Here is a 144179-nt window from a genome sequence, read left to right as displayed (position 1 = left end):
GTCAATTAAAACAGAAGATTTACGTAAGATGTAAGGTCTTACAATATAATATTAAATATTCAGGTTACAATCACAAACCATTCATCATCCAACTACAAGGAAGATCTCCAACTAAATGAAAAAAGACAATCAATACATGCCAACACTGAGATGGCAGAAATGTTAGAATTGTCTGACAAAGAGTTCTAAGCAGCCATGATAAAAATACTTCAATAAGCATTTATGATCATTCTTGAAAAATTAAAAAAAATAGAAAGCCTCAGAAAATAAATAGAAAGTTTTGATAAAGAAATAAATGACATAAAGTACCATCAAATGAAAATTTTAGAACTGAAAAACATAACAATGAAAATGAAAATCTCAGTGGATTCTTTCTTTTGCATCTTCCATTATAGAATGAAAGATGCAAAAGAAAGAATCAGTAACACAGAAGATGGAACAATAAAAATTACCAATCTGAACAAATTAAAAATAGAATGGGGAATAAAAACCCCAAAACCTCAGGGCCTTGTTGGACTATAATAAAAGATCTAGCATTTTTGTCATCACTGTTGTGGATGGAGAGAAAAGAGAGCAATGCTGAACAATACTTGAAGAAATAACAGCTGAAAACTTTGCAAATATGACAAGAGATATGAATCTACAGACTCAAGAAATAATAACCCCAAACATGAGAAACCTAAGGAAATCTACACCAAGACACATCATAATTAAGATGAAAACTAAAAACAAAGAAAATATCTTGAAATCAGTCAGAAAAAAATGATGCTATATCTCTAAGGGAAAAACAATTTAAATGACAGAGGGTTTCTCATCAGAAACCACAGAAGGCAGAAGAAATGGGCACAACAGGAAGGAACTGTGGCCCAGCGTCTTATACCCAGCAAAAACATCCTTCAGTAATGAAAGGGAAATCAAGACACTCTCCAATGAAGAAAAAGGTAATAGAATTTATTACCAGATCACCCCTAAAAAACTGGCTAAAGGAAGTTTTCTAAACAGAAAGGACATGATAAAAGAAGGAACCTTGAAACAACAGGTAGGAAAAAAGAACATGCATGGTAAGTAAAATATGGGTAAATTCAACACGTTTCCCCTCTACTCCTAAAATTTCTAATTTATGTTTGAAGGTTAAAGCAAACATCATAAGACTGTCTAATGTGGTTCCAAATGCATGTAGAAGAAATATTTAAAACAATTATAAGTAGAAGAAGATAAGGGATATACAGGGAAATGAGTTTTCTATACTTCAAAAAATCTTATAAACTAATGACTCTAGGTGACTGTGATAATAAGTATGTATGTATAATGTAATACCTATAGCAACCAATTAAGAAAAACTATACAAAGATATACTCAAAAACACTAGAAAGATACACTCAAAACAAAACAAAAAAAAAGAACATAAATAGGGAAAAAAGGCAGACTTAAGCCTTAACATGTCATTAATTACTCTGTAAGTGGTATAAATACACCAATTAAAAGGCAAAGATTGGCAGATTTGATTAAAACTTATGGCCCAACTATATGCTGTCTATAAGAAGCTCATTTCATGTATAACAACACATGCAAGTTGGAAGTATAAGAATGGAAAAAATATATATCATATAAACACTAATTAAAGGAAAGTAAGACTGTGAATATCAAATCAACTTTAGAGAAAATAAAATTAACAGGGACAGAGAGGGAAATTATATAATAATAAAAAGGTCAATCCAAAAAGAAAACACAGCAATCCTAAATAAGTAGGCATCAAACAATGAAGCTGCAAAATATATGAAGCAAAAATCAGTAAAGCTAAAAGTAGAAATAGAAAAACCTACAATTATAGTTAGATGTTTCAACTGTCTTCCCTCAACAATTGACAGAACAACTAGACAAAAATTCAGCAAGGATATAGAAACTCTGAACAACATCAACCAACTGGATCTAATTTAAATTTATACAATGCTTCACCTAACAGCAGCAGAATGTACATTCTTTTCATGTCCCCAAGAATATACACCAAGATAGGCCATATTCTGGGCAACAAAACAAATTTCAAAGAGCTGAAATCATGAGAGTACATTCTCTGACCACAATGAACTAAAACCAGAAATCAACAATAGAAAGATACCAGGTAAATCTCCAAACCCTTGGAAACTAAAAAACACAATTTTAAACAATCCATGTGCCAAGGAGAAAGTCTCAAGGGAATTTTATTTTTTAAATGAACTGAATGAAAATGCAAATACAATGTGTCAGATTTGTGGGACAAACCTAAAGCAATGCAGAGAGGAAAGCTTGTAGCACTAAGTGCATATATTAGAAAGGAAAAATCACAAATCAATAAACTAAGTCTCATCTTAAGAATCTAGAAAAAGAAGACCAATATAAACCAAAGCAAGCAGAAGGAGGGACACAGTAAAGATAAGAGCAGATTTAAATTCAGTTGAAAACAGAAAACAATACAGAAATATCAATGAAGAAAGAGAACAAAGATCTAGTTCTTTGAAAAGATAATAAAATTGGACAAACCTCTAGCAAAACTGGAAAAAAAAAGATGCAAATTACCAGTATCAGGAATGAAACAGAGAATATCACAATAGACTCTTCAGGCATCAAAAGAATAATAAAGAAATACTGTGAACAGTTTTACACACATGGATTTGACACAAGGAAGGAATGGACCAATTCTTCAAAAAAAAGAACTATCAAAATTAATCCAATATGAAATAAGTAATTTAAGTAGACCTATAAATATTAAGGAAACTGAGTTCACAACTTTGAACATCCCCAAAACAAAACATGCAGGTCCAGAGGATTTCACTGGAGAATTCTACCAAATATTTAAAGAAGAGTTAACACAAATTCAAAACTATCTCTTCAGGAAAACATAAGAGATTATAAAATTTTCCAATTCATTTTATTAAACTAGTATTACTTAAAATAAGACAAAAAGTCAGTACACAAAAAAAGAAAACTACAAACATACATCCCTCATATATACAGATGCAACAGTCCTTAACAAATTATTAGCAAGTAGAATTCAGTAATAGTTAAAAGAATTATAAACCAAAATCAAGTAGGGTTTATTCCATATATGCAAAGCTGGTTCAATATTTGAACATCAATCAACGTAATCCACCATATAAACAGGTTAAAGAAGTTAAAAGTCACGTTGATTCTGGCCATGAAAAGATGGAAGAAGGACCTCGGATTTTGTCTTCTTTGAAGAAACAATTCAGTAAAGAGACCAAGATTGTGAAAAAGATAAAAGCGTTTACTAGAAGCAACGTACATGTGAAAGACCACACAGGTGGACTCAGAATGACTTACGCACCATAAGGGTGGCTTAGGTTGCTTACATGGGGACAGTTTTCTGGGTTGTCTCTGGCCAATCATCTCCATATTTGGTCCTGGTGTGTGCAAGCATCTCTCAGCCAAGACGGATTCCAGCTGGTGTCTTCTCCCTCCTTTTGTCCTTCCCCTAGACTGAGGGCCTTCTCTGTGCATGTGTTGGGCCGGGAAATCCACAAGAATGCACCCAGCCAGGTCCCAGTGCTCCTGCTGGTATCCCATCTGGAAGCCTCAGCAGGAGACCAGCTGCAGCTGCTCAGCCTGGGGCCTATCTACTCCTACCTCAACATGGCCATATCAACATACACAGAAAAAGCTTTTGGCAAATTTCAACAGCCATATATGATAAAAATAAGCTTGATAAAAAGCATCTACCGAAAAAAAAAAAAAAACCTACAGCTAACATTATATTTAATAGTCAAAGAATAAATGCTTTCATCCACAAAGAACAAGATAAGGATGTCTACTCTCACTACTCATTCAACACAGCACCGGAAGTTCCAGCCAATGCAAAAAAGGCCAAGTACAATATTCAGAATGTATAAAGAGGTCTCAAAACCTAATAATAATAATAAAAAAATCCAGTTAGAAAATGGGCAAAAGAAGATACATTTCACTAATGAGGACATACAGATGACAAATAAGCACATGTATGTTCAACATCATTTGAGAAATGTAAATTAAAACCATGAGATATTATTTACCAGAATGCCTAAAATAAAAAAAAAAATGACAGCACCAAATGCTGGTAAAGGATTCAGAGAAACTGGATCACTCACACATTGCTGATGAGAATGTAAAATAGCACAGTCACTCCCAAAAAGTTCTGCAGTTTTTATAAAACTAAACATGCAACTACCATATCTCAGAAATTGCACTCTTGGGCATTTATCCCAGTGAAATGAAAATTTATGTTCACACAAAAACCTATGTATAAATATTTATACCAGCTTTATTAGTAATAGCCCAGCACTGGAAACAACCCAGATGTCCAACTGGTGAACAGTTAAAGGAACTGTGGTATATTGATACCATGCAAAATTACTCAGAATAAAAAAAAACAAACTACTAACACACACAACTTGGATAAATCTCCAGAATTATACTGAGTGAAAAAAGCCAACCCTAAAAAGTACCTTACTCTGTGATCCCATTTATATAACATTCTTGAAATGACAAAATTATATAAATGGAGAACAGATGAGTGGTTGCTGGGAATTAGAAGAAGGTGGCGACTGGGAGTGAATTGGGTGTGGCTATAAAAGAATAACATGAGGGATCCCTGTTGCTATGGAAATGTTCTGCAACTTGTATCAATATCAATATCTTGGTTGTGATATTGTACTATAATTTTTTCAAGATGTTACCATTGAGGGAAACTAGGTAAAGAATACATGAAGTATTTCTGTATTATTTCTTACAACTTACATGTGAATCTATAATAATTTAAAACTAAAAAGTGTAAATAAGCAACAAATCCCTAGCTCTCTCCTTCCCTTCCCTGACACCCACTCCACCACCAAAAGTTTCTTCTTTCAAGTGAAACAAAGTCACTCCCACTATATTAAAAAAAAAAAAAAAAAAGCAATCGCAACACATAAATGATTATAAAGGGTCTTAAATCTTTACATTGGATGGAAGAATGAAAACAATCAGATAACACCAAATAATGCATAATCCTCTGTTAAAATATTTCTTCATCTTTTATAAAGCTGTGGCCACTTTTGATAAATACAAAAATCACACATTTCCCCTATAATACTATTGAAATGTCAAAATAAATGATAATCACTAAACCATTCAAAACAGTAAAACATTTTGACTATGGGTTTTCAACCCTCCTCCCAGAGACTGAATGCACTGGAATCCATAAAACAACAACGTAGAAGGAACACAGCCTTAATCTGAGCCAGGCTGTTCCTGCTATGTTTGACTTTACGCCATCCAGGTCTCTGCTGGTTTCCCGGGGCCTTGCAATTGGATGTTGTGACTGAGAAGAAAGCCAAAAGAACATAAATATATTTCATTCTCTTCAAAGTTGAGGCTTGACTCTACTTGGTTTGGTTAACATCATCAACAAGGAAAACAACACAAGCACACAGAAGAGAACGTGGTTATGGAATGCTCATCTTCCTTGAGAACTGGTGCGAGTCAGGGGGCTTCAAGAGAATGAAGCACATGAACAGACTGTTGTTTCTTTCCTGTTGCCTCTCCCAGTTATAAAAATCTCTATCTATATCTACCTCTCTATCTCCAAAATCCACTTCTCACCACTGTCATTACTACGATCCTGGGACAAACCACCACCAAAACCACGCCGCTCAATTCTCGCGATAGATGTCTCCACTTCTATAAGCGATACCCGACCATTTATTCTCCACACAACAGCCGGAGAGCCTCACTAAACAGCAGTTAGGTCGTTTGTGTTACTTCTCTGCTCAGAACTGAGTGGCTCCTACTCGTCTCAAGGAAAAGCCGAAACCCTATAATCGTCTGCAAGGTCCTGCAGGCCAAGCCCCACGTTCACCTCCTTCGCGCAGCTCTGGCCGCGCCAGCTTCCTCCTCAGGAAACGCCGGGTCCTGAGGAGCCGGGAGCCTGCGCCTCGCCCTCCCATCCTCAGCTCTGTCCGCACCGCAAGGACCCCGGGTGGACACCAGGCCTACCTCCAACCCCACACCAGTCCTTTTCCTCCACAGCTGCCGGTCACAGTCACCTCAACACCGGCCCCAGGACAGCAGGGAAGGAGGCCCCGCAGGCGCCGGAAGCGGGAGGCGGGAACTCAGGGGCCCCGGTACCCAATCGGAGGTCAAAGATGTTGGCGCCCCGGGGCTGGTACGTGTGCGCCCTCCTGGCTCTGGTCAGTCCCCGGGAGGGAGGCGAGCGGGGATGGTGGGGAGCGAGGATGGGGAGTAGAGTGCAGCAGCTCCGTGCAGTTTCTCCGCAGAGCTCTCTCGTGCTCCGGCTGTTCCTCCCACACTGGGTAAGTGCTCTCGCTTAGGTTCTCTGTCGCCTCCGGTCCCTCTGCCTGCGGCGTTTGCCCCTGATATGCCTGTGACTCGCTCTCTCACTGCCTTCGAAGTGTTGCTTAAATCAACCGTTCTCAAAGTGGCATCATGTGACCAGAATATTTCGTTGTACAACCATTATCCCCACCCTTTCGATCCATGCCCCTTTCTTTATTTACTTTTTCTTTGTTCAAACCACTACTCACTTTCTATGGTAGATATTTTTTACTTTTTTGTTTACCGTAACACTCGGCTAAAAGGTAACTTTCTTTAGGGCAAGAGAAAAAATTCTCTAGCCATACCGGCTTCAGCTTTTAGGTCACAGCAAGGACTTTGTGTCCTACTTCAGATCTGGCTCTTTTCTTCGTGCTCACGGTCACTATCTAGAGCCAAGCAAACATCCTTCTCTTGAATTACCACTATAACCTTCAGCTGCATACTATTCAGTGTATCCGCTTACATGCATCTAGAGGGTTTTCTAACATTCAAACCTGATTCTATTACTCCCCTGTCTAAAACCACTTAATGTTTTCTCGTTGCATTTAGGATTACATAGAAGTTGAGTGAGGGACAAAGACGTTGTCAAATAGAAGACTGGTGGAGCATCCTTACGGACAGTTAAGCTTGGAGATGATAGAATTATTCCAGTTCCAGTGGGGCTTCTGAATATGTCCTTAGAAGAGAGACTGGTTGTGACTTGGGGCACTCTGGAATTTGAGAGTGACGTGCGTAACTTTAGGTGTCACCCCGATCCAGGTTGGACAAATGAACTTCTCCGGCAGTCTTCTGCATTCCCAGTTTAGACACAGAGTAGACAGTCAGTGAGATTCTCTCAGAGTTTCTGCTTTGCCAGTAGTTTAACAATATTGAGGAACTTGGAAGTTTATTAGCATGAAAGGAAGACTTTGTGAGGATTAGGGGAGAAGTGAAACAAGGCAGTATGGGAGCAATTGTTTAGAGAGATTTATAACATTCCTTGGTATTTAACAAAGATAGTATCTTCTGATGGCAGGAGGGGAGATGGTGAGGTTAGTATTGATCAGTAGCCTGGTCTCCAGGTGCTGAGGGCAGGAATTTGAGATCATGTAGAATCAGTGACACATAAAAAGGTAAAGCTAGAAGATACCTTAGTAAAATCTTAATATATTACGTAGTAAAATCTTAGTATATATTGATACTTAGTAATATCTTTACATCTATTTCATTCCAGGTAAATTCTATGAATGTTTAGCTAATTTATTTTATTTATTTATTTAATTTTTTTTTGGCTATGTTGGGTCTTCGTTTCTGTGCGAGGGCTTTCTCTAGTTGCGGCAAGCGGGGGCCACTCTTCATCGCGGTGCGCGGGCCTCTCACTATCGCGGCCTCTCTTCTTGCGGAGCACAAGCTCCAGACGCGCAGGCTCAGTAGTTGTGGCTCACGGGCCTAGTTGCTCCGTGGCATGTGAGATCTTCCCAGACCAGGGCTCGAACCGGTGTCCCCTGCATTGGCAGGCAGATTCTCAACCACTGCGCCACCAGGGAAGCCTGTTTAGCTAGTTTAAAACACCTCTATCTCAAGATGGAATATGGATAAGAGTGTTGTATCATTACGTAAATAATGTCATATTCTTATTAAATAGACTAATTTCCATCAAAACATGGATCATATCTGTCTTATTTGTTATTCTTGGTTCCTAGAGAAATGCCTGGGAGCATGCTTTTTTATTTTTTTGAATAAATGAATCACATTTATTAGTTTTATATCATTTTTGTTTCATATCATATTACCATTATATGCATGAAGATTTTTTTTTTAAATGTTTTACCTGACTGACAATTTTGCAATTTGATGGTCTATGTATAATATCCTGTGAAAAATAACATTTGAAGGATGGATGTTCATGATGGATTACCTTGAAGTTAGAAAAAGGAACGTCTTGTTATGACGTATTTTAACTTAGATTATATAATAGATAGTTAGTAGGTAGGTAATCCTTATTGTGCAGTGACTTGAAAATATATTCAGGTTGTGGAAGCTGGATTGTAGTGGATCTGATACATCTTACATTATTTTAAACTGGAGCTAAAGGAAAATATATAAATCAAAAATTTGCATAAAAACATATAACAGAAGCAACCTAAGTGTCCATCGACATATGAATGGGTAAAGAAGATGTGGCACATATATACAATGGATTATTACTCAGCCATAAAAAGAAACGAAATTGAGTTTTTGTAGTGAGGTGGATGGACCTAGAGTCTGTCATACAGAGTGAAGTAAGTCAGAAAGAGGAAAACAAATACTGTATGCTAACACATTTATATGGAATCTAAAAAAAAAAGGTCATGAAGAATCTAGGGGCTGGAAGGGAATAAAGATGCAGACCTACTAGAGAATGGACTTGAGGATATGGGGAGGGGGAAGGGTAAGCTGTGACAAAGTGAGAGAGTGGCATGGACATATATACACTACCAAATGTGAAACCGATAGCTAGTGGGAAGCAGCCGCATAGCACAGGGAGACCAGCTCGGTGTTTTGTGACCACCTAGAGGGGTGGGATAGGGAGGGTGGGAGGGCGGGAGATGCAAGAGGGAAGAGATATGGGGATATATGTATACGTATAGCTGATTCACTTTGTTATAAAGCAGAAACTAACACACCATTGTAAAGCAATTATACTCCAATAAAGAAAAAAAAAAAATGAAAAGAGGAAGAAAGGTAAGGAGGTAGATAACCAGGGAGGGAGGGGAGGAAGGAAGAAAGGGAGGGAACAGATGAGAAGGGAAGGGTAGGTAAAGGAAGAAAGAAAAGTCTCCCAGGGCCACAGCGAGAAGAGAAAACAGTGTAGGTACCACTCTGCCTACAGATAAAGAATGATTATACATAAGTCAAACATGGGGGATTCCTTAAAAAAACTAAAAATAGAGTTACCGTATGATCCAGCAATCCCACTTCTGGGCATATTTCCAGAGAAAACTCTAATTCGAAAAAATACATGAACCTCAATGTTCATAGCAGCACTATTTGCAATAGCCAGGACATGGAAGCAACCTAAATGTCCATCAAGAGATGAATAAAGAAGACATGGTACATATATACAATGGAATACTATTCAGTCATAGAAAAGAATGAAATAATGCCATTGGCAGCAACATGGATGGACCTAGAGTTTATCATACTAAGTGAAGTAAGCCAGACAAAGACAAATATCATATGATATCATTTTTATGTGGAATCTAAAATATGAAACAAATGAACTTATTTATGAAACAAAAATAGACTCACAGACATAGAAAAAAAAAAAAAAAACTTATGGTTACCAAAGGGGAAAAAAGGGTGAGAAATAAATTAGGAATTAACAGATAACACACTACTATAAAATAGATAAACAACCAGGACCTACTGTATGGCACAGAGCACTATAGTCACTATCTTGTAATAACCTATAATGGAAAAGAATCTGAATCTGTAGTAGAACTGAATCACTTTGCTGTACACCTGAAACACTGTAAATCAAGTATACTTCAACCAGAAAAATAAATAAAAAGTCAAACATGGAAAAAAAAAACAAACATATGACAGAGAGGTATCTGTTTTGATTTTTAGAGAGTAAAATTCATTAGGGGTGTTAATTAGTAAATTTTTAAAGTAGAGTATATTTAAAATATAAAAATTCATCCAAGAAAATGGTAAAGCGTGTGGCATGAGATTCAAAGGGAACGTTTATATTTAAGTATAGCTGAAATAGCCGCACTTGAATAGTTGAAGTTGAATAGTTTATTTTCAAGAATATATAAAGATTTTACAGTTAAAGTTTAATACTAAATTTTGGAACTTAAGTCACTCATCACCTACTTATTGAGAACTTACATTATACTAGGATATGGAGTCAAAACAAAGTCCCTATCAACACATTGACACACACACACACACATACACGCACCACCCTGTAATCTTTATATGCCTACTGTACATATATACATACCTATATAATTACTTTATCTAGTTACATATACCTGTATACCTATTACATATACACACATACATACCTACTACTTATATTGTACATACGTATATATTTTCTGAGACTGAAGAGAATATCAAAATTAAAACTGGAGACTAAAACCATTGTGGATGAGAAAGTAATTTTATAATTTTAATAACAAATGAATAAATATGGAGCTAAAAGTCATTATCTAAGATTTAAAAATAAATAAAATGAGCGTAAGAAAAAGTTTGTAATTTTATGAAATGACATTGTCTAAGCAATAACAGCTTTAATATGTAAATTTTTTTCAAAATTGTATCTTAGAAGCATTCATACTGGAATATGTGCTCAAATGTTAATAGTGCTTTGTCATAATTTTAATTGCATCTCTTCAAGTTTTTTCTGTTATCTCTGAAGGATTCACCTTGCTAAAATGATTATTCAATTTTAAAAGCATTCTGTTTTTAAAATGTTGTTAAAGAAAAGCCATGTTAACAAATTATTTAGCCTATTTTAAAATGGCACTGCATAAATATTCTGCTAGACCCTCTCCGTGCTTCCTGGAAACCTCTCTGTATAAGATGCATTGACTCAGGCAATCAAGGTGCTGTTTAGTAAATGGCTTCACAGAGCATCAATTTCTATGTAAACCAGTGCTAGTTGCTCTTCTTTATCAGCCATTGTCAAAAGTATTTCTTTTTAAAAGACAAGAATAAATTAAATGAATGAAATATTTCTTTCCCTTTGCTAAGTTTGACAGATAGATTTATATGCCAAATGTATTTGTATTCTGAATCTTGTGTTTTAATTAACGCATGTGCCTCGTAAAAGCACGTGTTTCCAGCCATGTGCGGAAAAGCTGACCCCTAATTATGTGTCCTATCTAATCATTTTTATGGCTGATTATCATAGGATTTTTGTACCGGAGAAAGATCAATTTAAAACAAGTGGAGGTAAATGTTGTTATAATATGGCTTGTTATTAAGTGGAATCAGTTTTATGTCAAATCTTGTCCTCCAAAATACTTAAAGTACATACTGTAAAAATTTGATAAACTGTTCACCTGAAGATAAAATGATCATACTACATATGGATTAATAAATGCAAAAACGAGAAAAGTGGTAAAGTAGGATGAAAAGTCAGGATTCAGGAAGAGAGAAGAAAGAGAGCAGTGGTAGGCAGGAAACAGAATATTATGTATAGACAGATAAAGAACAAAGAGATCTCAACAAAATGGTGTATTGTTACTTCTTACTTACCTGGTCTCTTTTTCCCAGTTTCCTCAATATTGTGATGATGTTAAAATTTAAAAATTTTGCATCACTGTTCTTACATATGTAAGACCCCTCCTCTTCCTTACTACCAACTCAGTTTTGCCAGCCAGGAAATAGTCTTGAAAAACTGCTTCTGTGTGTGGACAGATGGAGAGGAGGAAGGGAGAGAAGGAGGAATATATATATATACACACAATATATATATTTAACAGTTGACTAACAAGTGAGTGACGATGCTTTAGCAATTATGTCATTCAAGGAAAAATTTATCTCTTCTTTCAGTTTGTGGCGTTAATGAGTAGCCACAAAGTTGTAGCCAAAAATCAATGTCAGATGGTTCTGAGGAAGGTTTTCTGATGATTCTCTTATTATTTGTTTACTTTGGAAGAAATGATTTTATAGAAAATCAACATAACACTCACACAGATCCATCTCTGCTTCTGGGTCATAACATAGTCCTTGTGACTTCAGTGATAGCAGAAGAATCCTGTCTTGAACAGCTTTAGAGTTCTTAAAATGTAAAGAGATTCCCCAAACTGTTTCAGCATATGAATTGCCTAGGAATCTAGTTGAAATACAGATACTTGGGCCACTGCCTTTAAGATTTGGATCCATTATTTCTGGGTCAGGCTCAGGGGTCTGTTTTTTGTGGGTATTACAAGTGATTCTTATGTGCCTTCTTTAAAGACCGCTATTTTAGTAAAACATAAATAAGCCTTGCTGATAACAAACCAGGAGGCTGCTTCTCTGGTCATTCCTATTCTGAGTTCAGAAATTTCAGGCATTTGTCAGCATCTGTACTCAGTTTGGACAACTTTCTGTAACCATAATTGAAATGATTCAGTAATTCAGAATTTGTGAAGATGACAAAAATAGTTAAAATTAGTGAGGCCACATTATTCAAAGAGAGCTATATTCACTGTACATTTAACCTCAATAAGTGTTTATAACCAAAACAAGTGGGTATTATAATGCATTCCTTTGGACTCAAAATCAGTATTTGCTTGGCATCCTACAGTTCCCTTTTTAAATTAGTAAATTAAATCGCTTTCAAAATGCTTGAAGCTTTTTCTTTGTTTTTGAGCAAAGTACATAGCTTTATTGCTGTTATACCTAGGAAGGTGACATTGGAAGCCAATGCCATATTCTTCTTTTCTTTCACTTCATTACCTGATGTAATGAACCAAAGTAGGAGATCTTTAGTCTTTTATTGAATTTGTTCTTTTTTGAATTCCTGATTAGGATGTTGTCAGTGCATACCATAATATCTGGAATTCTGGAAAGCAGAGGTCCATAAAGCTTTGAACAATTCACAGAGTAATAGAAATCTGAGCTGGAAGAATTTTACTTGAAAAACTGAGTAGAAAAATGATTATTAAGAAGGACTGGAGAAACAAAAGCCCTATTTCTCAGATGAGCAAATTCTAGGAATCATGTGGTATAGATGCTAAACATGCAGATTTGACAGGTCTTAAAATCTATGTGTGGACCCTGAAATCTATGTGTTTAACAATTACACAGGCCTTTTTATGACCACACAAGTTTGGTATATACTGAATCAGAATTGATGATGGGGTTAGCTTGATGAAAGCATGTTTGTAAAAGTCTTTACAGCTGAATCTGGGAGGAGTTCATGACCCTGACCACCAAATATGGGTAGGTCTTAGATTCTTATTCACAGTGCTTCTATAATCCCTATAAACTTTTTAAATGCAACTTTATTTTGAGGAAATTTGTATACAATAAAATGTACCCATTTTAAGTGAACCTTTGAATGAGTTTTGTCTCTATACAGTTATAGTGATGCAATACTTGGTACATATTAATGTTTTGAGGAAATATCTATTACTCTTTAAAAATTGAAAATAATTCTCCCTTTGATTTTTTTTTAAACCTTGATAACAAGGTTATCAAGGCTATAACAAAGCTATAACAGATAGCCTCAGAGAATGGCTTGGGACATCTGTTAATAACTTCTGGTAGTTTGCCTATTGTGATAATATGAATGCCTTCAAATCTGATTGCTTAAGTCTTTGTGTAAACAAATTATTTTCCATGGGACTCTTACATGCCCTTCTTTAAGTCTTCATTTGAAGTTCCACATTTGAAGACATTATCCTGGAAGGCGTAACATCCAATAATTACATTTAAGTTTATTCTATTGATAATATTAAAAAACATATGACAGTTGCAACAAATTTGACAAAGGAAGTAAAGAATGCTGTGGAAAGCATCTTTATAAATCACAATCAGAATGCTTTTTATCTACTTTTGGAGAAATTTATGAGTATGTTTGCTGAAACCACAGAATGCCATGTATATTGCCTTGTTATTTCTGAAAATTATGTAACTCCTTCACTTCACAATTACTTAGGATATTCAAGACATGTTTATTCTAGGAGTTGTGAACTGAATAGGTGATAGAGGGTAAACAGTACTATCAAGCATCATCAAATTCGGATCTTTACCCAGCAAGCCTATAAAAAACCAAAACCCACTGCTAACAACCCTTTAATGTGTGGCTTTATTTCATTTATATTTGCTTAACAAATAAAAGTAAACTTGATATGTCTTTGATTCAATAAATAGATATTCTTGATCTACATTTTATCATTAATTATTGCATAGGTTCAGTAGTTAAGAACATGTTCTAACTCAATGACCAAGAATGCTCACTAGATCTTGAAATGTTTTCTCAAATATAAGTTTCTAAATTCTGGGTAGAGCTTGGAAGTAAGGAATGTATTATGGTTATTTACTTGGGCCTTAAATAAATGTCTATGGACCATCCTGTAGTGCTGTTTATTGCATTTCATAGTCTTTTACTTAAAACATCTTTCACCTGAATGGAAAGAATTCCTTTTATAGTTTACTACATTGTACTGTCTAAGACTTTTTTCTACTCTGATCTTTAATAATCCTATTGAATTATGTTTTTCTACCAATTAGGCTTTCAAACTTTTTTTTTTTTATTAATTATGGGCATACGGCACTGTCATCTATTCCCTTTAGTTTCCTGTCTTTGTTCAAAGGACTTTCCATAATCTAACTTTGATTTCTGACTGATGTTTATGTTTATGAAAATGTATCTTTTAGATAGTAAGGATGAGGTGTAAGTTCATCCTGATAAAATAAACTTACTAATTGAATGTGATGGTAGTGGGGCAAAGGGAAAATTTAAACAACAAAACTATTTGGTAGCCTTAAATTTGGGTTTGGCACTGGATGCATTTTACATTCATGCTCTAAATGTGACTTCTTCAAGATAACCATTTGTATGAATTAGTGTAGTTTCTTAGCCAAATTGACTGAATTGCTGGTGTTCTCCAGCCACAGTCATGTTTATTATATAGTGTTTGTTGTACTGTTTTAATTTGAGGAAAGCAAATATTAGTTATTTCAAATATTCCAAAACAAATTGAAATTAAAGAATGCATGGAAAGGGACATACGCTCTTGACCAAAGCTAAAATATTTCAAGTTATTAATTTCCAGTCCATGTTGTGCTATTTATCTTTAGTTATCCTGAGGGTTACCTCCAAAACCCTATCTTCCACAAGAATCCAATGCAAAATTAAATCCTATGTATTTTAATTTTCAAATTATTTTGCTAAATAATACTTCATTTTAAAGATATGGGAAAATGTGTCATAAAAATGAATGATATGATGTTTCAAGCTTTCACTGCTTTTAAGGACGTTAAATGTTAATAAGTAACTCTAAAGTCAACATACTCTAAATCCCCAAAGTATGTAAGATTCTTTTAAGTTATATAATTATAACTACAATATTCATGTTAATCAAGAGCAATTTAAGAAAATTTATGTGTGTGCTTATCTTTTCATATTGCTATCAAGGAAATTCTGTTTGAAAATATACTCATGAATAGATTATTAAAATTTAGCAGACAACAGCTTTAGTCTTTTCTGTCTGTAACAATCTTATGTCTCTAAACAAATCATTTAAACTTTCTGAACCTCAGTGTCTTCATTTTCACTGCTAGGAGATAGACATTATCCTCATGTTATAAATTATGAAAATTAAGTGTAAATAGCTTGTCGCTTGTCAAGGACACAAAGCCAAGAACTAACAGAGCAAAACCTTAGACTTAGGTTTGCAGCCTCAAATCCCATGACTTGACTAACTAGGACACACTGTCTTTCATTAAAATAAGGTTTTATCTTTGTGAGGTAAACTGAGAAAAAGAGAGGTTAGAGTACTTATCCAAGATTATATGGTCAATAAATGCCAAAGCTGAGACTTGCATACAGAGCTTCTAATTCTGATTCAAGTTCTTTCTTCTGCACCAAGCTGCCTACCACAGTGAAGGCCTCATGAAGTTCAGCGGGAGTTAGAAGAAAAAGACTCTAGAAACAATGCCTGGTGTGTGTGTGTGTGTGTGTGTGTGTGTGTGTGTGTGTGTGTATGGTACATATATGTACCATATATATATTATAAATGTACATCCAGTAGATCCATTTGTTTTTCAAATTGTAATATATGTTCATGATGCATATTATATACACTATTTTGCTTCTTGCTTTTATTCTCTTGGAAGTCCTGACATAGGAGTCACTGTATATCTGTCTTTCTTTTAAATGGTTGTATAATATTCTGTTTTATATGTGTACCATAAGTTATTTAACTAGCCCCCAATTTTTTCCCATTCAAGAATGTCTGGGATATCAAAAAAAAAAAAAAAAAAAATGCCTGTGATAAAATGTTCTAGGCCAATATATTTTAGAATGCAAGACTGGTTCTAATTTAGAACAGACTACAGACCTGGAGTTAAGGGAAAAAAACACTGACAGTCATGCCCAAGGTTTTAATTGCCCTTCTGCTATAACTATGCTTGGGAGAACACAAAAATCATTAATGACAATGAATTATTAAGGCAAAAAGCTATTAAGGAAAAGAAAAATGGTAAGAATATGAGTAACAAGAAAGGAGAAAAACAAAGAGTTAATTAAAAGGGAACCCCCATAAGGCTATCAGCTGATTTCTTTGCAGAAACATTGCAGGCCAGAAGGGAGTGGCAAGATTTATTAAAGTCCTGAGAGGGAAAAGTCTGCAACCTAGAATACTCTACCCAGCAAGATTATAATCTAGAATAGAAGGAGAGATAAAGAATTTCTCAGACAAGCAAAAACTAAAAGATTACAGCAATACTAAATCTATCCTAAAGGAAATATTAAAGGTCTTCTATAAATAAAAAAGAAGCAGGAATCTATAGGAAAGAGGAAATAACAATTGGAAAGTAAATCACTTAAATTAACCAGTACACAGATTAAAAAAAACTCAAAAAACTTTCTATGAAAGTGATGATAACCACAATGAACAGCAAAAGGATGAACATAAAGATGTAAAAGAAGACATCAAAATCATAAAATATTGAGATGAGAGTAACAAAACGTAGATTTTTTTCCCCACAATGTGTTTGAGCCTATATGACTACCAGTCTAAAGCAGATATAGATACAGGAAGGGGTTAACATAGTTGAAAAACAGGGTAACCACAAATCAAAAACATACAATAGATTCACAAAAACCAAAAAGAAGAGAACACAAAAATAATACAAAAGAAAATGACCAAACCACAAAAGAAAAAGAAAAAGAAAGGGACAAATAAGAAATATAAAATCAATGGGAAAAAAAGGTTTAAAATGGCAACAAATACATATCTATCAGTAATTACCTTAAATGTCAGTGATCTAAATGCTCCAATCAAAAGACATGGAGTGGCATATTGGATTTAAGGAAAAAAAAAAAAAAAGATCCTACAATATGCTCCCTATAAGAGAGTCACTTCAGGGCTAAAGACACACACAGACTGAAAGTGAGGGGATGTAAAAAGATATTTCATGAAAACAGAAAAAACAAGAAAGCAGGGGTCAAAATACTCATATCAGACAAAATAGTCTTCAAAGCAAAGGGTAGAAAGAAAGATAAAGAAAGACACAATATAATGATAAAAGGATCAATACAAGAAGAGGATATTACATTCGTCAACATATATGCACCCAATATAGGAGCACCCAAATGCATAAAACAAATACTAACAGACATAAAGGGAGAAAATTATGGGAATACAATAATAACAGGAGACTTTAACACCCTACTCACATCAATGGGCATTGCTTCAAGACAGAAAATAAATAAGGCAACAGAGATCCTAAATGATACAATAGAACAATTAGACTTAATTGATATTTTCAGGACATTGCGTCCAAAAAACAGAATACACATTCTTTTCAAGTGCACATGGAACATTCTCTAGGACTGACCACATACTAGGGCATTAAATAAGCCTCAACAAATGTAAGAGAATAGAAATTATTTCAAGCACCTTTTCTGACCATAATGGCATGAAACTAGGAAAAAAAAAAAGAAATGAGAGAAAAACAAATACATGGAGACTAAACAACATGCTACTAAAAATACCAATGGGTAAACAATGAAATAAAAGAAGAAATTAAAAAATACCTTGAAGCAAATGACAATGAAAACACACCATACAAAATCTATGAGATGCAGCAAAAACAGTTCTTAGAGGGAAGTTCATAGTGATACAGGCCTTCTTTAAGAAACAAGAAAAATCTCAAATAAACAACCTAACCCACCACCAGAAGAATTAGAAGAAGAACAAATGAAACCTAAAGTCAGCAGAAGGAAGGAAATAATAAAGATCAGAGAGGAAATAAATAAAATAGAGATTAAAAAAACAATAGAAAATATCAATAAAACCAAGAGACAGTTCTTTGAAAGGGTAAAAAAAATTGACAAATCTCTGGCCAGGCTCACCAAGGAGAAAAGAGAGAAGACCCAAATAAACAAAATAAGAAATGAAAAGGAAGAAATCACAACTGATACTACAGAAATACAAAAAACCGTAAGAGAATACTATGAACAATTATACACCAGCAAATTCGACAACGTAGAAGAAATGGAGAAGTTTCTAGAAACATACAGCTCAGCCAAACTGGATTAAGAAGAAATAGATAACTTGAACAGACTGATCACTAGAAGTGAAATAAAATCTGTAAAAAAAAAAAAAAAAAAAAAAATTCCCTACAAACAAAAGTCCAGGACCAGATGGCTTCACAGGTGAATTCAACCAAACATACAAAGAAGAACTCATACCGATCCTTCTCAAATTCTTCCAAAAGATTGAAGAGGAAGGAACACTCCCAAAGACATTTTATGAAGCCACCATCTCCCTGATACCAAACAAAAAACCAGACAAAGAAACTAACAAAAAAGAAGATTACAATACAAAATCTTTGATGAATATGGATGCAAAAATTCTCAATAAAATACTAGCAAACCGAATCCAACAACACATAAAAAAGATCATACACCATGACCAAGTTGGATTCATCACAGAATCACAACGATGGTTCAACATATGCAAATCAATCAATGTGATACACCATGTCAACAAAAGAAAAGACAAAAACCACATGATCATCTCAAGAGATGCAGAAAAAGTGTTTGATGAAATTCAACCCTTACAATAGAAACCCTTACGAAAGTGCGTATAAAGAGAACGTATCTCAACATAAGAAAGGCCATTTATGACAAACCCACAGCTAACATCATACTCAATGGTGAAAAGCTGAAAGCTTTTCCTCTAAATTTAGGAACAGGACAAGGATGCCCACTCTCACCACGTCTACTTAACATAGTATTGGAAGTCCTAACCACAGCAGTCAGATAAGAAAATGAATAAAAGTTCATTGGAAGGAAAGAAGTAAAACTGTCACTATTTTCAGATGACATTATACTTTATATAGAAAACCCTAAAATCTCCACCCCCAAAATATTAGAACTAATAAATGAATTCAGCAAAGTAGCAGGATACAAGATTAATATACAAAAATCTGTTGCTTTTCTGTACACTAATTGTAAACTATCAGAAAGAGAAACTAAAAAATAATCCCATTTGAAATTGTATCAAAAATAATTAAGTACTTAGGAATATAATTAAGCAAGGAAGTGAAAGACCTGTACTCTGAATACTATAAAACATTAATAAAGGAAATTGAAGATGATACAAAGAAATGGAATGATATCCCATGCTCTTGAATTGGAAGAATTAATATTGTTAAAATGTCCATACTACCCAAAGCAATCTACAGATTTAATGAAATCTCTATAAAAATACCCATGACATTTCTCACAAAACTAGAACAAATAATCCTAAAATTCATATGGAACCACAAAAGACCCCAAATTTCCAAAGTAATCTTGAGAAAAATGAACAAAGCTTCAGGTGTCACCCTCCCAGACTTCAGCCTACAAAACTACAGTAATCAAAATAGCATAGTACTGGAACAAAAACAGACACATAGATCAATGGAACAGAATAGAGAGCCCAGAATTAAAACCACATACTTATGGTCAATTAACATATGGCAAAGGAGGTAAGCATATACAATGGAGAATAGACAGTCTCTTCAATAAGTGGTGTTGTGAAAACTGAACAGCTGCATGTTAAACAATGAGATTAGAACATTTCCTCACACCATACAAAAATAAACTCAAAATAGATTAAAGACCAAATATAAGACCTGAACCCAGTAAAAACCCTAGAAGAGAACATAGGCAGAACACTCTTTGATATAAATTGTAACTATTTTTTGGATCTGTCTTCTAAGTTAAAAGAAACAAAAGCAAATATTTTTAAAGCTAAATACAGGCCAGTGTGTGGAGAAAAATAGAAACAAAAGCAAAAATAAACAAATGGGACCTAATTAAACATAAAAGCTTTTGCACAACAAAGGAAATCATCAACAAAAGGAAAAAAACAACCTACAGAATGTACAAAAATGTTTACAAATGATGTGACTTACAAGGGGTTAATATCCAAAATATATAAACAGCTCATACAACTAAATATCAAAAAGCAAGTAACTTAATCATAAAATGGGCAGAAGACCTGAATAGACATTTTTCCAAAGAAGACATACAGATAGCTAACAGACGCATGAAAAGAGAGTAACATCACTAACTATTAGAGAAATGCACATCAAAACAACAATGAGATAACACATCACACCTGTCAGAATGGCCATCATCAAAAAACCTACAAATAATAAGTGCTGGAGAGGGTGTGGAGAAAAGGGAACCCTCCTACACTGTCGGTGGGAATGTAAATTTGTTCAGCCACTATGGAAAACTGTATGGAAATTCCTTAAAAAAATAAAAATAGAGCTACCATGTGATCCAGTAATCCCACTCCTGGATATATCCAGAACAAAAACTCTATTTAGGAAAGATACATGCACTGCAATGTTCATAGCAGCAGTATTTACAATAGCCAAGTCATGGAAGCAACGTAAATGTCTATTGACAGATGAATGGATAAAGAACATGTGGAATATATATATACATATATTTGTGTATATACACAAACACAATGGAATAATATATATACACAAACACAATGGAATAATATATATACACAAACACAATGGAATAATACACAAACACAATGGAATAATACTCAGCCATAAAAAAAAGAATGAAATAATGCCATTTGCTGCAACATGGGTGGACCTAGAGACTATTATATCAAGTGAAGTAAGTCGTTTCTCAAGACAATTTGGCCTTATATAACCTGAATCCTGATAATAATTTAGGTTAAGTTCTTAATATTGTTGGGTGGGAGTACTTATCCTTTTTCTTAATGTTTTAAAAAATGTTTTAGCCAGAAATTAGTCGAGACAAATATTAGGTCTCCACTAAAGGCAATCTTTATGCTTGGCTCATGTTATTTAAAGGTTTTATTTTTCCAACAAGCTTCTTATGAATCATATTGCTTCATTTTTAAATTTTCTTTTAGATAAACATTCACTTTTTCCTCATTATCTTGATTAAAAATAATTTATGCAAGATTTTAATTCCTTCAATACATATAGGCATGAGTTAACATTTTTCCTGTAGAATACATCTTGGAATTCAAACTTAGTAGAATGTACATATCTCTAATTGCATCACTAAAATTTTGTCTTCACTATAAAATTTTAATTAGTAAATATTTTATTAACAATAAATTTATTAAATAAGGTAATTAAAGAGAGATAATACACTATACATGATCTAATGGAAGTATATTATTAAGCATTATTTGGACAATTAAATGTAAATCTAATACTAAGGTAAACTGAGATATTTGTTGTATAGTAGAGACTAAGATAAACAATATTTCAGCCTGAAAATGGGTACATCTTGACTCTTGCTTGGCTTTTCTTGTGGAATGTTGTGTCAATCAAGTCAGGAGCTAAAGTGAGTTTGGATTTTGTTGTTCTAAGGGCACCCTAATTGTATCACAAGCTTCACATTTCTTTAGAGTCACCTTACTTTTGAATTGTCCTTACTTCAAAAGAAGGGAGGGGAAGTATTGGATTACAGCGTATGTTCTCAGTGCTTGCTCCACCCTCAGCTTTAGGTCTTGCCTTTTCCTCTGTGCCTGAGAGAAGGTAAGCTGTCTCCATGCTCTTGATCTCCTCAATTAACTGCAGAATTCTGTTTCCTATATCTCAGTGGTCTTTAGCTAAGCTGGTGGCAGGGAATATTCTCTGTTGTTCTTGTTCACCCTCTATTTTGGGCAGTTACTGTGTCCCTGAGTCTCAGGCCTGGCTTTCTCAGTGATTCTGCCCCATTCTCAGCTTTAGGAAGACATTTCTAATGGTCTGGGTCCAAGACATATTCTTGCCCCTTTCCCTAGATTCAACAGGTCTTCTTTACCTATGCCCCAAAGATGTCAGGGTTTACTGCCTTTTTCTAGGGTCTTAAGGCCTTTGCTCCATAGGGGAGTTATGGAAGAAGGTGGAATATTATGCCTTTCTTGCTGTGGCAGCCATCTCCTTCCACTATGCCTGCCTCACCAGGGAGGATTTCCTAAGACTCTCCATCTAGTCCCCAGTCCTATGTTTGAAAAGAGCCTGTGAATAGGTACAAATTTCCCTTGTGTCTTTGGCTCGCAGGGTTATTCTCATGATAGCCACACACAGCCTCTAGCAATTCATTACAAATTTTAGCTGAATTCTCCTTACTGGTTTGTATGGCATTGATGTCCATGTAATCTAGGTAAGCAAAAGTTGGGTCCTGTGTCTCCTTGCATTCCTCTAACTTAGATTCAAGTAATTAAACTTACTTGTAACCATCAACTGTCCAGCGAATTCAAGAAAAGTGTGGTTTTTCAGAGTAGTCAACTTTTTTGTTGTTTAAAAATTGGCAGTATTATGATCTTTCCAGATTTCTATATTCCAGGCAGAAGTTAGAATCTCCACATTTTGAAGTGTAAGTAAAACAAACTTCTTTTTAAGAAATCGTGTTGCTAAAATTGACCTATCAGAAAGTAGAAATTCTTAGCAACTCAGTGTTCATGGAAGAAGCTGATGAAATATGTCTTGGTGAAAGGAGTTTTCAGTTTCATGCTAGCAACCTTGTGGCTATCAAAAGCATTACATGCTTTCTGAGTTGTTTTCCTCTGTTACTTGGGAAAGAGCAGAGCAGTTAATTAGATATGTGTATTATAGGTGACATGCAACACATGGAATTTTCCTGGATTAAAATTTCTTTTAATGTAATTCAAATAATGTAGTCCAAACCTAAAATTAACCCCAACTATTAGTTTTACTTTATTAGTATTGTAAACTTTGTTTTGTATATTCTGAAAACATCAGAGAAGGTTGCTAATAATATAAAATGTTATCTCTTTGGTCTGTTTTCTCATTTTAATTTGACAATTTTCCTATTGTGTCATAAAGAGTTTCATAACTTAAGACTTTTGTACCCAGTGCGAAGTCTCACATACTTTATGAGGCAGTGATTGTAGAAATGGGAGTACCATTCATCACTTTATCTTCCTTAATGCAAAGTTGGCATTTAGTAACATGTCAATAGGTTAGAATGGTCATAGGGAGGGTGAGAGGGAGGGAGACACAAGAGGGAAGAGATATTGGGATATATGTATATGTATAGCTGATTCACTTTGTTATAGAGCAGAAACTAACACACCATTGTAAAGGAATTATACTCCAATAAAGATGTCAAAAAAAAAGAATGTCATAAAATTATCAAAATGTAGTGAATATGAATATTAGAGTTGGGCAGAATTTCTTAGTTCAATGGTTGCTCATTAGCTTCGAAAACTTATGAGTTAAATGAGCTTTGAGTCTATATTTTCCTCCTAAAAACTTATATTTCATGAAACTACTTCTGATATAGGTGAATACTAAAATGAATATTGGAAAATATCTGATATAATTTTAATTGAAAATGTAGAAAGGTTACATCTTGGAGATGCTCACTCATTGGGGTACTTCATTACCTCCAAATAATTTGTATTTAAATTGATTTAAAATTCACTTTTAGTAATTGCCAACTAATAAATATTTTGTGCATTACATTATGGGTGAAGAAATAAGAAACTGAAATGTTTAGTCCATGTTTCACTGAGAAACTACTGTCATTGTTGAAACCTTTATAGAATTAGAATTGGAAATTTGTTAAACACAGAGTTCTATGCAATTTTTACTAATTATTCTTAACAGTATAGTAATTACCCCAGAAGGATTTAGAAAGTTAAGTTTCTAAGCTGGCTTCAGTGTTCTTATTTTATTTGCCAAAGAAAAATGGCTTTAATTCTCTAGTAAATATTTATTTAAAGTAGGTAAATCTCACAGTGCTAAGGGAATCAGATTAATTTTAGAGCATCCTCTAGTCACTTTAATTCTATTTTTCTTTATTGTTATGCATGGAACTACTATTGCAGGAATATATACATTAAGTAGCCATTCAAAAGAAATCATGCTCTGTTTACTTTTAATTCATTACTTAGTCTTTTTTATTATTGGCTATTTCCAATATGTGAATGAATATTCCATCATCAAAAAGTGGTTTTTCCTACAATAAATTCCCTAGCATCAAAATATGGAAATAGGGTCAAGAAAATTATTAATAAGTTGGAAATTTTAGGACTGTTTTCATAAACTAAATATCATTTTGATATTTATATCATTTCAATGATATTTGCAATGCAAACAATAATAATCAGAAAGATTATTTTCAGGCATTCATTTTTATTAGTTCCATTTTATGTGAACTGCATAGACTGATATTACACAGAAGAAATATTTTTTTACTATCATATGATTGAAATTTAATAATAGCAGTCTATCTTGTGGATTTTTTCCAGTGATGATTAAATGACGGATTTTGAAAATTAACTTACTAGGAGTTCTTCGAGAACTTATATTTGAAATGAACCAGCCCTTCCCATCTAAGTCACTGTTCACACTTCAAGAATGCGAATTTGACAAAAACAAAACCTTTCCCCCCAAAATAGCAAAGCATGAATAATAAAGTAACAACGAATTTTATTTCCTTTGGCAATCAATTTATAGTGATTCTATTAGTCCTTTTAAGATTTTATTATTTTTTTTTAGTCCTAGATATTTATGCAGGGTATGTATGCATATAGTTTCCTGATTTGTAAAAATCTACAACTTGGCAATCTACACAACTGAAAGCCAGAGGAGGTAACAGATAATACATATAATCCAACTAGCAACCTCTTGATTTATAGTGGACACTCCTAACATTTTATCATTAGAATTCATAATTCAATAGCCAGTTTCTATTCTTACCATCTGTATTGGATGTGTATAAAGTGCTCTAATAAAGACGGTCAAACCTTCACCGGTTCAAAGCAGAGAGATTACTTCTCTCTCATTCAACATTTCAGAGGAAAGTTAATGATAAGGTGGATAGGTTCCTCTGGTTCACAAGATGATCCAGGAATTTAAATATCTTCTAACTTCTTACTCCACTGGGCATAGATGGTCAAAGCTGGCTTACAGAACCACATGCTCATAGAAAGAATTAAATAGAAGATGTGGAGGGCAAGCAGTTTCTTCTTGAAAATGTAAGGTGGAAGTTGCATGCATGGATTCTGGTTTCATCTCACTGACTAGAATTTAGTTACATCATCAAAATCAACATCTGAGAGATTGGAAAATCTAGTCTGTAGATACACATGTACCTTAATAAATTTAGGGGATTCTCTGCCACTAAAAGAAGAAAAGAGAGAACACAGAGAAAATGAAAAATTGGCTCTGTTGTTGGTGATGCTGATAAACAATGTTTTTAAGTAGACCATATTGTTGTTGCAAAAACTGACTTTTGCTTGTATTACCAGTGATGTTCCCCAGCTCCATTTTGTTCTTCCCACCTCCTGAACAAGGATTAGGATATTTAATTGTTGAATTGCCCTCACTTCTGGACATTATCCAATCCAGACCTAGTCCCTCCCCCTTCTCTAATTTCTCTTTGTAGTCACTTAGCATAAGTCCAAATCCTATAATAACCCCCTCCCAACTTTGTCTGAGACACCTTTCCCTTCCTTGTTTGAATTCAGTCATGTTCCTGGTGGTCTTTGGCTGGTTGGCTTTGACAAGGGAGAATCGATATAGGTATACAATTGGTAGTCACTGCTATATCTTGCTTCATAAAATGTTGTGTGTACTATTGTGAATTAAGTAAAGGGGAGGAAGACATTGTCTTTGCTCTCTAAATGTTCTCAGTCTCATGTGGGCAATATAAGCAAGCATGGATACCTGTAATATGAGATAAACTAAGACAGTACTGTAACACAAGTATAAAATACACTGTTATGGAGGGGAATGGGGAGATATTAATTAATGCTCTTAAGGGCAAGTAGAAAAATTTGAATAGTCCCTTTGGAAGAAGAGTGATGTCAACTGACACTAGAAAGATAGGTAAAATTTATATTGAAGAAGGGCAATCTAGCTTCTGGACCAAATAAGCACAGATGTGAGAGTAAGAAAATGGAAGAGCTTAGTAGATGGATATGGCAGGAGAGTGGGTTGATTGAGAATGTAAGATGAAATGGCAGACACCAAATTTAGAGTTTTAAATATAAGATTAAGAAGTTTAGATCTTTATCTCCAGGCAATATGTGATACTGGAATACTGCCTTGAGATTAAAACAAGTTGCATTATTTTGTTGGGGAGAGGTAGGTGGATACTTTAGGGAAAAGAGAGAGAATTAGAATATCTGGAGTCTGGAAGACAAGTTAAGAAAGAATTATAGTAATGTAGGTTTGAAGTTATAAATTACAACAGCAGCAGTAAAGCAGTAAAGAAAGGATTGCATATAAGATATTGACAGAGAAGCAGTTGCAGAATTAAATGTCTATATATGATGCCGAACAAAAAGGAGCTGAAATTTTTGAGCTTTCATGACTTGGAGAAAAGTGGAGCTATTAAGACAGAGAGATAAATAATGCTCTTGATGGAAACAGTAATGAGTTCTGATTTAGATCTGCTGAAGATGAGTTATCTGGAAACTTGGGTCTAAAACTTAGAGGAATAGCCATATCTAGAGCTAAAAAAACTGGAGAGTCAGCTGTGCAATTTATCAGCGAGTGATTAGACTGGGATACCAGCACTCATCACGGTCTCTCTAATGGTGCTGGCCTCTAGCTCCTTACATTGTCCTCTAAATTCCTTTGCATTCAATGTTTCATATGTGTCTTAAAGCAGGAAACTTGGCTTCTCTCTTTGTATTTGTATCTACTCTACCTACTTCCAGCTTCTAGAGGTAACAACTCAAACAAATTTAACAATTCCTAGAACCTGTTTACATCCCTTCTCCTCTCCCCATGTGGCCATTTTCCTTCTAGATTTTTCATAGGCCTCTGAAAGAAATAGGACATTTTTGGTAATTCAGGGTTTTTTAGTACCTCTGCATCATCACTGTGAAAATCAGATTTTTCTCTTCTGTTGCATTCTGCTGGCCAGCAATACATGAAACTAGCATATTAAATCATATAACTTTTAACCTAAAGTGTATGTTTGATATACATAAGTTATACTGAAATACATACAGCAAAGTCCATGAAGAGAGTACTTAAATGTTCTGATTACTAAAAGTATCAATCACCAGGTATGGTTTAATTTCACTCTTGGTGTTTACAACTTTTTTGCCTATTGCCTACCCAACTCAGTTTTTCTGTTATTTTACTTCATTAAGTTTTAACTGTTTGTACAATTTGTATATTAATAAGTAAAATTTTTAAAACTCATAATTGCTTTTAAAGAAAAACATATTTTAAGTTGAAATGCCTTCTTTCATTGCTGTGTATGATTTCCCTATATCTATAATTGAGTACCCTTATACTGGGGTTTTGTCTAAATTTACCTTCTAAGCAATTCATGAACACATTGCTTCCCTATTGGTGAGGTTAATGAATAGAACCAGAGCTAAGGTGGGGGGATGTATGGAACAGAGGGAGCAAAAGGAACTAATCAAAGCAAAGCCCAGCTCATAGCACCAGAGAGGGAAATCTGGGCACAAAATTGAAGATATAAAATTTTTAAATCACATGAAGCTTTTTAAATAGCACAAAAACTGTCACTCAAAATATGTCTACACATAAAAGAAAATCTAAAAGATGACTAATTAAAACTTGACACAAATTTAGTTTCAATTCAAAGATGTCGGAAACTGGAAAGAGTATTTGCTCTTACTCTTAAAAAAGGGGAAGAAAGGTGGACAAACTGCTAATTAATTACTTTGTTTTGAAACAGTCAGAAAACTGAAATTGCAGCGAAAACCTGAATTTTAAGGTTGATCCATGTTGTTGCATGACTCAATATTCATAACTCTTTACTGCTGAGTAGTACGTCATTGTATACATATGCCAGGTGTTGACAGATACCTGAGGTATTTCCAGTTTGGGGAAATTATAAAGTTGCTATAAACACAGATGCCGAAAATTTACAATCAACTTGTTTATATCTATTTGCTGGGATTTTTATTGAAATTATATTGAATATATAGATCTAATTGTTAAGAACAAGAACTTAACAATATTGAGTTTTCTAATCCATAAATATGGTTTCTCTCTCCATTTATTTAGATCTTCTTTGACTTCTTTCATCAACATTTTGCTGTTTTCAGAATAGAGATTCTACATATATTTTGTTAGATTTATACCCAAGTACTTATTTTTCATGCTATCATAAATTATCTATTCACTTATAACTCTCTAAATATTGGGCTGGCCAAAAAGTTTGTTCGGGTTTTTCCGTAACATGAAAAACCCGAACGAACTTTTTGGCCAACCAATATTTATAGCTATATCTATTTCTTTCTATCTACCTATCTGTCTATCTATATTTTAGTTTCAGTTTCCAGTCATTCTTTGCTTTTATGTAAGAACATTATTGACTTTTGTACCTTGACTTTATATACTGTGACTTGGCTACATTCACATCTTTGTTCTAGAAGATTTGGGTTGATTTAATGAGATTTTCCACTTGTATAATTATGTGCTTTGTGAATAGAGAGGAAATCACTTAAAATTTCTATTACATTGGATTTAGTTCTGCCTGTTGAGACTATTCTAGAATGATTCTTATCTTACTTCCATATCACTGCTCTTTCTATACTGGAAGTTCTCCTTTATATCTCCCCAGGGTCTTAACAGTACTCCATACATCTGCTTCTTTTACTGTTTCTCTTTAAACTCATGTTCAGGATACCTCAAAAAACTAGTCACTCTACTCTATATGACCACATTATTTTAATATATATCCCTTTGAAAAGGTAGTGCCCAGATTATATGCAGCACTCAAGTACTCACTGTTTCAGAGTCAAATTGTACTCTTTGTGGTAGCAGAGCTGTAATAACGGTAATAGACTATGTAAGCACATATAATTCTCACAGTGACCCTATGAATAAGTATTTTTATTTCTAATTTGTAGATAAAGAGACTGAGGCTTGAAAAAATTAGCAAATGTGCCCAGAGTTTCTCAGGTATATGTGGTACAGCTGGTATTTGTACCCAAGTCTCTTATATCAAGTCCTTTGCTCTTAAACATTATTCTAGCTTAAACCAGCAGTATAATTGATAGCACATTTTTTTCTGTATGAAATTGTATTTACACTATAATTTTTGATAATAAAATTAGTGCTATAACTAATAAATAGATAAATAAAGTGTTGATTTTATTTCTGTATTACTTATTCATATAGCTCTACTTTTACCTTTCATTCTTGCGGATTTTGTCAGTTCTTCGGCCTTAAGATTAATAATAAGACACAGGAGATAACTTATTTAATCATTGCCTTTTATGAAATATTATCTGCTAATTGTTAGTTTCTGCAAATGTTTTTCAAACCCTAGCTTACAAATATGTTTCCACTTGGAAGTGAGAGTTTAAATTTCACACAATGAGATAAAACAGTAATTAAAACAACATCCAAATAGTAGAAGAAATACAATTTTGAAAAGAGAAAAAACCAATATAAATAAGTACTTTTATGTTCTTAAGCTAGCTCATAGCTTCCAGAAATCAAAGAGCATCTGAGAGCACAAATATTAATTAACTAGATTCTAATTAACTAGAGAGAGATATTTACACAAGCTGTTTTCAGGGTTAAGGTTTTTTTAGACTGCACGTGAGCAGAAGTATATTAAATACTGATAGGCTGGTGAGAGTGCAATAAAACATTATGAGTAGCTCAATTTATAGCTGAGCAGTTTTCCCTGATCATTACTTTGGCAGCCTCGCCCAACTGGTACAGCAGAGCAAAAAGACCAGACTAGGAAATAAAGTAAGTTTACCGATCGTATGTCTTTATTACTTTTGTGTTTCCAAGTAATTGTGTGTTCCTTTAATTCATGTTAGCAATATTCCTGTCTATCTGCACTTGTTTAAAATAGCAACTATAACATATTTTCATTTGCCATTTTAAATATATAGCCCCTCGTACTAAAACAGGCAAAAACATTTCTAAATTTTTTCAAAGATAGAATATTTTCTTTGCCCAGCTCTTCATTAAAATTTTTGTCAGACTCAAGTAGAATCATAGCAAGTTTAGTTGAATTGCTCTATATAGATGAAAATGAAGATCAAAAATATTTTGAAATGTAAAGAAATACTCTAGGTATGATTAAATATATTTTATTTAAGAAAAATATATATGCAGAATAGAATGCTACATTTATAAAGCATTTAATCTTTTGTAGCGGATCTTTTAAAGATCAGTCATCAAGTTAACATCTAATAAAGTATTACTCATTTTGAAAATAAATATACAGAGAAAGGACATCAGTATATAATTTCCCCAAAAATATTTTGCTTAAAATTACTGTGATCCAAAATACGATCACTGTAATTACCACCTACAGCATATGAACAACTTTAGTACTGATCATTTATAAGTACTCATACGAATAATTTAATTTTGGTACATTAATTTTATTCTGATTTTTTTAGCTTAAAGAGGGTTAGCTTCAGGACAATGTGCACTTTTTCTTAGATTTCCCTTAACAAAAGAAATGCATAATCCTTTTTTTTGGCTTTTTGATCTCAAAGTGAAATTACTTTGAGTGATAGTTAAACTTATTTAAAGTTAAACATTAAATGCAACTGTGTTGTTTCTCACATAACATTAAGCAACTGAGTTTCATTTTCTAAACAGTTACTTAGATCATGTCGCTTTATTTAAATTTAGCTTACATTCATTCAGGTTCTCTGAAGATTCCTGATGTAATAAACAGTTTACATATCTATAACAGGAAGTCATATGCTAAAATTGAATGCTAATCTTTAAACATTCAATCATAAGGTATATTTTAAAAATTGAGCTTGTACTTATTCGATGTCAGGCTCTGAACTACTTTCATGATTCTTGCTATTAGGAATATAACAATCCAATGGAGGAAATTAACACATGTTTAAATAATTGCAATAGATATACTATGTGCTATTGTAAAATGGGAAGAGGATAGATTAACTCTGCTTCTAAAAGTAGGAAAACATCCACAGATGACATGGCACTTGAACTGGGCATAAATTGGAACTAACCCAGAAGAGTAGATGCGGAAGAATTGAAGAAAGATTAAACAGCATTTACCAAGAACACATGTTATTCAAAAAAAAGATATTTCATTGGTGGGGATAAGATAAGGGTATAATTCTGAAAATATTCTGGAGGTAGAATCAACAGGACTTGTTGAATGATTTAATGTGGTAGAAAGATATGAAAGAGGGAAAAGAAGTTTTTAGGTTGGAACAACTGAGTATATGAACTGACATAGATAGCTACAGGAGGAGGGATTGGTATGAGAGGGCAAAAAATTTCATTTTAAAACCAGCAATCTATAAGAGCAATTACTGTGAAAATTCTGAATTTCTATCTAGGTATATGCCATTGAATTAAAACATATAAAAACATAAAATACAGAAAAGCCATGGAAACTTAAAGACTAAGAGAGATAAGAGATGTATGGTCAAAACTAAGTTAAACAAATAAGTTTTAAGATAATTACTAGAGAAGAGCTCTTCCCTACCTACATTTAGGCACCTCTGGATGCTAACTCAGATGCATAATGTTATCTGGAATGAATATATATTTTTGATATGAAAGTTTGGTATATTTTATTTGCTATTTAAGGGTGGAACTTGGAGAGCATGTAGTTTAATTTTTTTTTTTTTAAGAAACAACTCCTAACTATATACCATATGTATGTGTGTATATATATATATATCTGTGTGTGTGTGTGTGTGGTGTATATATATTTTTTATAACGTTTTATATTGTACTCTTTTATAGAATTATATTTATTTTCTTTACCACATATTTATATTTATATTCTTTTCCACAATATCCTTATAAGAAAGCACTGTTGGAATTGGAGAGCAATAGTTATAGTACGAAGAACTGGATTTTTTGACTTTGAAAAAAATAACATTTTCTCTAAGCCTGAAGTTCCTAATGAGTAAAATGTGAATAACAGCATCTCCTTCATACAATTGTTGTGGAATTAAGGAACATAATGCAAGCATAAGCTTTCTTTGACTTGAAAAAATGTTCTAAAATGAGAGAGCAAGATGCACCTACTTGGAGATCTTTTTCCTTTTGTATTTTCATTTTAGTGTACTACTATAATGTGCATCACTAATTCATTCTTTCTACTTAAAACTGCATGTGTTGTTTACACTTTTGCCAATGTGTATTATTTTAGATTATAAACTGATAGAGCTGTCTGCTGCTCTGCTCGTGTTATGCTTAGTAGACAAAAAAACCAAATGTGTATAATTTTATATTAATAATGGTCACTTATTGTAGTTGTATATTCTACATTTCAAACATATATTCCTTTTCTTTCTTTAGATGGCAAGGAAGAAATTTACTGGATTAGAAATCTCTCTGATTGTCCTCTTTGCTATAGTTACAATAATAGCTATTGCCCTAGTTGCTGTTTTAGCAACTAACACACCTGCTGTTGAAGGTAAATAATATTGAAAATACTTATTATAGTGAGGTTGAGATAAAGTTTACTCCATAATAATTATGGATTTTGAAAAGTAATGTATATGAGATGAAATGCATGAAGAAAGATCTTCAGGTAAGTTACACAATTACTCCAACTTTTTCTATCCATTTTATTGCAGGTTTTTCAATGAAGCATCATTGTAATTAAGGAATCTATGTGCTTTGATATTAATGGCCTTCCCCATATTGTGTTCCTTAAGAAATAGCAAAGAGGCAAAAGGATCAGGATGTTAATAAACAGTGGAATAATCATCTATAGTTACCAGTGAGGTTCTTCTAACCAGTAGGAAATCTCATTAGTGGGGTTTTGCTCTGGGTTTCGGACACCTGCAGGGAGGTGGGGGGGAAATTTAGGGGGATAATCTCTTTGTCATAGGCTTAATTTTTTATTAAGAAGAGAGACGTTGTATGAGAAAAACAGGTAGCAGGAATGAAACAAGCTTGAAACGTTTATCTTTTTTTTTCTGAATATTTCTATCCTGATTTAAGGTTGATACATGCCACTCTGATCCACCTAATCTACTTTTTCTTTCTTCGTCATTCTGTCTTGACTAAATCAGAATTGGAAAACATATTGCAAATTATCTTCTAATCTAACTGTAGTTAGCATTTTCTGCTGCCTCTGGTCTCTTGTTTTACCTTCTTTTAGTAAACTGAAATCTCGCTACATTGTGAAGCAATCAAATTTATCTTCCCCATCTCTGATTGCTAGAAAGTCGCTCTTTATTACACAGAGCTGGGATTTAGTTTTCTTTACTATTCCCTGCTTTCTCTTCTATTCACTTCAAGTATCTTCTTCCTCTTAATCTTCTCTTTTCTGCTCTAATTCTTGTCTCCTTCTCTACATCCTTTCCCCATCGATGTTTCTCCACCTTCTTTCTTCATCTCTAAAACAGAATTTTTAAGCACAGTGGGAATATACATTTTGTTTTCTTTTGAATCTACCTCAAGACCTCCTGTGAATGTATTTTGATTCTCTGAAGGAACAGTCAACAGGGCTATGACAGTTTTAAATATCATTTAGATCTTTCCCTTTTGGTGACTAGGACTTGAATTTGTGGGGTTTTTTTAATGCAAAGTTTATGTTAATTTTCATTATATATACATTTATGAATACTTTCAATGTATTTGTTACTTGAAAATTTGAAAAATTAATTTAAAACCATGTTTTCTTTTATTGACCTTTTTCTTTCCCAGAAGTCAGTGGTTCTACTTCAACCCCTGCTACCATTCACACAACCACTGTGTATCCTGGTTCAGGAAAATGTCCAAGTGTGCTAAATGATCTTATCAATGAGAGAATAAACTGCATTCCAGAACAATTTCCAACAAAGGTCTGCAACAAAAGTCTTTAATATTTGTATGAATAGATATATAGTATGATAATTATATTAAGATAATTATATTAAGATAATTATTTAATATTGGATCAATTCCATATTTTTAAAACTCTAGCCATTAATTAGGCTGCATTTCTTTTTATTGTATTTATGTATGAGCAGATGAGAGATAATGGAAATTACTGAGCTTGCTTTTCTGTACTTCCTTTCAATTAAAATTAACAAGTTAATATTTTCCCATGCTTAACAAGCTATTGTTAAATTTATAAATCTTCATGAAATTCTATCCTCTCCAATCTACTTCTTAAAAAAATGTATAACCTTTGACAATATAGAACATTTGAGAAAGATATCTACATTCTATTAAAGTATTTGTGATGATAACATTAAGAATAGTCTGTGGAAAACAAAGTAACGTTGATTCTTCTAATTTTTAAAAATTATTTATTTTTATTATTTGGAAATTGGGGAGAAGGAGCTCAAATGGAGAAAAGTAAGTGTAACTGAATGGATTCACATAACCCTAGTTGACTCTCCCTTGGTCTTCATAACTTGTGTGGGATTAAAATGTCAGTGAGTGAATTTGTGTGTGTGTGTGTGTGTGTGTGTGTGTGTGTGTATTCCCATTTTGCAATGTCTATATCAAAAAGTCACACATACTTTAGATTCTGTTATGTAATGACCCTCCAAAATGCTCAGCTCCCATTTGCTCTCATTTGCAATATACATATTTGCATGTGTATGTGTGCACGCGTGTGTGTATGTGTACCTGATGTCATTTTAATTTGATGTTAAAAATAGGAGAGAAGTTAACATGTATACTGTCAGCTGGTAAAAGTGGAGGCTTTTAACATTTTTTTCAAGGCAAATAGCCAAGAAGAAAAAGCTCACAAGCATTCAAATTATGAAAACATGTCACACTATTAAATTTAAATATTAAATAGATTTTTGATTATACCAATGTTAACACACAGCAGCACCATGTGACTCAACTTTTACTATAAACATATATAATTTTTCTTCCACTTCATATAATCTTTCCATATAGATCATAAAATTACTGAGAATTTAGTATTTTACTTTATTCATTGGATGTTGCAACAACTGGCACATAAACTAGTTTAAATCATATTGAACTACTAATTTTCTGGAAATAACTACCTTAAACATTTTATGTAGGCTTAAGTTTAAGGCTATATCTTCATCTTTATAGCCTCACTTGCAACTTGATACATAATTGGTACACAATAAATATTTTAGTTCTTCTGCATTGACTACATGACAACAGAATAGACTGTAATTATGCAGAGGGCAGGAACCTTTAAAATAACATGAGCTTACAATAATGTGTATTGATATGTAAATTTGATAAATCACAACTCAGAACATCAGTCTCTGATAGGGTGTAATTGATTCAATTTATCAAATATTTACATTTCTTCCAAGTGAAAGGAACAAAAGAATAAATGATATTTTAGCACATTATATATTTGAAGAAATAAGATTTTTTTTTAAACATTCATTCAGACATTTATTGGAATGAGTGTATGTTTAAAAAATAGAGATTGACCCATATGACAACAATACTAACCCCATGATTCCTTTAATAAATGTTTTATCAGACACTTTGTGCAGCTCGAGGTTGTTGCTGGAGGCCATGGAATAATTCTGTTATTCCTTGGTGCTTCTTCGTAGATAACCATGGCTATAATGCTGAGGGAACAACATCAACAAATACTGGTGAGAAGTGTTCTATCATGATGATCCAACATATTTTAAGTTGAATGAAAAAAGTACATTTAAAAATTTTCTTTGGAAAGATATCTTAAATAAAATCAAATGGGAAATATGTAGACAAAAATGTTCAAATTGGTATATTGAGGACATTTTTTGCATGATTGTATCTTCCAAATGAAAAAAAAAAGTCATTATATGTGACAGGCAAGAAAATTAGAAAATGTGAAAATATTTAATACTTATTAATCTTTGTAAATAAAGTCATAATTCATGCAAACTTTTTTTCTTTCTTTAAGGACTTGAAGCCAAATTAAACAGGATACCTTCACCAACACTATTTGGAAATGACATTAACACTGTTCTCCTCACAACTCAAAGTCAGACACCCAGGCGTTTCCGGTTCAAGGTTTGGTCTTTGAGATTTCTAAAGAAAAGTTATTAATAAAACACGTTATGAATATACTTTTCACCCCAACAAGATATTTCCCTCTTAATAAATATTTATTCCAAAGCAAAAAACTAGTTTAGACTCACTACTCCACTTCTCTGAGACGGTCTACTCAAATATAACATAAATTTTTCTCTGGCAGTAGTTTTTGGAGAATTTAATAATATAGTCAATGTAAAATATTTGGTACAGTGTCCTGAGAATAATAAACACTCAAAAAACTTTAGTAATTTTTGTTAACTAAAGACTGTGATAAAAGATTAGTTTAAAATTTAATTTGAGAAAGATGTTAATTGTTCTATATCAGTGTGACACAATCTCTAGTTCTTTTTACTGATATTACTTATAGTCATGATTCTAGTCATGATTTTTTTTTGAATTTTATTTTTTTTTATACATCAAGTTCTTATTAGTTATCTATTTTATACATATTAGGGCATATAAATCAATCCAAATCTCCCAGTTCATCCCACCACAACAACCCTCCACCCCCGCTTTCCCCCCTTGGTGTCCATACGTTTGTTCTCTACATCTGTGTCTCTATTTCTGACTTGCACACTGGTTCATCTGTACTGTTTTTCTAGATTACACATATATGCGTTCATATACAGTATTTGTTTTTCTCTTTCTGACTTATTTCACTCTGTATGACAGTCTCTAGGTCCATCCACATCTCTACAAATGACCCAATTTCATTCCTTTGGCTGAGAGTAATATTCCATTGTATATGTGTACCACATCTTCTTTATCCATTTGTCTGTTGATGGGCATTTAGGTTGCTTCCATGACCTGGCTATTGTAAATAGTGCTGCAATGAACATTGGGGTGCATGTGTCTTTTTGAATTATGGTTTCCTCTGGGTATATGCCCAGTAGTGGGATTGCTGGGTCATATGGTAGTTATATTTTTAGTTTTTTAAGGAACCTTCATACTGTTCTCCATAGTGGCTGTATCAATTTACATTCCCACCAACAGTGCAAGAGTGTTTTCTCCACACCCTCTCCAGCATTTGTTGTTTGTAGATTTTCTGATGATGCCCATTCTAAGTGGTGTGAGGTGATACCTCACTGTAGTTTTGATTTGCATTTCTCTAATAATTTGTGATGTTGAGCAGCTTTTCATGTGCCTCTTGGCCGTCTGTATGTCTTCTTTGGAGAAATGTCTGTTTAGATCTTCTGCCCATTTTTTGATTGGGTTGTTTTTTATTTTTATTGAGCTGAATGAGCTGTCTATATATTTTGGAGATTAATCCTTTGTTCATTGATTTGTTTGCAAAAGTTATCTCCCATTCTGAGGGTTGTCATTATATTTTGTTTATAGTTTCCTTTGCTGTGCAAAAGCTTTTACGTTTCATGAGGTCCCATTTGTTTATTTTTGTTTTTATTTCCATTACTCTAGGAGGTGGGTCAAAAAGAATCTTGCTGTGATTTATGTCAAAGAGTGTTGTTCCTTTGTTTTCCTCTAAGAGTTTTATAGTGTCTGGTGTTACATTTAGGTCTTTAATCCATTAGGAGTTTATTTTTGTGTACGGTGTTCTAATTTCATTATTTTACATGTAGCTGTCCAGTCTTCTCAGCACCACTTATTGAAGAGACTGTCTTTTCACCATTGTATATCCTTGCCTCCTTTGTCATAGATTAGTTGACCATAGGTGTGTGGGTTTATCTCTGGGCTTTCTATCCTTTTCCATTGATCTGTTTTTGTGCCAGTACCATATTGTCTTGATTACCATAGATTTGTAGTATAGTCTGAAGTCAGCGAGTCTGATTCCTCCAGGTCCGTTTTTCCCCTCAAGATTGCTTTGGCTATTCGGGGTCTTTTGTGTCCATACAAATTTAAAATTTTTCTTGTTCTAGTTCTGTAAAAAATGCTTTTGGTAATTTGATAGGGATTGCACTGAATCTGTAGATTGCTTTAGGTAGAATAGTCATTTTCACAATATTTATTCCTCCAATCCAAGAACATGGTATATCTCTCCATCTGTTTGTGTCATCTTTGATTTCTTTCATCAGTGTCTTATAGTTTTCTGAGTTCAGGTCTTTTACTTCCTTAGGTAGGTTTATTCCTAGGTATTTTATTCATTTTGTTGCAATGATTAATGGAAGTGTTTCCTTAATTTCTCTTTCTGATTTTTCGTTGTTAGTATATAGGAATGCAAGAGATTTCTGTGCATTAATTTTGTATCCTGCAACTTTACAAAATTCATTGATCAGCTCTAGCAGTTTTCTGGTGGCATCTTTAGGATTTTCTATGTATAGTATCATGTCATCTACAAACAGTGACAGTTCTACTTCTTTTCCAATTTGTATTCCTTTTGTTTCTTTTTCTTCTCTGATTGCCATGGCTAGGACTTCCAAAACTATGTTGAATAATAGTGGTGAAAGTGGACATCCTTGTCTTGTTCCTGATCTTAGAAGAAATGCTTTCAGTTTTTCACCATTGAGAATGATGTTTGCTGTGGGTTTGTCATATATGGCCTTTATTATGTTGAGGTAGGTTCCCTCTATGCCTACTTTCTGGAGGGTTTTTATCATAAATGGGTGTTGAATTTTGTCGAAAGCTTTCTCTGCATCTACTGAGATGATCATATGTTTTTTATTCATCAGTTTGTTAATATGGTGTATCACATTGATTGATTTGTGTATATTGAAGAATTCTTTCATCCTGGGGAAAAATCCCACTTGATATGGTGTATGATACTTTTAATGAGTTGTTATATTCTGTTTGCTAGTATTTTGCTGAGGATTTTTGCATTTATATTCATCAGGGATGTTGGTGTGTCATTTTCTTTTTGTGTAGTATCTCTGTCTGGTTTTGGTATCAGGGTGATGGTGGCCTTGTAGAATGAGTTTGGGCGTGTTCCTTCCTCTGCGATTTTTTGGAAGAGTTTGAGAAAGACGGGTGTTAGCTCTTCTCTAAATGTTTGATAGAATTCACTTTAACCATGTGGTCCTGGACTTTTGTTTGTTGGAAGATTTTAATCACAGTTTCAATTTCAGTGCTTGTGATTGGTCTGTTCATATTTTCTATTTCTTCCTGGTTCAGTCTTGGAAGCTTATAGCTTTCTAAGAATTTGTCCATTTCTTCCAGGTTGTCCATTTTATTGGCATAAATTTGCTTGTAGTAGTCTCTTATGATGTTTGTATTTCTGCAGTGTCCATTGTAACTTCTCCTTTTCGTTTCTAATTTTATTGATTTGAGTCCTCTCCCTCTTTTTCTTGATGAGTCTGGCTAAAGGTTTATCAATTTTGTTTATCTTCTCAAAGAACCAGCTTTCAGTTGTATTGATCTTTGCTATTGTTTTCTTTGTTTCTATTTCATTTATTTCTGCTCTGATATTTATGATTTCTTTCCCTCTACTAACTTTGGGTTTTGTTTGGTCTTCCTTCTCTGGTTCCGTTAGGTGTAGATTAGACTGTTTATTTGAGATTTTTCTTGTTTCTTGAGGTAAGATTGTATTGCTATATACTTCCCTCTTAGAACTGCTTTTGCTGCATCCCATGAGTTTTGGATCATCGTTTTTTCATTGTCATTTGTCTCTAGATATTTTTTGATTTCCTCTTTGATATCTTCAGTGATCTCTTGGTTATTTAGCAACATATTGTTTAGCCTCCGTGTGTTTGTGTTTTTTACGTTTTAGTCCCTGTAATTGATTTCTAATCTCATAGCATTGTGGTCAGAAAACATGCTTGATATGATTTCAATTTTCTTAAATTTACTGAGGCTTGATTTGTGACCCAAGATGTGATCTATCCTGGAGAATGTTCCATGCGCACTTGAGAAGAAAGTGTAATCTGCTGTTTTTGGATGGAATGTCCTATAAATATCAGTTAAATCTATCTGGTCTATTGTGTCATTTAAAGCTTGTGTTTCCTTATTAATTTTCTGTCTGGATGATCTGTCCATTGGTATAAGTGAGGTGTTAAAGTCCCCCACTATTGTTGTGTTACTGCCAATTCCCTCTTTTATAGCTGTTAGCATTTGCCTTATTTATTGAGGTGCTGCTATGTTGGGTGCATATGTATTTATAATTGTTACATCTTCTTCTTGGATTGATCCTTTGATCATTATGTAGTGTCCTTCCTTGTCTCTTGTAACATTCTCTATTTTAAAGTCTATTTTATCTGATATGAGTATTGCTACTCCTTTTGATTTCCGTTTGCATGGAATATCTTTTTCCAACCCCTCACTTTCAGTCTGTATGTGTCCCTAGGTCTGAAGTGGGTCTCTTGTAGACAGCATATATATGTGTCTTGTTTTTGTATCCATTCAGTGAACCTGTGTCTTTTGGTTAGAGCATTTAATCCATACACATTTAAGGTAATTATCAATATGTATGTTCCTGTTACCATTTTCTTAATTGTTTTGGGTTTGTTTTGTAGGTCTTTTTCTTCTCTTGTGTTTCCCAGTTAGAAAAGTTCCTTTGGCATTTGTGGTAGAGCTGGTTTGGTGGTGCTGAATTCTCTTAGCTTTTGCTTGTCTGTAAAGCTTTGATATCTCCATCGAATCTGAATGAGATCCTTGCCGGGTAGAGTAATCTTGGTTGTAGGTTCTTTCCTTTCATCACTTTAAATATATCATGCCACTCCCTTCTGGCTTGTAGAGTTTCTGCTAAGAAATTAGCTGTTAACCTTATGGGATTTCCCTTGTATGATAGTTGTCATTTTTCCCTTGTTGCTTTTAATAGTTTTTCTTTTCCTTTAATTTTTGCCACTTTGATTACTATGTGTCTCGGCTGGTTTCTCCTTGGGTTTATCCTGCCTGGGACTCTCTGCACTTCCTGGACTTGGGTGACTATTTCCTTTCCCATGTTAGGGAAGTTTTTGACTATAATCTCTTCAAATAGTTTCTCGGGTCCTTTCTCTCTCTCTTCTCCTTCTGGGACCCCTATATTGCAAATGTTGGTGCATTTTATATTGTCCCAGATGTCTCTTAGGCTCTCTTCATTTCTTGTCATTCTTTTTTCTCTATTCTGTTCCATGGCAGTGCAGTCTACCATTCTGTCTTCCAGGTAACTTATCCGTTCTTCTGCCTCAGTTATTCTGCTATTGATTCCTTCTAGTGTATTTTTCATTTCAGTTATTGTATTGTTCATCTATGTCTGTTTGTTCTTTAATTCCTCTAGGTCTTTGTTAAACATTTCTTGCACTTCTCAATCTTTGCCTCCATTCTCTTTCCAAGGTCCTGGATCATCTTCCCTATCATTATTGTGAATTCTTTTTCTGGAAGGTTGCCTATCTCCACTTTATTTAGCGTTTATCTGGGTTTTTATCTTGTTCCTTCATCTTGTACATAGTCCTCTGCCTTTTCATTTTGTCTCTCTTTCTGTGAATGTGGTTTTCCTTCCACAGGCGGCAGGATTGTAGTTCTTTTTGTTTCTTTCTTCTGTCTGCCTTCTGGTGGATGAGGCCGTCTAGGAGGCTTGTGCAAGCTTCCTGATGGGAGAGACTGGTGGTGGGTAGAACTAGGTTTTACTCTGGTAGGCAGAGTTCAGCAAAACTTTAATCCACTTGTCTGCTGGTAGATGGGGCTGAGTTCCCTCCCTGTTGGTTGTTTGGCCTGAAGTGACTGAGAACTGGAGGCTACAGGCTCTTTGGTGGGGCTAATGGCAGACTCTGGGAGGGCTCATGCCAAGGAGTACTTCCCAGAACTTCTGCTGCCAGTGTCCTTGTCCCCATGGTGAGCTACAGTCACCCCCTGCCTCTGCAGGAGACCCTCCAAACCAGCAGGTAGGTCTGGTTCAGTCTCCTATGGGGTCACTGCTCCTTTCCCCTGGGTCCTGATGTGCACACTACTTTGTTTGTGCCCTCCAAGAGTAGAGTCTCTGTTTCCCTCAGTCCTGTTGAAGTCCTGCAATCAAATCCCGCTAGCTTCCAATGTCTGATTCTCTGGGAATTCCTCATCACATTGCCAGACCCTTAGGCTCAGGAGCCTGATGTAGGGCTCAGAACCTTCACTCTAGTGGGTAGACTTCTGTGGTATAATTGTTCTCCAGTTTGTGAGTCACCCACCCAGTGCTTATGGGATATGATTTTTATTGTGATTGCACCCCTCCTACCATCTCACTGCAGCTTCTCCTTTGTCTTTGGATGTCGGGTATTTTTTTGGTGAGTTCCAATGTCTTCCTGCTAATGACTATTCATTAGTTAGTTATGATTCCAGTGCTCTCACAAGAGGGAGTGCTCTAGTCATGATTTTAAAGAAACTAATTTCTGCTGTTTTTTTACCAAGTAGTTTATTAGTATCGTCTTTTGGATTTGGCAGTGAAAACACTATATCCTTTGTACATTACCTTTTAGCCACAATTTCACAAAAATTAAGATTTTATTTTAAACAAAATTCTTGCAGGATTTTTAAGCAGGTGATCACTGAAATGTAACAAGGATAATTAAATTACAAAAACCCAGTATTCAAGAATCAATATTTAATAATACTATCATTATTTTTTTATATTGGTCAATAAAAATTTTTATTTGATATAGTACCATTATGACCAACTAATTCTATTAATTCCTTTACAGTTTATTCTGTGCATAGCCATTCAGCAATATTAAAGTTAAGTTTATGACTAGATTAATAGCTCATCTATAAAATTATTAAATTTATTATTTCATGTTTAGAACTCGCATTTAATACTTAGTTCAGAATTGAAAAATTAAATAACAGTTTTGAATCAAACAATGCTAATTTTTCAAAATCTTTGCAGATTACTGATCCAAATAATAGAAGATATGAAGTTCCTCATCAGTTTGTAAAAGAATTTAGTGGAACTGCAGCTTCTGATACATTGTATGATGTGAAGGTTATAGACAATCCATTTAGCATTAAAGTTTATAGAAAAAGCAATGATAGACTTTTGTAAGTAATTATTTTATATTAATAAAAGATTAAATAATTGGTCACTTTTATTATGTTATCATAGAATTATGAAAGTCTTAATTTTAGGGCATTTTCAGAAAGATTAAATTTCCTCCCAAAAGAGGGTGGGTGTACATGTTTTAAAGATTATAATGTTAAAGGGATTTTAATTTCTCATGGAAGAAAGGAACAAGAACATGAATGAAAGTATAGAAATGGGGCCAACCAAAGTTGAAGGTGAAGAGCATCACTGATACAGTCTAAGCCTTGTTTATATTTTTGCATACTTAAAACTCCTGTTGTGTTTTTTCCCCATTATTTATCATATTCTGTTGTCAATTTGTAGGGTCAAATAGTTACTAAGCAGAGAGTGATGAATTTCCGTAGTACAATTAGAGGATTTTTCATATATATGTATGAAATTAAATTGAATATATATTAACATATAATAAATTTAAATTACTATACACATATTAATTTAAATATTACCTGAATGCCTTCATTATAAATGTATTTTGAGGGATACTTGATGCAAAGAATTTAATAACTTTCAAGATTATAGTTCTTGAATCTCCAAGAAAGGTTAATTAAACAATTGTCAAGACTGAATCTCAGCAATTATTTTCTGTAAATATATTTTAATAACTTGCGATTGAGTTTATGTTAAATCACAAAAGAAATGTTGTTTAACATTTCTCATAGTATATATTTGATATGCATAAAACATGTAACCTTTCTCTTTTTGGAAAAATAATTTTGAACTTAATTTTAATATATATATTAGAGGTGCGAAAACCAGTATAGTACTGTATTTTAAAACTCTGTCTCTGGAGCAGAGCAGAACTATGTCTGAAATTTGGCCCTGCTGCCTAACCTTGAAAACATGAATAAATTTGTCCAATTTGTGTCGTTTGTGAAATGAAATTTATAATGGTAGTTGTGCTTTAAGATTTTGGTGAAGATAAAAGGAGAGAATGCATGTGAAGAATCATATTGATGATGATGAAACAAATTGTGTTGATGGAATTAACAAGTTCTGGTTATGGTATAAAATTCATGTGTTACTAAGAATTGATTACAGCTAAAGACTGACATATTTAAAATGCAATATTCTGGATGATAACATAAACCTGTATTTAGTAGAACATTTTATATGTTTCTAGCTCATTTATTTATTTATTTCATGCTACAGGTTTGACACCAGCATTGGTCCACTGGTATACTCTGACCAGTATTTACAGATCTCAGCCAGACTTTCCAGTGAATATATTTATGGTATTGGGGAACATATTCATAAGAGATTTCGTCATGATTTATATTGGAAAACATGGCCAGTTTTTACTCGGGATCAACTTCCTGGTGATGTAAGCCACTCTCTTTCTTGTTATAAATAAAATAGGTATATTTGAGGATAATTTTAGCCTATTTGAAACCATCATTTATTTGATGTCAGTGATACACATTCCAGAAGCTTGTTTACTTTAGGGGTGAGGATTGATATCAAAGTCCTAAAATAAATAAGTGACCAACTGATTTTATGAATACTTAAAAAGATATTTCCAATTTATGAATGTTTTCTTTTGATTTTCACTTTTATATTTTATCATTCCACTTTTGTACTTAAACCTATCCAGGGTTAGTTATTGCACAAGAATAATTCCAAACACCTTGTTCTACATGGCTTTGTATGATATGGTGTCTGCCTATCTATTGGACATCATGTCCTGCATCTATACCCACTTTTTCCTTTACCATAACATATGATCATCTTTCTTAAGTTCACATATTTTCACAAGAGGTTGGTTCTCTTTGTAAGTGCTAAACCATAAAGTTCTTTATTATTTATACAAGTCATTGACAGCTCGGTTGGTTTCACCTCATAAGAACTTTTCCCAAACTCCTCCATGCAGAATTAATCTTTACTTTCTAACTCTTTATTCATACTTTAATATGACAACCATCACAGTGTATTATTTGTGTATACATTTGTCTGTACTTCTAGAATATGTGACTCTTCGGGACAAAGACCATACCATTAAAAAAACTCTTTTTTTATTCATTCATGATTGCTTTGAGTCAAATGTTAATGATTTGTAAAATGCTGATGCTCTTTCATTCCTCAAAATGAATGTGAGTTGTTGTTTTAAAGACCCTCATTTCATACAAAAATATTAATAAATTTTGCCAATCTTTGTTTACAGCATCACTGTCTATAATAAACACCGGGCTAATAAATACCTCATAGCTATTTTCATACATCTTTCCTTTGAACTTCCATACCCAATCAGCCAAGAAGCCTTTCTTCTTTCACTTTTTAAGTTCATTTCCAATTTTCCTCCACCACTTCATCTACTCATCAGCTCTCAACCACTGTACTGCAAAAGTTCTATGAGGGTGAACATCATTTTGGAATTCCCTGCAATACCTTGGGCATACATGAGACATAATGGATAAGCATGCTATTACCCTATCACGGATAGCTTTTTTTTTTAATTGAAGTATAGTTGATTAATATCTTATTAAAACTCATTTAATCATAATAAAACATAAAGGAAAGTAAACTATTAATAGTATAATATATAGTTATATATTTATATCTTAATGTATTAATAATTAAAATAAGTTCAATGTTTTTTGTGCTACAATATTACATATGGTACTTATATAGAGAAAATTGTTATAGGAGTATGGGAGTAAGTTAAATATGAAGAGTAAATTACAAGAATAAATTGGAATCCATAATGTCCATTTTCAGTGTATAATCTTTTTATTTTAAATAAATTTATGCCTTATAGAATAATAATAATTTATATGGCCATCAAACATTCTTCATGTGCATTGAAGATACTTCTGGGAAGTCATTTGGTGTTTTCTTAATGAACAGCAATGCAATGGGTAAGAGTAATTTATCTGATAATATATTTAAATGAGACTTGAAATGTTTTAACTGCTTTCTTTATTCCAAGCATAGGTATTGTATACCAGAGTAAACTTTATTGTTACTGATTTAGAAGGTGAAATTATTATAAGCAGGTTTTGTAGTTAGTGAGACATGGATTTTTGCATATCTGTGCTTCCGTTTGGGGGAAAGTATGCTGTATTGTGATATTCGGGCACTTCATTTTCCCTCCAGAGGAACACTGAACACATCCATACAAATGAATATTCCCATTCACATAGCCTCATTTGTTAAGATAAGTTAATATGTCACTCCAGATAAAAAAGAGCAAGGTCTATATGGGGATAAAAAGAAGGAAGAATGATGTTTTTAAGTTTATCATAATTCAAGTAGTGTAGAACCTTTTGTTTTTAATGTTGTGAATAATGCAATACCTAAATTGGATAAGTGAATCAGTGATAGTAAAAACTACAAAAATTCAAGCAAGAGCTATATACCATATGGTTATACAGACAATTACTATGTCTTGCATATAGACAAATTAAAAACCTATGTAGTTTTTTTCTTAGAAATCAACATGTGATAATATGATCTTTCACAGAATCTTCAATTAAAATAACTAATTGAAATGCAATTTTAAAAAGAAATCTTTTTGTTGTAAAAAGATGGATCCTCTATCCCCTGCTAAGCAGTTTCTGGAGGAGCTTTTGCCAACATCTGTAAAAGGCAGCATCTGGAATATCCTATCTTAAACCTCATGTATGGTGGCATTCCACTTTTCTCCTATATTCTTATCGTCAATACCTTATCTTAATCATTTTAAAAAACTGTAAAACTATGTGATTAATACAAAGTACTTTAAATAGACATTGCAATTATTTTATCACATGTACATGTTTACTATTTACATATGCTTTTCCAATTTTTGTTTTGTAGAGATTTTCATCCAGCCTACTCCAATAGTAACTTACAGAGTTACAGGTGGCATTCTGGACTTTTACATTTTTCTAGGAGATACTCCAGAACAAGTAGTTCAACAGTATCAAGAGGTGTGTTTCGGGTTTATTTTATAAAATTTTTTCTACCATACTTTCAAACATGTCTACATATTAAAATGATTTTAGCTAAGATATTTGAGGCCTCTTAGCTAAATATATTTTTAAACCTTACCATTTTTCAGATATGAGAAAGTGGTTTTTATTTTTGTTTTTGTTATACAGTGACACCTAGGTATATTTAGATGTCTACATTTCAGATATCAAGTTGTTTCTTGCTTCTGGGTAGGTGAGTTCAGTAGTTGGATTCTTTTGAGATGTTGCATATTAAATCTTTACTTATTCATGACCTTCTTTGGTGGGATAAAACAAAAGGAAGTATCTTATCTCCAAGTCTGAGGATAAGTAATGGACATATAGGTCATACATCCCTTTGATAAGAATCTTTAAGGCAAGTGAGTTATGAGGAAGGCTAGTGAAACTTGCTGTTAATGTACCGTAGGTAAATTCCCGGAAAATTGGCTCTGACACTCAGGCTTAGAAGGACAGATGTTGAAACATAGTCTGAAGTCTTAACTTCTTGAGATTACTGTCTAAACAACTCTCATTTACCTATTAAATAGCATCTTAGTGTACCTGAGCCCAAGATGGACCTTAGAAAGGTGAGGAATCCAAGGCTTATTTTGAGCCTAATTCTAGACGTTTCTCCCATGTAAATTGTTCTCCTGTGACTGTTAGTGTATATAATTTCTGGTGTTATTATGAAAAATAAGTCATTTTTATAGATATAAGATTTAAGAATCATGCCTATTTATAAAATCTTGTTTCATTGATAAATCTCTTGACATATAAGTCCCATTTTCAAAATGATCTCAAAAGAGAAGCAATTACTATCAAAAACTTTAGTTAGGATCTAAAAACCTGAAATAAGAGTAGGTAAGGTTTTACACAATTGAATAATTTACAATGTCTAGCAATTCCCAAATTGCTGTTCATAAATGTGAATTTCAGAAAGGCAACAAAATTTACAGTCTCTATAATATGAAATCATAGTTATTGTATACAGTTATCATACCATCAAAAGAGGGGACAGCACATTTTTGTAAGAATTTGATATTTTATTTGTGAAATATTAGTTGGGATAGTTGTCTATTACATGCCAGGTAAAGTCTGTGGTCAGCAGTAGTTGAGTTTGAGTCATGTTTGACATGAGAATGCAGCATTCATGTGATATAGCAGTCCACTTGTATACATCATTTTATGGGCAGACTTGTAGAAGCTTGGATTTAAAGAATAAGACAAATGACTTGTATAGAATATAGCACTATTAATCACTGCTGCATTTCAATGGGGCTCAAATTATGTAGAGAGAGGCAAAAGAAACTACTTCTTGTTTGAAGAAAAACAAATTATCCTCTCTGTGTAAATTAATACATTAGTGGTCCCAGTATGTCAAAATTTAAAACATAATGCATTTGAATGACTAGATCGTTTCATAAGTTTTAAAGATAATATACACATATAAGGTATAAGATGAATAGTACATAAATTAATATAATATATAATAAAACATGTTTTATACACTTTTATGAAAATAAATTATGTGATACATATAATACACACACACACACAGAAATTTCAATCACATGTCCAAATCTTTAAAGAAGTTCAATGGAACATAAGGTGTTTATGAATAGAGTTTAAACATACTGAGTTTTGGGGGAGTTTTATTTGATACCAAGTTTTTAAAAAATAAATTTAATGCTTAAATTGAATAGAATACAATAACCTGAGTTTTTTTTTTTATTATTTTTACATAGTTTTTTTTTTAACATCTTTATTGGAGTATAACTGCTTTACAATAGTGTGTTAGTTTCTGCTTTATAACAAAGTGAATCAGTTATACATATACATATATCCCCATATCTCTTCCCTCTTGCGTCTCCCTCCCTCCCACCCTCCCTATCCCACCCCTCTAGGTGGTCACAAAGCACTGAGCTGATCTCCCTGTGCTATGTGGCTGCTTCCCCCTAGCTATCTATTTTACATTTGGTAGTGTATATATGTCCATGCCACTCTCTCACTTTGTCCCAGCTTACTCTTCCCCCTCTCCATATCCTCAAGTTCATTCTCTAGTAGGTCTGCGTCTTTATTCCCGTCTTGCCCATAGCACTTTTTAGACATACATGATGAAGAAATCATGGATCCAAAAAAATGTATATTACATAAAGATACATATATATAAACATATATATATAAATACCTAAGCCAAAGAAAACCCATCATGCCAGATAAGATATTTGTCTTAATGTAACCTAATACTTAGTTTTTGGTGAAAAAACTTAATATCAGTTGCACTCATCTTTCCATGTACAAAATCCTGTGCACTGTTTTGACGAGACACTGGTGCTCTGTTGTGAGTTTGCACTAAGCCTGCTTGGGCCACCAGAGAGTGGGAGGAGAAGGGCCCATTTGGCCCTTGGGGGAGGGAAGAAACCAATGTCCTACATGTGAATATAAGTATCTTATGAAATAACTGCCTGGGATCCTTGTAGAAATATATTTTATTAATATTTTTGCAAACTAGGAGAGAAATAAGTGCCAAAATGCAAGGGAATAGAAATTGTATACTTTTAAACATCTTTTTTTCTTATGTGATGATCATTCATTCATTCATTTTGTTGCTACAAGAAGTGGGAGTGTGGTGGGACAATTTTCTTTTTCTCAAATCTCTTTAATGCTATTCTTTTATTCTCTTTTTTAATTTTCTGTGCAGGGCAAAATATACTTTTGTAAATGCTACTTTTTTAAGTGCTACCTTTCTGATTTTTTAACGCAAAATTAACAAAAGATGAGTGACAGCACATAAACTTGCTAAGTGTTTCATAACAAAATTCTAAGAGAATATCCAGGACACATTTAGAATGCATACACAAAATCTTTGTTTAAAATATGTAGCTAAACTCAAATCAATACTAGAGATGTAACAATAAGAAGCATATTAATATTTGTTTCTAATGTTCGTTATTGAGACTAATTAAATATCCATTTACTTCAAGCTCATTGGACGACCAACAATGCCAGCATATTGGAGTCTCGGATTCCAACTGAGTCGCTGGAATTATAAGTCACTTGATGTAGTGAAAGAAGTGGTACGAAGAAATCGGGAAGCTGGCATACCATTTGTAAGTAGGATGAAAGGTTTGTGGGAATATATTTCAAGTTAAATGTTGTCATATAATAATAAGTGTAGGAAATTGTCAGGATTATCATATATACCATATAGATATAGATATAAATATAAATTATTAAGCTGCTTTTTTAATGATAAAGTACACATTATGTCATATGCAATGCCCAGGCCTACCTGAATTTTGAGAACTGATTATGAGTTATACTAGACTACAACACATGTTGAAGTGTGAACAAAATTATAGTCAGGTTTTAAAATATACTTTAATTTTAGAGCTTATATACTTTTTAATGTAATAAAATTTCAATGTGTTTTATGTAATGTGCAGTTTTGTTTTTTATACAAGGAACCCCATATATGTACATATACATACATATATATATATATATATATATATATATATATATAGACCTAATACATATCCAGTGATCATCACTGAAGCAAATGTGAATAATCATTTAATGCTTTTGTACTTTAGAATTAGAAAAACTAGTTTTATAAGCAATATCATTGTGTCTTTAGTGAAATAAAAGAGATCTAAGTTCATTTACTTTTTAATCATTATATTTATAATACAAATTCTTTGGACTTAAAGGTTGAGGTGATTAGAGGGTTCTTTCAGTACTGCTTATTGAAATATACTCTGCTAATTTTCAGGATACACAGGTCACTGATATTGACTATATGGAAGACAAGAAAGACTTTACTTATGATCAAGTTGCATTTAATGGCCTCCCTGAATTTGTTCAAGATTTGCATGACCATGGGCAGAAATATGTCATCATCTTGGTAATAACTGACTATATATGTTAATTTTTATTATTTACACATTTGTAAATTAATTGATTTTCTATAGTTTCCTTTCTCAATTATTAGGACCCTGCAATTTCCATAGAGAAACGTGCCAATGGAGCAGCATATGAAACCTATGAGAGGGGAACTGCACAAAATGTGTGGGTAAATGAGTCAGATGGGATTACAGCAATTATTGGAGAGGTAAATCATGATATTCATTAAGTTTGTGTTGCTCAGATTTTCTGTTGTGCAACAACAAAGTGTTTCTGAGTGTGTGTGTGTGTGTGTGTGAGTTTATTTGCTTTCAAATCTGGATTTGATATTTAATTGCATAGAGAAATTTTAGAGGAGATATTTCAATTATCTCTACAACAGTTTTTGTAGAAAGACAGATAATTTTCAGTGACATAAACAAAACTAATGATAAAAAATATGATAATTATTTGGATTATTATAAAAATTCTGATCATATGATGTAAAATAATTGTATGTATAAATTGAGTGCTTAAATGCTGGGTAATAAGATTTATAGTATACATCTTCACAATGAAATCATAAGATAGCTATGATTAAAATTATTACTTTACATGTGGAAAAAAGTGAATTTTAAAGAGGTGAGGTAACTTTCCTCATGTCGCAGAATTAATAAGGAGCAGTGTCAGGAAACTGCCTAGCTCCAAAAGGCATAATTTTTAACCAGAACAAATATTCTTTTGGAGACAAATTTATAAGACATATCAAAAACTCATATCAGATAAAATAGACTTTAAAATAAAGAATGTTACAAGAGATAAGGAAGGACACTACATAATGATCAAGGGATCAATGCAAGAAGAAGATACAACAATTATAAATATATATGCTCCCAACATAGGAGCACCTCAATACATAAGGCAACTGCTAACAGCTATAAAACAGGAAATCGACAGTAACACAATAATAGTGAGGGACTTTAACACCTCACTTACACCAATGGACAGATCATCCAAAATGAAAATAAACAAGGAAACAGAAGCTTTAAATGACACAATAGACTAGTAGATTTAATTGATATTTATAAGACATTCCATCACAAAACAGCAGATTGCACTTTCTTCTCAAGGGCACACGGAACATTCTCCAGGAGAGATCACATCTTGGGTCACAAATCAAGCCTCAGTAAATTTAAGAAAATTGATATCAAAGCAAGCATCTTTCCTGACCACAACACTGTGAGATTAGAAATCAATTACAGGGGAAAAAACGTAAAAAACACAAACACATGGAGGCTAAATAATACATTACTAAATAAGCAAGAGATCACTGGAGAAATCAAAGAGGAAATCAAAAAATACTTAGAGAGAAATGACAATGAAAACACGATGATCCAAAACCTAAGGGATGCAGCAAAAGCAGTTCTAAGAGGGAAGTTTGTAGCTATACAAGCCTACCTCAAGAAACAAGAAAAATCTCAAATAAACAATCTAACCTTATACAAAAGGAACTAGAGAAAGAAGAAAAACAAAACCCAAAGTTAGCAGAAGGAAAGAAATCATAAAGATCAGAGCAAAAATAAATGAAAGAGAAACAAAGAAAACAATAGCAAAGATCAATGAAACTAAAAGCTGGTTCTTTGAGAAGAAAAACAAAATTGATAAACCATTAGCCAGAATTATCAAGAAAAAGAGAGAGGGGACTCAAATCAATAAAATTAAAAATGAAAAAGGCGAAGTAACAACAGACACCACAGAAATACAAAGCATCCTAAGAGGATACTACAAGCAGCTCTATGGCAACAAAATGGACAACCTGGAAGAAATGGGCAAATTCTTAGAAAGGTATAACCTTCCAAGACTGAACCAGGAAGAAATAGAAAATGTGAACAGACCAATCACAAGTAATGAAATTGAAATTGTGATAAAAAATCTTCCAACAAAGAAAAGTCCAGGACTAGATGGCTTCACAGGTGGATTCTATCAAAAATTTAGAGAAGAGCTAACACCCATCCTTCTCAAACTCTTCCAAAAAATTACAGAGGAAGGAACACTCCCAAACTCATTCTATGAGGCCACCATCACCCTGATACCAAAACCAGACAAAGATACTATAAAAAGAGAAAATTACAGACCAATATCAGTGATGAATATAGATACAAAAATCCTCAACAGAATACTAGCAAACTGAATCCAACAACACATTAAAAGGATCATACAACATGATCAAGTGGGATTTATCACAGGGATGCAAGGATTCTTCAATATATGCAAACAAATCAATGTGATACACCACATTAACAAATTGAAGAATAAGAACCATATGATCATCTCAATAGATGCAGAAAAAGCTTTTGACAAAATTCAGCACCCATTTCTGATAAAAACTCTCCAGAAAGTGGGCATAGAGGGAACCTACCTCAACATAATATAGGCCATATATGACAAACTCACAGCAAACATCATTCTCATTGGTGAAAAACTGAAAGCATTTCCTCTAAGATCAGGAATAAGACAAGGATGTCCACTCTCAGCACTATTATTCAACATAGTTTTGGAAGTCCTACCACGGCAACAGAGAAGAAAAAGAAATAAAAGGAATCAAATTGGAAAAGAAGAAGTAAAACTGTCACTGTTTCCAGATGACATGATATTATACATAGAGAATCCTAAAAATGCCACCAGAAAACTACTAGAGCTAATCAAAGAATTTGGTAAAGTTGCAGGATACAAAATCAATGCACAGAAATCTCTTGCATTCTTCTACACTAATGATGAAAAATCTGAAAGAGAAATTAAGGAAACACTCCCATTTACCACTGCAACAAAACGAATAAAATACCTAGGAATAAAGCTACCTAGGGAGACAAAAGACCTGTATGCAGAAAACTATAAGACACTGATGAAAGAAATTAAAGATGATACCAGCAGATGGAGAGATATACCATGTTCTTGGATTGGAAGAATCAATATTGTGAAAATGACTCTACTACCCAAAGCAATCTACAGATTCAATGCAATCCCTATCAAATTACCAATGGCAATTTTTACAGAACTAGAACAAAAAATCTTAAAAATTTGTGTGGAGACACAAAAGACCCCGAATAGCCAAAGCAGTCTTGAGGGAAAAAAATGGAACTGGAGGAATCAGACTCCCTGACTTCAGACTATACTGCAAAGCTACAGTAATCAAGACAATATGGTACTGGCACAAAAACAGAAACATAGATCAATGGAACAAGATAGGAAGCCCAGAGATAAACCCACGCACCTATGGTCAACTAATCTATGACAAAGGAGACAAGGATATAAAATGGAGAAAACACAGTCTTTTCAATAAGTGGTGCTGGGAAAACTGGACAGCTACATGTAAAAGAATGAAATTAGAACACTCCCTAACACCATACACAAAAATAAACTCAAAATGGATTCGAGACCTAAATGTAAGACCAGACACTATAAAACTCTTAGAGGAAAACATAGGAAGAACCCTCTTTGTCATAAATCACAGCAAGATCTTTTTTGATCCACCTCCTGAAGTAATGGAAATAAAAACAAAAATAATCAAATGGGACCTAATTGAACTTAAAAGCTTTTGCCCAGCAAAGGAAACCATAAACAAGATGAAAAGACAACCCTCAGAATGGGAGAAAATATTTGTAAATGAATCAAGAGACAAAGGATTAATCTCCAAAATATATAAACAGCTCATGCAGCTCAATATTAAAAAAACAAACAACCCAATCCAAAAATGGGCAGAAGACCTAAATAGACATTTCTCCAAAGAAGACATACAGATGGCCAAGAAGCACATGAAAAGCTGCTCGACATCACTAATTATTAGAGAAATGCAAATCAAAACTACAATGAGGTATCACCTCACACCAGTTAGAATGGGCATCATCAGAAAATCTACAAACAACAAATGCTGGAGAGGGTGTGGAGAAAAGGGAACCCTCTTGCACTATTGGTGGGAATGTAAATTGATACAGCCACTATGGAGAACAGTATGGAGGTTCCTTAAAAAACTAAAAATAGAATTACCATATGACCCAGCAATCCCACTACTGGGCATACCCTGAGAAAACCATAATTCAAAAAGACACATGCACCCTAATGTCCATTGCAGGACTATTTACAATAGCCAGGTCATGGAAGCAACCTAAATGCCCATCGACAGACAAATGGATAAAGAAGAAGTGGTACATATATACAATGGAATATTACTCAGCCATAAAAAGTAATGAAATTGAGTCATTTGTTGAGACGTGGATGGATCTAGAGACTGTCATACAGAGTGAAGTAAGTCAGAAAGAGAAAAACAAATATCGTATATTAATGCATGTATGTGGAACCTAGAAAAATGGCGCAGATGAACTGGTTTGCAAGGCAGAAGTTGAGACACAGATGTAGAGAACAAACGTATGGACACCAAGGGGGGAAAGCCGCGGGAGTGTGGGGATGGTGGTGTGCTGAATTGGGCAATTGAGATTGACATGTATACACTGATGTGTATAAAATTGATGACTAATAAGAACCTGCTGTATAAAAAAATAAATAAAATTCAAAAAAAAGAAAAAAAAAACGAATACTAAACTTTCTTTGGGTTATTTGTATGGAAATATGTTAATATAAATGTTTCAGCCATTACATGAAATTCCTAAAAATCTTATATGTTCTAGTATAATGTTATAAGTCATAATTCTAGTTATTACCTTAAAATGTATATCTCAGAAGTAACTAAATTTCCTTGTCAATTGCATTATTATGAACTTTCTTCAAATCTTTAACCGTGGTCATTTTTAAGTCTTTTGTCATTTAGAGACAGTTCTGGGTGTACTCTGTTGCTTTTGCAAAAGTGTTCCTATAAAAGGGTTTCGTCTTCAAGGAATTCATGGAAAAGACTCTGACAAGTACAGGTTTCTGGTAACTGACTATGCTGCTGAACTGAATGAATAAGCATTTTCAGAACTCTAATGGAAAACTGATGAATTCATAAAAGTGCTAACAAAAGATCAAGATAAAAAAAAATTACTTACATGGGACTGAGTGAACTGATGAGGATGATTATAATTTTTGTGACTTTCTGTTTGAATAAAAACAAAGAAACAAAAAAAAATGTGATTCTAGATACATTGACTTGATAATTCCACTTCTGTAAATTAATCAAAGGAAATAAAACAGGACAAAATCAATTTATAAAAACATTTTATTACAGCATTATTTACAGTAATAAAGAATATCTTGACCATCACTTTCTATCACATTCATCAAAGTTAAAATTACTACTGAAAGTTTTCTTCAAATAATTATGAGCTACATCAGGAAACAAAACCCAATATTCCTCCCCGTAATGTCCATTAATATCTCACAGAATACATTTCGTTATGACCTGTTCTATTGAATATGGACAGATCAGATAGCCAGTATGCATAATTTGGATATAAAACAATATTATTTATCCCAATACATCTGAAATTGAATTCCTCTTTTTGAATGTCATTATTTTAAATAGTAAGTAAAATAATTTGAAGAAGCATAAATCATAAAGAGGTAGCATAGTACATGTAGTGTTTAATAGTGTGGAATCAGATATGAGATTGCCTAGATTTGAATTCCTTCTGTACCACTTAGTAGCAGTGTGACCTTGAAAAACTTCTCTGTTCATCACTTCTCCCATCTTTAAAATGGGTTTAATTATACTACTTACCTCAGCTGTAAAGTGATGATAAAATTAGTACCTATCTCCTAAAGGTCTAATGAAGATTTAATGAATTAATAATTAAAAGCACTTGGAACAGTCCCCAGCACACAGTAAGAGTTATATTCACAGTTGTTAAATAAAAATAAATACACAACGAATTCTTTTGCTTGAATTTCTTAGAAACAAATGTCTTTGGAAATGAACTAATGTAATTTCTTTTATCAGACAATGAATATATTATATAGTTTTTGTTTATTTGTTTTTTAACTTAACCCACTAAATGCTAAAAAATAAATTAATGAAGTCAAAATAGCAGCTGCATCCCGTATTCTTATATTTTTCCCAACTTAAATGCTTCATGTTCTCGCTCTCTCTTTACTTTAACTATCAGTACTTTCCCTTAAATGAACTTTAAAGTAGACCTGAGATTATTGTAAATATAGATGGTGCATGGATCACATATACGTAAAGAAGTACAGTGTCATAACTTCAATAATTTTTTACTCTTCTTCTTCACTCAGTTTGATTTTTCATTAATTTTTGAATTTTCATTTATTTATGTTTCCTTTTATTTATGTATATATGTGAATGATCTATTCTTCCAGGTATGGCCAGGATTAACAGTATACCCTGATTTCACTAATCCAAACTGCATAGAGTGGTGGGCAAATGAATGCAGTATTTTCCATCAACAAGTGAATTATGATGGACTTTGGATTGTAAGTAGTTACTTTAGGCTTTTGATTTTGGACAATGAGCATAGAATTATTTTTCCATAAAAATGATTATTAAGTTGACAAAAAATATTTTATAACATATTGAACATAAAAATAATGTTCTTATATTTTTCTAGAATGTATAAATATCATACCTGTCATGTTCATGGGTCAGAAAAAAGAATACAAACTAAAAACTGTAAATTGAGATTTTTCTTATCCAGTAATATACTTTATAGGATAAAGTTCATTTCTGTCACTAAGGTGTTGTACCTTTATGACTAATAATTTATGTTGAAAAGAGTTAACAAAATTTGGAGATTAGCCTATAGTAGTGTAACTTCAAAAACTTTTACTAAAGTCTGCAGTAGTCAAGCAATTGCAGCAACATGGACTTAAATAAGCCCTCAGCCTTTAGAAACTTTCTTTTTAGTAAGTTATTAAGTGGAACAAATCAAAATTGGCAATAGGTTAAGTGTTTTATCTCAAGATAAACAACAACAACAAACAAATAATATCCTAGATTACTGGTAAAGTTATTAAAGGAAAACACTAATGTTTAAAAGTTTCTTTGGATGAAGTTTTATATCTGTAGCTATTGATGCCTGCTGGTAGGTTTATAATTTAGAATAATACTGATGATAGTCAATGATTTAGTGTCTTTTGTTAAGGAAACTGTAACAATATTTGGGGAATGAAACTACTTGGTGATCCCAGAATTCTATATTTCAGAAAAATATATCTAATAATCTTGAGCACAGAGAGAACATGAGGGATGTTTTTCAAAGGTATTACAACTGTACGGAATTTTGGAAGGAGAGATAATGGATATCTGGGAATAGTTAAATTTTTTGATTGTTTAGATCACAGTATCTCTACTTTCCTAAAGTTCTCATTATTAATTCAGTCATTTAAATTATTTATTTATTTATTTATTCAATCAATTACAAGTGTTTATTTTGCATCATCATGAAAACGTGGAGTTGAGTAGAAGGTTAGCATAACCGTCAGAATTCCTATGAAGGTAATAGAATGAAGATGGAGAGGCTTTGTTATTTGACACAAAATTAGTGAGATTGCAGTGATGAGACCTAGCCGCTGGTAGAAATAACAAAAAACATTGCAATCTGCTCTTGCATTTTGTTTTTAATTCTAGCTCCAATTTCAATTATATTATTTAATTTAAATTAAAAGTACGTTCTTTCCTTCTTTCCTTTATTTTTCTTTCTTTTCTTTCTTTCTTTTTCTTGTATAGGAAAAATTTGAATCCATTAGAGCAGAGTTACAAGTATAAATGACATTTAGGCATAGTGAAAAAGAATCTGACTGTGCTATATATAGAGAATATACTTCATTTCCTATATCCATTGAAGACTGAAATACATGATTCATCTCCAAAGAGAGGGAGGGATGGGAAGAAGAGGGGCATCTGAGAAAAACAGAGTAGTTATGATACTAATACAGAAGCATTTTGACTAATGCTTATGATAACCAGTATGATTTCAAAGCTCACTAAATATCACTGAATTAATATATGCTATGTATAAGCAGTGAATATTCTGCTTCTAGCTCTTACCTGAATAATTGCCAAACCCTACTGCTAGGTTGTTTCTCAAATTCTTTTTCTTTCTTCAGATTATTTTCTCTGACAGAATGAATATATAGTAAAGCAGCGTTATTTAACTGATGATATTTTATTTTCATGTCAAATTTTTAGTTTTATAATTTTCTAGATTTTTAATTTAGATTCAATGCTAATGCTTTTAAATTTTAAGTTTAAATATTACAATAATTTTGGGAAATGATATGAACTTAACTGTAATTGAAAAATAGATTTTTGCATATAAACACACATTATGGTTGAATTCTCTTTTTTTGTATCATTCTTAAGATAATCTCCTAATATTGGAAAAATAAGAGCCTACTGTATTTGGTATAATTAAGACTAATGCTGTGATTTCAAAATTAAAACATTAGTATTTTTAAAATTCAAAGAACATTTCCATTTCTCTGAAAAAATAAGCATATTTTTGTGATCATGTTGTTACTATGATTTTATTCTTTAAAATCTAACAAGCAGAATTCTTCCATAAAGAAGTCTAATAATTTAATATATAGTTTTGGGAAACTTAAAGTTCATTGAGAAGATATATCCAAACACATTCATATATCCAAATAACTGGGGGCTTAATTGGATATATTATCTGTACATTTTATAGGATTCTTAGAAAAAAATCAGTTATTTAAAAATTTCTTTGAAAATAGGGTTATTTTTATTTAGATTTAGTTTAAAAGTGAAGTTATGAAATGCCACCAGATTTTTATACAGTTTTCAATGGATTTTAAGGAAACACCCCTAAAAATGGTATTGACAATTCCTAGAAATGGTCATTACTAGACTTGAGATGATTTTAATGATACTGTAGGAGTACTTATTACTATCAATCCACTGAGTCCTTTGTCTCATGACTTACAATGCTTGAATCTACTGGCTGTAATATTGACAATACTAATCAAATTCACTTTCACATGACATTAAATAAACGTAACACCACTTAAATCCTTGAATAGGTTAGAGAAAAATATTTTCAGAATTTTGAAAGAAGCAAAATTACAAAATGCATTAAAAGAGATACAAATAAATTCTATTAAATTATGACTAGTAAGTTTAACCTATTAATAATATAATCTTGTCAAATAGACATTTTAATAAAAATAATCAAATATTAAATGCTTTATTTGTTTTAAATATGGTTAAAATCATGTAAAAGTGATAAGTTTTAAGTTATTTTATTATTATATTACATTTATTAAATTCTTTTATTCTTAAATTATATAAAATAAAGTCTATTTTGAGTGAGTGCTATAAGAGCTTGTGAATTTTATTTCAAGCTTGCAAATACTTAGTTCAATTAGAATAACATTAATTTCAGAGTTAAATGTTTTGTCCTTGCACTTCCTTGGTGAATATTATATACAAGAGGTAATAAAATGGTTTAGAAAAAGACTCTTAAAATTTAAAATAATGCAACTCAGTTCCATTTATGAGTTTCAGTAGTTGAAGCTGTTTTTGAATTTAATTCAGTTGGTAAATTCATGAAGAAAAAATACTTAGGTTCATCTAAAATTATTGGATGTACAACTATAGTATCTCTTTGTATTAATTTTGCTGGACATAGGACAACAAAATTGAATATAATATATCAGGTAATTTTAGTAAAATAACCCCAATGTGTACTTTAGAATAACTACGTAATTGTCCTTTGTGGCTATTAAGAAAACAAAAGTCTGTTTCTCAATGAGGAATTTATTCTTTTCTCCCTTGAGCAGCCTTCATTTCTCACATTAATTCCATCTGGGCATCATTTTGATGGGAGAAGGGAAGAGTGATAAAGAGAATATACTTCTGAGGAAAACAAAATTAACGAGGGACTTGAATGAGTGTGACGCCTTTGTGAGAGCAGAGAGAACGTATTATAGAGATGTGGGAAATAAGGCTCAAAAATTCTTTGGTGCCATTAACAGAGATGGAGAAAGACATACACATTTCTTGAGCATGTGTAGTGTAATATATGATTTTATATGAATAATCTTTTTTAGTCCAAAGGTTTTACTTAACTGGTTATGGACTAGAACTAGTAAACAGCAAGACAATACTAGGGCTTCAGTTTTCAAGGCCAGAAAATCCATAAATGCAATACCCCACAACTCTGACTCCAAGAGATGTTTAGGTCACTGGTTCTTATAATGTGGCCCAGGAGCGCTAGGATTCCCTGAGACTCTTCCAAGGATTCAATAAGCTCATAACCATTTTCATTAGAATACTAAAATGCTGTTTGACTTTTTTCACTTTCATCCTCTCATGAAAGTGTAGGAGTTGTGGGCTAGGCAAAAAGTGTTGTGCCTAGCTGCTAGCAAGGCACATCATAGAAACTAGATAAATGCCAGCTGAAATTAATAAACTATGTTGAATAAATGAATGTGCTGGAAATATGTACAATGATAGGCTCACAGTGAGAAGACTGATACAACTATTTAGAAAAGACAGTTGCTTAATACTTTTAATGTAATGTAATATAATTAATGCTTTATATGTATAATTAAAGCTAGGTAAATCACATACATTTTGGTTGTATAAAATCCTTTAATCCCACCTAAGATACCTCTGTTATCTGGTATATACATTTATGAAAAAACAAATAATATTATTTTTCTCACTATAATGACTTGTTCATGCTGGAAGTATTTTGGAATCAAGTAGTGAGAATAGTTAAGCAAGTTTGTTTGTAGGTTGGTAGCTTATATATGTCTTCTAGGAGCAGAGGAACATCATGGTTGCCCTAGATAAAATATTTACAAACAAGTAGAGAGTTTCTGCTTATATGATTTAGAATTACTTAAAATCTGCTGTTCTTTATTTTATATCCATTCAGGACATGAATGAAGTTTCCAGCTTTATTCATGGTTCAAAGAAAGGATGCAGTGACAACAAACTGAATTACCCAGCTTTTACTCCTGGTAAATTTCATTTAACTATCTCCTTACCATTAATCGAGAATAATTATCTTTATTTACTGGTAAATTGTAGCATATATTTCTAAATCACAAACTTTGATATAATTTTGAGACCCTCAAATAACTGTGGTATTTGGTTTATTTTTTTGTTTTATTTCTGGCCAAAATATTTATGTCTAAGAGAAGGAGCGTGTTTTTAAATTTTGGTGTAGAATATTGATTTGTCTTTACCTCTGATGAACTGCCCATGATTAAATGATTAATGAAAAGAAACAAAATTTGTTTGAAATCATAATTTAAGTGATCAATTTTTTTCCTTGAGCACTTTGGTTTAAGTCTCTGCAGTTATTAGATGTACCTGATGTGAATAGTTACATCTCACTTATTCCAAAAAGCATGTTTTCATCATTAAAATTGGTAAAAAAAAATTCACCAAAGAAAAAGAAGTGTTCTGAGGGGAGTAGATTATTATAAGGACATCTGAAGAAAGATGACAATAATTATCACAGTACAATATAAACCTGCAAATTAAAGCACAATGAAAACAGAAAAGCAGAGATTTAAATGATTTGTTATTGTGTAACAGGTCTACATGTGTGGAATTAGGTTATATTTAAATAAATTAGAAAGCTTTCAAATGGGTCTATAGTTATATGATTTATAATAAATATATATATATATATATTTCTATATGCATGTTAAAGTCTATTTTCTCCATGGATTTATTTATTACTGAAGTTAGGAAACAAGGTATTCATTATTGTATGTGCAAATGTAATTGTTAATCAGTAAGAGTAAAGGGTGAAGACCCAACTGGAACTTAGCATAAATTGTTATCTTTCATTACTTTTTAACTAAATATGGTATTACATAGCACATCATGTAAGGATTATAAAGTTTAAAATGGCAAAATATTTCTTAAGAAATTATTTCTTATATTTTTTTCTAAGATATTCTTGACAAAATCCTGTATTCCAAAACAATTTGCATGGATGCTGTGCAACACTGGGGGAAACATTATGATGTTCACAGCCTCTATGGATACAGTATGGCTATAGCCACAGAGAAGTAAGTGCAATTTCACTCAGAAAGCCCTTTAATATTTATTGTCTAGAAACATATTTGGTAATTTACATATAGTGGATAATAACAAGAGTAGGAAAGCAAAGAAAGATAATATTTTCATGGTGAAAAATTAGGGCATTAAAAGCATCGCCTCTTTTACTAATATTCACAAATTTGAAACTTAGTTATCAAGAACTACATGATATATGAATAAAACTGTGATTCTTTTTTAATTCATAAATTGAAATTTTCCTTCCAAATTTTGATTCAGTTTGGTATCTCTGAATATGTGCTCTAAGCATGAAATTCACAATTGGCCTGAGAGAATGGTGCTTCTACAAGTCTTTACTTTTAAAAAACAAGAGTTTCAGGCTTCTGCACATGGGACCCTAAGCTGAGCTGTCAGCACAGTTGTTTCATAGGAAGAGCTCTGGTCTGAAGGGCCAGGTGTGAGGCCTCAGCATTGAGCCCCCTGTGAACAAGTGAAACTAGACTTAAGCACAAAGGAAAAGAAAAAGTTCTTGAGACTGGGAAATCCAAGATCAAGGTGCCTGCTGATCCAGTGTCTGGACTTGGCTCACACAGTTATGGAGGCTGGCAAGTCCAAAATCTCTAGGATGGCTCAGCAAGTTGAAGACCAGGATCTTGGTGCTCCAGCCTGGTGTCAGGCTTGAGCCTCTGAGGTGAGAGAGCTTAGCTCAGGACACTGGACCACCAGAGACCTCCCAGCCCCACGTAATATCAAATGGTGAGAGCTCTCCCAGAGATCTCCATCTCAACGCTAAGACCCAGCTACACTCAATGACCAGCAAGTTTCAGTGCTGGACAACCCATGCCAAACAACTAGCAAGACAGGAACACAAACCCAGCCATTAGCAGAGAGGCTGCCTAAAATCATAATAAGGTCACAGACACCCCAAAACACACCACCGGATGTGGTCCTGCCCACCAGAAAGACAAGTACCAGCCTCATCCACCAGAACACAGGCACTAGTGCCCTCCAGCAGGAAGCCTACACAACCCAATGAACCAAACTTAGCCACTGGGAGCAGACACCAAAAACAACAGGAACTATGAACCTGCAGCCTGCGAAAAGGAGACCCCAAACATAGTAAGTTAAGGAAAATGAGAAGACAGTGAAACACACAGCAGATGAAGGAGCAAGGCAAAACCCCACCAGACCAAACAAATGAAGAGGAAATAGGCAGTCTACCTGAAAAAGAATTCAGAGTAATCATAGTAAAGATGATCCAAAATCCTAGAAATAGAATGGAGAAAATACAAGAAACAAGGACCTAGAAGAACAGAAGAGCAAACAAACAATGATAAACAACACAATAAATGAAATTAAAAATTCTCTGGAAGAAATGAATAGCAGAATAACAGGCAGAGGAACAGATAAGTGACCTGGAAAATAAAATAGTGGAAATAACTACTGCAGAGCATAATAAAGAAAAAAGAATTAAAATAATTGAGGACAGTCACAGAGACCTCTGGGACAACATAAAATGCACCAACATTCGAATCATAGGGGTCCCAAAAGAAGAAGAGAAAAATAAAGGCTCTGAGAAAATATTTGAAAGATTATAGTTGAAAACTTCCCTAACATGGGAAAGGAAATAGTCAATCAAGTCTATGAAATGCAGAGTCCCATACAGTATAAATCCAAGGACAAACATGCCAAGACACAGATTCATCAAACTATCAAAAATTAAATATAAAGAAAATATATTAAAAGCAGCAAGGGAAAAAAACAAATAACACACAAGGGAATCCCCATAAGGTTAACAGCTGATCTTTCAGCAGAAACACTGCAACTAGAAGGGAGTGGCAGAACATATAGTGATGAAAGGGAAAAACCTACAACCAAGATTACTCCAACCAGCAAAGATCTCATTCAGATTCGACAGAGAAATTAAAACCTTTACAGACAAGCAAAAGTTAAGAGGATTCAGCACCACAAAACCAGGTTTACAACAAATGCTAAAGGAACATCTCTAGGCAGGAAACACAAGATAAGGAAAAGATCTACAAAAATAAACCCTAAACAATTAAGAAAATGGTAATAGGAACATACATATCAATAATTACCTTTAAAGTAAATGGATGAAATGCTCCAACCGAAAGACATAGACTGGCTGAATGGATACAAAAACAAGACCCGTATATATGCTGTCTACAAGAGACAGAGTTCAGACCCAGGGGCACATACAGACTGAAAGTGAGGGGATGGAAAAAGATATTCCATGCAAATGGAAATCAAAAGAAATCTGGAGTAGCAATTCTCATATCAGACAAAATAGATTTTAAAATAAAGACTATTACAAGGGGCAGAGAATGTCACAACATAATGATCAAGGGATCAATCCAAGAAGAAGATATAACAGTTGTAAATATTTATGCACCCAACATAGGAGCACCTCAATACATAAGGCAAATACTAACAGCCATAAAAAGGGAAATCGACAGTAACACAATCATAATTGGGGACTTTAAAACTCCATTTTCACCAATGGACAGATCATCCAAAATGAAAATAAATAAGGAAACACAAGCTTTAAATGATACATTAAACAAGATGGACTTAATTGATATTTATAGGACATTCCATTCAAAAAACAACAGAATACATTTTCTTCTCAAGTGCTCATGGAACGTTTTCCAGGATAGATTATATCTTGGGTCACAAATCAAGCCTTGGTAAATTTAAGAAAATTGAAATCATATCAAGTATCTTTTCCGACCACAGTGCTACAGATTAGATATCAATTAGATGACAAAAACTGTAAAAAAAAAAAAAAAAAAAAAAACACATGGAAGTGAAACAATACACTACTAAATAACCAAAAGATCACTGAAGAAATCAAAGACGAAATAAAAAAATACCAAGAAACAAATGACAATGAAAACATGATGACCCAAAACCTATGGGATGTACCAAAAGCAGTTCTAACAGGGAAGTTTGTAGCAAGAGAAAACTACCTCAAGAATGAAGAAATATCTCAAATAAACAACCTAACATTACACCTAAAACAATTAGGGAAAGAAGAACAACAACAACAAAAAAAAAGCCTGCAAAGTTGGCAGAAGGAAAGAGATCATAAAGATTAGATCAGAAATAAATGAAAAAGAAATAAGGAAAGATAGCAAAGATCAATAGAACTAAAAGCTGGTTCTTTGAGAAGTTAAACAAAATTGATAAACCATTAGCCAGACTCATCAAGAAAAAAAGGGAGAAGACTCAAATCAATAGAATTAGAAATGAAAAAGTAACACTGACACTGCAGAAATATGAAGGATCATGAGAGATTACTACAAGCAACTATATGCCAATAAAATGGGCAACCTGGAAGAAATGGACAAATTCTTAGAAAAGCACACTCTTCGAAGACTGAACCAGGAAGAAATAAAAAATATAAACAGACCAATCACAAGCACTGAAATTGAGACTGTGATTAAAAATCTTCCAACAAACAAAAGCCCAGAACAAGATGGCTTCACAAGCGAATTCTATAAAAATTATAGAGAAGAGCTAACACCTATCCTTCACAAACTCTTCCAAAATACAGCAGAGGGAGGAACACTCCCAAACTCATTCTATGAGGCCACCATCACCCTGACACCAAAAGTAAACAAAGATGTCACGAAGAAAGAAAACTACAGACCAATATCACTGATGAATATAGATGCAAAACTCCTCAAAAAATACTAGCAAACAGAATCCAAGAACACATTAAAAGGATCATACGCCATGATCAAGTGAGATTTATCCCAGGAAAGCAAGGATTCTTCAATATACGCAAATCAATCAATGTGATAAACCATATTAACAAATTGAAGGAGAAAAACCATATGATCATCTCAATAGATGCAGAAAAACTTTTGACAAAATTCAAAACCCACTTATGATAAAAACCCTCCAGAAAGTAGGCATAGAGGGAACCTACCTCAACATAATAAAGGCCATATACGACAAACCCACAGCCAACATCGTTCTCAATGGTGAAAAATTGAAACCATTTCCTCTAAGATCAGGAACAAGGCAAGGTTTTCCACACTCACCACTATTATTCAACACAGTTTTGGAAGTTTTACCTACAGCAAACAGAGAAGAAAAAGAAATAAAAGGAATCCAAATCAGAAAAGAATAAGTAAAGCTGTCACTGTTTGCAGATGACATGATATTATACATAGAGAATGCTAAGGAGGTTACCAGAAAACTACTAGAGTTAATCAATCAATTTGGTAAAGTAGCAGGATACAAAATTAATGCACAGAAATCTCTTGCATTCCTATACATTAATGATGAAAAATCTGAAAGAGAAATTAAGGAAACACTCCCATTTATCATTGCAACAAAAAGAATAAAATACCTAGGAATAAACCTACCTAGGGAGACAAAAGACCTGTATGCAGAAAACTATAAGACACTGATGAAAGATACTAAAGATGATACAAACTGATGGAGAGATATACCATGTTCTTGGGTTGGAAGAATCAACATTGTGAAAATGACTACACTACCCAAGGCAATCTATGGATTGACTACAATTCTTATCAAACTACCAATGGCATTTTTCACAGAACTAGAACAAAAAATTCACAATTTGTATGGAAAAACAAAAGACCCTGAAGAGCCAAAGCAATCTTGAGAAAGAAAAACGGAGCTGGAGGAATCAGGCTCCTGGACTTCAGACTATATTACAAAGGTACAGTTATCAAGACAGTATGGTACTGGCACGAAAACAGAAATATATGTCAATGGAACAGGATGGAAAGCCCAGAGATAAACCCACACACATACGGTCACCTTATTTTTGATAAAGGAGGCAAGAATATATGTTGGAGAAAAGACAGCCTCTTCAATAAGTGGTGCTGGGAAAACTGGACACCTACAGGTAAAAGAATGAAATTAGAACACTCCCTAACACCATACACAAAAATAAACTCAAAATAGATTAAAGACCTAAATGTAAGGTCAGACAGTATAAAACTCTTACAGGAAAACATAGGCAGAAGACTCTATGACGTAAATCATAGCGAGATCCTTTTTGACCCACCTCCTGGAGAAATGGAAATAAAAACAAAAATAAACAAGTGGGACCTAATGAAACTTAAAACTTTTGCACAGCAAAGGAAACCATGAACAAGATGAAAAGAAAACCCTCAGAATGGGAGAAAATATTTGCAAATGAAGCAACTGACAAAGGATTAATCTCCAAAATTTACAAGCAGCTCGTGAAGCTCAATATTAAAAAAACAAACCACCCAATCCAAAAATGGGCAGAAGACCTAAATAGACATTTCTCCAGAAAAAGATATACAGATTGCCAACAAACACATGAAAGGATGCTCAACATCACTAATCATTAGAGAAATGCAAATCAAAACTACAATGAGGTATCACCTCACACCAGTCAGAATGGCCATCATCAAAAAATCTACAAACAATAAATGCTGGAGAGGGTGTGGAGAAAAGGGAACACTCTTGCACTGTTGGTGGGAATGTAAATTTATACAACCACTATGGATAACAGTATGGAGGTTCCTTCAAAAACTAGAAATAGAACTACCATACGACCCAGCAATCCCTCTACTCTGCATATATCCTGAGAAATCCAGAATTCAAAAAGAGTCATGTACCAAAATGTTCATTGCAGCTCTATTTACAATAGCCAGGACATGGAAGCAACCTGAGTGTCCATTGACAGATGAATGGATAAAGAAGATGTGGCACATATATACAACGGAATATTACTCAGCCATAAAAAGAAATGAACTTGAGTTATTTGTAGTTAGGTAGGTAGACCTAGAGTCTGTCATACAGAGTGAAGTAAGTCAGAAAGAGAAAAACAAATACCACATTCTAACACATATATATAGAATCTAAGAAGAAAAAAATGGTTCTGAAGACCCTAGGGGCAGGACAGGAATAAAGACACAGATGTAGAGAATGGACTTGAGGACACAGGGAGGGGGAAGGGTAAGCTGGGATGAAGTGAGAGAGTGGCATTGACATATATACACTACCAAATGTAAAATAGATAGCTAGTGGGAAGCAGCTGCACAGCACAGGGAGATCAGCTTGGTGCTTTGTGACCACCTGGAGGTGTGGGATGGGGGGGGTATGAGTGAGAGGCAAGAGGGAGGTGATATGGTGATATATGTATACATATAGTTGATTCACTTTGTTATACAGCGGAAACTAACACACCATTGTAAAGCAATTATACTCCAATAAAAATGTTAAAAATAAATAAATAAATAAATAAATAAAACCAAAAAAAAAATGATGAGTTTCAATTAATATATAGCTTTCTATGTATTATCTCATGTAATTATCTCAAGTAATTCTCTAATGGAATGTGTTGCTTGTATATAAAAAAGGAACATGATACAAAACAAAGGAAGGGGACAATCATATATTGATTGCCAAGCATGGTATAAGGACCTATAATGCTATAGTTAATAAAAACAAGATTCTGTGTCTATAAATTTAAAATTTTCTCGTAATTAACTGTATTCAAGTTTTAATTCAAAACCATATATGGTCCCAGATCATACCATGATATCAAAATTTTATACAGTATCTTCATAGTGTTTGTTTACTTAAGAGAGCATTATATGTCATGGAGTATAAGTAAATAAATTCTAGAAAGAAAAAAGAGCACTATAGTTCATATATAAGTAATATTATAGAAAAAGCACATGAGAATACTATTATATTTTTACTATGGTAGTCTGGATAACTTTAGATACTGAATTAAACTTTTGTATCTTTTTTCTGATTATTTTCCAATTATGGAAAAAATTTGTCAACAACATTCAGGTACCAATAGTGGTGAGATGAATAATGCCAATATTTGTGGATGATGAACTTCTAAAAACAAAATACAATGCCTCTCAAGTATATTAGTTTTATTTCAACATTGCTTGATAATATTTGAAAATGCAGATATTAAGGTATAATTAACATCACTGAACCACAAAAATGTGTATTGCGTTCAAGTTCAGATTACTATATTTTGTATTGTAAAGAGATTTCAATGGGTTTAAATCTTACATTTCAAAAACAAATATTGAGTGGATATAAAAAGCACATGTTTAATTTGGTAAAGAATATTATTCAAAGTTTAAATCTTCTCTAGAAGATTTCTTTTCTCTGTGTTTGATCAGAATGTATTTAACTAAGTAAATATTTATAGCTAAATACAAAATTAATATAAAATATTGATAAAATAGTTGCAAATATTATGGCTTGGCTCTAGGAGCTGTAATACATGCATTGAAATTAAGATTTTAGAATTTATAAAATCAATATTATTTTAAAGTAAATGTTATTTATTAATTTAATTTTGTTTTTAGAGCTGTACAAAAAGTTTTTCCTAATAAAAGAAGCTTTATTCTCTCCCGGTCAACTTTTGCTGGATCTGGAAGCTATGCTGCACATTGGTTAGGAGACAATACTGCTTCTTGGGAACAAATGGAATGGTCTATTACAGGAATGCTGGAGTTTGGTTTGTTTGGAATACCTTTGGTAAGTGGTGTTATACCATGTTATTTATAAACACTGTAATTACAGTTAATTTTGTAATATTATCATCAATGATTTTCAGTAAAATGATTACAGGTATGTGACAGAAAATTTCAGTCTTTATTCCTAGGGAATTTATGAGGAAAATAAGATTGTGGATGATGTCTATAACACTCAAGCCATTAGAATGGAAAAATAGAATGAAGAAAATGCAATCAAATCAAACTAATTCATGAAACAAATGTCAGTATAAACAAAGCATAGAAAAGCTTATATAATAAATATAAAGCACCAGAGAAAATGGTAGGGAAAAATCCAAATTTGGGATTGTAATAAAAGTAAATATCAAAAGTCTAGATATATTTAAAATACTAGACTGTCAGTTTAGGTTAAAAAGAATAAAGCTCTTTCCTCTATTTAAAAGATAAAAAATAATGGTGGAGAAAATTTTCAAATTTTTAAAGCAGAGAAAATTTTTATATGCATTTCTAAACATAAGAAATCTGGTAAGTCTCCATATCAAGCAAAAAAAAGAACTATGTAATGTTGATATTCAACACTAAAGAGTGTCATTACATAACAAAATAAATGTAAAACATTTAGAAAATTATAGTTGTTCATTTATTCTTTCATATTCATTGAACCAAATGAAAACCAAAAACAAACCAACAAAAAAAAGCTAACACACACACACACACACACACACACACACATACATACCATCTTGAATTTGGAAAGTAAAAAAACACATTACCAAATGATTCACCAAAATAAACTGAATGGAAATGAGAGAGGAAAACCTTAAAACTGAAAGCTAACAATTGTACTTCATATCAGAACTGTGGGATATCAGCTAAATTGGTATTTAGAAGAAAAATTTTGACCTTAAATGCTTAGATTATAAACAAAGAAGGGTTGAATATTAATTAATGAAGGGCATGAATTAAGAAAATGGAAAAAGAAAAACAATAAACCTAAAGATGTAGGTAATGAAAATAAGAGAAGAAATGAATGCAATGAAAGCAATGTCTCTAGAGAAAAGTTAACAAAGTACAAAGGTGACTCTGAAAGTTTGAATAAAATAGACCAATACACGGCAAGTTTTGTGCAAAAAAAGAAGAAAAAAATAAGCACTGTTAAGATGTATTTCAATGTAAGGTGTTATACAGTATAGCAACTAATTAATAAACAATAACCAGGAGTAAATATTCAAACTAAGTGTAGGACTTTTTGAGAGAAATTTTAATAACTTAGTAAATTAAAGATATACCATTTTCATGGAAAAGAAGTCTCAGTATACTAGAAATATGCATTCTCCCCAAACTATTATCCAAATTCAGTGATATTCCAATTTAAACTATACAGGGAATTTGAAGAATATAAAAGATTATTCTAAACTTCATATGGAAGACAATACAATTTAAAGAAGTAGAAAACAGCACAAGTATTTGCCTTACCAGATAAAATAATAATATAACACAATGATACTTAACTGTGAATACTCAAATAGATTAATATTGCAAAATAGGACATGGGCCCATACGTTAATGGAAATTTGTTTAATGGTAGCACTACCACTGTAGATCAGTGAGGAAAGTATCATCCATTCATATGGACAATTGATTATCCATTTAAAAAATAAAATAAAATGGCTCTGTCTCACCTCATACCAATCGATGTGTGAAAATTAAACTTTAAACATCTTAGAAGAAAATATAAGTGGGTAACTTTATGATATTAGGTAAAGAGAAGAATTTCATAAACAGAACACAGAAGGCACAAGTAATAAAGGTACATTAATTTGGTTACAACAAAATGAAAAATTCTGTTCATCAAAAGTCTGTTTTAAAAAGTTAGAAATAAAATGTTTCTACTACTGGAAAATTATATTTTCAATTCATATAACCAACAAATGATTAGTATTTAATTTGAAGAACCTACTATAAATCTGTAGAAGGTAAAAACAATAGAAAAACTAGCAAAGGATATATACAAGCAATTCTATAGAAAGAGAAATCCATATGGATTCAATAAAAATATGAAAAAAATTCTCAACTTTCTTAGTAATCAGAGAAATGCAAGTAAAAACTTTGGTAAGATACATTTAATATATATAGGTGATAAAAATTAAAAGTCTGAAAATATCAGAAATTGGCAAGAAAATGGAGCAATGGCAGCTTTTATGTACTGTGACTGTGCTTATAAGTGGTAACAACCAGTTTTGATTAAACAATGTACATTTCCAATAAATCAGGAAAATAATCCTATATATATATATATATATATATATATATATATAAAACAGAATAAGACTACATTTTACATATTCACAAGGAAACCTATATAGACCCTTCATAGAAGCATATTTTATAGTGATGGGATCCCATACAATAGAGAACTACAGCCATATTAACATAATTGAATCTCACAAAAGTAACACTCTGAGAAAAAAGTGAAATGTATAATGCATACAACATGCCATCTATACAAAGTTAATAAGCATGCAAAACAATATTATATATTGTTTATAGATACATATATACTATTTAGAAAAATAAAGAAATGCTTGTAAATGGTAAATATTGATAGTAAGTTAAGGATAATAGTTTTTGTGTTTTTTTTCCTCTGGAGGGTCCTTGAAGGATGAGGAATGCAATTATATATGAGCATATGTCTGGCAATTTTTTTATACTATTTTACTCCTATATTATAATATATTATAATAGGAATAATATAGTAATATATTACTATTACTGATATTAACATATTATAATAATATAATATATACTATATTCATAGTAATAATATTAATATATTATAGTAATATAGTAATATAAATAGGAAAAGTCAAATCATGGTGGTGAGTTTTCGATTAAGAAGCAACACATTTTAATAATACAATTTTAGCTTTATACATTCAATTAGTGGCAAGTAATGTGGCAAAAATGGAAAATAAACTTGGCCAAGGAAGAGTATATGAAGACAGTAAAACAAAAACACTGTTAGTGCAAATTAATCAGCTGAGGCATAAAATGTGATGCTCTGGGCAAATCTGAGAATCCTTACACTGTAAATAATAGATATGTATGTTATTTAGGTTGGAGCAGATATCTGTGGATTTGTGGCTGAGACCACAGAAGAGCTTTGCAGAAGGTGGATGCAACTTGGGGCTTTTTATCCATTTTCCAGAAACCATAATGCTGATGGATATGAGGTAAATGCCTCTTGTTCTCCATATTTCAAAATAAAACATAATTTTAAACTTAAATTTATATCTATAGAAGATCTGGTCTGAAAGTTTGTAGTATAATTCATAAAGAAGAGTTGGAAGTCCTCTTCTCAAGGTCTATAAATATTTTGTATATATAAATATAATCAAATAAGGAAATCATGAGACATAGTCATAGCATTAAAATTTTATTTAATCCTAAAGCATATACACATGTGTTAAATCACAATATTTTAAGTTAAGGACAAAGCTTTTTGAGTCTGGATTCTTACATTCTAACAATATAAGTTCAGGTAACTTTCATAAAAATATAATATACTATTAAGGATTTCCAGTTTTTCTTTCATTAAAGATACACAAGAAATTAAAGATACTTGCAAAGCAGTTTGAGGCCATAGTCTTTCTGTAATAGGTAAAACTGTAATGACAGGTGGGGAAAAAATAAAACTAACACTTTTTTTTTTTTTTGGCTGTGTTGGGTCTTTGTTTCTGTGCGAGGGCTTTCTCTAGTTGCGGCAAGTGGGGGCCACTCTTCACTGCGGTGCGCGGGCCTCTCACTATCGCGGCCTTTCTTGTTGCGGAGCACAGGCTCCAGACGCGCAGGCTCAGTAGTTGTGGCTCACGGGCCCAGTTGCTCCGCGGCATGTGGGATCTTCCCAGACCAGGGCTCGAACCCGTGTCCCCTGCATTGGCAGGCAGATTCTCAAGCACTGCGCCACTAGGGAAGGGAAGCCCAAAACTAACATTTTTAAAGCATGCATCTGAACTGAGCATTCAGCGTGCAGTGGGCTCTCATAGGTATATTTCTCAAAGGGAATGAGGAAATTAGGTGAAAGCATTAAGTCAATTAAGTACGTGTTGGTTAAAAATTATTCACTGTGCACACACTGGGGCTTAATTCTCTTTGAGAAGAGGGACAACCACTCAGAGCTCAGCCTGGAAGGGAGCATGATAGTACAGAAGTAAAAGATATAAATTGGATATTCGTCATTTCCTAATCTACCTAAGTGATGCTTCAAGAAATTTGCGTTCATGGGAGATCCTGATATGAATTACATTATAATTTGTGTTCATTTCTGTCCTCCAAAAAAGCAGATGCCAAGAGACAGTTAGACATGTTAGAGATTTATTGGTGAAGCACTTGTGGTGGATAAAGGAGAGGAAGCAGGAGAAAGTGGAGAGAGCCTTCAGATCACAATTCAGGTCTGAACCAGGTGAAGATGAAGGCAAAGAAGGTTTGATAGGGAGAGTTATATACTACAGCCCAGTTCTAAGGAAATTACGGTCCAGTAGGGAGTCCTCAAGGCAAAGTTGACCACTGGGAGACCCCTGTATCTCCCTGGAATGGGCCTGAATAGTAGTCCCACCTTGCTCATTGATTTCCTGGGAGCAGCCAAAGGGAAATGTGGCTTTGGGGTAAATATGATGGTGAATCTAGGGAAACAGTAGCTGGTTCCCTCAGTTTATTTTGTTACCCATAGCAGGAAATCTAAGCAGGTTTGCTCATATCATTACACCTTGGCTGAGAGAGTCAGCTAATCTAGCTTGGGCTCAGCAAGGAGGCTATCCTTCAAGTTGCAAGCCTATAGGCTGGCCAGGCAGCTCTGTTCCCTGTATCCCTTGGCTAGCAGACCATTTGAGCTTATTGTTCTAATAGCAATGGCAAGGCACAAGGCAGCAAGTCCTCAGGCAAGCACATTTCCAGCCCTTACTTGAAGGTGTCACATGTAGTAAGACTCCATTGGCCAGAGTATGTCATATAGCTGAGCACAAAGCCAAGTGGTGGGGAAGTACAATCCACTGCTAGAGGTAGGTGCAAAGTCACATAGCAAAGGTTGAGGATACAAGGAAGCATGAAAATTGGGGCCAATAATTCAATCTACCACAAATAATAGAAGAGAAGAATGCTTTGTTAAAATAGTTTCCGTCTTCTCTAAGTATGTATATTTAAAAGGGAAATGTCCACTTTAAAATAAAGTTTAATTAATATATATATCCAAATGAAAACATAAAAGTTAGAAATTCATATCCTTTGATAATGAAATAGGAGTAATCTCAACTTTTTACAAACAAGATTAAATGTATACATTTTGGTTTTCAAAAATACATTCAATGCTTCTATTTTAATTTTCATTCATGTTTTAACTTTCTTATTTCAATTCCTCTATTTATGCCACAGCATCAGGATCCAGCATTTTTTGGACCGAATTCTCTTTTGGTTAATTCATCAAGGCACTATTTGAATATTCGCTATACCTTGTTACCTTTCCTCTATACTCTATTTTATAAAGCCCATATGTTTGGAGAAACAGTAGCAAGGCCAGTTCTTCATGAGTGAGTACTGTGTTCAAGAATTTCAGTATCTTTCAAATTGTATTCAGACATATGAAAAATTAATAGAGGTAAATCAAGATGTCAAGTAGATTTCTACTGCTTTTTCTTACATTTATGTAAATAAGTTGATTAACTGTGGAATGATAGTAGTAAATATAAGTAATTTGGTGAATTGGACAAGATTAATCTAGAAACGTGAGAATTGTATAGAACTTAAAAGGAAAAAGATATGTGGAATAATTTGAGAAATTATATCAATAAGCAATATTAAATATAGAATATTGAAAACATAATCATGTATATATTGTGAAAATCATCTAATTATAGATAGTGTATAGTATGGTTACAAAACAATGAATTGTGCTTGTCTTTGTACTTCTTGACCAAGGCAGAGCCTTTCCTCAAGAAATGACTAAAGATCCTTTCAAATCCAAGTCAAAATGGGAGTTTATAAAGAAAAAAGTGTAAAAGTAGGAAAGTAGAATATGAAATATTTCTGGTACTTTATGAACCTATCTTACAGGAGAAGAATGAATTAAACAGAATAGTTGTTTATTACAGATAAAAAGGAGCCTTATCATATACGATAGATTTTTTTGAGTCCCAAATGAACTAATTTCCTCTCTCCCTCTCTCCCTCTTTTCTCCCCTCTCTCCCTTCCTTTCTACCTTCTTTTTTTGAGTGTCAGATGAACCATAAGGATGTAATAACTATAGATTCAAAATGACATATCAAATAAGTAAAATTAAAGACAATAATTATTCCCAGGGAAAAACTTAAAAGATAAACCAAATGAAGAATTTGGATAAACTTATTTTTTATCTTTGTATTGTAAATATTGTCATTGTTCTTAGGTTTTATGAGGATACTAATAGCTGGATTGAGGACACTCAGTTCTTATGGGGCCCCTCATTACTTATTACCCCTGTCTTGAAACAGGTAGGGTACAATTTTAATAAATTTATATTTTAATGGAAACTTTGTATAATCAAATCCACACTAAATTACAAAACATCTGGGTAATAAATGTTACTCAATAGACTGCTTCAACCTGATAAGTGTTAAATTGAATTCTAAAATGTAGAAGAAATTGTGAAAAATTATAAATATATTAAGTAGATTTATGCTGTTCAAATATATAATATGTACTGGGGAGAAAAAAGTTGTATAAAGTTAGTATTCTTCTGAAAAGGAAAGCTTTATTTATGAAATCAAATCAAATCTTATAGTAATAACAAGGAATTCTCATTCAAGTAGACATAGACATTGAAATTTTGCTATATTGTAAATAAAGGTGAACTTGAAAACCAGTGGATCATATGAAAATGTTGAAAAATAGTCGAATGAGCTATATGGTTTTTATCTGTTATTTAAAAGTCTATATGCCATGGAAATATACAGAAATGAATGTGTTCACACTCACAATTACCATGTAGATTACAGCAATACAAATGCATGTATCCATTATTTTAGTTGCCACTTAAATTCATTTCATCTTTGCTTTAGGAATATTTTACATTATAATATCTAAAGCTAGTAAAATAGCCTTTTGATTACTATATATAGAAAATATTGGAGTGTAACAATACAAAGGAAGTTTCTTTTCGCTTCACTATGAAAATCCAACTTAACATTTGATGTGATTCCTTTCCATTACATATTGAAGTAAAATATTTATATATATATCTATATATAAATTATCTTGTTTATTTTAGGGAGCAGATACAGTGAGTGCATACATCCCTAATGCTACTTGGTATGATTTTAAAACTGTAAGTAACCTTAATATAATAATAGATCACAAGTACATATTGCTCAACATCTGTACATGGAAACTTAACTCCAAACACACAGCATATCTTTTTTTCAGTAGTTCTGTTATTATTATAAAAAATAATAATTCCAAATTTTAATAATGTGGAAGAGTCTGTGCGGCTGTACATTTTGTTGCACGTGAGAAAGTATATGTTTTGTTGCACGTGATTAATATGAAGTTATATTCTTTAGTGTAAAGAGCTATCCATTTTAAATTGTGGAAATAAAAGGTCAAGAGTAATTTTAAGAAGGAGTAGTAACTTATTTTAATAATTTCCCTATTTTACATATTCATCTTATGGCCGGAAGAATTGAGTATTAAGCTAATCTTAAACATTTGTTTTTATATGGTATATTGTAATGTTTGGGAAAGATTTTCATCGCAATCTTGAAAAGGCAATGTAGCAGGATTCATACACACAACCTATTTTTTTTTTAATTGACCAAGACCTTCTGAGAATATTTATTTTAAAGGAAAGTATTTTGTAATGCACTTATGTTTGCTAAGCAGACCCTTTATTTTTATAAGAAATGATTTTTTAAAAATTCTTTCTAGAGACATGGCTAACTTTAAACCAAAGCAAAGAATAAAAAATAGTGCTAATTAAGAATATTGTTAATTATTGTAGAAGGGAAATGGATTTCTCTCTGTTGATGTTTTTTGTGAAACTAAACTTATTTTTACCCAGATTTCATCAGTAAACTGAAAAAGAGTTTTCTTTAAAAGTTAGAAAATGACATGTTAATATTCACTAAGATGACACGAATTTCTCATAAGAATTATTTCTATGTGTAATTCTTGTAAAATGGGGTTTAAATTCTTTACAATAATGAAAAAAATATTTTTATCTTCCAAATATTAGGGTGCAAAAAGGCCATGGAAAGGACAACGTGTTGATATGTATCTTCCAGCAGACAAAATAGGATTACATCTTAGAGGAGGTTACATTATCCCCATTCAACAACCTGCTGTAACTACAACAGCAAGGTAAAATGAAAAGGCATTAACTGAAATCTGAAATATAATTCAAGTTTTAATGTTTCACATTTTTATTAAGAATCAAATATTGATATTTAGTTTTTTCAGCAGAAGATATTTGATATACGTAAGGACTTCTTACATATAACCATCATGGTTATAAAAAGAAGAATCAAATTATGTATATTACTACAAACTTCTTGATTTAAAAGATAAGCATAGATTAGAAATTTATTTCCTATGCCAAAATGTACTGACATTCTCTAAAGAATATGTATAATTAAAGTTAATTGCTGATTCTTAATAAAAAATGAAATATTAAGTAAGTTATATAATTGATTAAAGTGTCAGTTGTTACATATTTGGATTTTCAATACATAAATGTTACAATGTTTTTCTTTCAGCTAAAATGTTTTAAGTTAATAAATGAGGTAGATATTTCTGTTACATAAAAAATAAGATATAAACTAAGTCGTTCAGTAAGAATAAATTTTAGAACTATTTAGAAAAAAAGCAGAAACTTGAAAATTCTGGTGCTTTATCTTGCAACATTCATTCTGGGTACATGGACAGAATGTGTCATATTGAATCTATGCATTTCCCCATATTCTACAACACCACAATAGATATCTATTCCTTACTCTGCTGTATTTTCTTCATAACATTAAGAATATCTGGAATTATATTTTTACTTTTTCTTGTATGTAGTGTGTCTACTCCCCCAGATTATAAACCATGAAGGTAGGGACTTGACTTTTCACTGCTTTAGTCCCCAAACCAATAGTAGTGTCAGCCTATTATGGAATAGGCTCCTGATTTTCTCTAAATATTTGTTGAAGGAACAAATTAATGAGTGAATGGATGTGTGTTAGTAACTTAATTATTTTTGTTCTCTAGAATTGATTACTTTCATATTGTAACTGTTTCATGACTATGTTCTCAAAATAATTGGTTATACTCTAGAGCTGTATTGAACAAAAGAAACATACACTTTGATGAGTGCATGTTGGAAGGAGTATATTCTGTATAGAGTAGTTACCTGGACTGTATAGCCTCATTTTAAGTTTAAAAACCTATAGCAATATGTAACTAAAAAAAATTCATCATGTTTCATTTCACATGATAGAATTAGCTTCATTTGTAAGACTATTAGAGATTCCACTTAGCATTTAAAATTTTATTTTATAGTGCTTTTCATTGTTTTGTAGCCTTGGTACACTGCAATTTAGGGTTAATGTATATGTGGCAAATACGTGTTGAATTGAGGAATCATAAGATATAGTTAATTTTGTTGTTTGAATTGAAATATTTATACCGTTTCAATTTTGAAGGTGTCTTGGCCCCCAAGAAATTCCATATTGTATTTTTTTTTAATTAATTTAATTAATTTATTTATTTTTGGCTGCATTGGGTCTTCGTTGCTGTGCGTGGGCTTTCTCTAGTTGCAGCGAGCGGGGGCTACTCTTCATTGTGGTGCGTGGGCTTCTCATTGCAGTGGCTTCTCTTGTTTTGGAGCACAGGCTCTAGGAGCACAGGCTTCAGTAGTTGTGGCACGTGGGCTCAGTAGTTGTGGCTCACGGGCTCTAGAGAGCAGGCTCTAGAGAGCAGACTCAGTATTTGTGGTGCACGGGCTTTTTTGCTCCGCGGAATGTGGGATCTTCCCAGACCAGGACTCGAAACTGTGTCCCCTTCATTGGCAGGCGGATTCTTAACCACTGTGCCACCTGGGAAGCCCTCCATATTGTATTTATTCCTTTCATTTACTTTCTAAGCATATGAATTATTTTTCTCATTGATAAATTACTAATAAGTATAGACATGAATTTTATTAATATCAGTGTTCTCATGTGAAGGCAGAACTCCTACAAGCCCCTTATGTTGAAATTGATTTATTTATAGGATATTTCACTATTATACATTTATTTTTAATCATATATGCACCCAAACTTACTTAACAGCCGAAATAACCCTCTAGGACTTATAGTTGCTTTAGATGAAGATAACACAGCAAAAGGAGACTTTTTCTGGGATGATGGAGAAACTAAAGGTAAGTTTCAAAGTGATATGCTTTTAAATGTTCATTTTAATGATGGGAAGTTTTGCCTTTATTATATAAAATTGCACAAAAATGTCACAAGTTTTAATTTTTAATTGCTGTTTTTTATCTATCTTAAGATTTTAGGTTACTTTATGAAATTTAACATTGGTATTTAAATTATATTTAATTACAATATTTGGTTTCACCTTTTGGTTTATCATAAAAAGTCTTTGACAAATATAAATATCTTTATTAGATTACTGTATAAAAATTAAAATAGTTAATAAATTCACAGATGTATAACTTGAATCCTATTTTCAACTATCTTATATGATTATAGTGGTTAAAACTGAAGTTTTATTACTGTAAAAGAAAACGAACATTAAGGCTTTAGTTAACTAATGTAGTGGGGGATGGATAAATTGGGAATTTAGGATTAACAAATACACAATACTATATATATAAATAGATAAACAACAAGGGCCTAATGTATAGCACAGGGAACTATATTCAATATCTTTTAATGAACTATAATGGACAAGAATCTGAAAAAGTATATATATATATATATATATATATATATATATATATATGTATGTATAACTGAATCACTTTGCTTTACCTGAAACATTGTAAATCAACTATACTTCAATAAAAAAGCTTTAGTTATTTAATGTCAAATTATTTGAGATAAAGATTTTGCCATATAAATGTGTCACAATTTATTTCAATTATTAAATGTCTTTTATTTAATTGGACCCAAATTTGAGAATTCAGTGCACCAAGGGAATAAAAAGAGTCATTTTTGCTAATATTAAATTATGCCATAGAAAATTAATCTCTTTGAATTTACTTAGTCAGTTACAATTAGTCTCATAAATTTAAGGTTTTTTAATCTCATTTTTTAATAGAGGGCTCTTAGTTATGTGTTTTATATATGTACGTACAAAAAAATTATATTTTACCTTCTATTATAGCTCACTACTTTTCAGATATATTAAAGAATGCCCTATATGCCTTTATATATAGTATATGAAACATCCAAATATCTCTAAATTAACTCCAAGAAATAGCCTATGTACTGGTGTGCTCTCTGACAATTTTGAAAATATGGAATCTATGAAAAAAATTCTGTTCTTTTATAAGTCTTATCTCCTATGAATATGTAGATTACCACAATATATCTGCTCCACCAGATATATTGTCTTTCCCTTGTCAGTTGATGGTAATTTCATCTCTACAAGATGCCAAAAACTTTAGAGTTCACTCTTGTCTGTCACAACCTAGGAATTTCTCTTGGTTCCACCTTGATCATGGTTCTCTCATAAACTCCACCATTATCATCACTACTTTTCATTTTAATTACTGCAATAGCTCCCTAACTGGTCTCTAGGTCAATAGCTCTTGTCAATCCCCCTTTTTTACATTCTATTTACCAACCAGCAGATAGAGTAATCCCTTTAAAAGATGATTCAAATCATCACAATTCTGCTCAAAACCTTCTATCAATTCTCCATTTTACTCAATTAAGAGCCACAGTCTTTACCAAGACCTAGAGCATTCACTATGTCCTGTACATTTTACACACACACACACACACACACAAATTGTGCCCTACCATTCTCCATTTCTCATTCTACGCCAGCACACCAGCCTTCTCCCTCTTTCTCAAATACCTTAGAGTCAAACACACTAGGGTGAGCTCTGCCCTGAGAATAGATTCAAAGCATTTACTACATAGAAATTCTATAAGAGAGGATTCCAGCAGAAGTAAATTGTTTTGTAATCATCAGGTAAAGAATGTTGTTGAGATAATACCTCTATTGGTAGCATGTGGAAACTGATTCTAAGGTTATTCTCATTTCTCAGATTATATAAATATTTCCAAATTCATTCCTTTTTTCTACTTGCAAAAAATTATATTGATAATTTACTTCATATAAAATGGTTAAAAATATGGAGTTATGATTTAATCAGTCATTTAATATGATATCTATATACTGAAGTGTGTTAAAAATTTAAAATCAAAATTTTCTGAATAATCAATCAAACACAAGACAATAAAACAGCCTTCAGTTCGGGTTCTGATTCTATTTTTAGTTCCTAACATTAAAATTTTAAGTAAATTAATGTTATTCAAAGTATTGTGTATAAATCCTAGTATTCCCTTTATGTTTTCCACTCTGTTTCTTCCTAATTATTTTAGTTATAATCTTTAGTTTCCTGTTAAAGAAACATGTTTATAAGAAGTTATGTTACATTGTTACATATATGATGCAGAAAATAATTGTTTTCTTCAATTTTTCTCATTAAAGTTTATTTGAAACTTTGTCTCCACATTCACTCATTCTTCAAATAATGAAAAAACATATTGAAAGATACAAACCGAAATTGTGGTGTGCCGTGGCTTCCCAAAATAAACTGAATGTTACATAGTTTACTAAAAAGAGATAAAATATCATTCAAAAAAATAGTTATAATTATATATATTTTACTACAAGTTTTGTGCTCTCTGAATTTGCAGAACTATTTTAGCAGTCTTTGAAAAATCAAACTGGGCAAAGATGCATTCATTACCTTTACTTCCTGGGAAAATAAACTACCAAAATAGTTGCATTTAAAGATAATTAAGAACCTTAATTTAAAATAATAATCTGTTTAATTTGCTTCATTAATAAATAATATCTATTTTTTAAAAATTCCCTATGTTGTCTAACTGTAAAAATAAAACAGAATTTAACATTACATTTTGATCTGATAACTTTTTTTTTCCCCATTTCAGATACCATCCAAAATGGCAACTACATTTTATATACATTTTCAGTTTCTAATGTAAGCATCTCCTTGAACACATACCTAAATATAATACCTTGTTAATGTCTAAATTGTGCCTTTTCTTGGAATGATGTTACATTTCTCTACAGAAATCAGTGGAAAGAAACAAATTAAATTATTCAATTTAAATTATTAAATTATATATGAATTACCTTGAATTTTCATATTTCAATGTAATAGATGAGTTTCTGTTGATGAAATTGATGCACAGAAATCTTCAGACTTCTTGTAGTACTATGTCTGGTTTAAGCAATATGTCCTGGGAAAATAATCCCAACATATTTGAAAATGTTTTAATATACCAATCACAGCAGTGACTGTCATGGATTTGGGGTGAAAATGAAAAAGCTATGCACAAGATTAAATTTTGAATAATTAGTAGCAATGCTTTTTGTAGAAGTTAGATTTCTTCATATATTCTTTTTTGCCAAAGATAATTTATTCTTCACCAATGAAGATAATGAGAAGGAATATACATGATTTGCATCATGCATAATTTATCTATGAAAATAATTTTACAGCATGTATAAAAAACAATTTTAAAGAGTTACTAATAAGTATATTTATATAGGGTACTTTGATGTGAAGAGCTGTTGGAAATGGACAGATGATTGGTTCTTTTCTTATTATACTATATTATTAAATACCAAATAATGCTATAATTTAATACTAAATAATACTAAATTATTAGTATTATCAGCATAAATAAACTCTAAATTATGTGAGATGTAGAACATTTTCTTAGAATTTTGGCTAATTCCTAAGCTCTCTTGTCTAGAGTTTTTCACTTAACAATTTTCATAAAAATACGTATTGGTTAATTATTTTTATTTAGTAAATACACTATAGTTTATATATTTTTAGAACTATAAGATTTAATCAATATAAATACACTTGTTATTTCTGATTTGTATCCAATAACCTTCTACTTGATATATAATATTATATACTTTTTTCAGAACAAATTAGATATTATATGCACACATTCGTCATACCAGGAAGGAACCACTTTAGCATTTGAGACTATAAAAATCCTTGGGTTGATAGACACTGTTACAGCAGTTTCAGTGATGGAAGATAATCAACCAATGAGAGCTCACTACAATTTCACTTATGATACTTCCAACCAGGTAAATTCAATCTTAAAATATTTTAGTTGTCACATACTCTCATATTTAACATTATATAACCATTCAGGCTCTTGGTTTTGTGATTTTTTTTTTTCTTCATTACATATCTTTCTTTTCTTTTCCTTTTGTTGGCAATATTCCATTTTAGGTTATCTCAATTTATGTTGAGATATCAACCTTAAGGTGAATTGATACTACTTCTCCCTCTCTATTTAATTTTATCTTGGATATCACTTATGTATGCCTTTCAAATATTTTTTTTATACCATTCTCCTACCCTGAACTCTTACCTACTGCATACAATAAAGAATCTAAAAGTTTTACCTTCTCATTTAAGACTTCTTAAGATAATGATTGAATCCATTTCTTCAATTCTCTCTACTTCTTCTCCTTTCATGAACTCCCTTTGTCCTCAATATATCTTGTACTTCTCTTTCAAATTTTTGTTTACAGTCTCCCCTTCTAGTAGTCCCTTTCTTATCCTCGTTCTTGCCTCGTTTAACAAGTGTACTAGAGAGGGAAAAGGAGTAACAGAATTGGGCTCAAATTCCAGCCCTGCAGTCTGTGCATTTAAACACAATAGATTAATCTCTCATTATCTCAGCTTCCTCATATGTAAAATGTCATATTTAATCATAATGTTGCTTCAGGTAAAAAATTAATTATTTAAAATGTTAGACAAAAATAATTTAAAACATGAAAGTGATTTTTATTGGCATTTACTTTTCTACCATTCCTATATTCCTAAATATTAGTAATGTTAGCATAAATTCTAAATTGAGATGTAGGACATTTTCTTAGAGTATTTTTGTCTAGCTTCTAAGTCCTCTGGCCCCGAGTTTTTCACTTAGGAATTTCCATAAAAATATGTATTGGTTAATTAGTAAATACACTATAATGTGTATATTCCTAGGACTATAAGAACTAATCAATGTAAATTTAAATAATACAAGCTTATTGAGAACTTTATGCCTCTAACAAGGATTATCAAGTGGGCATAATACAAAATTGTTTTATTATATGTTTTTACAATCCCAGTTTATATCTGTTTCTATTTTTATGCTAATGTAAAGATTTACAAAGACACTTGTAGATACATCTTTCTAATTCTCTTGTGCTTGGACACTATCCTTTCACTTTTTTTTCTTTTTGCATAATACCATGTTATCTCCTCTCTAACTTGTCCCTCAAATATTGTAAGCAGTGGATAAAATTAGGAAAATAAATAAATAATATTCCCCTCCTCTGACTCTGGGAGCCTCCAAATCAATCAAAGTAGTCAACATTTTCTTCCCTTTTTCTTCATTGAGGGGACTAATATTTATGTCATACCTGGTATGCCCCAAGCATTATGCTAGGTGTTTTAAATTTCACATATTATTTATTCATTATCCCCATTTTACAGGGGGAGGAAATTGAAGATAAAACAGGGTAGATAATTTCCCCAGATTCATGAGCATTAAGTATCAGAACTGAGAATTGAACACATCTGGATTTAAAGATAATGTTTTTCATCAGTATTCTATAATTTCTCATAGTTTTGAGAACTGTCTTGAGATTCTAGCTATTTCAGTGGCATGCCATGTTTTCTCTTTTCTATTCTTTCTTTTAGTATTATATTAAAATTATTAATGATTTGATTTGAAGAATTGCTGTGGGGTTGCTGCATTTTAAAAATGTTAAGTATTTTAAAATTGTTCAGTGGTCAGAAATATTGTAATGTTTTCTTTCTCTTCAAAGAATCTACTAATTTACAATCTCATGTTTAACCTTGGAAGAAACTTTACTGTTCAATGGGATCGAACTTTCTTGGAAGCTGAAAAGTTTACTTGTTATCCAGATTCAGACATTGCAACTAAACAACGCTGCGAAGAACGTGGCTGCTTATGGGAAACGGTAATAAGAATTTTAATTATTCATGATATGGCTTTCACATAAATGTTTCAAAGTAAACCGTACATATTATAATTTTAATTCTACAGCATATAAACTAAATTCAGCTAGAGAAGCATTTGGAATTTGAAATTAGGACTTCTAATAGATAATTTATCTTTATCTTAATTAATTCTCCAAAGACATAACTTAGTAAATGCCAGACTAAATGGATGTGTAAGTTGCTTTCCAGGCATTTTGGATAGTGTTACTTTATTTAATAAACTAGAACTCTATTTGTTGCACTCTGTTAGATGTTAGTTGTGGCTGACTAGCTTAATTGAGCAAGGTGTTATGCCAGTAGGGAGTAGTCTTTCAAAAGCATTGTCTCAAGTTATTAAAATTTCTGAAATTGATTGATGGGCTGTATCTGTTCCACTAAGAGGTGACAATTTCTGCCAGTAATTTTGGTCAAAGTTTCAAGAACAGGGCTTCCCTGGTGGTGCAGTGGTTAGGAATCCGCCTGCCAATGCAGGGCACATGGGTTCGAGCTCTGGCCCGGGAAGATCCCACATGCCGTGGAGTAGCTAGGCCTGTGTGCCACAACTGCTTATCCTGCGCTCCAGAGCCCGCGAGCCACAACTACTGAGCCTGCGTGCCACAACTACTGGGGCCTGTGCACCTAGATCCTGTGCTCTGCAACGGGAGAGGCCACCGCAATGAGAAGCCTGCGCACCACAAGGAAGAGTAGCCCCCGCTCGCTGCAACTAGAGAAAGCCCACTCACAGCAACAAAGATCCAATGCAGCCCAAAAAAATAAATAAAATAAATTAATTAAAAAAAAAAAAACTTTCAACAACAATGATGGTCATTGATAGTAGACTTTTTTACAGAAAGGGATATGGGAAGAGTCCCCTCTTGTTACACTCGTTTTATTTTTTAAATTCTGAACTTTTGGTTACATCATTGGGATTAGTCAGCAATAAAAGAAATTATTTCATATAATCAATAAATTAAATGCATGTGTTATAACACTGAGAAGAGTCTAGACACATCTGCCAGCAACTTCCCAGAAATGTTTGCACTTATATAAGGGAATATATAGAATCTCTGCCACCAGAGAAATGGCCCTCATTCCTCTCCATTGCTTGATAAAGTAGCATAATCTTTACTATTAGGAAAGTTTATGGAAGAATTGAAGAAAAGAAGTGAGGAGGAGAAAAGATAATGAAATCAATAAAAGCCAAATAGTGAAGTATCTTTCCAATATGCCTCCAAAATCTTCTTTTTAAATTGCAGCTCTTCATTCAAATCCATACCCATTCTCCATTGCATTCAGTGCGTGGTCACTTACTCTCATTATCACCTGAAACTAACACAACCTTGTTAATCAACTATACTCCAATATAAAAGTTTAAAAAATGAATATAAATGATGGGTACTAAAGCGCCAATAACTTCTAATAAGAAAATGTGAAAACTTTATTTTTCCCATTACTATTACTATTAGTATTCAACACTTTATAGATTGTTAAGTCAAACAAGTGAAGCTTTAACATTAGAAGTCCATTAAATATGATGACTTAGAAAATTTATGTTTCTTTAGACCATCCTGTTTATTCATTGATTCATTTAACAAATACTTGAGAACTACTATGTTCTAGGCGCTGTTCTAGATGAACAAAATTAACAAAACCCTCTTCCCTGATAGAGTTTATATTCTAGTGTGGGAAAACAAACAGATAACCTAAAAATTATGTTTTATGTTAGATAAGTATTATGGAGAACAATAAAGCAGAAAAGGAGAAGGGGGAGTGGAGAATGACAGTGGTGTTACTTTAATGATTGTACACAGAAGGTTTCTTTGAGAAGGTGGCGTTTGTTAAAAGTGTTGAAAGAAAGAAAGGAAGGAATAATATTCCAGAAAGAAAATACATCAACCTGAAGTACATCTGAAGTAAGAATGTACCTGGTATAGTCCACAAACAGCAAGGAGGCCATCATGTCTGAAACAGAATAAGTGAACGGAAGAACAGCAGAAGATGAAATTATAGACTTATGGGAACAAATAATGTAGATCAATTACTTAGACCATTTTTAGGATTACGATTTTTACTCTGAGATAGAATACTTCTGGAGAGTTTTGAAAAGATGAATGAGAAGATTAAATTTCCATCTTAATAGGACCATAATGGCTTCTGTGTTGGGAACAGACTGGTAGAAGAATAAGGCAGGGAGACCAGGAAAGAGGCTGTTACAGTAATCAAAATAAAATATTGGTAGATTGAGCCACAGTGGTAATGGTAGAATTAGTAATAAGTGTTTGACTTTTCTGCATATTTTTAAGATAAAGCCAAAAAGGGTTGTTCCTTGATTGGATATAGAATATGAGAGAAGAGTAAAAATGACTTCAAGTTTTTGGTTTAAACAGCTGGAAAAAAGAAAGTTGATAGTAACAAAGATTGACAAGACTGTGCGGAAACGAACATGGAGGGGAAGAGTTAAGATTTAGACAAATTAAGGTTGAGGTACTCAATACAAATCCAAGTGCAGTTTTCCAATTGTGAGATGTAAACTAATGAAATTGAAAATTTTATATCATTGGTAAGATCTAAAATTTAGAGTCAGCATATATACAGTGTTTAAAACCATGTGATGAGAGGACATCATCAAAGGAATGAGCTTGAATAGAAAAGGGAAAAGGTCAAAAACTAAATCCTGAATCATCCAACATTTAGACTCAGGGAAATGATAAGGAACCAGAAAAGAGACTGAGAGTGAATTGTTAAAGAATTAGGTTGAAAACAAAGAAAATGTTGCTTCCTGTCAGCCAAGTGAACAAGGCATTTCAAGACAGAAAATTATCAACTGTGCAAATTATACTTATAAATCAGTAAAATAAGAACTAGAAACTGAAGTATGGATTTGGCAGCATGGAAGTCTTTGGTAACTATTACAAGAGAAATACTGATGGAGTGCTGGGAGGTAAAGCCTGGTCAGAGTGAGAATGAGATTCCAGTAAGAATGAAGAGACAAATTAGAGATAGTGAATATGGCGAACCTTTTATATTTTGCTCTAAGGAAAGCATAAAAAATAGAGCAGTAATTGGAGAAATGAGTGAGGTGACAGTTTCTTTTAAGATGGGAGAAATCAAATTGGTTTATACCATTGAGAATAACCTATAATAAGTGGAATATTAGTGATGCAGGACAGAGAATTGAGAATTGCAGGAGAAATGTCTTCGTTGGCAAGGAGGCGTGGGATTGGGTGCACGAATGAAATGGTTCACCTTAGATAGAAGCGTAGACCATACATATTTTGTAACAGGAGGTAAAGAGGTGGGTGGGTAGTTGTGGTGTTTCGTTCTGATTTTTCTCCCAATTGCTTTCCTTTCCATACTAAAATACTAACGAAAATCATTAGGAGATGATGAGAATAGGGAGAGTTTTTTGTGACTGGAGAAAAAAGGAAAATGTTTTTCAGGGCAGTGTGATAGTGAGTGAACTAGGCAAATATAGTATGATTGCATCTTTTGGACCCACTCTAACTTTCATGATTATATAAAGGGAGAGCAGTCTACATGATTGTGTGCATTTTTCAAGCCATTCAGCCACACAATTGTAGGTGCTGAGAATGTAGAGGATAGGTTTTTTTCCCAGCATTGTTGTTTTGCAACTGAGTATAAGAAAGCAAGTGAGGGACATAGGGATTGAGATTATATGAAAAGAGGTGGTTTAGATGGGATTTACACAGTTTCCATAAATTAAATCACAAGATTATTTTCATCCTAACTACAAAAAATAACAATGCTGGTAAACTACCAAAAAAGATAAATGAGAACACATAAAATGATAAAGAGAAAGTGATACTGGGCAGAAAGATAGCTATGAAGCGGACATATACAGACTTTCTAAAGTTGTTTTCTAAGTCGATCATTTTCCTGGTTCCATTGGCACTCGATTCCATGCCTTTGGAATGAGTACTGAAGTATTCCTATCAGTTAAGGATTGCTTGAAGCTGAAAGTATCAGAGACCTAAAATCTGATTGGGTTAAACAAGACAGAATTTATTTTTCTATTACAGAAAAAATCCCAGGCCTAATATTCTGGTATCTAAATGTTGTCAGTGTCCCCTATTTATCATTTGTCTTTCATCCACAAAGTTTTATTATACAATTACATATGCATTTCAGGACTGGAAGGTGGAAGAGCAAAGGATATCCTTATTTAATCAGCTTATATCCTTTTCTTTTAAGGAGATTTGGGGGGGCGGGTCACATACAACTTCCTCAAAAGAGACTGGGAAATAGAGATGGGCACATTGCTTCTTCCAACAATATATTAATTTAATAAGAAAGATGGGAGAATGTATTGTGGTAATGCAACTGGCCATCAATGCCATAGTGTTTCATTCTTTTTCTGAAGTCTTAGCTTCCACCCCTATACAAACCAATTAACCTTGATCTTTGGCCACAATTCCTATTATAATACTGGCCAGGATGTAATCAACCAATAGAAAGACCAGTCATGAAATAAGGAATAATATACTTTGATTATAAGTAAAAGAAAAGAACTTTAAATTCATGCCACTCTGAGGGTTATTGTAGAGTCATTTTACACAGAAAAAAGGCAGTAATCAATATGAAGTGTAAAAACAAGCTTGGGATCAAAAGTTATGAGTAATATACTTAATTATTTTCAGAGACAACACAATCATCTATATTCTGAATTGAAAAACTATGACATTTGGTTGTTCTGCTCTACCTGTCTATCTTTAGAGTCAAAATATAAATATTCTAAACATTTTAGTACATGGTGCGTCATGTTGCCTAATAGATATTTTGTGCTATGACTGCAATTTCATTTTAGTATTAAACAATAGCATTCATAAATCATACAACATGTGATTAACATGTCTACCTTATTTTCTTTTTAATATTACAGTGCTTACAATTTCTGACAATTGTCTTGTTTTTAGCCTCCTTTAGGATCCAAAGCACCTGAGTGTTACTTTCCTAAAGAAGACAACTCTTACTTAGTCCAGTCAACTCATTACTCATCAGTGGGTATAACAGCTGACCTCCAGCTGAATACTGTAAAAGCTCGAATAAAGCTACCTTCTGATCCCATCCCAACTCTTCATGTGGAGGTGAAATATCATAAAGATGATATGCTGCAGTTTAAGGTATGTTTAATATAAACTATCTCAATGCATGATTCATCTCTCAAGACAGATTTTAAATAGATTTGGTGCTTGGATTTTTCATGTAATACTAAGGATTATTAATTGGGTTGATGACATTTTGATTCTATAAAGTAAAGCTTTTTTTTCCTACAGAGCTCATAGCTAGATGAAAAATAAATAAATGTTTTTGTTTTTGCTAACTTTGTGAATAATTAAACATATAGTGGTGATTTTTTAATTATTTAAATTCTTGATAAATTGATAAATCGCTTAGAATTGGACTATGTTGGTTGTCCCATTAAAATAAACAAAACAGAAAAAAATAAACACAATAGGATGCTTACTGTTTCCATTATTTCTTTTTAAACAGTGATCTGATTTTTCTGGCCAATGCAATAAGAAATACAAAAGAGATCATTTCTTTCAATAGTTACACTTAGCAATTATTTTTTACTTAACAGCTCCAAGTGAATCCATTAAGAAAACTATTAGAAATAGTACTGACTCATATATGACAAATGGAAAGCAATTTCAACTCATACAATCAAGAAAAATATTAAGACCTTACAAGCAGACATTTAACAGAAGAAGAAATAAAATTTGGAATAAAATATTAAAGTACTTATACTCATTAAAAATAAAAGGAACTAAAGGCAAATACAAAGAATGGGAAAGCTAAATGTTGAATAATCATGTAGAAAATGGTTTATCCTCATCAGCAAGGAAATAAATGACAGTTTGAGAAATAAATGCTTTTTAGTTTAACATATAATAGTATTAGAGTACACATTTTAGTGAGAATAATAATTAGTACACTAATTCTGGAAAACAGTTTACCAATAGTTTATCAAGGATCCTACAAATGTTAGAATACTCTGACCTAATACTATCACATAAGTAATGTACTGAGGAAATAAAGACATGAATGAAGATAAATTAGCATTAATATTCATTGTAAGATCATACATAAGGCAAAAATATTGAAACAACTTTGTCTAACCATGAGGTGATAAATAATTTTGTGTAGGCATATAAGTGAATATTTAGCTTTAAAGTTCTCTTTTTGAAGATTTCTCATTGTATGGAAAAATGAATTATAAAACATTAAAACAGGTAAAATACAATACATAATTTGAGTCCATTACATATCTATTTATGTGTATGGAATTCTATATAGATATATGTGCCATGGATACAAAATTAGGAATTATAAGAATTCTAAATATTCTTGTCTGAACCATTATTTAAATTATTTAATGATATGTACCTAATATGTTGGCAATAAGAACAAAACATATCAGTTTTCATTATTTCTCTGTAATAGATTTATGACCCCCAAAATAAGAGATATGAAGTTCCAGTACCATTAAACATTCCAGCTACACCGACAAGTACTTATGAAAATAGACTTTATGATGTTGAAATCAAGGAAAATCCTTTTGGCATCCAGATTCGAAGGAGAAGCACAGGAAGGGTTATGTAAGTGATTCAATTATTTGATATGAAAGATATTTTCACTGTGCTAGCATGTCATCACACCAAAAGTGGTTTTAGGTGTATATATTAAATAATTTGGCTTATTTTAATATTTAAAAACTAAAGTTAGCAAACCATTAACAATTGGTGTAAAATTTTATTTACACTTTGGATGTGATGAATTTCATTATTAAATATCAGACCCATTCTTCTAATCAAGTTGAGAACCAAAACCAAGACTCCTATTGAAAAGCATTATTAAATATCAGACCCATTCTTCTAATCAAGTTGAGAACCAAAACCAAGACTCCTATTGAAAAGCAAGTTGTCAAAATAAGTAGTTGGAAATGTGTTATGTAAATATTTTATTAGAACTATTGAAATTGGAGTTTTTTGGTCCTGGAATTTGATAGAGTTAATACTATCTTTGCCAGGAATTGATGAAAGGAAATTAAGATATACACATATAGATATGTTTTTATGTCTAATGAATAAATATAAATTTTAAAATATTACCTTTATTTGGTAAAAAGCTCTACAAACTACAGTGTATTAAAAGATACTTCTATGTAACTTAAGCTTGCCCTGTGATCCTTTACAAGATGCTGTCACGATGTGTTCAGGTATTGTCAGTATGGATACAAATAATGAAGAAAATTATGTTTATATTGTTTTAAAATTTTGTTGTTATGATAATAGTTTTGTTCCAAAGGATAAGAAGCAAAATGATTTTGTAGAAAATTCCTGATGCAGAGGCATTATTTATTGTTATTCAGGAAGCATTATTCTTTAGTAAATACTTTTCCAAAATCATTAATATAAAAATTTGAATATGTCTCAAATTCTCTTTAATACTTATGTTTCCTTTCCCTGCCAACTTTCTTTTCTTCTTCTTTTATCTTCTTCTTGCAAATGACATTCTCTGAAACACATTTCTTCTGGATTTCTTCATAAGCACATGTTTTTATAAATACAAAACAAAAGAAGAAGTAGAAAATGATTGGGAATAGTAATAGAGAGAGTTTAGAATTAAAATACCCATTATACCTTATAGTTTATTTTGATATTGATTTCTTTTTATTCTATATGTAGTAAAAATGTATTGATTATCTCAAGGGAACAGGACAATAAAGGACTTTCAATTCCTAGGACATATATTACTTCTAGGTCATATATTATAACTTTATATTAATTTTATTTTAAAAAGCAATATATGTCTAAAGACAAACATGTAGCCATAATATGATTATGAATATATGAAACATATTTTAGATATTCCTTAACTTAGCCAAAAAAATGTATTGGAAAAATTACCTATTTCCGTTTGTATCTGGGTATGATAAGACCTATAGAGAAAAATACTATTGATTTTTGTATCACCTAAGAAAGAATTACCATTATTATTTGTGATACTATTTGTATGTGTATACAGGAATATAATTGTTTTCCTTTGTTTTCAGTTGGGATTCTCGCCTTCCTGGATTTGCTTTTAACAACCAGTTCATTCAAATATCTACACGCCTGCCATCAGAATATATATATGGTTTTGGGGAAGTGGAACACACAACATTTAAGCGAGATCTGAACTGGCATACTTGGGGAATGTTCACAAGAGACCAACCACCTGGTGTAGGTACCAATATTTGACTACCCCAAGTGGCAACTAAGACCATGATTCAGACCCCAGCCACTTCTTTGTAGGCCTGTACTTCAATATTGAAGCAATGAAAGGGGGCTAGAAATCAATCCCAAGAGCTGCTAGAGTGATTTTCTGAAAAACAAATGAAAAGTCACCATAAATTACAGGTGAAAGTAGAGGATTGAATGGATAACATCATTGACTACAGTGAGAAGTGAGGTTGTGACCCAATTCCTTACCCTCTCAACTGCATAGAAAGAACATTCAGATTCAGAATCCCCTGTCAAATACATGTTTACTTTCAGCTTTTAGAAAATAACTGGCTTCTCCTTGAAATTTTTTTCTACTCCTTAGATAAAGATTTGATGCTTTTTCCTTTGTTACCCTAAGCTGCAGTTGTGCATTTTTATGAGGTTATATTGCAAGTTACAACTTTAGAAAATGTTTTTATATGCTCATATCCTTTTTCCCAATGTTTTGTCTTATTAATGGTGTACATTTCATGAATATTTAATACATTGCACAATTGATATAAACTATAATTATTCTAAACATATAATGGAAAATACATTTTAATAAAAATACTAGCTCATTTCCATTTTTCACATGTGATGTGAACTTAAAGGATATATTCAGTATGAGATTATAAATGTGTATAATGTCATAACCACTTTTTATTGTTAGGTGATCATACAACTTTTATTTGTATCACAATAGTTCAGACTTATGAAAGCTGTTTTTCATTTATTCCACTTGAAAGAATATGTTCTACCAAAATTTACCTCTTTAAAATCCTTCAGGGACTTCCCTGGCAGCCCAGTGGTTAAGACTCCACGCTTCTGCTGCAGGGCACGGGTTCAATCCCTGGTCGGGGAAGTAAGATCCCGCATGCCCTGCAGCAGGGCCAAAAAAACAAAACAAAACAAAAAAACCTTCAGCGTTAGTATTGGCATTATTAGGTTAATATAACCTTGATTCTCAATATATAAATTTTCTTTCACATGCTAATCAGTTACTGGGATTCAGTGTGTGTCAATGATATCAATTTGATTAGGGATCATCAACTTGTAAGTTTTGTAACCTTGACAAGATATTTCATGACCCTGACTATAGATTTTCTATTGTGAAAAATGAAAAGATCTAGCTGAAAATGAAATTAAATGCTTTGTATATAAACAACATATTATTGTTTAAAATATTATCAAAATATTATATAAACTTAAATATTATCACATTAAGTACTTAAGGAGTTTGAGTACTTTGATCAGTTTAATCATTTATAGAACATTCTATTATTAAAAAAGAAGTACAAATTTATAAATAAATTAAGGCACATAACCTGTGAAAAGAAACCCAACTATTCTAAAACCAATGGTTTTTTACATAAATTAATGTGGCAGTATTTGTGAGTGTTACACATTTGTATATTCATTCTCATTCTCTAATGCAGTAATGCTTCAAATAATAAATAAATTATTTTCTAAAAAAGTGTGTTTAATTCAATCACAGTTTATGTGTGCAATGAAGGAACATTTAAATTCCTAGTTTCAATCGTAGAGTGAATTTAAATATTACATTTACAAAATTCACATTCTATTATTATTTAAATATATATTGTTGTTGTTTTTTTAATTTTAGTATAAACTTAATTCCTATGGATTTCATCCCTATTACATGGCTCTGGAAGATGAGAGCCATGCTCATGGAGTTCTCTTACTTAACAGCAATGCAATGGGTAAAACAATTTTTTTTAGTTTATCATATTTTATGTGACTCTTTAATAAAATAACATAGATAAAAATGTAATCGTATTTTGGACTTCCAGATGTTACATTTCAACCAACTCCTGCTCTAACATATCGCATAATTGGAGGAATCTTGGACTTTTATATGTTTTTGGGCCCATCTCCAGAAGTCACAACAAAGCAATACCATAGAGTATGATTGCACATTTTAAAAAAAATAAAGTTTTTTTATAATATAAAGTATTTCTCTTTGTTCACAAATAATTTTTTTTTTCAAAGGTAATTGGCCAACCAGTCATGCCACCTTATTGGGCTTTGGGATTCCAGTTATGTCTTTATGGGTACAGAAACACTTCACAAGTTGAAGAAGTATATAATGACATGCTGGCTGCTCAGATCCCCTATGTATGTATATCAATTTTTAAAACGGTGTTAAATATGTCATCTATAAAAGCAGAATGAAATAATTAAACACATATACTTTAAAATTATTTTAAGCATTTGGCAAAAATCAGTGCTTGTTAGTAGCGCCAAATGAATTGGATATGAGATTTTATTAGTAGTCTTTATCAGATAGATAAAGGGATAATACCATTCCTTTTCCTTCTTTTTCCCCTGTTCCATGACTGTGAGTTGCACTAAACAAGTCACTGTGCACTTGCTTTTCTCTCAGAAGCTTTCGATCTCATAGGTAGTCAAACACATTTCTTCTCTTCTCATTAAATGAGTAAGAGTCCATAGGAACCTATTTCATCAACTAATGTGACAAATTACAGAAAAAGAATTCGAGGTGAAACAATGATTTTTACCATGGAATAGACAATAGTTGTCATATTAGAATACAGAATTAGTTGGCTTGCAGAATATCTTCTTCCCTCAGTGTTTGGGAAACTAAATATTCTTAAGTATCCAGAAATAATCACTTCTTGTGATTTTTATTTTTTAGCAAGATTAAGGAACCTCAGGGATCCTCCTGGTAACATTTAAACATTGAAATCTAGATTGCTTTGTATATAAGAACTCATTCTAAGAAGAGTAAGAAGGACCTCATTTATAAGACATCAGTACATATAGTAGAATCCAATATATGGTTCCTAAATACATTATTATAGGGAAATTGTTTAGGTTGATGATGTAGCAATATGCAAGTGAAAAAAGTGTTTTAAAAAGGAGATTTTTTTCATTATTAAGTCTACTATGCTAGCCATATTTTCATAACACCTAGAAGAAGAAACTGTCTATTAACAGAAAATAATTTTTTAAATGTTATTTAGGCCTAAATTAAAGATTTCATAAAGTATTTATTAGTTTAAGTATATTTGTAAATACCTAATTGTAAACAATATTTTGCTTATTTAAGCTTGGGCTGTTATTTCAAAAATGACTTTGGTGGATAATAAAAGAATAATTTTATAATTATTGATGGATTTACTAATAATTCTTTCTTCCCCTTTGGCAATATTAGAATTATTTGAAATTATCCATTATTTGCTTTGTGTTTCCAGAAATAGAGCAATACCTATTTCTATATATTGTACAAAATTCCAAATTGCCATTTAATATAATTTCATAACCTCATAAGTCCTTTACTCCTGTGTCTTCCTATTTCCTTTGGAAATTATATAACAAAAGATACTGATTTGAGAGAATTTGTACTTCTAAATCAAAATTACTATTTAATGGACTGTTAACAAAACAGAGCACTTACACGAACTTGCTCTTAGAATATTTTGCATCTATACATGCTACTTTTATTTCTTGAACATTACATTACTTGATTAATTCTCTTAGGAATTGAAACTTTCATATTGCTATTACTTTCATAAGTATAATAGAATGTGACAAACTCACTCTATTGAATCTTACCCCACTAAAATTCTCATATCTTTCAGGATGTTCAATACACAGACATTGATTACATGGAAAGGCAGCTAGACTTTACGACTGATGAAGAATTCCGTGACCTTCCTCAGTTTGTTGACAAAATAAGAAGTGAGGGGATGAGATACATTATTGTCCTGGTCAGTGTTTATATTTTATATTCTATCTGAGCCTTATTATCTTAGTTTTGTTAAGATTTCTCTCCTGAATGAGGAGGGAAAAGGTGTTTCAAAATGTGAGGTATACAATTTTGGATTGTACTCCCAAATCTAAATCTTTCTTCCTTTAATACTTCATTTCATTTACATGGCTGCCACAGGCTACCTTCATTCTTATGTGTATCCTTAGAGATTTAAGACTAAATAAAGCTGGGAATCAAAGGCAGGTTGTTTTCTAGTGATCACCCAAGCTACAGACTGGTCTCAGTTTACAGACACTATCACAAAGTGATGATGGATTTTCTATTCCTATACAATTCTCAACTTATTCTCTGGGACTGCTTCTTATGCTTGTCATGTTTAAAAATTTTCCTTCAAGTTAGTGATTCAGGGGCTTCCCTGGTGGCACAGTGGTTAAGAATCCCCCTGCCAATGAAGGGGACATGGGTTTGAGCCCTGGTCCAGGAAGACCCCACATGCCACGGAGCAACTAAGCCTGTGCGCCACAACTACTGAGCCTGTGCTCTAGAGCTCGCGAGCCACAACTACACTGAGCATATGTGCCACAACTACTGAAGCCCGCGTGCCTAGAGCCCGTGCTCCGCAACAAGAGAAGCCCCCGCTTGCCACAAGTAGGGAAAGCCTGCGTGCAGCAATGAAGACACAACGCAGCCAAAAATAAATAAATAAATAAATTTATAAAAAAATGTTAGTGATTCAGTGGGAAGAATATTTCATCAATATCTTACAGAAAGCAAGGTAGGTAGCCAGAAATCCCATGGAGAAATAAAAACAAAGCAAAAAACACCTTTAATCTTGCTTGAAATCATAGCTAATACATTTTCAAAAGTTCTTAAATTTTCCTTCTAGGGAATTTAGAAGACAATCTAACTAGAACAAAAAAGTTTATGCCATCAGTCCCTTTGTCAGTCCATGTGAGAATACAATATAATGATAATCTAATAATGGAAAATTGTAACATTTTATAACAGCTACTCAAGTGGCTATACTTTAATACCATGGTTACCTGGACTGTATTTCATTTTAATTTTAGGATCCAGCAATTTCAGGAAATGAAACGAAGCCTTACCCTGCCTTTGAAAGAGGACAAGAGAAAGATGTCTTTATCAAATGGCCTAACACCAATGATATTTGTTGGGCAAAGGTACTGAATTGATATCTTGAAAGAAAATAAGTATAAAAATGCTATTTGAAAGTTTCTATTTAATTAAGCCACAGTTAAAAACATATTCAGAGGGAGAGATGTAATGACTTAATAGGAAATAAATAAAATAATACTCTTTGAGTTCAATCCAAATTATTAGAAACAAAGACAGAATTTATATGTCCTATGTCCAAATACTATTTGTTTCATCTTTAAATTGTCTTTTATTGTATTTCTTGGTACCTCTTGTGTTTTATTATAAAACTGACATTAATAATATGGTTATTCGTTATTCTATACTACATGGGTCATTTAAATGTTTGTACTTCTCTTAAAAACATCTCATTGATAAAAGAAACAATGTTTGTAAAAGCTATACTTATAGTATTCCTGACTTGAACAGGGAATATAATTCATTTTATTTCATTTAAGCAATAATATCCCGACCTGTGTATATGAACACATTATAGAAAGCATCCTGATTTGGCTTACATATAAAGAGTAAAGAAAAAATCCACTAGTTATAACTAGAATGGAAAAAAATTCCATAATGGGAGATGTAATTAAATGAAATATGGGAGCCTTTTTGGATCTTGGACCAAAAATAGAAGTGCTAAAATTCGAACATGGACTGTAGATTAGTTAACAATATTCTACTAATGTTAATTTCTTGGTTTTGATAATTATACAGTGGTTATAAATATGTTAACATTAGGGGAAGCACAGTGAAGTACATAGAAAAACACTAGGTATAACGTTTGTGACGTTTCTATAAGTCTGAAAATATTTCAAAATAAAAAGGTAAAAGTAAAATAGAAAAAATTATGTGATAAACAGTGAAAAATCATAATGTTTTAAGAAACATTACAGGTATACATTACTGGCTATAGAAAGAGATTTTTTTTCTTCTTACTTTCTCCTCATTTTATATTTTCTCATTCTATACATTTTCTCAGATTTCTACCTTTCAAGCACTATTCTCTATCAGCAACTACTTCCTTTTATGTAATTACCACTCTGTGGATTATTTACATTTTTATATGGTACTTTCTAATTTCTACAACATAGATTCAAATCCCAGAGATTTTGGCCTGATTGTATTTGGGCTCTGTTCTGTGTCTGTGATTGCGGTAGAAGAAAACATTGGTAGGAAGGGGGGCAGGGGCTGGAGTAGGCATGTGGGGCAGAGGAGGATTTAGTACTAACTGCAAAAACCAAGAGGATATTTGCCTCAGCATGGCATCATCCAACTCAGATCTTCAATTCCTTTCATATAAAAATATACTTTTTGTTTTTAGATTTTAATCCTGGAGTAATTGTAGAAAGAGTTTTAATATACCACATTAAATTAAATTTAGAATATGCTTTTCATATTAATTCTTGACCAGACCTTTTGGTTACATGCATTGTTTTCAAAATCGCTACCGACCACAAAGGATGGTATTCTTTTCCTTATTTGCCCTACTAAAGAGGAGATTAATATGGAAAATGGGAATAGTTTGCAAATGATACATATACCAGAACACAAACTGAAAAAAAATAATTGAGGGAATTAGTGATCTGGGGATCTTGAGTCTGTAATATGCTTCTAAAACTCTATTACACTTTGTTTACAACAGTCATACCACACTGAATTTATTTTGAACTGGTTTCCCATTTCTTCTGTCTTTGTAGGTTTGGCCAGATTTGCCAAATGTAACAAAAGATGAAAGTCTAATAGATGAAGCTGTTAATATAAGTTTCATATTGATTAACTATTTAACTGAAAGAAATTCAGCACTGGAATTTAATGATGACTTTGACCAATAATTCAATCTGAATACTTTCCTTAAAAAAGTGATGGCTTATTTTCTAATTCTCTATATCAGACCATATTAAATCAGATTTATTTATTTTTTTAAATACCAACATGTTTCAGTCACTCTATGAAGCAATTTTACATTTTATTGTATTTAATCCAAAGAACAATTCTTTTTTTAAAATTTAATTTTATTTTTTTTGTAGTAAGAATGCTTAACATGACACTTACTTACTCTTAAAATTTTAAGTTTAAGATATAGCATCCTTCACCCTAGGGACAGTGTTGTACATCAGATCACTAGAACTTATTCATCTCGTGTAATTGACACTTTATGACTATTGAATAGCAACTCCCAATTACCCCTGGAACCCCAGGCCCTGGCAACTACCATTCAACTCTCAGATTCTATGAGTTTGACTATTTTAGATACCTCATATAAGTGGAATTGTGCAGTATTTGTCTTTCTATAAATGGCTGATTTTACTCAGCATAGTATCCTTAAGGTTTATTCATGTTGCCCCATATTGGAGAATCTCCTTCTTTTTAAAGACTGAATAGAATTCCATTGTATATACCACATTTTCTTTATCAATTCATCCATCAATGGGCATTTAATTTATTTCAATATCTTCACTCTTGTAAATAATGCAGCAATAAATATAAGAGTTCAGATACCTCTTCGAGATCCTGATTTTAGGTCTTTTTGGATAAATGTCCCCAAATGGGAGTGCTGGATCATATGGTAGTTCTATTTTTAATTTTTGGAAGAATTTCAATACTGTTTTTCTCAGTGGCTGCACCATTTTTCATTCCCACGAACAGTGTACAGGCTTCCAATTTCTCCACATCTTCACCAACACTTGTTTTCCCTGTTTTTTGGATAATAGACATCTCAAAAGGTGTGAAGTGATATCTCACTGTGGTTTTGATTTGCATTTCCCTGATGACTAGTGATGTTGAACCTCTTTTCATCTATCTGTTGGCCATTTGTACATGTTCTTTAGAGAAATGTCTATCCAAATCTTTGCCCATTTTCTAAGTGGGTTATAGTGTTTTCTCTATTGGGTTGTAGGTTACCTTTTCACTTTGTTGATTGTTTCTTATTCTGTGCAAAAACTTTTTAGTTTGATGTAGTCTCACTGGTCTATTTTTGTTTTTTTGCCTGTGCTTTTGGTGTCATATCCATAAAATCTTTGCCAAGACCATTGTCATGAAGCTTTTCCCTTATGTTTTTTCCTAGAAGTTTTGCAGTTTTGGGTGTTACATTTAGGTCTTTAGTCCATTGTGGTTTGATTTTTGTCTACGGTGTAAGATAAAGATCTGATTTCATTCTTCCACATGTGAATATCCAGTTTTCCCAGCACCATTTGTTAAATAGACTATACTTTCCTCATTGTATATTCTTGGCACCCTTGTCAAAGATCAGTTGACTATACATGTGTGGATTGATTTCTGGGCTCTTTATTCTGTGCCATTGGCCTATGTGTTTATTTTTATGCCAAGACCATACTTTTAATTACTGTAGCTTTGGAATATATTTTGAAATCAGGAAATGTGATGCCTTCAGCTTTGTTCTATTTACTCAAGATTATTTTGCCTATTCAAGGACTTTCATGGTTCCAAATACATTGTAGAATTGTTTTTTATATTTCTGTAAAAAATGCTATTGGGATTTTGACAGGGGTTGCATTGAATCTACAGATTGCTTTCAATACTATGGACATTTTAACAATATTAATTATTTCAGTTCATGAGCATGGATTATCTTTCTATTTTTCTGTTTCTTCTTCAGTATCTTTCAGAAATGTTTTGTAGTTTTCAGTGTACAAATCTTTCATCTCCTTAGTCAAGTTTATTCCTAAATATTTTATTGTTGTTTGTTGCTAATGTAAATGAGATTATTTTCCTTTCAAACAGTTTATTTTAGTCTGTAGAGATGTAACTGATTTTTGCATGTTGATTTTGTATCCTGTAACTTTCCTGAATGTATTTATTAGTTCTAATAGTTATGTGTGTGTGTGTGTATGTGTGTGTTCTTTAGAGATTTCTACATATAAGATTACATCATCTACAAACAGGGACACTTTCACTTCTTCCTTTCTGATTAGGATGCTTTTTTTTCCCCCTTATTTATTTCTAGTTATTTGGGCTAGGATTGCCAGGACTATGTTAAATAGAAGTGGCAAGAGTGAGCATCCTTGCCTTGTTTCTGATATGAACTAAAATTCTGAAAGTTTTTTTCTAAATGAGTATGATATTAGCTGTGGGCATTTATTATAGAGCCTTTATCATGTTGAGGTAATTTCTTTCTATTCCTAGTTTGTTGAAAGTTTTTATCATGAAAGAGTGTTGAATTTTATCAAATAGATTTTCTGCATTGCTTATTGATATGACTATGTGATTTTTATCATTCGTTCTGTTGATGTGCTGAATCACAATGATTGATTTTTGTATGTTAAATAATCCTTGCCTCACAGGGAAAAATCCCACTTATTCATGGTGTATGATCCTTTTAATGTGCTGCTGAATGTGATTGCTAATATTTTGGTTGAGGATGTTTGCATCTCTACTCATCAGATACTGTTAGGTTGTCTGAAACTAGAAATGTGTCCATTTCTTCTAGGTTATCCAGTCTGTTGTATAATTATTTATCATGGCCTCTTACAATCCTTTCTATTTCTGTGACATCAGCTGTAATTCTCATCTTCTCATTTTTTCTTAGTCTAGCTAACAGTTTGTAAATTTTGTATATGCTGTCTATAAGAAACTCAGTTTAGATTTAAGGACACACGTAGGCTTGAGTGGCTAGAGGAAAATCATACACATTCATTAAATTTGAGATCAGGCTGCCTTCACTATCACTTGTGAATCTGACAGATAAATGTCCGACTGACTGGTCTCTCTTATGACTTTCTATATGTGGGTCTAAATTTTGTTTTTACAGGCTTCCAGAGCTCATGTAGCTTTTCCAGATTTCTTCAGGAACTCCACAGCAGAGTGGTGGACAAGGGAAATTATAGATTTCTACAATAACCATATGAAGTTTGATGGCTTGTGGATTGTAAGTAAACTCCAAGAAATTTATATTTTATTTATTGTGTATTGATTATGCAAAATTCTTACTAGATTGTAATAATGTTAACAAAGTATTCTTTATGAAATTAGCTCACTCATTTTTTCCATAGAACTTTCTTATGCAAAAGACTGCTAAAATGCAGTTTTAACAATTCAGTTTAAGTATTTAGTTGCTTTTTCCTGAATATTAAAGTTGAATATTTTCAACTTGACCAAGAGACCAAAATAGTCTCTTCATATAATGATTTATAAATGCTTATAAATTTTTATTTTATTTTCATTCGATATAGATATAAGTCTCACACTCGACTGTCAGTCTTTGGTGTAAGAAGTCATAAACTCTTACAGATGTAGCAAAATCATCTTCTAAATAATATCCTAATTTTAACTTTAAAATGCTGGCAATAAGATTTTTAATATAGTTTTGAGATAACATAAAAAGAATTTACTTTATCACAAGTAAATATGTAATACAGGAGATATTTACATAATACTTATCTAGATTTTTGGAGGTGACATTTCTACTCTGCTGATTTTTCAACATGCATGCATTAATTTCCTTACTTTTTTAATTAAAGAAACTTATAGGGGTGCTGTTATGTACAAGCCTTGAGTATGTAAAGTTGTATAAAGATAGTTTTTTTAATTCATGGGAAATACAGGTTTATTTTATATATAAAGTTATGTACTATAAGGGATTCCATTAAATATATCCCCAATAATTATATCTTGATCCAGAAAAGATTACCTTTTTATGATGGAGGAATCACCTTTAAATGGCAACTAATTTATATATTTATATGATGGTCCGTTTATATATGGTTACTAAAATTCTGAAATGTGTATTCAATAGAGATACTTTTGAAATTTTCTGTATTTGTAAACTATTATCTTGTGGTTTTAAAAACCACTAACCATTGTTTTAAAAAAATTGATACAAGGCTCCAGGGCAGAAGTGGAGGGAAAGACATGGGGGAATATACACTATTATAATTTAATGTCTAGAAACATAGAAAACAATTCACTTTTGTATAGATTTTATCTACAGAGAAAAATAGGACATTTTATGGTTTTCAAAAGGAGATGTGAATTGTAAAATGTTAAGAAAGACTGAGCTAAACTAAATTCTTTAGTATTGTTGAGATGCCTTATACTTTTGCTTTTTAGAATAGTAAAGTTCTATTATTCAAATATCCTACTTTAATTTACTGGGTCTCTGAATTAGTTATTTTAAGAAGATATGCCCTAAATTTGTTTTTTGTTTACTTTGCTTTCTCTTATTAAGGATATGAATGAACCATCAAGCTTTGTAAATGGAACAACTACTAATCAATGCAGAAATACAGAGCTAAATTATCCACCTTATTTCCCAGGTACAATATTGCTGCTGTGCCTTGGATGTTATCATGCTATTATTATTTATTAATCAGGTTTATATACCTTATGACATAGAGAACAGGATTCACATTTCCAATTCTCACTACCCATCTACACACTGGACCACACCTCAACCCATTACCAATATCATCTAAATCATCTAACATTACTTCGAGAAGAAAACTCAAGAAACATGTTTTATCTATATGAATACATTTCTAAATTTGAAATTGTTACTTTGATTTTCTTAAGAATCTTCCCAGATTTGAGAATTCTCAATATTCTTTAAGATAAAAAATTAAAATCTTTTATAAAGATTTTTTAAAGTTTTTCTTTATTAGGAAAAAAGTGAAAGAATGCTAACAACACTTCTTTGGTTGTCCCTGACCTAGGAGGGAAAAGTACAGTCTTCCAGCATTCATCCTCATGCTCTTATGTAGGCAGTAAACTGCATAAACAGTTACATCTAAAGTGATGACAAAGCTCTGAAAATTTGCATCTGAAACTGAGAAAATATACCAGGGCTTTATGTTAGCAAATGGATTTTTTTTAAAAAAATCTATTTAATCAGTATTTCTCATCTAAATGCATAAAATATAGTAGACTTTTCAGAGTACACTTACTTTTCAGGTTTTTATGAGTTCATGTTAATTAGTGACATTTTTATTATTGAATATAGTAAAATTGTGCACATATTTTCCAGTCACAACTGTAACTGCAATCACATTGCAGACCATTTTTTCATTTATAATTAGCATAAACAAAGTGCACAAATGGTTAAAAATCAATAATATTTTCAAACAATGATTAATGTTTTGCCAAAATAATTTATAGTTACAATTTACATATTTCAATATAGGTTACTTTATAACATTTTAATTTTTTTTATTAATTCTCCCCAGAACTCACAAAAAGAACTGATGGATTGCATTTCAGAACTATGTGTATGGAAACTGAGCAGATTCTTAGTGATGGATCATCTGTTTTGCATTACGATGTTCACAATCTATATGGATGGTCACAAGCGAAACCTACTTATGAGTAAGCAATCTTCATAACATCATTTCTGAGTCTTATTTTTTAGATATTAGATTTAATTTTACCTCTTTTGAGTCCTTCCCTGCTGACCTTATCTTACTTGGTCCTTCGTGGCACTTAGAATAATTGTCTCTCTCTCTCTCTGTATCTTTGTTTCAAATTTTTATCCAATTCCCAAAAGAACCCTGAACCATTTTATTTTGTTCCCCAGTATGCACCCAGCTTATAGTAGCAAAATGCCTAACAAATAGTCGGTGCTCAAAGAATAATTTTTAATGAATAATTGAGTAAATAATATAGTTTGATGTCACTAATTAAAACATGAAAGGTTGTTAAATCTGCTATTTAAATCCATTATTAGCAAATAAGAATATATGTCAATGACCTTAAGCTTCTCAAACTTTAATATCCATATTAAACAAAATCTTATATGAGGCTAATGATGATGGAATACAGGCCATTCTTTGAGTATCAAGTCTTTATTAACACTGTGCAATAAAATGTTCTGCAATGATAGAAATGTTCTATAATTCTCTGTTGTCCAGTATGGTAGCCACTAGCCATATATGGTTGTTGAGCAATGTGGTTAGTGTGACTCAGGAATAGAATTTTAAATTTTATTTAGATTTCATAAATGTAAATTAAATAGCCCCACATGGCTAGTGGTCACTATATTACACAGTGCAGCTCTAGATCACTGGTTCTTAACCACACACTATAATCAACTGGAGTTTTTTTTTTTTTTTTTATATTGGAGTATATTTGATTTACAATGTTGTGTTAGTTTCAGGTGTAGAGCAAAGTGATTCAGTTATATGTATACATATATATATTGTTTTTCAAATTCTTTTCCCATTTAGCTTGTTACAGAATATTGAGTAGAGTTCCCTGTGCTATACAGCAGGTCCTTGTTGGTTATCTATTTTAAATATAGTTCAAACTGAAGATTTTTTAATAAATGCTGATTTAATTAGTCTGAACTATAGCGTAAGCATCTGAATTTTTAAAAATCCCCCAGGTGGTTCTAATGAGTATCCAGGGTTGAAAACCACGGCTCTAATATATGACAGAAGTTGGTAAAAGAATGCATTTTGGAGTAAAGTGTATGGGTAATATTTCCTCACTTAGTGAAACATGCTTATCTTATTTCTAGCACCAAACTCTTTTTCAACCTAGAATATGTGAATTATTTAAGATATTATTACATGAATGAATGACTACAGATTTGTTGACCAAATCCCAATGTAGGGGCACTAAGAACATGCAAAAAGACTAAGGAATGTCAGCAGGACAGGAATAAAGATGCGGAGAATGGACTAGAGGACACGGGGAAGGGGAAGGGCAAGCTGGAACAAAGTGAGAGAGTAGCATTGACATATATGCACTACCAAATGTAAAATAGATAACTAGTGGGAAGCAGCTGCACAGCACAGGGAGATCAGCTCGGTGCTTTGTGTCCACCTAAAGGGGTGGGATAGGGAGGGTGGGAGGGAGACGCGAGAGGGAGGGGATATGGGGATATATGTATGCATATAGCTGATTCACTTTGTTATACAGCAGAAACTAACACAACATTGTAAAGCAATTTTACTCCAAAAAAGATGTTAAAAAAAAAAAGAGTAAACAAACTGACAAAAAAACAAAACCTGTGTAATGTGATAGATACTACAGTCGTGTTATGAGAAACAAGGAGAGTGCTCAGCTAACTCTATCAGGAAAATAGAAGTGACATCAAAAGAAAAGTTATCATTTGAACTGATCTTGAAGAATAAAAAGAAATATGCCAGGGAGTAAAGGAAGGAAACTACATTTCACCAAGGCAAAGAAAGTATATAAAATTTGTCATAAGCTATTTCTAGGATATCTATGGCCACCTAAACCATAATAAGTGCATTATAGCTTTTACGATTGGGATCTGTGGATAAGAATCATGGATTTGCTCTTTGTCGATCTGTGACAAGGATATGGTTGGCACACTTCTAGGATTTAATGAATGTGTCAGTATGTTACTAGACAATGCCAATGAATTTAAAATCTCCATGGAAAGAGGAATAATAATCAATTAAAATATATTTGGCTAAGTGGAAATAAAACAATGCTGGTTCCTGGGAAATAAGGATCTGAGGTGGGGATGAATTTCCTTGTCTTGTGCTAGAATTCTGTGTTGTTTGACAATAACATCAAAATAGAGGCTCTTCAAGATTCTAAATGCTATTATGCAGTAATTCAAAGTTGTGTATAAAGAGAAACTACTTTGGAGAAACACTGACAATGTCAACTTGAAAAAATTCATAATAAATATTTTGTAATATAAAAAAAAGAGTAAACAAACTGGTCTTCAATAATGCCTTTTTATTGGGACAAATGCTTCTTCAATTAACCCTACTGGAACATAATATTGGAGCACAATTATCCTCAGCTAACCTCACTTTACCATAAAGCTATAGATATTAAACATAACAAAAATATTGAGAAGTGACTGATGAACTCTTTGGCAAAATTTATACATCTTGAGATGAAAGTATGTACTTTAAGGAAAATTGGAAGAAAATATTTTTTTTTTTTCATAGAGGGCAGTAAATTGAACTTCTGGAGCACATTACAGAATCTAGCATGGTTCCTGACACACTGTAGGGTGTTTAGTAAATTTAAGTGAATCAATTTTTATCTCACCACAACTATCAAAATTATATAAATAAATTCAAGGCAAAAGTAGGTAAATTTCTGAATAGTTGATATACAAAGGTGTTTAGAGACGTTTAAGAATCATTTTTAACTCTTAAATAACATTATGAAGAAGCTATCAGTACAATCTTCCAAAGAACATCCCTTTATTAATGTTAATTTTGCTCCTGTCCATAAAATTTTTCAGTAAAATTTAACCACATTTGTTGTTTAAGTTAAACAGATTAATAAATTTTAAATGTTGAGTTAAAAAGCCCAATGTATGCATAGCTATAGACTTTTTATATCTTTTAAATACTTTCTTACTATTTAATTTTTTCAGTTATATGAGAAAAAAATTGTTGAACTCTCCTTCAGATATTTTAGAGATTAAATATAGTCATTATACGTTTAAAGACCTTGACAAATGTAAAAGGATGCTATAAATAAATTACTTTTAAGCAAATAATGGAGAGTAAAGACTTTTTATCATTTGAGAAAACTGAAAGGATTAAGAGTGTAATTTATTTCTTCAAGTTACTCAGACTGTACCATTTTATTGTTCCTTTCTGTGACTCATTTTCTGTTTTCAAAATTGGCACACATTTGACATTCACCTAGTTCTTGTTATTGTGCTCTTCACTTAACATGAAACAAACAACCGAAACAAGGAAAGAACAGAATGAGTGGTTGCAGAAACAGGAGGTAAATAATCAGCTTGAAAGACTGCAAACAGTTTCATAGAAAAAAACCTTGGAGATCAGTGGCAAATGAAGAAGTTTCATGTATAAATCCCACACGAAAAGTTTTCAGTCTTCAATTGATCTTTGTCTTCTTTAAAATTCAATATTGTACTGAAATAAAGCCTATGCTTCAGATGTAGGGAGAAATATATTTTTAAAATTTCAAATTGTGTGTTTAAATCTCAGATAATTGTCCAAGGATTATACAGCTATATATTCCATACTTTCATCTTCAACAATACCTTGAATGACTTTTGAGAGTACTACATATTTTTCATTAGAGGGAACATAGAAAAATCAAAATCTTTGACTCCCTTTGGAAGTTCAGGGTGCGTTAAGTATATAATTTTTAAGTAAATGCCCAAGATTTTTGTAATCTTAATTTAGAATGAAATAAAAATGTTAATAAATATAAGTTCTTTCCTCAGATATTCCTAGAGACTGGGCTATTTAGCAACTTGGAAAATTATGTTGCTTTTCAATGTTTAGTGAATCTAACCTGAAAAATAAAAGGGGCTTTTTTTTGGGGAGAATTGTGTACTATAGGAAGTGACCTCTTCTTGCAATTTTTTTAACAAAAAATAAGACTGGTATAGATAAAAAAAACAAACACTATACAGGTCATATATAATTTGGAAGTTTTCTTGGTTATAGTTGTAACTTTCTCTTAATTAACTGTTAGTAACTTGAAAAAATACGGAATACGTGTCTCTTAGATATTACTTTCTGATTAATATGGCTGAGTTGAACATTGATATAGCTGGTATCGATGTTTAAAAAAAAAATTGAGATCTGAATCCATAAAACCATTTCCATGGTTTAGACTTTCACATTCTTCTCACTAAAGAAATCTCAAATTTAAGTTTTACTTATACACTCAAAAAAAATGGAAATATTTCAGCTTACAAAAAACTTGTTATCCAACTCTAAAACTAAAACTGAAATTACATTTTCTGATCTAATGGTTAGTCTCTTTGAGTTGTGAAACTGGCAAGTTACTATTTCTAATGGATAGTAAATATACAATACTAAATTTTTTGCTTTCTAAAAATATAATTCAAAAAATGTCTTTAGTTTTCAAAGAGATTTTTTAAATAAACATTGAGAGAAACAGTCCTGTATAACTTTCTCTTCTTTGAGCATTACTGGCCAGTATTCTAAAAGAATTTAATATCATCCAGTCAGAGATAGCAGTATTTGGGGTATATTTACCAACTGATTTCATCAGTAATTAAAAACAATAGTCAATTTAATAATTTTGAAATTGTTATCTTTAGAAACCATGACAAAAGTATAGATATTTATTTATTGTTAGGGCTTTAAAATATTTAATTTTTTTTTTCAATTCAATATTCTCCTTTCACATAACCCACATTTGTAATCTACATGTACAGTTTTCTAAAAATCATTGTTTTCCTTTAGAAGGACTTTTTTTCCCAATAACGTATTTTTATAACTTTTCTAATACTTTTCAAAAACTGCTCATGTAGACAATTATAAACATGTAATAAAAATGTTTCTGTAACACAACATTGAAATACTTTTTATAAGCTAAATTTTCCAAATCAACTTGTAACAGAGAACAAACTGTATTATGGTTGAAAAGTGTTTCTTAAAATTAAATTAAGTTCATTGTGATTAACCATCTGTAAAGTTGGAACATGATGGAAATATCTACAAAATATTTATAGCTATGTAATTTTAAATTATAGTTTTAGTGGTGGCAAGTGATTTCCCAAATAAGAAATATTCTGTGAAGGGTTACAAAGGAGATTTTGCTAATGCAAGAGGTTAGATTTCCCTTACGAGAAAGTTGTTGTGAAAATATTTTATGCAGAATTCTTCTCAATCAGAAATCTAAAAAGGCATATATTTGGTTATTAACTTAAAACCTCAGTAAAGACTTTTTGCAAAAGTAAGGCATAGGGCAGAAAAAAAGAACCTTCAAGAATATGTATTTCTTGTATGTGGAAACATTAAAGATTTGGGACAACTCTATCCTTGTAAATAATTTTTATATCAATTAAATAAAATGAATTTTCTTTGCAAATTAACTAAACTTAAGATATGTTTCCATGAAGATTTCTAAACTAATCATCAGTTCTTCAATTCCCTATATAAATATACATTCACTTCTTGTTAAATGTCTGCAAATATGTGTGACATATGTTAAATATATTACTGATTCTCAATTGACTAGATCCTTTATATTTGTTATAAAAAATGAAGCAGTGAAGATGGTTTTTCCTATATGATTTTTTTTAAAGAGAGACATACAAGTAGGAAATTTTAAGTTAGCAAATACAATATTGTTTCTATTATCAACAGATGGTTCAATATATCATCATATGTCTGTTTAAAATATTTTCAGTTTCCTGTAATTTTGAAATATTCATGAATTCAAAAATTTCTTAAGCTACTATTATACTATTTTACGTATTAGGTGTAAGTAATATGAAGAAGATTAAGTCAGTCCTTAACCTCAAGAATCTCAAGGTGTCACTGAAGAAGATTTATGTATAAACAAATCAGTACAATTACTGTGGTCCATCTTTAACAAGGAAATGATTAGATACAGTTTATAACATGGTAGTGGGTTACAAATCTGCCTAATTAAGTATTTGAAATATTTCCTCCTGATATAGGTCTCTAGTCCTTGTTCATATACAAATTATTTTAAGTAATATAAAAATAAACATTTTATTTCCAATTAATATATATATATATATATATGAATACTCCCTAAAACAGGGAGTATTATAGCAAATATTCTCTGCAGAGTAATATGAAGATTAAGTGTTGACAAGTTATAAATAAGAAGGGTTGGAGCAATTAATGGAGCCTAAATCTTTATTAAGAGAACACTTTTAAGTAGAATAAAATGTGTTCATTCAAAAACTCACAATATAATTAGTTGATTTGATAATATCAGTAGTTGACTTGTATTCACTGAACCAATAAATAAAGGGCCACTTAGACATGTCACTCTGGAAAATGTTGGAAGGGAAAAAAGATGTCCTTCATGCTTGTAAGGATTTTATAGTATAATGAGCAAAGACTCACTAATAAAGAGCTAGTCGGAATAAGAGACAGCATAGACATCATAAATCAGATAGTTTTTTCTTTAATGAAGTGGTCCTAAGTAGAAATATCCAAAGAAAATACCTCATATAAAAACTCATAGATCCTCTCCATCTATATTAGTGCATTGCAGAAGGCAACTGGCAAAAGAGGAATTGTTATTTCTCGTTCCACATATCCTACTGCTGGAAGATGGGTAGGACACTGGCTTGGAGACAACTATGCAAAATGGGACAATTTGGACAAATCTATCATTGGTATGTGAGAGTCACCATCTTTATCATTATTCTTTTGAATTTTCTATTAGGTATTCACTTTTGCTAGTTCATATACTTTGTAAGTCCTTCTCTGAAATGTGCTTTTGGCATCATATTTTATGACAAACAGCATAATGAAAAGGCAGTGGGCCAGAAAGCAGGATCTAGTTTATTTTGAGAAAATAATTTCATCCCTTTTGGCCTCAGTTTCCTCCTATGAAAGGGCAAGAGATGAGAAGGATAACATATAGAGCTAAGAATAGAAAGGCTTAGAAACTCTAGGTTCTAGGGAATAAGAATCACTCATAGATGCTAAAGTATGAAACATCTCAAACCAAATTTTGAAAGTTTTCTGACAATAGTTGGATAAAGAGTAAATAAAATATTATTTTAAAGAGAATATTTCTCTGTTCCATATCTAGACATAAAAATTCTTTACTATTTATATTAGGATTCAAGGAAAACAATCAATGTTTAGAAATATTCCTTTAAAAGAAGAGCTGGGAATTCACATGCACTCTATTTTATTAAAATGATCATTCCTCAGGAGATTTTTAGCTAATAAGGATAATTCAATTTGTTTCATATAATGAGACCTATGGTTAAATAATTACAGAGACAGCATTTTATTTTAAAAATAAAACCAAGGAAGACTTCCCTGGTGGTGCAGTGGTTAAGAATCCGCCTGCCAATGCAGGGGACACGGGTTTGAGCCCTGGCCCGGGAAGATCCCAGATGAAACGGAGCAACTAAGCCTGTGCTCCATAACTACTGAGCCTGCACTCTAGAGCCCACGAGCCACAACTACTGAAGCCCTAGTGCCTAGAGCCCGTGCTCCGCAACAAGATAAGCCACTGCAATGAGAAGCCCACGCACCACAGCGAACAGTAGCCCCTGCTTGCCGTAACTAGAGAAAGCCTGCACGCAGCAACGAAGACCCAATGCAGCCATAAATAAAAAATAAATAAATAAATTTATTTAAAAAATGGAGCCACTAACGCTTTCTTCTCATACTATAATGTGTTGGTAACAGTTTTGTGATCTAAATGTGTCATCTTGAAAGTGTCAAGGAGGCCTTATTAGAGTGTCTTATTTTTATAAATGTCATTAACATTATAAAGTAAAAAAATACATAAATTTCATGGGAAGAAATGATAGAAAAGTATATCAATAATCTGAAAAATGTTTCATTGAATTAGAGGTCAGTATTAGAAATAGAACATCTTCATAAATAGAAAAAAAACAAATGTCAAAATATATGAAATAGTGGCCTTCTATAATTTTTTCCTAACTTTTTTAGGTATGATGGAATTTAGTTTGTTTGGAATGTCGTATGTAAGTATCTCTATTCCTTTTCTCTTCATCACTTGTTAATATTAAGAAACAAACTATTAAAATTAATTAAATATAACTGTATTTTAGACTGGAGCAGATATCTGTGGTTTCTTCAACAATTCGGAATATCAGCTCTGTGCCCGCTGGATGCAACTTGGAGCATTTTATCCAAATGCAAGAAATCACAACACTGCATTTACTAGAGTATGTAATTACTGCATTTACTCTTATTCCTTTGCCCCACTAACCTTAAACGTTTTTGAATAGAATTCACCCTTCCTGGCTGATTTCCAGATGAATGTTTTGAATCTCTTTACATTTACTGACGGCATCTGAGCCCATCACTCTGAGAAGTTTCTGACTTGGGTTTTCTTTATACTTTGGGGTTCAAGACTTGGTTAGCTGGCATACTTACTGCTGTTCTATATAATTTTGGATTAGCCAGAAAAAAAATTCCTTCTGGAAATTATTCCAAACCTGGACAGAATGATAAAAAATATAATCAATTTCAAACTAATTAGAAAAGTCATTTAAAATCAATGCACGAAATGGGCAGATTTAAAAAGCAAATGTTTTAAAAATGAGTTGAGAAATAGAAAAAAAGGAAAAGGGAATCATGAAAACTAATTTCTGAGTGGTGACACTATTTACTTTACTATATACTAAACTGGAAGAACTTTTTGAGTGAGGCGGAGACAATAATAAAAATTATGAAAAAGTATAAACAATTGCAAGCAATAGCTAAGTAAGTGCTAAATTTTGTGATAGTTTCAGTGAAGATGTATAGAAGAAAGATAAGTTATCAAAATGCACCTCATGGAAGAATTGTAGACAGAGCTGGTCTTTTAAGGATGGATTCCAGCCATAGTAACCAAATGGTAGAGCTCAACATGAGTTTTGAATTCTTCATGTCACCCTGGGAAATTTTTTGTCAGAACAGAAGGGAGAATTTATATTAGAAAATGAAAAATAAAAATGAAAATCTATACAAGGTTAGAAGGCAGTATGGGACCACATTTTGGAAAAATTTGGAAGTTGGGCAATAGAGACAACTTGATGGGATAGGAATATTTTAGCAGGAAAACTTTATGTCAGTAATGAAATTCAGAAAGCTGTATTGTTGGGAGAGTGAGGCATGAATCAATAAAATCCTGAACAGGGATTCATTCAACAAGAATTCACTAAAAATCTATTATTTAATATTTACAAAATCCATGCCCTAATGCTTTATATAATGCAGGAAAGATAGAGATAACAGATAATAGACAATTTCATATATATATATATATATGTATGTATATATATATATATATGTATATATATATATATATATATATATAAAACAGCAAGTACAAATAAATCATATGAGTGAAAACTAGAGTAAGCTAAAATGATAGAGATTTGTGGGTGTTCTGGTTTAGAAGGGATGCTCAAGCTGGTCCTCTTAGATGAAGTGACATTAGCATTAGAGCAGAGACTTGAGTTGAATAAAGCAACAAATTTACATATATGGGGGAGAATTCCAGGTCTGGGGAACAAGTGAAAGACTCCAAGATGTGAATGTGGCTGGAGCTTTTGAGAAGATGAAATGGGAGTGGGAAAGACTGATGAAGTACTTCTGAATAAAAATCTACAGAACTCAACTTAAGTTTAATTATGAAGTAATATAATTGAATTTAGGAATGTATGGTTTAGAATTAAATGCTTGTGTTTTATCATGTTAAAACTGAAATAACGTCAACAAAGTCAGTATGCAACAGATATGATCTTTGCCTTTTCTAACTTGACTTTGAATCTAGTAACAGTAGGATCATATTGATATATAGCTTAATATTTCTTGGACCATTGCACTTTCAAGGTTTTGCCTATTCTAACACTACATGTACCGGTGATAACAATGGGTCATCATTCAAACTTTCTTACTACTTAAATCTAGAAGAGTTGGAATCTTCATAGATATGATACCACTCTTAAGGGCTCTGCTCCTGTTGATAACAGAGAGCCCTTGCAAGTGTTGCCCCCTGGAGTTATGTGGCAGCCTTGTTTTTTCCCTTGGTATAAATTAGAATATAAAATACTAATCACTCTCCTTATTATTTTTTTTAGCCAGTAAGTGCAATAACATTTTTTAGAAGCTTTTATCTTTCCAGTGTCAATTTTAGTCTTTTTACCTGGAGAGTATATTCCAGAGCAGATATGGGCATGTTCTTTTTTCTTATCCAACATTAATTAGATCCCCTCTTCCTCCTATACTATTAATTCTTTAGTACCATAACTTATTCATTTCTCATGAGAACACACAATGTGCAGGGTCACCATGATGGGCTCTGCATGTCTGTTTATTTCAATGTACTTATATATAGCATTCTGTTTCTCTCCTAGACTTTTCACCCTACACTGAGCATCACCACAGTTGACAATGTGTTTGTCACTTATTCAAATGTGAACTGCTCTTTACATATGTTCACCTAAATGAAATCAACCCATGGACTTAATTTGCATTTTCTTATTAAAATATTAGTTATGCTTTCTCTTTCCATTGTATGAGATAGAAATAACTACTCCATAAGATTTTTGTGATGTAGCACATGACAGTGAATTAAATTATGCCTTATTGTTTATTCTTCAAATATGTATTTGAAAATTATGATTTAAACAAGGACAACAGCTTATGACACTTTCATTTTGCTTTGTTTCAGAGACAAGATCCTGCTTCCTGGAATGCAACTTTTTCTGAAATGTCAAAGAATATTCTAAATATTAGATACACTTTATTGCCCTATTTCTATACACAGATGCATGAAATTCATGCTCATGGTGGCACTGTTATCCGACCCCTTTTGCATGAGTAAGCACAATTTTTTTTTCCTATCACAGAGAGAGATAGCTTTCATTTAATTTACTCAATAATCACTTATACTGCCATATAAAACATTTTAAATTGAAAGCTTTTTCATTGTTATTTAAGTGTACATTTTGGGTTAATAAGCATTTACATAAATCTACTAATAAACAGACTAATATATGCCATTAAAAATGAAACACAATTAATCAGTTTTTAAAAAGTAATAATTCTTAGGAATAGCTATTGTATACCAGGTATTGTTTGAGAGAATTTACATACCTTATTACACTGAGTGTTTTCAAAAGATCTTGGAAATAAGTAATATTATCTCTATATTATGGTTGACTTAATTGAAGTTTACAGCAGTTAAGTAAATCCACCATATATAAATGCCTGACTAAAGAAGACCATCCTAACTCCTCCTAGAGGTGTTCTAATTGGGTACCCTAGAACAGTTCTACCATTCTCTGTGACAATTGTTTTGGATTTACTCTTTGAAGCTCAAACTGATATATGACCAAATATTGAAATTCTATTCTATGGAGTATAGTTGCAAAAAATTTAGCCTGTTCTATTTTTAAGGCAAATACAAGCAATTTCTTATGGATGTTACAAAAAAAAACCACACACACATTCAACCATAAATACAAAAAAACCCTTGAAATAATCATGATATACTTAGCTTCTTGTGTGCCCTATATTACCAGAGTAATTGATTGAGGTGATTTGTTAGATTTCACTATTGATAAATCAGTAAAAAATAAACAGCTAATACTTACTCAAATTAAACAGTAGTAGCCAAGATAAAATTACCAAAATAATAAGTAGATCAATATGCCTTCTGTTCTAATAATAAAAGATCCAACTTTCCAAAAAAAAGGAAAAAAAAAAAACTTACTAGATTCAAATTATCCTCTAGTAATTTATTACCATAATCCCTTCTGTATTTCTGGTAACATTTTATTAAACTCTTCCCTCTTTTATTTCTAGAATTTTCCTCTTTGTCTTCTCCCTATTAACTTTCCAGAAGAGCTGGCGTATCAGCACTGGTCTGAGTCCCCAGCCAGAAACATTATTATTAACTATGCAGACTCTTGTCCTGCTGAGAACTTCTGGGTTTTTGTTCCCATGGGAAGTTCATAAAGGAAAAACCCAGCAGTCCAATTTAGCATTAATCTCAGTTTAGAGTAAAACAAAACACAAACAAAAGAACAAAAATTAAAAATGTATACTTCCATTTCAATTAAAGAAAAAATGTGGACATTTAATAGTGACAATTCTCAAACTATAAAAAGCAGACTTTGTTTTTTCAGCCATTTATATCGCAAACTCAGAAACGTATTACCAAATGGAAGAACCTTTAAGGATTTATAAATTCACTATTCAGTGAGCTTAATTTACATAGGATGTGCAAACTCTTTTTAAAGTTACCAAATTAAGATTCTTATAACACACTTGTCTCACACTTTTCTTCCAGAGTGTTTATAATTCTTGCTTCCTGGTTTGTTGATCTTCTACTAGACAAAGTTAATATTTGAATTTATGTGAGTTCTCCTCAAAGGAGATTTCTCACTCGGTCTTACACATCCATGGCAACTCTGCGCTTTGTTGGAAGGTTTAGTCATGGTCTAGATTTACTTATAAAGTATTGTACTACTGCACACTGAATTCCAAGTGATAAAATTGTCTTTGATTTTTTATGTTTTGATTTTCATTTCAATCCACAAAAGTCCATACTGCAAAATGTGATTTTAATAATTATTTTATGGTATTCAGAAGAGATAAATTTCTTTGATTTAATTTTGTAAATATTTTGTCCAGGTTCTTTAATGAAAAGCCAACCTGGGATATATTCAAACAGTTCCTGTGGGGTCCAGCATTTATGGTTACCCCTGTATTGGAAGCTGTAAGTCCTACCACATATTTTTGTTCACAAAATAATTTTTCCATGGTTTATATGTTTTTAATGACTATATCTTTAAATTCCAGTACGCTGACACTGTAGAAGGCTACATCCCTAATGCTCGGTGGTTTGACTACCATACAGTAAGTAGTTAAGGAATTCTGGGGGGTTGACTAAACAGAAATGGGTAACAACTTAATTATAGCCTTTTTATTAATGACATACTTGTTTTCCTTTCCACTTAAAAAGAGCAAGATATTTCTTGCTAATTATATCAGAATCAAATTAACAAACAGTGAAAGAGTTAATTTATTCTGCCATAGTTTCTTGTGTAGTCATTGATTTATTTTACCAAATAAATGTGGAAATTATACAGTATGCACAAAAAGGTCATTGCCCTTTATTAGGTATGCAGAAAGATCATTAAAAGTAATGCAGTCCTTTAAAGAATCATGTATATGACAAATCAGGAGTAACTTTTGTGACCCATCAAAAACCCATGTATTTTCTTCATGTGAGCACCACAAAAACACGTGGTGGTAAATTACTTTCAAAGCTATCAATAAACTAAGGAATAAGTATATGCTTTAACAACATGAATTACTGAATAAATGTTTGTGGTTTTATTATTTGTTTAATTAAAAAGTATATTATTTGATTCTATAAATGTGCCCCCTCAAGTACCAATATTGCTGGTGATTCTACTTCTTATTGTTTTGTTCTTTCATCCAATGCTGTCATTTCCAGGGCAGAGATATTGGTGTCAGAGAAAAATTTCATACATTTGCAGCTCCTTTATATGAAATAAATCTACATGTCCGTGGTGGTTATATTCTACCTTGTCAAGAGGCTGCTCAAAACACATTTTACAGGTAAGTGAAGTGTTCACAGAACTCAGATTAGGTTTTGAGAGAGAGCATGCGAGAATTGTCAAGAACTGGGAAAGGTCTGAGATTTTATCCTACTTCCAAGCTTACAGGTTAGCCTGCCACAGTTTCATGGATTCTGGCTCTGAGACAGAGGTCTTTCTTACTCTTGGCATAGCAAGAAATATGAGCTTCATGTTTGCTCCAGTTGCCCCTGCCCCCCAAGTCTCATGTGGGTGACATCAAGTGGCCCAGGTGGATACTGCCCACCCAGGAGGTTTATGTCACAGCTAAGGAAGGCAACACTTTGGAAACTCAATCTTTTATAATAGGCTGTAAGCAAAAGCATCCATTCTTTGCCTTGAAGGGAGAAAAACTGTCATTGCTTCTGTATGCAAAATGTGTAGAAACTTGAGAAACTCATGGAAAATTGTCCTCCAACATGATAGAATGTTTCCCCGACCAAAATACCAATGGAAACTTAATGTCCTCTGTGTAAACATGCAAAGGTATTGATAAACGAATGTCTTGTATTTTAAATGTCAGTCTCACGTAAGACCTCGTCATTTTTTCTGAGTCTATTTGGAAAGAAATATTATTTACTTTATGAAAATATGTTTTTTAAATGAACTATTCTGTGAGCTTTAAGCAAACATGGCTCAGAGGGCTTCTCTTTCTTTCTATCTTTTCTGCTCCCCCTTTTCTGCCTCCATCAGTCCTGTGACACATACCCAGACCCACTTTAGTCTATGAAATGTAGATATCCATTGACAAGATCACTACTCCTTCACGCTATTTAAGTCCTCTGCTGTCTGCAGAAGAACCAGACCTATTTGTAGCAACCTTGTCCCATTTAACAATGAAAGGTAACTCAGATTTTCTATCCATTACCATTTATAACTGATCATCTGCTAAGACACCTTATGTGGTATTCTCTCCTTCACAATCAACAACATGTCCTATTTCCACGGATCATGGGTCCATTCTGTCTCCTGTGACTGATGTAAGAGTGAATTTCTGAGACCAGTCATAGAGTCTATTTCCCCTGACTAAATTCCTGGCTTAAACGTTCAGATTCTAGAGGACTCAGTTCTGTTCCTCTTCTCATCTCATGCTGTACCCACTCTTGTGGTGATCTACATGCTGACAGCCCCAGTTGGCATGAATAGACTCTTTCTAGCTTCTGGAGCTACCCAGATCCATTTCTATCAATATTTTACGCTGATGTCAGTTGAAGAGGAGAAAAATGATTATACCTGAGAAATGAGAGTTTCATGGAGGAGACCATTCATAAGTTGTGCCTTGAGAAATCCTTATGTTATGAGAGACGAGTAGAGAGGCCATTCTGGGTGTTCTGGGTGTGTGTGTGTGTGTGTGTGTGTGTAAAGTAAATAAGATATTGGGTTTAGGTATACCGTTGACCTTTGAACAGCATGAGTTTGAATCACATGGGTCCACTTTTACATGGATACTTTTCAATAGTAAATAGTACAGTACTACTCAGTCCATGGTTGGTTGAATCTGCAGATGCAGAGGAACTGTGGATACTTGGATACACATTGTTCATTGGTCAACTGTATATACAGGATAGAATGAAATTTGTGAAACTCTTTTAATCTTATTTTATGTATGTTAGGAAATTGTGGGTTAAACCAGATTTTAATGTTGCTAATAAGATCTACTTATCTTTTACCTCAGTGACTATCAATTGAAATACATATATACATGCATGTTAAGACATGCTAATATCTGTACATGGAAAATATAAAGTTGCTGTGGAGATTTGAACTCTAGATATTCTGGATATTTTAGGAGACTTCCATAGCAGTATAACCTTCAACATTTGTGATTGGAAAAGGCAGATAGCTAAGCATAATTTATCTGAGAAATCCTTCCATAGCCATATGAGGCTGTCAAAGCAAGCTTGTATACTGAGCATGGAAGCAGATATTTAGTTCATAGATAGGCCTGTTGTAGGCACAAGCTTCGGAAGTACTGTCCAATCCAAGGAAAAGCCTTGCAATTCTGGCTACTCTTCACATTCTTATTAACAATTGCCAATGATAATTAAGTGATTTATATATGGAAATGTGAGGAAGGCTTAAGTCATATGAGATTAAAACATGCTATTGAAACAGCTTTATGTTAATGGTCAATGACAGGATTATCAGAGAGAAGAATAAATAAATATATGAATAAACTTAATATGGTTTTAGTTATAAAGGAGGCCACTTCTGATTTGTTACAGTAGGTGAATCCTTGATAGCAAAGAAATGCATGATATTTTCTATTAAATATGAAGGGTTTTATGGTTTATATAATTTCCATTAACTCATTAAAAAAGGAAAATCCTTTTATTTTCTTTGCCTAAAACAGTCTGTGTTCCTTTGGACACTTATATGGATGTCATATCATAACAAGAAATATGCTACTCTATAAACCTTGGTAAAATTGTATTTCTTTCTTATAGTCGAAAAAATTACATGAAGCTCATTGTTGCTGCAGATGATAATCAGATGGCACAAGGATCTCTCTTTTGGGACGATGGAGAGACTATAGGTAAGTGTTCCATTTAGGAGATAAATATAGCTGATAACATACATATTATCTCACATTACTTTTTTGTTACCTATTATTGTACTTTGGAAGCTGAATAAAAAGCCAATAATATTATTCAAAGCTAAAATAATTTAATAAATAGTTGAATCAACTTAAAAAATAGACTTCCAAATATTTAAAGACTTTCTTCTTATCCTAGATATATTGAATCCCTGTGATCAATGTCTAGATGGCAAAGAGTTTTGTGTGGGCAGGGATGATATATTGATCACCTTTGTATTCCCAGAAGTTAGCCCAGTGCTGTTCGCATAATAGACACTTAGTACGTGTGAGGTCAATTGAGCTGAAAAACCACGTTCCCATGCACACATATTGATGCACAAAGGATACCTCTAAAACATGAGAGCGTTCAGAAACAAAACTCAAACTTGTTCTCTGTGCTTTATGGCTATAGCTTTTGTTTTGTTTTTGTTTTTGTTTTAATATTCAGCAGTTTTTTACATGAAAAGCTTAAAGATTTAAACTTAAATCTTTGTTTACTCCATGGTTATTCCTCAAAATCAGACTGAACTACTAAACTTTTAGCAGTGCGTGCTCTGCTACCTGGGATAGTTTGTAAAGAATGCATATTCTGGGGCCCATCCAAATTCCATTAATCTGGGAAGAGGCCCAGGAATCTGCCTTTGAGTAAAATGCCCACAGGTCATTATTATGCTGTTAAATAAACACTGTTAGAGGATTAGGTTTACTGACTACCATTAGTAGTGCCAGCTCTGCTAGATGGGACTTCTGAGCATTCTCTTGACACAAATCTTTGTCTTAAAAACTAACATCTGCGTGGAGCTGTATGGCAGTTCACTGCAATTTAAATAAATTATCCATAGATGAGAGATTTTTCATTAATAGCAAAGACATACATCTTTCATCTTTTCAGGTAAATCATAGTTAATATTCTGCAAACATAATAAATAGGAATTTATTAGTGAGTAAAGCATATCAGAAAGTGATATAAGAATCATATGGTAATAAGCAAGACTCAAAAATAAAATTCCTCTTGCTAGTATTTTGTGATTTAGAAGGTGAAGAACTCAACTGCTATTAGTTAAAATCATATGTTTTCAGAGCCCTGAACTTCATTAATACATTAAGGGAGGTTCTAAAAAGTTTGCAACCTTTCTGCCTCACTGGGCCCAGCAAGAGGCACCTTGAATTTGCCTACAATTTCCCAGGGATGCAAAGTTAAGTTATACATAATTTGCATGCTTGTTTTGGGATATTTGAATCTTACTATCTAATAAATTGAGTTAATTCGTTTTAACAGTAAGGGGGACAAATCTTCTCTTAGAATTTTTTTTTTTTCCAGCTCTTTCTATCAAACTAAGATAGCAGATGAAAGAACTTGGTATAACCTTTACCCTATTGAAGTTTCATGGCAGATTTTGTGTTTTATCACTGGAAAGTAACTGAACATAATTCATACATTTCCCTCTGTTCTCTTCATGCAAGCATAGAAAATTGTTCTTGCCTATTATATCTACTTTTTTGGTTCTATTTCACAATCTCAGTGTATTTGTTATAATTAAGTATAAAGATCTCAACTAATCCCCTGAAATTTCTTGAGTGAACAGCAGAAACAATACATAACAAATGCTTAGAGTCTCTGGATTTATTAGGTCAGAATCTCCAAAGAAGTCTTCTCTCACAGCAAGCTTGCCAATCTACTCGATAAACTAGATGATATCTAAATGATTTCCTCTTTTAAGTACATTTAAAATTTATGGAATACTATTGAAATCACAGAAATACATCTTGGTGGGCTCCAAGGAGCTCCAGTACTTTATGTCTCAGCACAGAAAGAATTAAACGAGAGGCAAAGTGATAGATAAGAAGTGATTTATTAGAATAGGATGCTTGTGAGGTTTACAAGCAGGCAGGCAAGAGGTTGCCACGCAGAGAACTTAGTGGGCTACAGTTTTATAATCAAAGGAAAAGTGGGGAGGGGGAGAAGACCACCTTCTTCCTCATTCTTGAATAGATGTCAAGCTTCCTTCATGGGGCAGGGAAGTTTTCTTGTCCCTACATGGTCAATCCGGGACTGTCATGGCACAGTGGAAATGAGCAAAAAGGCAGTAACATATACTAAAATATGGTAAATCATCTCAGGTTTCAGTATAATGTCACCTTTTCCTTATATTTTTAGTTTAGAAGCATGTCCTAGGAATCATTAACTTACTGACCTCACTGGGCAGGATGTGGGTCTCATTCCACCATAGTTTTATTGTTTTGGGCATGTCTCATGCTTATGCTGTATGGTTTTGTTGCTAAGCAAGCCTGCTTGATTTTGTGGTTAAGCAAACCTACTCTCTTGAGTGATCACTAACTTACAGGTTTTTTTCCTTTACTTACAATCCCCGACTGGAATTAACTATTTAATCACCTACTTGGTCCCTTTACTCTTTCCCAATCACTATTATTTGTAGACATATTTTTTTCTCTCAAAAAAAAATCAAAAATAAAGCAAAATAAACTTATTTTGAAATGTGTATACATTAAGTAAATTTTGACTGTTCTAGCTAATGAAATTGTAGCTTAGTAAAATATTAATTTGTCCTACTCATCTTAGTGAAATAGACATATGTCTACTCTGGACTAAGTTCATATGTGGTATCTTTCTCTTATTCATTAAAAACAGCAAAACAGCAAAACCGTTCATATCCTCTTAATAGCTTCACTTTTGTTTTCTTTTATCTCATTGATGTGTACTTTAAAAATTGCTCTTAAAAACTTAAGCTATAATTATGTATTTAACATTAAGACTAAAAATTTTGCCTCAAAATGCATATTAAATAAGCAATGTATATACATTAATATATACAGAGAAAGTTTGGGGCAGAATATCATTTAATTTTAGTATAGGCACAATTAGTCTCAAATTAAGCAATTTTTTTCCGAGAATTAATGAATATAATGCTGGCATGTATAAGTGGAAAAGAGAATTAAAATTTGTTGCTTTTTCAGTGTTATCCTAATACTTGTTTTAGTCATGCATTTGACTCTACTTTTGCCTTTCTGTCTTACACGTTTGTTTGGTTTTACATATGACACAATCATAGAAGTCAGAGAAAACTGGACATAAGTCTAGACTTGATAATAATTAGTTGTTTCACTTTTGGCCATTTATTTAACTTTTCTTTTCCTCTTTTATACAGTGAGAGTAATAATAATACATATCTCTTACAGCATTGTGATAAAGTACTTAGATTTTGACAAATACTAAATAATAAATTTTAGTTCTAAGATTATTTTTTAAATTGATTTTAAATTTGGCAAGATTACGTATTATTTAAAGAGCTGGGTATAAAGCCTATGTTTTATCAGTTTGATTTCAGTTGACCTGTAATAATCTCTCACAATTGAATATTTTTCTCAAATGACACTAGGATAAGTTACCATCATGTTCTCTTTTCTTTATAATATTATTTTATTGTCAGTCATTGAGGTGGCCAGTAAGTGTCCGCGACTATCACACCCAATTCTCTTTATTCTTACACTTCTTCCACCCTCCCAGAGCTATGTGAAGGTGATTTTAGATGTGTCACTGCTTTAGTGTTACTCTCCTACATACAAGCAGGAACACAACAACTTACCCATCCATCTAGTACCTTCTCTGGTGACTCATCCTTCATATTTCCGTGCTCCTTGGACTGTGTTCAAATAAGATATATAAACTTAGAGAAAATTAAATATACATTGATGGCATTTGGTACGCTTTTACTATGAAAGAAAAGCAAAATATACAGTACTAGTATTTACTATTGCTCTTCTTTGGAAATATAAATACATCACTCTTTTTTTTTTTCTCTATAGACACCTATGAAAGAGACCTATATTTCTTTGTACAATTTAATTTAAACAAGGTATGTAGTCACTACAGATCATTTATTTGCAATTGTGTTAAATAATATTTGAAGTTTTATGCTGTACTTTACATTTACATATTTTTTATATATTATATAACATACCTCTTTGCAAATATATGAATAAACAATTTGCTATACTATGAAATACATTTTGGTTAACAGATATATGCTTTTTAAAGATTTAATTGCTTTTGCTAGATGAAGGGTTTAATTTCTTTTTCTTTGTCTTTATAGACCATCTTAACAAGCACTATACTGAAAAATAGTTACATAAACAAAAATGAAATGCGGCTTGGATACATCCATATATGGGGGAAAGAAAAGACTCCTGTTAGTGAGGTTAATCTCATATATAATGGAAATAAAGAGTCTGTTAACTTTGAAAACCCAGACCTGGAGGTAAGTGACGTAAGAAAACGTTTCTTTTTAAATGGAGCTATTCAAAACGTCTACATGAATGTCTTGTATTTCTTAGCCCTAAAGAAACATAATTATGGGTCAACTATTACTTCCTTGTTTATTTATTTTCATTAAACATCCATATCTATTTCCATATTATCCTTGGTAACATATAAATCAACCTAACGGCATCTATTTTATAATTGTTCTTTATAATATATATAAAGCAAATAATCAAAGCAAAATTAAATTTACATTAAATCTCTAAATCATTTTCATCCCTCAAAACCTAATACTTTTCAAAACCAAAATGTTCACATTTGAACATTTAATATGTCTTAGATAAAATATACTTGAAAATCCTTGCAAAATTAATAGAATTGTCTATTAGCGTCTATGAATAATTTGACATAGAGCTGTATGAGGATATGATTTACACATTAAAGAAGGAGTCAGGATTCTTATGTTAAAATCCCTTTGCTGCTAGGAACGAGCTTTTTACTTTGAATAAATAATTTCAGGACTTCTTTTTCCTTACAATTAAGTAAGAATATGCAAGTAAACAACCTCTTAAGTTCCTTCCAGTCTTAAATTCTGTGAAAGTAGATTTCAAATAACATATATTCTGGAAGCCAGCTAACTGTTTTAAGTGTTTGATCCAAGTTTAAGGCTACATCTGCTAAAACTTTGAGTGTGTGTACACATACCTGTTTGTGTTTAAAGTTGAATAAAAACAACTAGCTTTTTATCAACTAAACACTTCGGATGACTTTAACTTACAAAATAGCTAGTTGTTTGTCTGACTACAACTTAAAAAAATAATAACTGTATCTTCACAATCTTAGGTTTTCATAAATTGTACAAGATGTAAGAGTTGAACAGCACCTGAGAAGCCATTTCTTCCAGTTGAAATTTAACATCTGTCCTATTGTTATTGCTGTTCTGTAGGCAATCAGAATTTCCCCTTTAATATGAAACTATTTCTTAATTACTACTTTGGCATTAAAATACTTCTATTTCTTTAAATTCTATCAAGGTTGGAAAATTAGAGTTTTATATATTTAATGACCTTCCATGGTAAAATAAAAGTTGATAACCCACCACCTCACCCCCATTTCTCTTCTTTTAAAATTTCACCTGTTTATAAAATTCCAAAGTAAAGGAATCAGTGATTTAGTCCAGTGGTCTTATATGGCAAACTAAGAAACTGAATCCTTAAAAAGGAAAATTAAATCCTCAGGAATAAATAGTCAATGATTATCAATCATAAATAGAAATCAGTTTTTTTGAACAGCCCAATGTTCAATGAGATTAAAGAACACTGGTTTTCCTTACGTATTTTCTTGTTCTTATCTACTACAACAATGGTGAACAATAAAGCTCACAATTTTTACTATAAAAGGAAACTAAATACAGTCAGCTGAACAAGGTCAAATAAGATATTTTAACATATCAAGTATTATTTCAAGTTAATTTTGACCAAATACTTGGCATAAAAAACACCACTTATAAAGAAAAGTTCATTCCACTGCTTTCAAATACATTCACAAAGAATTTTAAGTATTAAGAATAAATTGTTTACATGGTTCATTATCTCAATGATTCCAAAAGAAGATATTAATTTTACTAACAAAGGAGTAGTCCCTTCTAAGTGTATTTAAATAAAACAAATATTTGTGAGCATCTACTGTTTTCTGAGTTTTTATAGATATATGGGAAAAGGAGGGAGTAGTCAAATTCTTTCTCTATTTTGGTTGCCCTTTCCATGGGTGTAGGAATTATATGCAAAGGACATTTAATTGCTCTATCAATACAATTTTTAAAACACTTTCCTAGCAGCAATTATGCCTAGTTGCCATCTGTATAGGTATTAAATTCTATGTGAGGTACTCCTTGTTTTTCACTTTTGATATAAAGGAACTAAGTTAGGTTTTGGTGTAAGATGGATCAGTTTCAAATCTGACTAACAGATAATAAAAAAAATATTTACCTTTTACCTTTTAAACTCTTCTATTATGAAGCGTGGGAAATAAATCCTAAGACGCTGTGTTTTAGTAAAGAATAAATTTTATACATTCCCCATTGAGTGTTTGGTATTTGTTTAGCAGTAAAGAAATGTTGGTTTTCTTCTTCTCTTGCATATTTGATGACTGAATTCAACTTTCTGAGCTAAGGCACTGAGAGTCATGTGAGTCTATTGGAGCAATGGAAAAGTCTAATGAAACTGACAAATTGTAAAAATATTACAGATGATTGTTTGAGTACAGTGGCTTAACTGGTCACCTCCACACTTAGTCCCTATATGGTCTGACAGATTCTCTCCAGTGAAAGAAAGTAACATGCACAGTGAAATCATTGGCAATAAATTCAGCATCTCAAAGCCCTTTAAGATTGATGTAAAAGAAAACATATTTCTAAAATCTAAGTTTTGTCTCTAGCTGGCTGGATAATATTTGAGGGCAGAATGCATAGAGATCTATGTAGTGCAATTATGAATAACTGCATATTTAGGAGTCATGGAGAAAGAATAAAGTAGTAGATATAAGATAATTGGTTAATAGTCTCAGTTTTTAGTTGTATTTTGACAACCATTCTCCCTCTCTGAGACTTATTTTCATCATCTGTATAATGGGTGGGTTGGGTGAGACTATTACTGAAATGGTTGTGAACTCTCTGGAATAAAAATTAATCAAAATGGAAAAGAAAAACAAGCTATACCTGTTTACTAATAGAGCATTTATTTATGGAATTAGTTTTTGTTAAAAAACCAGTTCTGGTTAAACAATTAATTACCATTTTATTTTTTTTTAGATATTAAACATTGATCTAAGACAGAATAATGTTACTCTAGATGAGCCAATAGAAATCAACTGGTCATGAAGATCACCATCAGTCCCAGTTGTCAAAGAGAAGTTAACATCTGGATTTAAGTTTCACCATACTTATTTACTTATTCACCCTAATTATTTACCCTCTTCATTTGTTTCTTCTATTGTGTAAAATGTGATTTTCATAACATCTATCTAAAGTTATTGCACAGTATACAATATTAATACTGATTTTATAATATTAATGTGGCCTTGATTCAATGTTTTAACATATTTAGAAGAATTTAATTGTTCTAGTTACTCTTGCTAAGTATCAGCTAAAACTGTATACTAGTTACTAAATATATATGTGTGTGTAATTAAGATATAATTAAAATAGGTGATTCTTAAATTAAGCAAAATTTTTATGTAATTTTATATATTTTCTTCAATGTTTAATAGATATAAGTTATGTACCAATAATTGTCATCAGATTTAATTATTTCTTAGTGTGTACATTTAATTAGAAAAGAGAAAATAAATATATATATAAGTACATACAGTGTACATTTTAAAAATTTTTCCAAAAGAAAATTATCTTGGTTTGGGTTGCTATAGCAATTTACCTTAGAATGAATGGCTTAAACAATAAATATATATTTCTAACAGTTCTGGAGCCTGGGAAGTTTGAGATCAGGGTACCTGCAGATTTGGTGGCTGGTGAGGTCCCTCTTTCTGCTTTGCAGACAGCCAAATTCTCCTTGTGTCCTTACATGGCACAAAACAAAGAGAAAGGATGCAAGCTCTCTGATGTCTCATCTTCTAAGACACTAATTCCATTAATGAGGGCTCCACATGCATGACTGTGTATGTACCAAAGGCACATCTCCAAATACCATCACACTGGTGATTAGAGATTCAACATATGAATTTGGAAAAGGGGGACACAAACTTCAGTCCATAACAAAAGTCCAAATTTCTTCTAACTTTGTTTTATGGATAGGAGAAAAAAAAATTACTATCTATTCTATTTAGTTAGTTGAATAAATCATCCTAGCTCATTCATTAAGGTTGGAGGAGTCTCTAAGTCATGGCCTAAAATAGTAATCGTTGATATTTTTTTAACACTTAGGTTGCTTTGAATTTACTTAGTCAACTAATATCTGTAACTTGATATAATTCTTTCCTAATTAGAATATTAGAATATTGTTATAATGAAATATTTAAGACAATTCATAACTCAGAATACAAGGACCAGGGAAAAATAAAATGATAATGATGGCTATAATCAAAAACACAAGAAACAAGTGTTGGTGAGGATGTGGATAAAAGGGAATCCTTGAGGACTGTTGGTGGCAATGTACATTGGTGCCACCACTATAGAAAACAGTTTTGAGTTTCCTCAAAAAATTAAAAATAGAACTACCATGTGATCCAGCAATTCTATTTCTAGGTATTTGCCTGAAGAAAATGAAAACACTAACTCAGAAAGATATATGTGTCACCAATATTTATTGCAGCACTATTTACAATAGCCAAGATATGGAAACAACCTAAGTGTTCATCAATGGGTGAATGGATAAAGAAGGTGTGGTACATATATACAATGGATATTATTCAGCTATAAAAAAGAATGAAATGTTGCCATTTTTGACAACATGGATGGAGTTTGAAAGCATTATGCTAAGGGAAATAAGTCAGAAAGAGAAAGACAATACCATATGATAGTTCTTATTTGTGGAACCCAAAACAAACACAAACAAAAAACAAACAAGCAAACAAAAAAACTCATTGATATAGAGAACAGATTGGTAGTTGCCAGAAGCAGGCAACTGGGGAATGGGAGAAATGGGTAAAGAGAGTCAAAAGATTAAAAAATGAATAAATAGGGGCTTCCCTGGTGGTGCAGTGGTTGAGAATCTGCCTGCCGATGCAGGGGACACGGGTTCGAGCCCTGGTCTGGGAGGATCCCACATGCCGTGGAGCAACTAGGCACATGAGCCACAACTACTGAGCCTGCACATCTGGAGCCCGTGCTCCGCAACAGGAGAGGCCGCGATGGTGAGAGGCCCACGCACCGCGATGAAGAGTGGCCCCCGCTTGCCGCAACTGGAGAAAGCCCTCGCACAGAAACGAAGACCCAACACAGCCAAAAATAAATAAATAATATTTTTTTAAAAAAATGAATAAATAAATAAAATCAGAATATCGTTATGGTAACTCAGAATACAAGGACCAGGAAAAACAATAATGATAATGACAATAGTAATAATAATGAAGTTTACTTCCAAGAAATATTATTACAATTAAGGGGAATTGACAAGCAGATTATAAATTAGAAAACCAGATGCTGAGAAGAAATCCAGTCATTACAGATGAGATTATAAATGAGTGCAGCCATTTTTGGAGGGCAATAATGTCATTCGTATTCAGTAAAATTAAGTTTGTATTTTTCCCTTTGACCCAGGGTTCCACCTTGAGATAGTCTCACAGATGTTCACAAAGAAGTATGCACAAGCATACTCACTCCTTATTGATGAAAAAGAAAAAAAAAAAAAAAATCATTGACTGCTGTCAGTTTAGAGTTAGCTTGGTCTTAAAGATTAGGCTGTGGTGTTTTTCTGTGAAAATAAGTACTTTCACAGAACACTTACATCAGACAAGTTCATCTGTAACCACAATGGAACAAGACAATAAAAAGACCACTCCATAAACATTTTGATAACAGAAAACAATAGAAAGACTCTCCAAACAACAAAATACCAAACCCCTGCTTCTCTAAGTTAATATGAGTGACTTGCTTTTTTTATCAATTGCAGCTTCAGTCCTACTCCATTCTTTCCACCTCCAGAAAAATAAATTAATTAAAACATAATTAACACAAAGGCATCAACTTTGACTATGGTATCAAAGAAGTGGAGATAGTGTCTATCCTGGTAGTTCTCCTAATGACAATATCCTATATGGGACCTAAGTCACTTTGCAAAAATAAATTTTGGTCCCCATAATGAAATATTAATTAAAACATATCAGCTTTAAATATACGCCTAACTGGTTCAATGTAATTATTACTAAAGCAATTGTTATTTTGTTTTCAATGTCATACTTTATATATGAGTGTAATATTTACACTTTAATATTTTGAAGGCTTCTAGGTATACATTTTAAAAGGGAATGATAAGTTACTTGCAGCTATCCATATGAAAATGAGATTTCTATACTTTGTCTCCTAAACAACGTGAGGCTGTCTATGCCTTTGTTCTATGCCACCGCTATTTCTCCTTATAATAGCTCTAATAGACCCACTAACTTTTCCCTGCCTTTTCCAGGCAAGGAAGAACTGACTTACCTTAAGGAACTTCAGGGTATCAAAACAACTTCCCCTATAATACTACCCTATTGCTGTGTTAAAAAATTATTACAAATTTAGCAGCTTAAAACAACTCATTCATTATTTCACAGTTTCCAAGAGTCAGGAGGTGGGTCATGGCTTAGCAGGCTGCTCTGCTCAGGGTCTCAATGACTGAAATCAAGAGTTGACTGGGTTATGTTATCATTTGAGACTACACTGGGGAAGAATTTACTTCCAAACTTTCTTAGATTGTTGGTAGTCTTTATTTCCTTGCATTAGAAGGACTGAGGACCTGCCTTCTTGGTGGTTGTCAGCTACAGGTTGCACTCAACTTCTAGATATTGCCCTCACCTCCTAGAGGCCACCCATAGTTCCTTGCCATGTATGTTTCCTTAACATGGCACTTAGTCAAGGCAGCAAGAAGAATCTCTGGAGTGAGTCTGCTAACAAAATAGAGCAGGGGTCCCCAACACCCGGGCTGCAGATTGGTAGGAACCGGGCCACACAGCAGGAGGTGAGCGGCGGGAGAGCCAGTGAAGCTTCATCTGCTGCTCCCCATCGCTCTCATTACCACCTGAACCATCCCCACCCCACCCCCTCCACCCCGTGAATGGAAAAATTGTCTTCCATGAAACCAGTCCCTGGTGCCAAAAATTTGGGGACCGCTGAGATAGAGTATTATATAACATAACATAATCATGGGAGTTACATCTCATCAAACTTGTCATATTCAATTTATTAAAGGAATTGGCAGGTTCTATTCACACTCAAAGGGAGGAAATTACACAAAAGCATGAACACCAGAAGGTGATGATTATGGAAGCCACCTTAAATTCTGTCTGCTCTATCCCCAAACTTACCCATGTGCCAAACAGAACACAATCAGACGGATAAAATAGCTCACTATCAGAAATAAGGCTCCATGGGCTTCCCTGGTGGCGCAGTGGTTGAGAGTCTGCCTGCCGATGCAGGGGACACGGGTTCAAGCCCTGGTCTGGGAAGATCCCACGTGCCGCGGAGCAACTGGGCCCGTGAGCCACAACTACTGAGCCTGCGCGTCTGGAGCCTGTGCTCCGCAACAAGAGAGGCCGCGACAGTGATAGGCCCGCACACCGCGATGAAGAGTGGCCCCCGCTTGCCGCAACTGGAGAAAGCCCTCGCACAGAAACGAAGACCCAACACAGCCAAAAATAAATAAATTAATAAATAAATTTAAAAAAAAGAAATAAGGCTCCACCAAGGATTCTAAAAACAATAGACCAAAGACAATTATGTCTGTACCTGACAAACCACGGCAAGCACTATAATAATCAATTAACAGTATTTACTGAGTATTAACTACACACAAAGATGTATAAGACATCATATTGGCATTTGGAAACAAATTTCAGGTGAAGACAAAAGCTTAGCATGAACTGACAATCAGTCCCTCATTCCATAAAAAGCCAACCTATATTAGCAACACACACACACAAAAAAGTTCAAAATGAGTATTATGCAAGTGTCCATCAACAGATGAGTGAATAAAAAAGATGTGGTATACATATTTACAATGAAATATTACTCAGCCATAAAAATGAATGAAAATTTGCCATTTGCAACAACAGGGATGGACCTAGAAGGTATTATGCTTAGTGAAATAAGTCAGACAGAGAAAGAAAAATACTGGATGTTATCACTTATATGTGAAATCTAAAAAATAAAAATAAATAAATAAATATAACAAAACAGAAACAGATTCATAGGTATCACAGAACAAACTAGTGTTTACCAGTGGGAGTAGGGATAGGGGGAGGGGCAATATAGGGTTAGGGGATTAAGAGGTACAAACTACTATGTATAAAATAGGTAAGATAACAAAGACATATTGTACACCACAGGGAATATAGCCAATATTTAAATAATTCTAAAAGAAGTGCAATCTATAAAAATATTGAATCACTGTGTTGTAAAAATGAAACTAATATAACTTTGCACATCAATTACACTTTCATAAAAAAATAAGTATTCTGAAATTAAAAACTGTTACACTAAATATGTAATATGCTCAAATTATGATTCTTTATCTACCCAAATTAACTTTATGAGATTTATGTTCTTGCCAGTGATACAGTATGCTAGAGAATGGAGGTTCCTTAAAAAACTAAAAATAGAACTACCATATGACCCAGCAATTCCACTACTGGGCATATACCCTGAGAAAACCATAATTCAAAAAGACACATGTACCACAATGTTCATTGCAGCACTATTTACAATAGCCAGGATATGGAACCAATATAAATGTCCATCAACAGATGAATGGATAAAGAAGATGTGGCACATATATACAATGGAATATTAGCCATAAAAAGAAACAAAACTGAGTTATTTGTAGTGAGGTGGATGGACCTAGAGTCTGTCATACAGAGTGAAGTAAGTCAGAAAGAGAGAAACAAATACCGTATGCTAACACATATATATGGAATCTAAAAAAAATTGTACTGATGAACCTAGTATCAGGGCAGGAATAAAGATATAGACATAGAGAGTGGACTTGAGGACACGGGGCGGGATGGGGAAGCTGGGACGAAGTGAGAGCAGCATCAACATTTGTACACTACCAAATGTAAAATAGCTAGTGTGAAGCAGCAGCATAGCACAGGGAGATCAGCTCAGTGCTTTGTGATGACTTGGAGAGGTGGGATGGGGAGGGTGGGAGGGAGGCTCATGGGGGGAGGGGATGTAAGGATGTATGTGTGCATGTGGCTGATTCACTTTGTTGTACAACAGAGACTAACACAGTATTGTGAAACAATTATACTCCAATAAAGATCTATTAAAAAAACAAATAAATAAATTTTTTTCTGTTTTATTTTTTTATTTTATTTGTTTATTTGTTTAATCTTTGAATTTAATTTATGTTTTTTATACAGCAGGCTCTTATTAGTTATCTATTTTATACATATTAGTGTATACATGTCAATCCCAGTCTCCCAATTCATCACACCACCACCACCACCCCCCGCCACTTTCCCCCCTTGGTGTCCATACGTTTGTTTTCTACATCTGTGTCTCTAAAATAAATAAATAAATATTTTTTTAAAAAAAGAGAGGATAGTATAGACTACAGGTTTAGAAATGTTGTCCCCTAAAGAACCCTAACATTTCTGTGGAGGTTTCTCCAAATAAACGAAAAGAGAGATTTAGCAGGCCAAGTCCCCTAGCCCATTTTCACTTTACCCATGTTAGCTCTGGTATATGTGACTTATGCACTTGACTACCCAATAAGCTAAAGTCGGCATCGAACAGATTTGAGTTTGAATTCTAGTTCCAACACTTAATAGTGTGATGTAGAATCTGCTGCATAATTTTAGCTATCCTCATTATCCATACATAGTGATTAGTGGCTACATTTCAGATCACAAAAGTTATATATATGATGTAGAAAATACATAGTATTCACGATCTTCCCTAGTGATTCACAAAATCAATGTTACAAATCTGATTTAAGGGCTAAGAAGAGTAACTTGGTGATGATTACATCAAGGAGAATTTGCAGTAATACAAAATAAAATAGCCCATATCTTTAAAAGTCATATATTTTATATTTTAAGTCCCTCTTCAGTCTATTATCTCCTCTCTACTTTTGTTCAGGTCACCATTGTTTCTAACCTGGAAACATTTTTTAGACCCTCTTAAATATTTATTATTGCTTCCACTCTCATCTCCTCCAATCTTTCCCAGTTATGACATACTACAAAAAAAAATCTAAGATACAAATCTTATCATTTTATTTTCTTTAATGATTCCCCTCAAATAAAATCCAAAGTTCTTACTATCAAATACAAGGCTATAACTGAATGGGAAAAAAACAAACTGTAAAGTTCTACTAAATATTTTGGACAGATATACCTTATTTTTGATAAAGAGGTTAAATTTTAACCTAATCTCCCACCCTCATTTTGTTTCTTCCCCACCTCATTACCTAGAATGTTGCTTCTTTCTGTCTTATTCTTTCAACAAACTCTTGTTATCATATTATAGCTATGCTTCACTGACAAATTAATGGGCAGATTTTCTAACTCCTCAAAGCAAAATTAGTTCTCTCTTCCTTCAAGTTTCCATAGTATTTCCTGTGTTACATTACCTTGAAATGGAAATTGGCTATTTATACCATCCAACTAGATTATGACCTTTTGAGGACAAAATAGAGGGATTGATTGCTGTCTTTTTTCCAATGACCAATACCTAACTCTGCACACAGTAGTAGGTGTTAATAAATGTGTTGAATAAGGAAGAAGAAGAAGTAGAAGAAGAAGAAGTAGAAAAAGAAGAAGAACGAGAAAAAGGAGAGAGAGGGAGGGGGAAGGGGAGGAGGAGGAGGGGGAGGAGGAGGAGGAGGGGGTGGAGGAGGAGGAGGAGAGGGTGGCCTGGCAAACTGATGGCAGCATCTTTCTAGACAAGCTACCAGATCTGTGAGTTTTATATTCTTTTCTCCCTGCTTCTCCTTTCAGTTGCTTGCCTCATTGCTGATAATGAAAATCTTCATTGACTTCCCAGTGTTAATTTCACTGGGATTTATGTTTAAAGAAATTGTCTTATTATATATGTATTAAGCAAGGTTCCATTATTAAAAAAAATAATCTGTACTCTATATTAAAAATTCCCTTAAATGATTTGACATCGAAAAGATTAGAACAACACAAAACAATAAAAGTAAAAATGATAATGATGCGGAAATTAAATCTGAACTATGTAAATATCATGCACATTTCTGTTTTTCTCTAAATTTGTTCCCCATATGCAACATGAAATTAAATCATATCTAATGTAGTTTCCTCTGCATATCAGATCATTCAAATGGCAAGTCTGTATTTGACATAAATAGAAATAGTGGTTGGTGGGTGATAAATTAGAAAAAAGTACATAGGATTTTTAATAAATTTTTTAAAAATGGCTTTTTTTTTTGGTATGGATTTGAGAAAGTCATTCTAGGTGAGGAGAAGTCCAAGAATAAGGGAGGGGCAAGCTAAATGGTACCAAGCTCTCTGCAAAGAACAAAATATATCTAACTTAGTCTATCTGAAGTTAATATTTTTACTTACGTCAAAGGTGTGAGAGCAGCTGCACACTGCACACAGAGAACTCTCTCCCTGGGAGAGCTTCTGGTTTAACTAGGTGGAAATTTTTGAGACATCTTTTGAGCAGTTGAAAGATTGCAGAGGAGATTGTGGTGCTTTTATCTTTTGTCATTACAATTTTTTATGAATGCATGTTTCACAATTAATACAATTTGCATAATATTAGGGGAAATGAAATATTATTTTATTAGCCCATATGTTTTACTTTTCAAGATACAACTCTTAGATTCCAGAGTTTGAACATAATGACAAACTAATCAATGAACAAATCATCTCACAATCTCTCTTGAGAGCATGTATAATATCATACATACATAAACTGAGTACTATAGTTTGCAGTTGTTTGTTAATATGTTCTTAATTTTTATATCTTCCAAAACATATCTTTTTGTCTTTTCTCAAAATTTAAATATTCTTCTCCTTATATTTTCTTTTAATGAAATTGTTGTATTTTCTATTCCAAGCTCAATTAAAGTTGGAGAAAGTATTTGAAGTGTGTTCTTTTTTAAAATTCTTTTTCTTCAGCTTCTTGTCTATTTTTATAGCTCCTTATTATATTCTTAGGTATTTCAGCTATCTCTGAATAGTTGGATATAAGTTTGTTCCTTTTTAAACTTGACATATCATGCAGGACTTGAAATTATCAGCCATTTGATCAAATAATTATTTCCTTAATTACCCAGGTCTTTCACATTTTGTTCCTGACGTGTGTTACTGCCATAGCTGACTAAGCTTTTTCTCCTAAGATATATGTTATTCATGTCTCTTAATGTCATTTTAGTAAATATTTTAAAGCTCTTTGATATAACTTTCTATTTACTATGAATATGAATGTTGGTTCATTTTTTACATGAATATTAACTGTATGTAGTGACCACACATCATTTTACTTTAAAATGAAATTGCAATAAAATAGGTTAACTGGTAACAAAATACACATATTACTTTCAGTGCCTTTATCACTTTGGACTTTGTAACTTATTATCAACTAGTATTTCATTTCTCAGCAGTAAGTTTGGGAAAATATTATAGTTCACTTAGGTGAAATCCATACTTGAAATATATGAATATGATGTAATATTCAAAAAAGTCACAATATATGATTTGGGAAAAATAATTATCTAGAAGTACAATAAGATTAAATAGCATTTATCATACATTTACTCTTAAACTTCATCTGATATGGTAGTATAAATGTGAAAGTTATTATCAATACGCAGAAGTTATGGTAATGTAAATCTTAAGAATTTGGAAGTAAGATGTCTCTGAAATCAACATACAATTGTTCAGAGCAGAAATATGTAAATTAACCTTAGAGGTATTCCACATCCCCCAAAGGCTCACTACATCCTTTTCCCTTCACAGGTCTTTACTTCTCTACCTCTTACTCATTCTCTGAACCATTCCGCCTTCACAGTCAGTTAATGCCCAGATCTTCAACTTCTCCAAATATTCCCTCAGCACATTTTGTTGTCCTTAGCTGAAACTTGGCTGATTCCCCCATGGCACTGCTTTTCTAGCTATTTATTACTTCAAGCTTCAGCAATCGAAAACTCCAGGCCAGGTTTCTACCATGGGCTTCACATCTGTGTATTCAACTCCCTCCTTTTCAGTAGTTTCTTGGACATCTACAAGCACCTCAAATGTGAACTTTTCAAAACTGAACTCATGATCTTGCCCACCTTCTCAACTCCACTTTAATTGCCAAATTAGCTCTTCATCCACTCCTTCTCTCCTCAGAATATGACCCCGCCATTCACCCAGTAGTTCATGCCAAAATTTGGGGGGCAATCATTTTTGACAGTGATTTCTCCTTTACACCCCAGAACTAATGTGTCACCAAATTCTGTCGATTCTAGGTCCTAAATCCTTCTTTCTGCGCTTTATCTCTCCAGCTACCAACATAGTACAAGTCATTGTTATGACTCATCTGGAATACCACAATAGCCCATTAATTACTCTATCTTCCTCAATTTCCTCAATTCTTGCCCTCTCCCTATCTATCCCCTTTACAGAAGCCAACATGTTTAATAAAAACAAGAATACAATTACGTTATCCTCATGCTTACCCACCAGTGGCTTCCCTTTACTCTTGGGGTGGAAATAAAGCCTTCACATGAGCCTTCCTGATAATGGTGTAGTTCTCCATACTTCCCTTGTGTCACACTATCCTTCACTCTCCCTGCTTCAATTATACTTGCCTTCTTTGTGTTCCTAGAAACACTATGCTTCTTCCCACTTGAGAAATTTGAACATACTCTTCTCTTTGGACACTCCTTGTTCTCCAGGTAATAGCACATCTGGCTCCCTCACTTCTTTTAGGTCTTTAACAATCGTTGCTTGCTCAATGAGGTCTCCCTGACCACACCCCTGCACTCCCTATCCCCCTTCCATGGTTCATCTTTAGCACTTATTACCATAAAACATGCTATAATATTTATTGGTGTATTCCCTGTCTCCCTTCCCCAGAATGTGAGTTCTTTGAGAGCATGACTTTGTCTTATTTGCTCATTGCCTTATGCCTAACTCCTAGAAAAGCACCTGCCAATGAGTAGACACTCTATAAGTATTTTTGGAGAAATTAACTGATCTTAACTCTCCTGACAACACAATATTTATATAATTATCTCTATTTTTAAAATGAGGAAACTGACTATTAAGGTCAGACAGCATGAAAGTGGTAGAGCAGGGGTTAGAGTCTCAGCTATTCGGCTGCAAGGTATCCTCACATGCACTTGCATGAATCAAGAGTGGCAGAAAAGAAGGTGTTTCCTCCAATAGAATGGTTATTACTTTACATGGACATCCCCTGTTTCTATTTTAAATGATGTATTTTATAAGGAAACAGAAATCAGTATTATTTACCTTGGCACTGATGTGTTTCTGCATTTAATTAGACATGCATGTGGTAAGATTTAGCTGACCCGAGGAGCACTCTCACCCCTGAAACATCAAAATACAGAAAACATTTGTATTTGACACAGTGAAAATATGGATGCTTCCTTTTTCAATTCAACACATTCTAATAGGTGTAAATTGGTTTAAAATAGGATTCAGAAATGTGTTTTATCTCTTCAGATACTGTTAACTTTGAAAATAGACTTTTCCTTAAAAGAAACAAAATTTTCCTTGCTAGAAACAATGCTATGAAATGAAAACTTTAGAAAGTGCATCCTACATTCTATGTTTATAATAATGAAATCCCCACAAAACACTGCCACAGCTATCATCATGACAATTACCATAGCAAATATATTTTTTGGGGGGGGCGGGGAACTTGGCATATTTGCTCAAACAAGACCACAGTAATCAGATAGTCATCCATTTAAAGCTTGGTGAGCTGAAATCTTATCTTTGGTCTATTTTTATACCCAATTGTGGTAAGCAGAACAATGCCTAATGCAAAGATGTTCATGTCCTTATACTCAGAACTCATGAATATATTAGGCCACACAGCAAAGGAATATTATTGTTGTAGAAGAAAATAAGTTTTCTAATCAACTAACCTTGAGATGGGAAAACTATCCTGGATTATTTGAGTAGTCGCAATGTAACCACAAGGATCCTTATAAGTGGAGGAGGGAGGCAGAAGAGAATCAGTGTTAGGGTTGTGTGACAGGCCATTTTTGGCTTTGAAGATGGAAAGGGGGCACAAGACAGGAAATAAATAACAGAACCTCTTTGGCAAGAAAGTCTGGGAAATGTTTACAGGCCTAATGCCCTTGTGGTAAGAGTTTAGAAAGATAGGTATGGTTCTGAATATCAACAAACATTATTGAGAGTATTAAGTGTATGACTTTGGGCACATTATGTAATTATTTTCATCTGTGAAAAGGGATAATAATAGTATCTACCTTGTATATTTGTATGGATTAAAGAAAATGATCCTTGGAAATAATTTAAGGAAAGTCTGATACACAGAACGATTGTAATATAGTTTAACAATTATTTTAATTTCAGAAGAAAATATTAAAATAATAATACATGTAAAACTTAGGTGGTCATGGATTAAACTCTTGATTATAGTATCACTTACTAGTTGTATTCATTTGCTAAGTTACTTAATTCTCTAGCCCTTCTTTCTTTAGCTATAAAATGTAGACACATTCATCTATGAGATAACACATGGCAGACACAATTAGAGATCGATATATTAAAGTCAATGTTATTATTAATAATTACTATCACAAATAATAAATTTAAATAAATAGCTTCTTATTAGATAATATGTTTTGTGTATCAATAAATGAGAGCTGAATACAAATATATAAAATATGAAGCAATACTTGTAATTACATTGTAAGTCCAGCTTTATCTTGAAAAGGGATGTTAAAAGAGATAATTCATGAAGAGCATTTTCTCGCTATCCCCACAACAATCAAAAACTGTTGTATATTAAACTCAATTGACTTGAAACCTGGGCTTTCTATTGTATTTAGTGAATGATACAAGCACACAATAAAGCAAATAATTTAGAATGCTTATATAATACTTAAAGGTATTAGAAAGGATTTTTGTTATTTTCAATTGTCTATTATTTAAGGAAATATAATGTATTGAAATTTTTTTAATAGAACAAAGCAGAAAAATACGAAGAGAAGACATTTTAAATCACCCAAAATCACACCACCCAGAAATGACGTTATTTACATTTGATAACCGCTATTCTAGAGATCTCAATATTTATATGTACAGAGAGACACCAAAAACTGTTTCTTATAGAACACCTCATTTTCATTGTTAGTGTCAAAGCATAACAACTTCAGTAACTTTTGTATTCTTCTTTTTGTTCTTATGCATTTTATAACTAGTACTA

The 144179-nt window shown here is 32.6% G+C and overlaps 1 protein-coding gene across 1 annotated transcript; it reads left to right on the top strand.

Annotated features, from left to right (window-relative positions):
• The first annotated feature begins 32805 nt into the window (after positions 1-32805).
• On the top strand, positions 32806-130961 carry SI (sucrase-isomaltase). The gene is made up of 47 exons (XM_059921971.1): positions 32806-32923; positions 34165-34301; positions 35930-36047; positions 36341-36450; positions 43199-43350; positions 44543-44714; positions 46146-46245; positions 47186-47298; positions 50304-50429; positions 51095-51226; positions 51314-51433; positions 57514-57627; positions 62058-62142; positions 63090-63207; positions 70570-70741; positions 73836-73952; positions 76147-76301; positions 77156-77240; positions 78017-78073; positions 78980-79104; positions 81054-81142; positions 83916-83965; positions 84928-85098; positions 86839-86994; positions 91948-92154; positions 93479-93633; positions 95091-95259; positions 96908-97004; positions 97095-97207; positions 97294-97419; positions 98907-99035; positions 100108-100218; positions 101893-101950; positions 104962-105080; positions 106380-106467; positions 107374-107512; positions 114121-114254; positions 115555-115589; positions 115677-115793; positions 118289-118437; positions 120256-120340; positions 120424-120480; positions 121085-121209; positions 123674-123762; positions 127630-127679; positions 127917-128081; positions 130893-130961. Exons 1-47 carry the CDS (start codon positions 32806-32808, stop codon positions 130959-130961), a joined length of 5478 nt encoding a protein of 1825 aa, XP_059777954.1.
• Positions 130962-144179: the final 13218 nt, after the last annotated feature.

Source organism: Balaenoptera ricei, chromosome 4 (genome assembly GCF_028023285.1).
Source record: "Balaenoptera ricei isolate mBalRic1 chromosome 4, mBalRic1.hap2, whole genome shotgun sequence".
Classification (NCBI taxonomy): Eukaryota; Metazoa; Chordata; class Mammalia; order Artiodactyla; family Balaenopteridae; genus Balaenoptera; species Balaenoptera ricei.
This window is presented reverse-complemented; position numbering and strand designations above follow the sequence as displayed.

What these genes read in the sequence shown, in the direction of transcription:
- SI (XM_059921971.1), top strand. Translation starts at nt 32,806, where the DNA reads ATGGCAAGGAAGAAATTTACTGGATTAGAAATCTCTCTGATTGTCCTC. An exon ending in TGAGATACATTATTGTCCTG is followed by an intron (nt 99,036 to 100,107) that starts GTCAGTGTTTAT and finishes TTTTAATTTTAG; the next exon opens with GATCCAGCAATTTCAGGAAA. An exon ending in GGTGGTTTGACTACCATACA is followed by an intron (nt 120,481 to 121,084) that starts GTAAGTAGTTAA and finishes TGTCATTTCCAG; the next exon opens with GGCAGAGATATTGGTGTCAG.